Source organism: Pseudopodoces humilis, chromosome 20 (genome assembly GCF_049639895.1).
Source record: "Pseudopodoces humilis isolate 2021_Gansu_Grassland_sample_001 chromosome 20, ASM4963989v1, whole genome shotgun sequence".
NCBI classification, from domain to species: Eukaryota; Metazoa; Chordata; class Aves; order Passeriformes; family Paridae; genus Pseudopodoces; species Pseudopodoces humilis.
Genome location: NC_142219.1, coordinates 7,848,174 through 7,990,729, shown reverse-complemented (window position 1 = coordinate 7,990,729; position 142,556 = coordinate 7,848,174). Strand labels below are relative to the sequence as shown.

The 142,556-nt window shown below is 41.4% G+C and overlaps 4 protein-coding genes across 8 annotated transcripts; all 4 read left to right on the top strand.

The window, feature by feature from the left end:
- Positions 1–8,329: 8,329 nt before the first annotated feature.
- Positions 8,330–19,662, top strand: TOP3B (DNA topoisomerase III beta). Of its 2 annotated transcripts, XM_014253672.2 has the most exons (18): positions 8,330–8,563; positions 9,242–9,373; positions 9,589–9,695; positions 10,099–10,173; positions 11,092–11,288; positions 11,938–12,094; positions 13,180–13,293; positions 14,256–14,346; positions 14,621–14,775; positions 14,952–15,057; positions 15,391–15,537; positions 15,919–16,092; positions 16,694–16,773; positions 16,870–17,029; positions 17,210–17,359; positions 17,775–17,875; positions 18,104–18,305; positions 19,143–19,662. In XM_014253672.2, the coding sequence occupies exons 1-18, from the start codon at positions 8,494–8,496 to the stop codon at positions 19,622–19,624; spliced, it is 2,700 nt and encodes an 899-aa protein (XP_014109147.1). In that variant the 5' UTR covers positions 8,330–8,493; the 3' UTR covers positions 19,625–19,662. The 2 variants fall into 2 exon arrangements, with proteins under 2 accessions (XP_014109147.1, XP_005524443.1); XM_005524386.3 differs by lacking the exon at positions 16,694–16,773 and having other exon boundaries at positions 8,333–8,563; positions 16,901–17,029.
- A 2,246-nt stretch (positions 19,663–21,908) lies between these two features.
- PPM1F (protein phosphatase, Mg2+/Mn2+ dependent 1F) lies at positions 21,909–48,039 on the top strand. 3 transcript variants are annotated; one of them, XR_015774211.1, is made up of 8 exons: positions 21,909–22,110; positions 31,639–31,772; positions 35,280–35,479; positions 36,574–36,762; positions 37,921–38,064; positions 38,960–39,053; positions 40,157–40,648; positions 46,941–48,039. XR_015774211.1 is itself a non-coding variant. In XM_005524589.3 (7 exons), exons 1-7 carry the CDS (start codon positions 21,935–21,937, stop codon positions 40,531–40,533), a joined length of 1,311 nt encoding a protein of 436 aa, XP_005524646.1. In that variant the 5' UTR covers positions 21,909–21,934; the 3' UTR covers positions 40,534–48,039. The 3 variants fall into 3 exon arrangements, 2 of the variants coding, with proteins under 2 accessions (XP_005524646.1, XP_087921037.1); XM_005524589.3 differs by having other exon boundaries at positions 31,642–31,772; positions 40,157–48,039; XM_088064911.1 differs by having other exon boundaries at positions 40,157–48,039.
- Positions 48,040–66,750: 18,711 nt separating this feature from the next.
- Positions 66,751–100,705, top strand: MAPK1 (mitogen-activated protein kinase 1). Its single transcript, XM_005524385.3, has 9 exons — positions 66,751–67,125; positions 82,984–83,166; positions 84,178–84,367; positions 88,632–88,748; positions 90,426–90,540; positions 91,085–91,216; positions 93,357–93,466; positions 94,183–94,310; positions 96,580–100,705. The coding sequence occupies exons 1-8, from the start codon at positions 66,983–66,985 to the stop codon at positions 94,297–94,299; spliced, it is 1,107 nt and encodes a 368-aa protein (XP_005524442.1). The 5' UTR covers positions 66,751–66,982; the 3' UTR covers positions 94,300–94,310; positions 96,580–100,705.
- Positions 100,706–118,591: 17,886 nt separating this feature from the next.
- Positions 118,592–140,614, top strand: YPEL1 (yippee like 1). 2 transcript variants are annotated; one of them, XM_005524384.3, is made up of 5 exons: positions 118,592–118,979; positions 122,595–122,877; positions 133,686–133,729; positions 135,145–135,253; positions 136,189–140,614. In XM_005524384.3, exons 2-5 carry the CDS (start codon positions 122,761–122,763, stop codon positions 136,276–136,278), a joined length of 360 nt encoding a protein of 119 aa, XP_005524441.1. In that variant the 5' UTR covers positions 118,592–118,979; positions 122,595–122,760; the 3' UTR covers positions 136,279–140,614. The 2 variants fall into 2 exon arrangements, with proteins under 2 accessions (XP_005524441.1, XP_014109292.1); XM_014253817.2 differs by lacking the exon at positions 118,592–118,979 and adding an exon at positions 121,514–121,812.
- Positions 140,615–142,556: the final 1,942 nt, after the last annotated feature.

Below are 142,556 nucleotides of genomic sequence, written 5' to 3'. Positions count from 1 at the left end.
GACTTGAGGGAAATTTTTAAATGTGCTCAAATTGACAGCTTAATTCTAGCTTAATTTTTAAAAGTGATTTGGATACCTCATTCATGGTGAATTCAACCCATTTGAATTTGGATCCATTTAAATTCTGGACAAGGCTTGGATCACATATACCTCTGGACTTAGGTCTCTGATTGTAACTGAATCCAGGCCTTTGTGCTTAAACTGTCTGGTGTGAACTGTGAAGGAAAAACATGCACATGGACACTGTTGGTAAAACCTTTAGGTACTTGAGGGAGATCTATTTCAGTAATGTTAGGGTTTTTTCATGGAAAACATTTTACGTTTGTTTTTCACTGGTCTTTAGAGACTGACAGTGAACACAAATCCCCTCACATATAACAGGAAAATAAACCTTTTATCTCCTTTTTTTTAAAAAAACATGACATGCAACACTCTTTACCATTCCAGAATTAGAGAAAGCATTAATTCAATCCATTTAAGTGATGAATGCCCACAAAATGAAACTTTTTTTTTCTGGAATGATGACTTTGGGCAGATTAGAGCAGCTAGGTAAGAAATCCAGCAAGTATTTATCAAAGGCTCCTAAGACAGTGCAAACTCTAGTGAGTTCAAAAGCAAGAGACTTTCAGTCTTCATACAACTGACAGGGTCATAACGTTTCAAGAATGCCAGGAATCCATGTGGCTGTTCCATTAAACACCCCTGATTAGTGAACGTGCTGATAAACTTAGAGAGTCAGAGGTCAACATTTCGGAGCCCGAGGTACCCCAGGTATCTGAAAAAGTCTCCAGAATTCCCGTGCCTCTCATCCAGTTAACCCCTTCTATCACTGCACCCATGGAGGCTTAAAAATGGGAAGAGGGTGTCTCACACACAGCATTTTCCAGACAATTCTGCAGAGATGTTGAGTTATTCTGAAAACTATGGAAAAATTATCTCAGCCACCTCCCATGGAAGTGTTCATGACAGCTGGCTGTTCTTTGATTTCAGCTCAAGCTCAGAGTCAGTAAACGTGTAAAATCCTGTGTTGCACTGGCTCATCTGGCCTCTCTCGACTCCAGGTGATACCATGATGGCAGCAGGCTGTGTATTAAAACACCTCCAGAGTTATCACATTGCAAACACGACAATGGTTTCAAAATAGTCAGGACCAGTCACACCACCCTGTCACTGCACCGAGCTCTCCGCTCTGCTCAGGTTTTACAGCTCTTACTCCTGCCAAGTGCCTGTGGCCAGCAATTGGGAAATCTGTGAAAATATGGGCTGTGTGCCTGAGCAAAGCTTTTGCAGGGCATTGGTTTAACTGCAGCACAATCAGGAGGGTCCCAGGAAGGCTGAATTATCCCAGCAGTTCCCCTGGGTGTTAGCCCATTTTCCAGGCAATTGCCCTAACTGGCAAGGCCCCTCCATGGACTTTGCTTCTGCCTCAGTCTCCCAGGCAGAGATGCAGAGTTTAACTGGTCCTGCGATGTATGGCTTTTCATTCCACCCGCTGATTATGAGCTGCTGGAGGCACTAAGCATTCGTGTCTGCTGAGGGCCACAGCGTGACCCCATCAGTTTCTTTGAAAATCAATAGGAAAAATGTTGGAGAATGCAAAGGAAGGAGGAACAGTCAAAGTAAAGACAAGTGATGTCCTGTAATGGCTATAATGATTCTAAAACACACAAGGTCACAGATAATCAGGAATCTAATTCTCCTTTGAAAGAATCTGTCAAGTTACTTCCCTACCTCAAAAACAACTGCTGATTGATGTTATTTATGGGCTAACAAACTCATTAAAGGCAGTCTGAATGGAGGTTGTACAGCCTTTACTATGCAGGTGGAGTTCGGTAGCCTCAGCTGTAGGAAAAAAAACAAACCAGGTGAAGAGGTTTTCATTGTTGTAGTAAAACACATGGATAGGATGTGTTTCAAAGAGTGCCAACACTGCTGCAAGCCAAAGCCACAATGCAGCAGTTCTGTTAATCAAATTCTCAACAGTTTAGGCTTGAGAGATCTCCCTTTTAGCTGCTTCACCAGTTGTTCAGAATTATTGTGAAGAGGGAAGAAAAGACCCAGGAAGGATGGAGGTGCCTTGGGACTGGGCAGAAGTGTGCAGAGAGGTCAGGGCTGGGCAGGCACTGACATGAGCCTTAGAGAAGGAACCAATATTTGGGGCTCTTTCTCAGTGTAGATTGCAGGTAATACTTCAAGAAGAGGATGTTGAGCTCTACAGGGCTGTACCTGGGGGGATTTTGAAGCCAGTTTGTACCAACATACACCCCAATGTGCTGGCTACAGCTGCAAAGCAGGACAGTCTGTATCTAACACTAAATGTTAGACCCCTTCCTCTCTACCACAGTTCCACCCAGCTGCTTTTTGGTTTTATTTCAAATTGTAAAGAGCAAGGGCAGAGCTGTTTCCTGTAGGAATGAAGTAAAAGGTTTAATTACAGGTAACTGGGTTGGTTGACAAGAGCTCTTTGCCCTGGACCGTGTGTGTGCTTGGAGCTGGAGGTGAGGGAGCTATGGCATGGATCCAGATCCAAAACAGCCTGCAAACAGCAGAGATGCAAGGCAAATTTGGACTTCAGCACAAGCGTGGGTGTCAGGTCAAAATGTATAATGCAAAATCAACTCACAGCTCAAAGGCCAGGGCCACAAGCGGGGAAGTAACAACCACACAACTCAAAAATCTTGGGATTAGGCTAGATAGTAAAGTCAGCCAGGAGAAGGAAGAGGCCATATGAACCTCTCATGTAGGTATAATTTAAAATACATTGTAATTGTGACCTGTGTTCTGAGAGGTTTCTTGTTATGAGGGGTCTTAGAGTTTGTTGAGGTTTTTTTAAAGCTGGTCCTCAATTTTTTTCACAGCTACTTCAGCAAGCTCGTAGACCTGAGGGGAGAGCAGTTGTCCTTTCCAAAGAAAGAGCAGTGTAGCTACACTAGTTTTGATAATTTTAACTTCAAAGATGTGGGGTAGAGAAAGACCATAAGAAAATGTGGTTGCAACAAGGAGAGAACATATGAAAATATTTGATGAGTGAGATGTGAAACTCAAGCAAAGATGAGATTTTGGCTGGCTCCAGCTGGGTTCAGCTGCCCCTTAGCACTGAGGATTCAATGCAATACAAAGAAGAAATTCCAAATTCCAAACACAATAAAAACTCTTGTTCAAAATGAAGTTATTTCTGCAAAGTGACAGGCAAGAATTTGCCTCACCCTTAATTTACACAACTTGGACATTTAGAAAGCAGAGACATGAACAGTGAGATAGACAGTAAACATTGCAATGTCTAAACCTCCCTGTATGGTTATGAATTACAAATTATGTATTTGCTCACATCCAGGTATTATTTTTCTGTCAGTGAGGTTGTTCATGGCATGCTATTTTGTTATCTAGATTTTTCTATCACTCCAACAAGAACTTTGAAATTGCAAATTTGGTCAATACCCAGTGCAGGCACAATATGGCCAGAGCACATGAAAGTCTGTTCTGCCCGAGCAGAACCGAACCAGTGCTAGGGTTCTGACAGGAAAACTCTCAACAGTCAAGATCCAATGATGTGTTGTGTGTCACGTGTGCGTGTGTGTCCCCCAGCAATATCCTGTTTCATCAGCATTCACCCTTTTCTGTCCCTCCTTTTATTCAAAGTGTTTTTTTTTCAAAAAAGTTCTTATAAGGGCACAAACATAACTTTCACTCCAGCACAAAACACTTCATTTTGCTCTGTATGTGGTAGGCTCTGTCTCCTTCTTCCCACTGAAGTATCTGGAGCCCAGATTTAGAGTCAAGATTTCAGGCACAATTTTGTGGCTTCATAGTTCTTATTTAGTTTTTTAAAGGAAAAAAAAAAAAAAAAAGAAAAAAGAAGCTATTTTAATAATCTGACCTGCATTTTAATGATTTCTAATGTCTGTGGTATCCATCCAGATGTGGTTTTGCCTGCCTGACCCTCCTGTCAATACTTATTAATTTCATGACAATCTTCTCAAGAGTGTTTGGAAACAAACAGGGAAAAGTTACTCTAAGGTCAAGAATGAGCCCAGGGAGGTGAAACAGGAATGATCATGCTCTCTACAATAGAGAGGTATTTCTGCAGCTTTTTCTATCTTGCTCTTAAAGTGAGCTCTATGCATATATCAGTAAAGTATCCCTGAAGAGGGAAGTTGCTACTCGAGTCCTAGAGGTGAGAGGAGGAACCATGGCATGTTACTGAAGCAAATCAGTGAGTCAGTGGCAGAACAAGGAGGTCCAGGGCTTTAATCCTTCGCAAGCTCTTCTGATGGACAAGTGAAACATGAATGTTTCAGTCAGGGTGAGGACTTTGACTGCTTAAATAACCGTGCACTGGAATAACCTGGGGGATAATTGGTGCTGAAAAACTTGGGAATCAAAAAGGCAGCAGGACTGGTGAGGCTGGAGTGTCCACCATGTGCGAAGTGCTTAACCAGAACTGTAGCTTTCTTGATTTGGTACATTTACCAACTTGATGAAAACCAAAATCTTGCTAATTAATTAAACCTATAAATGAATTTATTTTTCTTGGAGAAAACTGCAGGAGAGGCTGCTTTCTTTGGGGTTTCATTATTCTGGCCTGTTGGTACAGCTGGAGGGACTTCAGATCTTCGAAGGAAAAGTGGAGGAACACCAGCCAGAGCTGGACAACGTAAAGGATGGGGTGTCAGTAGTCCGAGATGAAGCTGCCACAGCTCTGTGGACAGCTGCTGTGCTGGCAAGCACGGACTCTTCTCCCTGGAGTTTCTCCTGTGGAAATGAGGGTGCTTGTCATGGGACTGGTGGGGTCTTTCTGGAGCCTTCTCAGTGTGGTGAGAAGCACTTCTGAGTACAGGGCGGCCAAGCCTGATCTGGCAGTAGCACAGAGTGGCGAGAAGCCTCTGCGAGAGGCGGCGGTATGAGCGATGCTCCGCGGGGCGCCCCTGGCTGGCGCAGCGGGCAGGAGCCCATCCCCGGGGAAAGCAACTGCATCTCGGAGCCGAGCGAGTGCGCCACGCTGAGCCCCTGCACCAGGGCAGCGCCCCGAGGGATGGGCGAGGTGGGACGGCTGGCAGCGGTGGGACAGGCGGGACAGGTGGGAGCTGTGGCAGAGGTGGCGGCGGTGGCAGCGGTGGGACAGGTGGGACAGGTGGGAGCTGTGGCAGAGGTGGCGGCGGTGGCAGCGGTGGGACAGGTGGGACAGGTGGCAGCGGTGGGACAGGGGAGCGGTGGCAGCGGTGGGACAGGGGACAGGTGGCAGCGGTGGGACAGGGGAGCGGTGGCAGCGGTGGGACAGGGGACAGGTGGCAGCGGTGGGACAGGGGACAGGTGGCAGCGGTGGGACAGGGGAGCGGTGGCAGCGGTGGGACAGGGGAGCGGTGGCAGCGGGGGCAGTGCGGGGCCCCGCCCGCCCCCGCCGAGCGTGGCCTCGCCCCGGGGCCCGCTGGCGGCTCCTGCGGCGGCAGCGCCCCCCAGCGGCCGGCCCGGCCCGTTCCCGGTCCCGGTCCCGCTCTGTCCCCGTCCCTTCCGCGCTTCTGGGACAGATGCAGCTCCGTGCCGGAGCACTAGGAACGGCGTGAGGCTTTCCGGACAATTTTCAAAGCGCTTCTAGCGACCGTGTGACCCGGTGGCCCTCAGGGTTGCTGGGTGTCTGGCAGCGGGATCCCTTCAGGCAGGAGGAGCCCCTGTGTGGCCCCGGAACCAGCCGCGCACGCGTCTGTACCAGACCGGGGTACGCGGGGACTCAGAGTGTCCAGAGTCCTTCTGCCATGTGGGAGAGAGTCCAGACTGTGCTTTCCCGGGTGAACGCAAGTTGAAATTTCATGTTTCGTTGAGCACTCAAAGAGAAAAGGAAGGTTGGATTTTGTAGAGGGCTTTTACCAGAGGAAATTAAAAAATATGTATATGACATATCTGAAGACTTGGTTTTAACTCGCATCCTGATTGTTCCAGATGTTCCCCAGATGTCAAAGGTATCCAGGCACTGAGACAGCAGAACACATTTGTTTTAATATGTTCTAACTTGAGTATTCCCAAAGAATTAAAAGGCCTGGGTTTGTTTTGATTTTTCCTTTCTAGTAACTTCAATGTCTATTAATTGTCTACTAATCGAATGGAAGGTGAATTAGTTCCTTTTTATTTCAGACAGCATGAGGCTGATATACATCCTGATCCTGGCTGCTTCCCAATCTCTTCTCTTTGAGTTTGTATGGTACTGAGCAGCTCTGGAGAAAGTGCTATAAACATTGGCAACGATCGATGCACAACCACAGGGGTAAAAATAGAGAGCTGAGCTCTTCCACAAAGTGCTTATAAAATCCATCAACTTGGGGTTTCCCTCTTCAGCTATTCCCTTGATGGATCTCAGGATGTGTGGAAGAGTTGAAAGCTGCAGGGAAGGGTGGAACCAGCTTCAGTCCACTGACCAAATCTCCTTAACTGGGCCCAGCATCCCTGGGAAGCAAGAGACAAGGCAAAGAGCCCCTCTACGACTTGGGGAAAGGAGCTGCAGCTCCCAGGGGCAAAACCCCCTGGGGCAGCCCTTGCCTTCTCCCTGGGGAAAGGTTGGGATGAGGGAAGGGTGTGCTTCTGCCTGGCCTGAGCCTTCTGTTCCCGCTGTCTTTTCTCTTCTTTGTATTTCTGCCTAAGCAAGATATCAACGTTCAACTAAAATTTAGTGTGAAAAAAATGCCCTTTTTCACGAATCATCCAATATTGTTTCCATTATCTCATCAGGGTGCAAGGGAACCAGGTGCTCCTAAGGCTCCTAAGGTGAATTTATTTGCAGTGAAGGAGAAGTCGTCAGTGTCCAACAGCGTTTGTAGTGTTTCAGGCCTACGGAAACAGGAACCTGAGTGACAGACTGGGCACAGGCACAGAGGTCCATGTTGCGGGAACAGAGCAGATACAATTGTGCATCCGTGATTGTGTGTTCTCCTAGAGAAGTTTGGTGACATTTGTTCTGTGCACCTGTGTGGATGAGGGAGTGGGGGCACCCGTGCACGGCACGGTACCATCACCCCCCGTGGCACAGAGGGGTCGGAAGGCAGGGGTGGCGGTGCCTTCTGCCGATGTCCTTGTGCCGGGCACCGCGTGTGAGCCGAGCTGTGGCCGTGCCCAGCCCCGGGTCCGGCCCGGCCCCGCTGCCCGGAGCACAGGGGGACCGCGCCGGCAGGGGGCCCTGGAGCGGGCTGGAGCCAGCCCCGGGAGGGGTCTGAGTGTGAGTGAGTGAATGTGTGTGTATATGTGTACGTATGGATGGATGTATATATATCTGTGTGTATATATGTGTACGTGTGGATGGATGTATATATCTCTGTGTGTGTATATATATATGTATGTACGTATATATGTGTGAGTGCATGTATATATATGTATATATGTGTGTGTGCGTATACATGTGTGTGTACGTGTGTGAGTGCACGTGTGTATGTACATATACATGTGTCTGAGTGCGTGTCTATTTATGTGTGTCCGCACGTGTCTGTGTGTGTCCGTGTGTCCGCACATGTGTCCGTGTGTGTCCGCACGTGTCCGTGTGTGTGTGCATGCGCGTGTGTGTCTATGTGTGTGTGTCCGTGTGTGTGTGTATGTCTGTGTGTATGTGTCCGTGTGTGTGTGTATGTCTGTGTGTATGTGTCCGTGTGTGTGTGTATGTCTGTGTGTATGTGTCCGTGTGTGTGTGTATGTCTGTGTGTATGTGTCCGTGTGTGTGTGTATGTCTGTGTGTGTCCGTGTGTCCGTGTGTGTGTGTATGTCTGTGTGTATGTGTCCGTGTGTGTGTGTATGTCTGTGTGTATGTGTCCGTGTGTGTGTGTATGTCTGTGTGTGTCCGTGTGTCCGTGTGTGTGTGTATGTCTGTGTGTCCGTGTGTGTGTGTGTGTGTGTATGTGTCCGTGTGTGTGTGTATGTCTGTGTGTGTCCGTGTGTCCGTGTGTGTGTGTATGTCTGTGTGTATGTGTCCGTGTGTGTGTGTGTGTCTGTGTGTATGTGTCCGTGTGTGTGTGTATGTCTGTGTGTGTCCGTGTGTCCGTGTGTGTGTGTATGTCTGTGTGTATGTGTCCGTGTGTGTGTGTGTGTCTGTGTGTATGTGTCCGTGTGTGTGTGTATGTCTGTGTGTCCGTGTGTGTGTGTATGTCTGTGTGTGTCCGTGTGTCCGTGTGTGTGTGTATGTGTGTGTGTCCCGCGCCCGCCCGCGCCGCCGCAGCCCTGTGGAGCCGCCCGCGCCTTCCGGCGCCGTGACCCGGCAGTGACGCGGCCATGGCCGCCCGCTGAGGCGCGGAGCGCGGCCGAGCCCGGCGGGGCGGAGCGGAGCGGGCGGCGACTCTTCGGCGGCCGCGCTGTGTGTTTGGCGCTCGGGTGAAAGCGGGCCCGGCCGTGCGCTGGGACTGCGGGTGCCGCCGTGCCCCGGATCGGGCGGGCTGAGCCGCGCTCTGTCCCCTCAGGCGCGGGAGCCGCCGCGCCCCAGCTCCGCCGGCCGATCCCCGCGGCTCCGCGCCGCAGCGGCCGAAGATGAGGACCGTGCTGATGGTGGCGGAGAAGCCGTCCCTGGCGCAGTCCATCGCCAAGATCCTCTCGAGAGGTAGGGGAGGCGGGGCGGCGGCGGCGCTGGGAGCGCTCTGCGGGCACGGCCGGGGCACGGGATGTGTGCGAGCCGCCGGGGTTACTGTCAGTGCAGCGAGGGTGAGAAACACCCAGGGCAGCGCTTGGTTATCTTGGGGCCGGAGCCTCCTGGGAACGGTGGCTTGGGACAGGTTCATAAAAGAACGGGATGTCCCATCACGTTCTGGTTCTTTTTATGGGCTGATGCCTGTTTAATCTAAGAATAAAGGAATTTGGTTTCGATATTTTGTGTAGCTCTAGTGAGCTTTGAGCATACTGTGTCTGGAAAGTGCCAATCAAGTAGCAAGTTGCTGTTCTGAGATTTTTGAAGTAAAAGTTTAATAAATCTGGAAAATAAAATTAATTAATTATAAATGTGTTTTCTAGAAAACTAGCTGTATTTTTATAAGGTTTCATAGTGGGAGGGATAGGCTGGTGGAAATAATGAATAGTTTAATTTGAAGATGAAATATGCTTTAGGAAAGCCCTGAATTGATACTTAATGAAATAAAAGTTTGATCAGTTACTAAAATTTTGTGATCAGGAAGATCACAGCTGTAAGATCTAAGAAAAGGGAGATGTAATTTCACAGAAAATAATTTGTTTCAATTGCTGGGGTTTTTTTACCTCATTAATATTTACGATCCTGTTTTCACAGGGAACATGTCCTCTCGCAAGGGACTCAACGGTGCGTGCTCTGTGCACGAGTACACTGGGTCCTTCATAGGACAGAGTGCCCACTTCAAGATGACATCAGTGTGTGGTCACGTCATGACTTTGGATTTCATAGGTATTTGCCTGCTCATCAGATCTTTTAACTAATACAGCTTGTAGAGCTGTCAGGTCCTTCAGAAAAAGCTAAGAGCTTGGTATATAGTAAAGCAAGATGTGTTAGGGTAAAAAATTTTCCATGCAAATTTTGAAAGCCAAGTGTTTTGCAAAGTAAAGCTGTTTGTTTTAGAAATATTTCTTCAGAGCTCTACTTAATATACTTTTGCTTTTCAGGAAAATATAACAGCTGGGATAAAGTAGATCCAGCAGAACTTTTTAGCAAAGCTCCCACAGAAAAGAAAGAAGCTAATCCCAAGCTGACCATGGTGAAGTTTTTACAGGTATTCTTTCTTATGAGTAGTATTTTCTATGTTCCTAAATAAGAATTCCTCCAGGGAGTAGCTTTTTGTCACAGTTAGATCTATTTCATTAACATAGTATAAATTATACTTTATTTTTGCTGGTACTTACACTGTCTGAAATCTTCATTAAACTCACTTCTGCCATCACCTTCTGATTTTTTTTGACTGAGTTCTTGATATCCGGTTTCTCAGAATTGGAGCATTGGCTGCAAGTTTAGCTTTTATCAGCAAGTGCAAGGCACAGCTTATAAATGCCTTCTTTGAAATAAGTTGTGTTGGTTGCTGTTCACAATTCTTCTGAAACCAGAAAAAGAAATATATAGGTAGGGAGGTGGGAGGTGTTTTTTTGAGTTGCTGAAGAACTGTGCTAATTTTTTCACAGGTGGAGGGAAGAGGCTGTGATTGTATTGTCTTGTGGTTGGATTGTGATAAGGAAGGAGAAAACATCTGTTTTGAAGTAAGGTTTCCATTTTTAAGACTCACAATGCCATAATATATGTCTGACAAGACTATCAATGCATTGTTTTATGAGTATACAGTAACATTCAAACTAAAGGTGTATTAAGCTTTAAAGGCATAGAGGGCCTTGGTGGAAAAACTCACATGCTTTGAACTTTGTAAGATGTCAGTTGAAGAGTATAAATAAATTTCAGGGGTGTTGCTCATCTCAGATGAATGATCAGGCCTCTTAAATGTTAGAGCATTCCAGTGCTTCAAGAATTGGTCTGTATTCCACAGCTGGAGTAGTTTTTTTTTTATGTCCTTATAAAATTTAATCTCTGTTATCTTTTGTTTATTAAGCAATTAGATGCTTTAGAGCACAGAAGCTGCTTGTAAGTGTAGGCTTGCTGCAGAAATTTGGCCTCTGCACATAAAAAGTGTAGAACAAAATCTTTGCTAAGATTTTTTTTAACATCCTATTCCCAAAAGTCTACATGAAGAGTATTTGTTTGGGGATTTTCTTTAGTTTAAAGAAAGATGATTCATGAAGTGATTGTTTTAAGTTCTTCACATACTCCTGTATCATTACTTGTGCCTTAGCAATGTATAGAATAAATCCAGATAGACACTGGTACATGCTCACCAGAAGGTGCTGCAGCTGCACTGGTTAATGCCTTTGCTCTTAGCCAAAAATACTGATTTGCTCCCAGCAGTTGCTGTGTAGTAAATAAACCCTTCAGTTTTGTTAATGCTTCCTATGCTTTTGACTGGATGGACATACTGGTCTGGCTTATCAGTTAATGTATTGGCATGACATCTTGCTGAATTAAGCAGTGACACAGAAACAAATATTTCATAGAGAGTGTTTTTTATTTTTAGAGAGAAAGCCTCTATCTTTCAAATCCTCTTTAATTATGCTTCTGATTTTCCTTAGGTTCTTGATGCTGTTCTTCCTGTTATGAACAAACCTCGTGGCACGGAGAGGACGATTTACAGAGCTAAATTCAGTTCCATCACCGACACAGACATCTGCAATGCCATGAATCACTTGGGAGAGCCCAATCGCAACGAAGCTCTGTCCGTGGATGCCCGCCAGGAGCTGGATCTGAGGATTGGCTGTGCCTTCACAAGGTGACAGCACAGACTGCAGAGGGTTTTGTGAAAGGTTCAGGAATGGCTCTGTGCCCTCGTGGTTTAACCCCAGCCAAGCCCCACACAGCCACTCACTGCCTCCCCACCCCTGGGGTCACCGAGAGTACAGGATGGGTAGAAATGGGAAAACTCATGGCTTGAGATGAAGACAGATTAATAGGTAAACAAAAGCTGCACACACAAGCAAAGCAAAATAAGGCATTCATTCACCACTTCCCAGGGGCAGGCAGGTGTTCAGCCATTCCCAGGAAAGCTAGGCTCCATCACCCATTACATTTACTGGAGAAAAGAAATACCATCACCCCAAGTGTTCCCCCCTTCCTCCTTATTCCCCCAGCTTTATATGCTGAGCATGATGTCACATGATCTGGAATATTCCTTTGGTCAGCTGGGATCAGCTGTCCTGGCTGTGTCCCCTCCCAGCTCCTTGTGAGGCAAAATGATTATGTCTTAATTAGCTGTAAGTGATGGTCTTTTTCAGAATGCTCTTTTCCTAATGCCTGAATGATTTTGTAGATTACTCATATTTTGTGCATGTATGATAACAAAAACTTCTGCTTTTCATGGGAATGAGGATATTAGTGTATACATTCCTCATTTGTTTTTTTCCCTCCTGCCCTTCTCTTAGGTTCCAGACTAAATATTTTCAGGGGAAATATGGGAATTTAGACAGCTCCCTCATCTCCTTTGGGCCATGTCAGACCCCAACACTTGGATTCTGTGTTGAGAGGCATGACAAAATCCAGTCATTTAAGCCTGAGACTTACTGGGTGTTGCAAGCCAAAGTAAGTTTTAAAGTACTTGATTTTACAAAAGAAATGCATTTTATTTTATTCATTCATAAATTCGTAGCTGCTGACAAGAATTCACAATGCCTATAGTTTAATCATGTGTTCTCATTCTGTTCACATGTGTGTCACCACTCTCAAGAGCAGATTCCAGGACGTCAGTTTTGTATTAGAGTGCTTATTGTCTGCTGCTTATAAGAATTCTTCATTGCTAATCATCTAAGCCTAAATTCTGCCAAAAAGACTACTTAAAATGGTTCTCTTTTGTTCCCTGGGGTCCTTGGACTGACTGTTGTTAATTTGAATCCAGGAATTAATTAGCCTGCCAACAAACATTGGCATTGCTGAGTATTGGAATTTTAAAGCAAATAAAATGCTCATTGTGTTAATTGGCAATTGAATCCTCAGAGTACTTTGGCAGCTTAGAGCAGTTTTACAGCCTCACTGCTGTCCAAGCTCTGAGAGCAAACCAACAGGGTTTTATGGCTTGTGATCACAAGGATTTTTTAAGCAAATAAGGGATTCATGGTAAAAGGTTGCCATTTTTGTATTTTAAAAGTAAAAAAAAGTGAAATCTGGCATCTGCCAGATGTCATCTATTGTGACGTGTCTTGTGTGTCTTGCTAGGAAATACTTGGTGCTGTTTACAGAGGGGTTTGTGCTCTCTCGTGTTAGTTGCTTCATACTAATTTTTGTACATGGGGCTGAAAATATGACCTAGTTACAGTTTAATACAAATGATTGATTCTGCTAAATCAAAATGGTAAACTTTGAATTTCTCCCTATTTCGGTCTTTACTGTTTCCAGCACTAAATAAGGACAGCATTTCAGTTTGGTCTGGAATAGTTCTGATCATTCCCCAGACCCAGCACTCCATGTGCTCCACCCATCTCAAATGCCCCCCAGAAAAAGAGCACAACTGCATGTTTGAGCACTGGTTTCCTGCTGTGTGTTTGTCCTAAATTTGTCCTAAAAAATCATGTATGTCCTAGGATTTGTTTGCTGGACTCTTGTTGGGAATATGCATTCTCACACTTCTAGGAGTAGAGTTGGTAGGAATTAATTTTATTTTTGTCTGATAGGTGAACCCTGAAAAAGAAAGTTCTCTCACTTTGGATTGGGATAGAGTGAGGGTGTTTGATCGTGAGGTTGCTCAAATGTTCCTGAATATAACAAAGATGGCAAAAGAAGCAAAGGTAAGAATATTTACCAAGTGCCAGTAGATCCATAATTCATATAAAGGAAATACAATTTAATATTTTGCTATTAATATTAATTAATATTATTTTACTATAAATATTAAAATATTTATTACATATTTTAATTTAAAAGTGAATTGAGGCTTTTGGTTGTTTTTGTTAAAGAGTGTAGAATATCTGTATTTTGGTTTTTACTTCATTCAGCTTTGTGTAAATGAGAATAAAAGTCAAGAGATTTTTTAATGGCAGATTGTACTGTGCTGGTGTGGTCATCTCAGCAGAAGCCTCTTGTTAGTATTGACTTTGGAAACGCTCATCACTCATGATAGGAACTCTTCATTACTAAACCTGCTAGGAAATACTGTTCAGATGTCTCCAAGCAGACCTCTTATTTCCCATGAGACATTGAATAAATTGGAATTTAATTATGTGTAGGGCAGTATTCCTCCAGTTAAATATTTAATCATGTGTATGGTACAGTCTTTATAGCCAATTAACTTATAACTCTGCTCTGTTTAACACTTGTTTGACAGTGTGTTTGGATTTAAGTGCTTGTAGACATCAAGGTTCAAAGACTGCTTGAAGCTTTTAAAAATTTGCATTCTTATAGTTAGGACTGTTGCTTGGAATGAGCACTAAATACTTGTAGCACTTAAGTAGGTGCTGCTGAGGTAACTGGGAAGTAAAGACAGCAATAAGCTGCCTTGCTGTGTTCCCAGTTATAGAACTGATCTAGTCCTGGCACAAAGGAACTTTCAGACTTTAATTTTAGAACTTGATAAAATTATCTCCAGTCAGATTTTCTAAAGTAAAAATATACTGGTGGTTACCATTTTAAGAGAACAAAGCAGATATGATAAGAATAGACAATGTAATGTATGATGCATATTTATAGACATGATTAAAAATATGCATTTACCAAATGTCAGAACTTTTACTGTAAAAATGCTGTTTTCTAGGTAGAATCTGTGAGTAAAAAAGAGAAGGTGAAGCAGAGACCACTGGCTCTGAACACAGTTGAAATGCTCCGAGTAGCCAGTGCTGCTTTAGGTAGGTATAAAAGGTCAGATTTTCACACTGTTTTAACGCAAAATATTTTAGCCTCTCAAACAAAACAAATAATACTTCATTTTGGGCAAAGGATCAAGTTTAGAAAGCTGCTTGTCAAAAGTGAAATATTTGGCAAGATCAAGGTGACAAGAGTCTTATGGAATGGCTAAGCCATAATTTATTTAAATACTTGGGTAAGGTGTACATCCAGACACAGCAAATCATAATCACAGGGATGTGTGTATGATTTTTGTTTTCTCTTGTCCCCTCTCAGGAATGGGTCCCCAGCATGCCATGCAAATAGCAGAGCGTCTTTACACTCAGGGTTATATCAGCTACCCTCGAACAGAAACTACCCATTATCCAGAAAACTTTGACCTGAAAGGATGTTTGAGACAACAAGCCAATAATCCTTACTGGGCAGAAACTGTGAGTACATGAAGCAAAAGCTGTATAATTCTCTAGTCTGTTTTAGACTAGATCTTGCTTGGTGTATTAGGAACTATAGGCCTTCAGAAACTTTAAATATCCCCAGTTTCTTTTTTTTTTTTAATGTTGTGTTGTTATGGATTTGATCTGAGTAAGCCGTTTCTCTCTTCACCCAGGTAAAATCATTGCTATCAGAAGGCATCAATCGTCCAAGGAAAGGCCATGATGCAGGAGACCATCCTCCCATCACCCCAATGAGAGCTGCAACAGAAGCAGAATTAGGTACAGACAAATTCGGTAGTGTTGGGATACTGTGTGAGGAAGTCAGTCCCTTAAGGTGTAAGGTGCCAGTTTCAAAATCACTGAGTTTCAACAGAAAACAAAATTATTTGAATGGCAAGAATTGAAGAGAGAGCAAACTTGATCCTCACTGAAACTTCTGGTGACAGTGAAGTTCAGAGTTGCTTCAGCAATTGATCCTTGGGACGATAGTACTGCCAAGAAAAAGAAGACAACTTAATGCCTATGTTTCTAGGAGAATTTTTTCCCAGAATAGTAGCTTCCAAGTTCTGTAATTTGATTATATTTTGTGGCTGAGGTGTTGTTTCTCCCCAGGTGGGGATGGGTGGCGACTGTACGAGTACATAACTCGGCACTTCATTGCCACTGTCAGTGCTGACTGCAAGTACCTACAGACCACCATTTCCTTCAGTATTGGTCCTGAAAGATTCACCTGTGTTGGAAAGGTGGTAACCTCACCAGGTAAGACAGATCAGGAGTAAGTATTTGCTGCATATTAAATTTTTTCCCCATTAATACACTGAATGGATATAAAAGTGAAGCTCTGGGGACAAGTGCAATTGTGAAAATTTTTTTGAGCTCTCAAAACCAGAGACCAGATCTTGTCCTAATTTTTGTACTTCATTTATGATAGAAAAAGTGTTATTTTTCATTTAGTAGTCTCAAAGATTTAATGCCACATTTGCCAGTGTGAAAACCAGTCTTTTTACAAACAGTAAATGCCTTTTCAGGGATAAATTACACAAAGGCAGAAGTTGTTCTTGGGCCCCTGTAAAAAGAATGTAGCAGCACTACTGAGACTTTTATGGTAAACTGGCAAGTTGTTTGTTTCTTTACCTACAGGGTTCACAGAAATTATGCCGTGGCACAGCATCCCATTAGAAGAGAGTCTTCCCCACTGTGAGAAAGGAGATCTTTTTCCAATTGGTGAAATAAAGTTGCTGGAAAAGCAAACCAGCCCTCCTGATTACCTGACAGAAGCAGAACTGATCACTCTCATGGAAAAACATGGCATTGGTAGGAACTTGATTAACTTATATTGCTCTGCAGTACATCCACCAAGAGTGCAAAGAGTCTGAGTCACTCCTCTGCACTCTCTGTCAGTAATGAACTCTAAGTATTCATTTGGATATATACAGTGATCATCTCTTCCCCTTCAAACCACCATGCTCATAGCTCCCCTCAGCAGATGGTAGATTGTTTCTTCCCCCATGTTCCTTTCCCTTTCTTATCTTCATTTTTAGCAGTTTCTGGTTTCTGGCCAAAGCAGTATCCTTTCATAACGCATCCCTGTCACTTCTCTGTCAGAAAGAGCTGATGTGTTGAAGGAAGCACTTCCTCGTTTTTAGGAATTGATTTCTTGTCTTTAGATCTTGCTTTAGCTTTGCTCTCTTCAGTAATCCTTCTGTATCTTACTATATAATTTACCACAATTCTACTTTCCTTTATCAGTCTGACTTGTTTCTTTTAACATATTTTCATGAATTTGCCCCATCAGAGCAAACACAGCCTGTTACCCTACTGTGTTTTTCCAGAGTAAGTAACTGAGAATAGGTGTCTTCCCAATAGTAATTCCTTGGAAGAGATGAAAGGATTAAGGTTAAACCATATGTTTCAGACTTACCAGAACTGCAAAGGAACATCAGAGTTACTGGAGAGAGAGAAGTTATGCACTGGAAGTTGGGTGACAGTAAGAAGGTATCTGAATTTAAGCAGTCTTAGGAGACCTGTAATTTGACATTAAACCAGGGAAGCCAGAAGCAAGTAATTTGATGAAAACTCTGTTTTATTCAGGGTGGATATATTGTTTTCCTTTGTGTGTCAGGAACTGATGCCAGTATTCCAGTCCACATTAACAACATTTGCCAGCGAAACTATGTCACAGTGGAGAGTGGTCGAAGACTAAAGCCTACAAACCTTGGCATTGTTCTGGTTCATGGTTATTATAAAATAGGTCAGTTAAACCTTTCCATTCTCTTACCTTCCTTTCCCTTTACTATATTGAAGGCTGATGTCAATGTGTAAATAACATTTCTGTCTCAAATAATGCTTATTTTGATGTCAGCTCATGTATGAACAGTTTCCTACCTCCATTTTTGACCTTTCATTGCTGCTGTCTCTGGTTTCCTGTTAGATGCAGAATTGGTTCTTCCTACAATCCGCAGTGCTGTAGAGAAGCAACTCAACTTAATAGCTCTGGGTAAAGCAAATTATCATCAGGTCCTGGAGCACACCCTTGACATTTTCAAAAGGAAATTTCACTATTTTGTGGATTCTATTGCAGGTAAAACTTTTTATATGTGAAGCTCCCTAGAATTACTTAGTTGTTGCATGGAAAATACTTATCTATTAGGCTCCTTTCAGAGGTTTAGGCTTTCTGAAAAGTTGTGCTAGGGCTGGAAGTTTCCCATCAAATTAATTTGCTCTCCAAAGGTAGTTGGACAGAATCGTATCTCCAAAACTCTACTTCAGGTTTATTTTGTGACTATGCAGTGGTGAGTTTTTGAAAAGTTGAGATTAGTTGAACCATTGTGTTTCTAGATGCTCAGTGCAAAATGCTGTGTATTTGTCTTTGTAGACAAAGATTTGTGAGTAAAATATTTTAATTCTCACTTCTTCACAGGTCTATAGATGATTTCGTGCAAAGTTTCCTCTTAACAACTATAGTTCTAATGTAAGTGTGATTATTCCTTTTGCAGGTATGGATGAACTGATGGAAGTGTCTTTTTCACCCTTGGCTGCCACAGGCAAACCCCTTTCCCGCTGTGGTAAATGCCATCGTTTCATGAAGTATATTCAGGTCAGTTTTCCTCATACTTGGAATTTGAATTTCACTTGCTGGGGGGCAGTGAGTATAAACTTCTTTACTATTATTGAACTTGGATTTTAATGTGGTCATCACAAGTGCTGTTCTAAAACACAAAGGCTGATATGGTTTTGCCTTGGGGAACAAACCAGAGAGCAGGTTTACCACAAGTTTTAAACTCTGTTGACCTTGCAGTTGCTCAGATTTGTGCTCTGTTTCCAGGCCAAGCCAAGTCGCCTGCATTGCTCTCACTGTGATGACACCTACAGTCTCCCCCAGAATGGTACCATTAAACTCTACAAGGAGTTGCGTTGTCCCCTGGATGACTTTGAGCTTGTGCTGTGGTCATCTGGATCCAGAGGAAAGAGCTATCCACTGTGTCCATACTGTTACAACCATCCTCCATTCAGGGACATGAAGAAAGGTAGGAGTTCTGCAAACATGCAGGTATTATCCTGACTTTAAATAAATTAGGTACAGTCTATTTAATGGGCTTTTTAGGAGTTTTAAAATCAGTGTTGCTTAGTATAAACAGTGTTGCTGTTCAAATTAGACTCTAGATACCTAAAATTCACATTAAACTTACCAAAATTTATTGGTTAACAAATTTTTGAATTTTTTTTTTCATAGAAGAAGAAACCTGCATGCATGACCTTCACAACACTCAGCATGCAGTGAAAGACACCAAGATACTAATGCCTTGCACATTTGAGTAGGCTTGGATAGGAGTGTAAACAAAGACCAGGTTTTGGGAATGTTTTGACAGAGATAAATGGTGTGTCAAAAGCTGTTGAAGGATATAACAAGAGGTAGAAGTTGCAGTTAGTTTTGTAACTGTGGGACTGAAACTTACTTAAAGTAGTGCACTGAAGCTTTTCACCATGTTTTTATTACCATCTTTTAATTAAAAATATCTTGGACTAACAGTGAGTAGTTCAAGTATAAAATAACAGTTAGGCAGGAGCCATACATTTAATTGAAAATGTAATGAGTTTTCATCACTAATCTGTCTAAACTGCCTGTACTGTACAGTGGCAGTATATGGAAATTCTGAAAACCATTATAGAAAAAATTTTCAGCGGGGGATTATTCTGAAACTGTGAAGAGGCAAGTTGCCATTTTGGGAGCAGTTCCTTTCTTTAGTGATTTAGAAAATCTGCAGTATGTTTAAATGTCTCTGGCTTCTGTGTCTCACTTCCTTCAAACTGGGTAGTGCGAGTAGTGAGATAAAGGGTGGTATGGTTTCACTCTTCTCCCCCAGGAATGGGCTGTAATGAGTGCACCCACCCTACGTGCCAGCATTCCCTTAGCATGCTTGGAATTGGGCAGTGTGTGGAGTGTGAGAACGGGGTTCTGGTGCTGGACTCGACGTCGGGTCCCAAGTGGAAGATGGCCTGCAACAAATGCAACGTGATCGTGCACTTCTTCGAGAACGCCCACAAGGTCCGGGTGTCACCTGAGACCTGCGACTTGTGTGAGGCGGCGCTCGTGGACGTGGATTTTAACAAAGCCAAATCTCCCTTACCTGGTGATGAGACCCAGCATTCAGGCTGTGTGTTCTGTGACCCCGTGTTTCAGGATCTGGTGGAGCTGAAACACGCGGCCATGAGGCACCCCATGCACCGTGGGGGACAAGGGAAGAGGCAAGGCCGGGGAAGGGGCAAAGGCCGGAGACCTGGTGGAAGACTCAACCCAAAGAAACCCAAGGACAAAATGGCAGCTCTGGCTGCTTACTTTGTATAATGGCCACACAACAGGAAAATAAACTTCTTATAAAAATGTGTTTTCTTTTGAGTTAATTTTTAAGTGTCTTTCACTGCTTTCCTGTTTTTAGAGTAGTTAAACACCTTAAATTGCTCCTTAAACAAACTATTCTGGATGATCCCTCAGTAACTGAGTAGGCCTTTAAGCTTTTAATTTGGATTCATAGATACAATTAGAGCTCACAAGCAGTGGTGAGACTCAAGAAGTCTACTTGGACTGTTAACTGATAGAAAGGAAATGTCTCTTCTGACGTTTTTGGGGCTTTTGTCAGCAATGCAAGTTGCAGGAATATAAGAACTGATTAAGATCGGTGTTATGCTGCTGTAGTCTTTGTGGCATGAGACTTGCTTCATCTGACTTTGAATCTTCAAAAATAAGAAAAGATTAGTAGCTGTCAGATTTTTAAATTACATCTGCAGTAGCAAGAGCTCTGCTTCAAGTCTGTCATTCTGCTGCCTAAGTGAATAATGCCAACAGACATACAAAATGAAAATTATAAATGTGAAGGGGTATATCTGCCTTGAGTAGTGATTCCCAAATTACGGCCTGTGCAGACAAGTTAGTATCTCACGGTCAATGGGGCCCAGTTAAATATGACCTCCACCTGCTTCTAGGAGACAGATTGAGTATCCATGCTGGTTTATTCCTCTGTGGTCACACAGCAGATTATATCTGACAAAATACAGTTTGTCCTGTCCGTTGCCTGAATTGTCATTTCAATGTTGGTTAATTTTGCTTTCAAAAGGAGGGTGTCTTCATGCTTTCATGTGGAGCTGTATCTAACCACTGCAGCGCTGAGTGCCACATTGCAAAATCTTGTTGTACAAATACATAATATTCTCTCCTTTCCTTCCATGTGCTCGTGGCTGAGCATGTCTAGTCATCTGGTCAAGTACATTTTGTGTCATCTGTAGCCCCAAAACAGTTTCAGCAATAGTGGTGGTCAGATGGGAGGTGCAAAGGCTGCTGCATTTCAACACAGAATGTGAAGAGATTAACTTGACATGGGATGCACTGGCAACAGAGAGGAAAGACAAGTCCTTACAAAGGTAATTTACAAATCTGCTGTTTTAGTTGGCACAGTCTGTGCATTTACTGAACCAGAGAACACAGCCCAAATACCACAGCACCAAGCTTGTTCCTCTGATCAAATGTTTGTTTATACAGTTACAGCTCAAACATGAACTATGTTTTAATCATACTGCTTAGAAGTTCCAGCCATAGGTAGAAGGGTTTTTTTCTGTAGTTCTTTTTAGTTCTTTCAGGTAAAAGCAGGCTGGAGCAAATAGCTTCTTTTCATGAAAAACCATGACATTGTTTTAAAAATCAAGTTGATGTGGTGCCTCAGAGTCATAGATCTTGGCATAAACTACAACAGCTTCCAGAGTGTTTGTACTGATTCAATTGTTCAAGTCCTCCCTTACCTGTAGCCTGGTTTGTACACCAGGAACTGCTCTGAACATACCTGTGTGCCCAGCTGGCTGCTGCTGCTGGCTGGGATTTCCGTGATGCTTGGATGTGGTCCTGGAAATGTGGGAAACCTGTCATTGGTCATTCTCCATGGCTTCTGAACTGAGCGGGAACACTTTCCTCTTCTCCAAGCATGGCTTTTACTTTGCCATTGTTATTTGCAGACAAACTTTTGCTTGTAAAATCTCTTTGCATCCTTCCTATTTGTGTGTATCTCTGAATGTGGTTTGTCAGGGTGTGTAATTCTTCATAATCTAATGTAGAGTAAGTATTTTAGGATGGAAAAGCCATTCATCTGGGTCAGAACTCACCATGAGTACTGCGTGCAGTTTTGGGCACCACAATGTAAAAAATACATTATGCTATTAGAAAGCATCCAAAGGAGAGCCAAGAGGATGGGTAAGGGTCTGGAGAGGAAGCCATAGGAGGGGTGGACGATGCTGTCAGGCACATGGTGAGGTTTTTGGGGTGATCCTGATGGTCCCTTTCAACTGAGATTATTCTAGGATTCCACGAGTGCTGAGCGCAGGGAGGGCTCAGTCAAGAGTCATCCCTGGGAAACGCATCCTGCTGCTTTCAACCCTTCTCTGATGGCAGAGGGCGTGTGGATGGAGCTCCAGAAGCTGCGCTGGGCAGAGGGCGGCGCGGCCGCCCCGCGGGGCCCCGGGAACTGCCTCCCCGCATTCCAGGAATTGTTTGCGGCCCCGCCCGCCCCGGCCCCGCCCCGGCCCCGCCCCCGAGCGCCCCTTAAAGGGGCCGGCACCTCTCCCTCAGCTCCAGCCCCGCCCCTGCCGCCCCTCCCGGCCGGGCAGCGCCGCCATGGCGCTGGAATTGGAGCCGTCCGCGGCTCCCCTGAGCTCCTTCCTGAGGGACTTCCCGGCGCCGTTGGGCCCGGGGGAGCCGCTGCCGTGGAGCTCCGCGGGGAGCGGCGCCCTGAGCAGGGCCGAGGTGCCGGGCGCGCTGGTCGAGCGAGCGAGGAGCCTCCTGGGCAGCAGGTGAGGGGGCGGCGGGGCGGGCCGGGGTCCGGCCGGGCTGCCCCCGGGGCGCCGCTGGCGGCCGCTGTGAGGGAGCGGGGCCGGCCCGGCAGCGGGGCCGCAGCAGGTGCAGGCGCGGGAGGCGCTTCCTCTTGACGCGGGGCCCGCCGGGGGCGGGGGAGAGCCCTCAGCGTCTCCACAGAATTTTAGGTTTAGAGACCTATTTGTTATTATTCCCCTTTCTAAATTACTTTTGGTGACCGGTAATAGTATGCTTCTATTCAGGCCATAGGCCTTCGGCCCCGTGCCTTCATAGTATTGTTTGTGTGTGCTTTTCAAAAATACTCCTCTCCCACTCTCGGTACGGATTCAGTTGCAAGCCCGCAATTAGCGCGATTCCTGTGGTGGAGTGCCAACAGCGTGAATTCAGATCCCTCAGGGCACCTGTGTGGGTCAGCTTGGAAGTCTGGGCGGGAGGGAGTCCGTGAGGTGCCTCGCTGGGCTGCCAGGGGTAAGAAGCGAGCCAGCTCCACTGATGTTCAGCTCCCCAGCACTCCTAAGTGGGACGTGCTTGTGTGGGTTTATCAAGCTGATGTTTTCTTAAAACTTCAGGATTATAGTCACACCACTGCTGGAACATCTACGCCTCAGTGATGCTTCTGCCATCCCGTGACTGCATCCTCATAACCTTCATCCTGACCAGTTTAGACTTCCTCTTTAATACTGATAAGAATTTGAATGTTACTTACTTCTTTTGGCCAGTTAGTGCTTCATCAAGAACAAGTTATCTCCCACCAATTTCTTGTCTCCTGATACTCCACTCTCTTACTGTACTTCAGCAGTAGGGCCTGTGCACTCCAGCTGTTATGAAGTTTCCACCACAATCTGCTTTGCTAACCTGCTTTTAAGAGTCAGGAACAGGGGATTGTGGATGGTCTAAAAGAACGTGAGTAGTGATCAGACTGTGCTGTGGTACTGGGGTGTGGAGAAGACTGGTTCTGGTTTGGTATATGCTGAATGTTACTTGGTTATTAGAGGAATTTGATAGATAGTAAACGTGATTTTAATTACTTGCCTTTTTAACTATCATCTGATGAATTTATGAATACCAAATAGATTTTTTGTTGTTGTCATTGAAAGTGTATAGGTGATTTTTAGATATTTAAATTGGGAAGTTTGCCTTAAAAATCAAGTTACTCCTACACATTACAGAGATGATTATGAACATAAATCACTTACTTAAACGGCGTGCTTAAATCTGAAGATGAGAAATCCATACCAAAGAAATACAATTTCTTACTCTGTAGTTTAAAAAGGCCCAGATAATCATTGCATTATTTAGTTGTGCTTTGAATAAATTGCTCTTGAACAAAACACAGCTGTTGCATTCCACAGCGAGATTGCAAATTCATCACAGGCATTGAATCTTTGAACTCTGTGGAGTAAGAGTGGTTCTGGGTGAGTGCTTTAAAGAACAGGGTAATGCCAGTCTTGAACAAATATTTATCACATGGCACCCACTGTGCCACACAGGCCAGGCTGATGTTGTCTACCATTGATTTAGAGAGGAAGGTATAAGGATGTAGAATTATGGGATGTGTTACTCCAACTGCAGTGCTTTAAAAATCAGTATTTCTGAGCTGCGCATCTGCTGACATTCTGTTGTTGTCTGTTGGGCACCGTAACAAGCAGAAACAGAAGAGGAATGATGGTTTTGCAATACTTTCACCTCACCTGTCACGCCTGGTGTTTACACAGAGAGTAGCCTGCCAGTGTCGGAAGCTTCATTTTTCACATACCTGCCCTGCAGCCAGTTTTGGCTCCACAGCCTCTCTTGTGGAGCTGCCCAAGTCCTGAGCTAGCAATAAAAAAAAAAAAAAAAAAAAAAAAGGAAAGAAAGCTTAAAGAAAGGTAAAGCAGAATTGAAGTACAGCAATCTAATTATTAATTCTTCTTTTCACAAAATGTTTTTGAAAAACAAAATAGATAAGAAAAGTGTTTTTATGGATTCTTATGGCTGGCTGCAGGCAGCTCTGTGTTTGGGTGAAGCCATGAGTTTGAGTGTAATGTAGTGTACCTGAAGTGTCAAATGTAGGGATCCCTGCAGAATTTTAGCTAAGTTTTTGACTCCTGTAACAAAGAGAAACCTCATCTTGCAGTTGCAAAAAGGCTGCATTTTCCTGCTGGGTAGGCAAAGTTCTTGCATGTGGAGAAAAAGACTGATACAGCCCAAGGCCAAGACAGGAATCTTGTGTTTTGAAATTGCAGGCCTTCCTCTTATAACCCCTGTAATTAGGAACTAAAACTGAAGTCTCTGATTGTGTGAGAAATTGCCAACATTACTTCTATCCCCCCCATGTTTGCTTCTGTGGATCAATTCAAAGTGCAGCTTTGAAGGCTAAATAAACTTTTCTGTTGATGTGAATCCTCAATAAAATAGATGAGGGAATAGTAAGGAAATAAGAGAAAGAAGGATGTTAAAGATTTTAAAGAATGGAAGAGTAAGGGCAAGGACTGACATCAGAAGATATTTAAATGTTTGTATAAAAGTTGAAGATGCAGAAATGATGCCAGATTAGTGTGCAGGAGGTCACTGTAGTTGAGATCCAGCCATCTGCGTGCTGTCATGGCAGCATCCCAATCACATGGATGGTGACTCGGTGAAAAACATACACCCTCAAATATCACTGTGTTATTCTATGTAGATTTAACACTATGAAGGTGTTATTGGATGTACCTTGCTGGCTTCTGGCATTGTTGCTTGATCTCTCTTTCCTGAGTGAGAGATTTCTCTAACACTCCAGCATCACAGAATGTATTTTGCATGGTGATTAGTACTGATGAAGGATTTCTTTGTAGATCAAAGTATTATTGGGAATCAAGTTTGACACTCAGTTCTGCTGTTCTGCTTTTCATTTCTGTGTTGTCAGGTACTTAATTCACACATGCACAGATGTTTGGGTCATGCCCAGAAGGGCCCAAGCCAATCAAGGTCCATAGGCAATAAAGGCCCAGCAATATCCTTGGCTCATGAGACAACATATGGTGATGTTTAGCTTGTTCTTCCAGTTGCTTGGAGGCACAAACCTTTGTGCCTTTGCAATGAGGAATGTTGTTCCTCCACTACTGATCAAGATTTCTGCTGAGAAGAGAATGGGCCAAGAAGTAACTTCGGTTAGGTCCAACAAGGAGTTTCTGAATGCTGTTGCTTGCTCCTCCAAGGCTGCGCACACCTTTTTATATGGAAGCAGCTGGATACATCAGGCTAATCCCTGAATGTCCTAATCTAAAATGAATTATTTTAATTTCTACAAATGCAGCTACCATAGTGAAACAACTGCAAACCATTTTGCTCTCTGGCAGGCCTTGCTTCTAAATCACTAATCTGGTGAAGCTTTGCAGGTATTTCTACTTGAATAGTTCATTTAAATTGATGAAACTGCCTGCTGCTAACTGCAGCTAAATACATAAATAACGTTTTGGAGAATCAAAGCAGCATAAGTAATATTGTTTTGCAGAATTTTAATTAACATACACTTTTGGGATATTACTGTGTTCTGGTAATCTATGAAAACAGGTGAATGTGAATGAAATGGCCATTAGTTACTTCCCAAGCTTTAGAAATTACCCTGAAATATTCCTGACTTTCACTGCAGCAGAATATGAGATGAAAACAGACCCCCAGATATAGAAATTTCATCTTCCCCTTGATAGGAGCTGAAACTTCTATGGCCATCCTGTGACATATCCAAAGAACAATGTGAAATTCCTGCAGCCTTCCTGTTGGAGGAGATTTCCTACAATAACAGTTGAGAGACTTGGGTTTCCTGTTCTGCCCCCTCCCAAGCGATGTGCTGTTGCCTCAGCATCCTGTTTTGTGTCTTTGTGCTTTACACTGTAGTGCTTACACCAAGGTGTGGCCCTGATGTCTTTATTTCCAGTATTCCTTCTTTTAGAGTAGTTAATTCAGCAATTCTGATATTTTGATGTTTTAATGTGATTTAAGTATGAGGAGGGGGAACAGAATCTTATTTTGCTTCTGATTTCCCAATCTCTTTTTAAAACGCTCTTCAGTCTCTTCCTCTGTGAAAACTACTTTCTACTTTGACCTCTGCTTTTAATAAATTCCCTAAAACTTACTTCCCGATTCCTAATTTGAACAATTTGATGTAATACACTGGCACTTCTCCTTGATTTGGAACATGTTTGCATATTTTACTCATAACCTGTGTGAAACACCCTTAATGTTGTTGTTTCAGGATAAATACTCAATTTTAAAACAGTGTGTTTAGGGCTTAATTGAAAAGTGGCTTTTGTGGAATTAAGCCTCTCCTGTTCTGCTGTGGGGTTTTTCTTCCTGCTGAGAATGAAATGGGAGTAGCAGGTGACTCTTCATTGCACATTTTGTGTAAAAACTGTTCAGTAATGACTGAAGGGCCTGAACAGATGGATTCTGGATTCTAAAGCTGCTGCTTCTGGTAGTTTCATAAGAAAAGCTGGGGAAAAAACTGCTTCATGTAACCATAAGAGATGGAAATTCTGTGTGTGGCACTGTTTATGTATTGGTTTTGATTCCCTCTTGCTCATCTCCTTTAATGACCTGATGTCATTAGCACACGAAACAACTTCCTGTGCATTGTAGAATGTCAGATGTTCTCTCCTTAGTGGATATATACTTGTACTTTTCTGGCCACCATCACCCTGGTAACTCTGGGTAGTGCTCTAATAAATGCTAATGCTTAAAGCTGCTTGAGTGGAAACATTCTGTAGTTGATTATAAGAATAAAAAGAGAAAGGGAAATAAAACTAGCAGTTTGGAGGGAAAATACTGAATACAAGCAGCTTTTGTTTAAGAGGAAACTTGTGACCTGCTATTATTTTGGCAGTGTGAGAGGATCTTTCATTTGCTGGAGAACTGCTGGCATTTGCAGATCTGCACTAAACCCACTGCTGACAGAGCTGTAACATGCTAGAAACACACCCTGAGCTGGCAGTGGCAGAGCTGTGCTCTGTGTGATCTTTGGCTGTTACAGAGCCCATGGAGCAAACAGGGACACATCTTCCCTTAGACATAAGGCAGCTGCAGCTGCTTTGTGCTAGAGCTTGTGCTTTCAGATATAGCACTTCTTTCTCCCCAACATGTGTGTATGCACACTCTGAAAGGAAAAGAGGATTATACACTGGTGCTCTGGCCTGCAGTACCACTGCTGCCTTCTTGCCATGACTTTGGTAATAATGTCTAGAAACAAAATCATGTCACTTTTTTTAAAATCTGAAAGATAAGTGATCAATATTTGGCCAGGACCATTGTAATCTCTTGTGCTTTATTTTATGTAAACAGATTTTCTGACAGTACTGTGGGAGAATGTGTGCATTTGGGGTGTGGGGAATATGAATTCTTTTGCTTGCAAAATAGGTAATGCAAAAGATGCAAAAAAATGCAAAAGTCTTTGTGTAAACATGGGGTATTTGCTGTTTCCTAGAGAGGCTGTGTGCCACCCTCCAAGGTGCCACAGAACTCATTCCTCTGCTCCCAGTACTAAGGAGCAGCTTTTTGGAGTCTGCTATCTGCTGTATTACTCTGTGTCCTCAAAGCCACTGTAAGCTGGGCAGGGAGCACTGCAGGAATCTGTCACCTGTTTTGTTTTCAAGCTTTTGTAAAAAGTTCAGTTGTAGCTGAGGCTCTGGCCAAGGTGTGGTGGCCTGACCTTTGGCTGCTTCTCCCATACCAAAAAACCTGTTTGCTCAAGACTTCTGAATATACCCTTTTAATAAAATAAGGGAGGAGGAAAAGAGGTGGGAACATCTTTGAGCTGGTGACTTGTTTGCAACACTTGCTGCAAGTGTACTGGGTATTTAGTGACCAAAATAAAAACGAGTAAGAGGTTACCTTATTGTGTTTTGGCTTACAAAAGAGCATGTATATATTTTGGGTTTTTTCTTTCTGAAGACTGGTACTAAAAGGATCAGTAACAGTCTTATGATTGTCCTTATGTACATGATTACACTGTAGCTGGACACCACTGTGGTAGTGTGACAGTTGGTCTTTTGAAATGAAATAAAATAGATAACTAAATTGTATTGCAAAAGAGAAACAAGGTGAGCAAGAGAAGCAAGTTCTGTTCTGTAACTTATGCCAAATCTAAAGTATGCAAAATATCATAATTGCATTTTACTTCTGTGTGTAACTTTATTTTGGCCCAGAGGTATATCAGCAGGAACTTTGCATAGCTCCTTTCACCAGTACTGTGTGCCCAGTAGTCCAGAATCTTTCAAGAAGGAGGGTGGCAAATAAATTTAAGTGTCATCTTATTAGTATAGGTATTGCTTTAACTTGCCTCTTTTATCTATACTCAGGTTCTTGAAACGAGTCTTGTATTTTACTGTGAGTTGCTGGAGGATATGAGCTCCACGTTCCAGCCACTGTTGATCTGACTTCAGCTGCTGGTGAAGCTATGATGCCTCGTCTGCACTGTTACGACATGCTTTAATTCTCTTGAAATATTTTTAATTATGGTCAAAACATACCCTTTATGTTAGCAAAGAAATAGCCTGCAGCAAAGAAATTCATGGTCTGTTTACTACTAGTCTGTGTGTGCTGAGGCTGAGTGTTTAGTGTTGTATGTCAGAGAAATGGGGCTAACATGTTTCTTCTAAGATTCCCCTAAAGTAGCATCCTGTGCATGGGACACACCCCACCAGCTTTCCTCTTCTTCCCAATACAGTTGGTTTTCCACTTAGGAAACAACTACAGTGTTCCTTCTGATTCATGGAGATTAAATTATGCTTGGTTCAGCTCATCACCAGGGTGTCTTGGGCTTCTTTGAAAGGAAGATTTTAACAATAAGTGACATTCTTCTTTGCTTACAGGAAATGTTTGAAGTCTTCAATGATAATTGCAGTAGGTTACTTTTACACTGGTTGCCATAGGTACTGTGGCTGTTTCCAGATACTCTCCAGCCAAGTGAGACCTTGTAGCTCACAACTAAAGCAGCAGTCCTTGCTGTTTTTTAATGATGCATTCTGTTAACTCTTAAAATCTTTGATTTAGAAAGTGAACTTAGAACTGGTGAACTCTGAACCTGAATGAAAGATGCCATTCCTTGGAGCTCCATTTACTTGAGCTCAAGTGAAAACCAGTCTTGCCAATATGGTAATGTGATAATAAAGCGTTAATAAAGTAATCACAAATATGTTCTGTTCGGAACTGAAATTGAACTAAATAGGTATGGTAATTTTTTAGTCTTTATCTTTTTTTAGTGTGTCAGAATCAATTGTTTGATGTTGCTGTCTGCATAACAAAATCCCAATAAGTAACCACTTTCTTATAGATTTGAAGAACTTTGGAAGGGGAGGAAATAATTAGGAAGGGGAGGAAATACTTAGGAAGCAAAGATGAAGCATATCAGTACTGAGGAATCACTGAATTTCCTTCTTAGGAACTGGGTGGCAGCTGGAAAAAGTTGAAGGATGTGACGTAATTCATAATTTTTTTCTTTTTTACAGGCATCCTGGAAGCAGAGGTTTATACAGGACTTGTGCATTATAGCATTTAGTAGATTTCCTTTTGTTTAAGCTGCTTTTTATGGACCCAGTTCAGCAATCCTGGACTCTGGAAAGCAGAAATGTACAAGGTTTAAAATCAAAGTATTAAGCTCTCTTCTGATGCTGAGCTGTGAACCCAGGCGAGATTTGATTTTTTCCTCCAGCATAGCAGAGAAATTCTGAAGATGTCTGAAGCTGTGGCTCTCACTGTGCAGTTAAATGCATTGCTGTTTTCTTTTTGTTTCTTGTCTCTATTCTTGGAGCTGAAATATGCTTTGACTAAAGCTTCTGACTTTCAGCGGTATCAACAACACATCTGACCTTGTTTGTGGGGCTTATATTTTTGTAGTCCTTTCTTTTTCTCTTATGCAAACAATAACAGGAAGAAAGATACGGCACCCCCTGCCCTCCAAAAATCTGTTTTGGGTGTATTTCTTGCCTGACCTTTTAAAGGGTTGTCTGTCAGTGTCAGAGTTGTTATAAGCAGGCATTGTTACTTTAACTGAGCTAGGAAAGGAGCTGACTCCCCTAAACATTTTAGCCTTAAAAAAGAAATAAAGTCACATTCTGTTTTCCCTTGATGTGACATGACTACAGCTAGCACTGAAAGGACTGCTAACACATTGCCATCTATTTGAAGTACCGAAATAACTCATTAAATTGGGCTGTCACTGCCACAGAATGCGTGGCATAAAGCAGGCCTGTGTTGGAGCCTACTGACTGACACAATGCTTTCTGTTTGCTGCCATGGGAGGTACTCATACACGGCTGCGAGGATGTGACAAGGCCCCTCTTTCAGGAGCACAATGGCAAAATGCATTTCAGCTTGTTGTCATTGGGATCTAAAACCCTGCAGTCTTCCCCTCCCTGCCCTTCTGCACGCACAAGCTGCTCATTGCTGAGCAACATCACAGACCAGTTGCTTCCACCATTTCATACTCCCCAGCAAACCAGTTTTATGCAGAACTTTCTAAATGTTTCCTGGCAAAACAAAGTCTTGTCCTTGACTTGCTGTAGGTGCCTTAATGTGATACTTGCTTTGGTTGTGTAATTCAATACTGTGTGGGAGTCAAACACTCCATGAACAATGGATAAAGTGGCTTTTTATGGATGTTGTTGCTTATTCTTCATTGTGCTCATAGAAAATGGCTGAAACATGTGTTTTATACTGTAGTTATTAGTGCTTGCCATGAGACTGTAGTGAATATAGGAATTATTTTATAGTAGCTGCCTTTTGGATTTGGATGGGACTTATTCGTTTACAGATCTAAAACCATTATAGCAAGTGTGTTCTTCTTATGAAGCATGTGGCTTGAATAAAGCATTGAATGAACAGGAGATGTTGAGCAGATCATGTAGCATTATTGTCTTCTAGATGCCCACCTAAAAGCTTTGTTTAAATCACAAGTCTTGGAGTCTCTTCTCATCCTAGTCACAACTCTTTGCATCTTTTACCTGGGTGGTTTCTTTGGAAAACTTCCAGTCAGAATAAACGGAATGATAAGGGCTGGAGGTTAGCACTAAGCATGACTTTTCTTGGGAAGGAGAGTTCCAAGTAACTTTTTTAGAGATTTGCATCTACCACAATGCTGAGATCTTGCTACTGTCTGTGGTGAGATTGTTGACTGCAACAAGAAATGCTGTGTAGTGAGTAGAAACAAAATGTGTATGTTTAGAGGCTGGAATTGAAGGTAGCAGTTTCCATCTGAGAGCTCAAGAGAGAGGTACCATCTGTGACTGGAGTGTGAGGCAACAGTTTGAAAATATGATTCATGCACTTCTTCCTCTTTACATTCTTGAGAAAGCAGTTGTCTAACTGAGGATCTTACTAAAGATTTGTGTGAATAAATATTGAACATATGGTTTGCTCTACTAGTTTACTAATGAAGTTTGTATTATCGTGTAATGATTTCTAAGTCTGAGGTTACCAGCCATACACTGCGAGGTTGTAGCTCAGTTTAAACTAATGCAGTCTATTTTGCTTTCCCTTCCTTTTCTTACCAGCAGAGATGTTTCACCGCTTCTTGCAGCATCATTGATCCATGCTGCAGTTGATGAAGTTCTCCAAACAGACTTGACTGAATTTAAGCTGCAAAATGTGGAAACAGAGGGAGAAGGAGATGAGGAAAGATTCACCTGTAAGTATACTTCTTCCAACTGTGGTTTTCCCAGAGGCTGTCTTTCAGAAGACTTCAGTGTTTTGAAATGTTTCCCAGATTTATTTGGTTAGGCTGCCTGGCAAGCAGCAGCGAATGGAACTTGATTTGCTTTTGCTGTGTATCTGTGGGACGAAAGGAAGCTGTGCTAGTTTTGTGGGCAAAATGCAAACACAGTGTTTGGAGCCCTGATTGATCCTGTGGATTGGCTTTCTGAAAGGGAGGAGTGTGTCCTTTTCCCTTTGGTAGAGTGACCTTAGCTAATTACTCCTGTGTTTTGACATTGACATCACCACAGTTGTTGTACAGTCAGACCAACACCTTAAACGCACCCATATAAACCATCTTGCTTTTGTCTTGGCAGCCAGATTCTGACTTCTCCACATCTTGAACATCCTGAAACTCTAGATCTTTCTCTCAACAAGTTGCTCAGTAGTCTCTATTGAGGATTTCTTTTCTTCCCACTCTCACCTATAAAGGTGGGATGCTGAGGGAAAAGGAGCCTTGCATATATCTTTTACCTGATGCCTGTATTTTCTCCGGAGTGAACTGGAGAGAGAACAGACCTTGGTGTCTGAGTACTGGGTTTGTGCCTTGTGTAACAGATGGTCCTACTGCATTTACGTGCTGAAGTGTTTAACATTAGACTTCACCAAACCTTCAGTCCCAGTGCCAGAAATTTAAATAGAGCAGGATGCAGGCAGAGTAGAAGATAAAAATGGAAAAGATATGTCTTAGGCAAACCAGTCTGTTCTGTAAGAGAAAACACTCACCCTCCCATTTCCCTAGAATGGCTTGAAAGACACTTCAGTGTGCTCCAAACAGAGTAGTGCAATGATCAGGATATGACATTTCCCAGAAACTTCTTTCAGCATTCATGTCCAGGTCTGAAACGGCAGGAGGGGGAACTCAGTTAATTAAGTCATGCTGCACCCTGATTATGTTATCCCTCACCTTAATGCCTGTGGCCTTCACTTACTGCAGCTAGCCTGACCTGAGGCAGGACTCTGCCTTGAGGGGGAGCTGGCAAATATATTAATTCAGTGTGACCAGGTCACTGTAGCCTCTACAGGTAAGTCAAAGGCAGCATATTGTTACTCACCTAGGATAATTATGTAGGTTTGCACAAAGCAGTTGGAAACTGTTATCAGAGCATCCTGCAGTCTGTGCTGCGGACTCTTTGTTGAGTCCCATGTAATTATCTTTGAGGTGAACTATAGCAGTAATGTAAGACATGAATCCTATACACTTGTGAGCCTAGGATTGTAATCTGTAGTTCTGTGTTTTATGTAAATCTTGGGCCACAAACCAAAATTAATCCTATCTGAATAATAAAGAAATAATGTCTAGAAACAAGGAGTAATGAAGAACTTGATAGGACACGGATGTTTTCTTGGTCACAAGCATCTGATGTCTTTGGTTACTATATATTGGGGACATTTGTAGAATAATCAGGCTGCTGTTTTACTCTGAAGGCCATAAAGATAGGACTGGAGTCTGCTTTTAAGATAGTACAGACACAGTTGGAAAGTCCTTGGATGAGTTTCATGTTGAACTAGTTCACATTCTTTCTCACTATTCCTTGTTGACATATGCCCTGGAGCCCTTCCTGTTCTGATGGTTGAAACCATCTTTAATTTCCATTTTATATACTCCTGTCTATTTTGGTTGCTCATTCTTGTCACCATTGCCATTTAGATCAAATCTCTACTGACCATTCATTCCCCTATTGAACAGGATGGAAATCTGCTCTTTGTTCAGGTACTTGCATTGCCTGATCTCAGCAAGGAACAGCTACTTTAAAGGTGTTCATTTTTCTGCACCCTTGGACTGTGCTTGTTTTCCCTTATCTTGTAATTGCTATTACATCACTTTAACTGTACAACTAGAAGGAAAGCTGTTCCTCGTGCTACAGCACAGTATGGACTCTCTTCCTGCACTGCAGTAATAAATCAGCCAAAAAAAGCATTCTTGGAATGAAAGAGAAGTGATTATGTAAAAGCAACAGTGGGGGTGTGTGTGCACGTGTGAGTACCACTGCTTGTGGTACACTGCAGAACCTTTTTTGCTGTTAAGGTACTAAACTCTTTGTCAGAATTCACAAGCTTAATATTTAAACAGCAGTATGTATCTTTGAGTCAGTTTTAGTGTAGACATTTACAGATATGTAAAGTAACAGCTGTAGGCAAGGCTGTCTGAGATGCTGTCCTATTTTGTTATTTTTTGTATGGGATGATTTAATATTTAAAGGTTTTTATAGCTTGTCCATTAACACCTACATATTAAGCAAATTAGAAGTAATTTTGGTTAGTATGTAGTGGCTGCTAATCAAAAGTGTGTGTTTAAATTTAAGTTTTCAATTCTCCAGGCCGAAAGATGCATTTGAAACTGGCCAGCCACTGTTGCTGAGGGAAAAAAAACAACTTTAGAACCAGGAGTTATAGAAAGGAATTCTGAGGAAGCTTTAACGCTAGCAATGTTAGCAGGAGTCAGGATAAAATAGATATAGGCAAGATAGTACTGCAGTTCTTTAGATTATACACTAGTGACCAGCAAATTATTTTTGCTCTATAGATCTTTTTCAGTGTGTTTTGAAGTTAGTTGATTTAGCATTGAGGCAGGCTTCCTATTCAAATAGCAAAACTTTATATTGTTACCTGTTTAGAGGGATACTGTGTTGCAAATCTAGACACAACGCCAAGCCCCAAGCCATTCAGTCTGATGAACAAGTTTGGGTTAATTGGTCTTTGGGATCTATCCAGAAAAGGATTTGAGTGTCTAGCTGGAGCTTTTCACGCTATGCCCAATAGTTGTTTACAGTTCTGCTCTGTAATGACAAAGCTGGAGAGTAGTGGAAGTGTTCTGTCCCTGCAGCTCCTACAATCACGAGTATTTAAAAAGGTAAAGATAACAGCTTAAAATTCTAATTTGCTCAGCTCAACTATGAGTCGAGCTATTGACCTCAGCAAACATTTTCAGACTTCCTTGCTGTTTCAGTGGAAGTGGTTCAGTAGGACATAACCTGACCCAAAGCCAGGCCAGTGCTTTTTCATCCCTTGTGTCCAAGGCAACAGCAATCTCATCTTGAAGGTTTTTCTGCCCGTTTGATGATTCCCTTTTATTTTTCAGTATGTATGAACTCCTACCACCATATCTTACTAATTTTACTTACATAATAATATTTGTGTCTGATTTTTGGGGGTCTTTGTTAGGATTCTTGTAATGTAATCACCTGCTTCATAAACCTCTATTTTGAAGAAGAACTAGCAAGTAAAGAAGTTCCTATTATCCTTAAAGTTACACTGTTTTCCATTGCAACTTTCTCTCCACATTATTCTCAAGACCTCATTTTAATTCTTGCAGAACCTGTAAAGGCAGGGTGCTGGCAGCGTGTACGTAGCTTAGGGAAAGAAACTCGAAGGAAGGACAGGCCAAAAGATGGGGTCATAGTGGGACACAGCACTTACTGTTTTGTCTCTGTGCTGTCAGTGCTGGATGGGGAGTCGCTGCAGCGCTGCTTTTTTAACAAGCTGCGGGAGGTGTGCTTCGAGTGGCAGAAGCAGTTGCCACCACTGAGGCCCCTGACGCGCTTCCTGCTGGTGTCCATCCATGCCATCCGCAACACGCGGCGCAAGATGGAGGATCGCCACGTCCTGCTCCCGGAGTTCAACCAGCTCTTCGGTCTCTCGGTGAGTCTGGACACAACAGGGGGAGCTGGCTGGGCAGCTTTGCAATATTGCTGTAAGCACAGGGCCCTGGTGATGGATGATCTGATCATTTATTGTATGTGCACTGGAGCAAGGACTAAGTTACTCAGATTGCTGGGGGCCAACTACTGCCCTGATAAAGAAGTGATGCAGGGAGGATCTTGTGACTCTGGGATTTATGTCATAAGTTAGGAGATAGGAAGATAGAAAGCTCACCTAGTGTTGTGTTGCTGGAGTTAAAATGTTCTTGTGACTGACACAACTTACATATGGATTGAGAGCAGCCCTGAGGAGCAGGACTTGGGGGTGCTCGTTGATGAGAAACTCAATATGACTCAGTGCGATGTGTCTGCAGCCCAGAAAGCCAAACATGTCCCGGGCTGAATCAAAAGCAGTGAGGGCAGCAGGCTGAGGAAGGGAAACCTGCTGCTCTACTCTGTTCTGATGAGATTTCACCCACAGAGCTGTGTCCAGCTCTGGAACCCACTACATAAAAATGAGATGGACCTGCTGGAGTGAGTCCAGAGGAGGCCACAAAGATAGTGAGAGGGCTGCAGCACCTGTGCTGTGAAGACAGACTGAGAGCTGGGGTTGTTCAGCCTGGAGAAGGGAAGGCTCTGGCGACACCTTATAGCAACTTCCAGTGCTTAAAGGGGCTACAAGAGAGAGGCTTGGAGTAACCTGGTCAGTGGAAGGTGTCCGTCCCATGGCAGAGGGGCTGGAATTAGATGGTCTTGTAAGGTCCCTTCCAACCCAAACTGTTCTATGATATGGAGAACAGCATTTGTACAAGTGCCAGTTCATGAAACTGCTGGAGGGCTATATAACCAGCAGTCTGCTGCTTCAATGCCAGATTATTTTGAAGGACATTAAGTGACTAACAGCAAACAAAGAAAAGTAATTGGCCTGCAGGAGTTGAGATGTGATATCCATTTTGTACATATGTAAATGGACTTTAATTGCCATTTGTATGGAAGAAAGCCCAGAATAAAAAAAACTTTCCTTGTTGGTACCAGTCTGTGAGCTATTTTGGTTTTGAACATGAATGTCTTCCTCTCCCTCACTCCCTGCAAAAGGATGACGTTGATCGTGCTTACTTTGCGGTGTTTGATGGCCATGGTGGAGTGGATGCTGCCAATTACTCAGCCACCCACTTACATGTAAATGTTGGGTTACATGAAGAGATTGTTAAGAATCCAGCTGAGGCCTTGAAATGCTCTTTCCAGAAGACAGATGAAATGTTTCTTTTCAAAGCCAAAAGAGAGGTGAGTGGGTAGAGATGAATTCCATTGTATTTAAATAACACTGAGAACTGTTGGACAATGTGGTATTATTCAGAAAACTTTGACAGTACAGTTTATTTGAATCACTGGCTTCTTTATGAAATTATGCTACATATGAAGGTTTTGTTTGATCAAATTATTTTGAGGAAAACCAGTGGTTGGGAGTTCAAGATGAGTAATTGAAAATAAATGCTAAAGTGATTTAAATGATTCTGATATATCAGTTATTTGAGAGAATACTGGTGCCTCCTTGTCTAAACCAGGCAGCCTCTAGATGTTCTGTTGTCCTACCTCTGACCTGGAAAAGAGATTTCTTTCTTCCTGATAATACGGTTGCTATCTTCCTCTTTCTTGTCCCACCATTACTGTCACTGGTGATTATAAGTGAAAAATGTGTTCTCGGATTTAAATCAGACTCCTCAGTTCATTAAACCTATTGATTAAACCTTGTATTAAGTTGCTACAATGTACATTCTTTCTTCAAATCCACATTACACTGTTTGAAAACTCTTATTATACCAGTACTGTGGGAGTACTAGTTGTCAATGTCTTCATTTCTGTCAATGAGGTATGAAAGAGGGACCAGCATTTCATAAGATCTGACTCTCACTAATCTTTACAGGGAATCTAGGACAGTTAGATGTACAACAACCTTTGTTGACATTCTCATTTAAATACCCAAGGGTAAGGAGATCTGTGTGAAGCAAGATATCTGTAGATGCTAGTGGTAGAGAATGTGAAAGAGCTTGGAGGGATGTGTTTGTTTGTGAAATGTTCATTCTACTGAAATCCAGATCCTCTTGCTTTTCTGCATGTCTTTGTTTTAAACAACAGAGCTTTTAGTCTTCTAGATCAGTTTTGGAATTAATAGCAAGAGAAGGAAGAATATAAGAGACAGTATTAATCATCTGCATATTAGAAAATATGTTTATAAATAGTTTATTTCAAGTCTCTCTTCTATCTTGTACCTTTTTTCAAGTATGTGATTTAGGATTAGCAGGTCTAATCTACTGCATTTAATATGATTAAACCTAAGTTTTCAATATTGCCATATATCCTAATATTGAATACTAGGATATATGGCAATACATATATCCATATATTGAATATTCACCTGACACACCTGTTTTCTTTCTGTAGAAGCTGCGGAGTGGCACAACAGGTGTGTCTGCATTGATTGTAGGGAACAAACTACACATAGCATGGCTGGGGGACTCTCAGGTGATGCTGGTGCAGCAAGGGAAAGCTGTGACGTTAATGGAACCTCACAAACCAGAAAGAGAAGTAAGTCTAATTTGTTTTTTTCCTCTTGAGTGTGATGTCAAATTCTCTCTTGAAACCTTTTGGAGTCAAGCCTTTTAAAGTGTTTGGTGCTTTACATAATTACATATGTATGTTAAGATGCATAGAATTAACAATTTCTTGTTTTACATCCACTCCTGTGTCTTGACAGGGTGATCCCTACACCTTACCTACTTGGAAGTACTAATGAATGGTACTGATAGTCCTGACTTCATTTCCTGCTCAGACTATTCAAAATTTGCAGTAATTTAAGACTTTCACAGGATTTTTGTGTGTGAATTTAAATCTGCCTTTTACAAAATATCTTAGTAATTTGAGATTAATAGCAATTTAAAATGTTACCATAATGCAAATCTTTCATTATATGCAGTACTGTCATTGAAAAGCTAATGCTAATCTACTGGCCTAACTGGCTTAAAGTACATTGCATTTCCTATCTATTTAAATAGCCAGATATTTTATTCCATGAAATTGGATGGGGACTTAGCAAGTTTAGCTGGCGTTGTATGACCCTTTGCCTTCATTGCATAAATATTTGTAATAACTGAGTCATTAAAGGAGTATCAATGCAAAGACCATTGTTACTTAGCTTAGTTATCATGTATTTCATTCTGAACATTCACCCAATTGCTGTATGGAATGGGAAGAAGTGGCAGGAAAATTTACTCATCCATATGGAAAAGCATATGATGATACAAAAACTTGAGAATTCTGCCTTTTTGTGGACAAGCCATAGCAGGGATGGAAAGTAGTGGCTTGTTTCCAGTAATCCTGTGTGTACGTTTCCATGCTAGATTCTGATATGTGTGTTTGCTATATTCATTGTAGAAATACAGAAGCTGGAGCAGCGAACAAAATATATTCCACTTTTTTTCAGGATGAGAGAGCAAGGATTGAGACTCTGGGTGGCTGTGTAACCTACATGGACTGCTGGAGGGTTAATGGTACCTTGGCTGTTTCCAGAGCAATTGGTGAGATAAACCATCAGAATCAGTAAACTTCGGATTAAAATTGATTGAAACAGACCACCTGAGACTGTTTACTGTAAATGGTGTCTTGTTCAGCATCAAACAAATAGTAAACAACTTGCTGCCTTTCCCATAAGGCAGGGACTTACATGGCTTGCAGCTACATAAGTTTATTGGTTTTACCATGAGCATCAAATATTGTTTTATTTTACATACTAGTCATGATAGTCCTGATTTTTTTTCTACAACTAAGATTTTGCTTTCTGTAAATGCCTAAACTACTGTAAACAAATATGCAGCATTTAATTTGTAAAAGTGGAGGAAGTAAATGTTTGTCTAGCCTTTTTATGTGCTCAAATATCTGAATTGTGAGGGAGTTTTGTCCACTTTAATATGAATGTATCTTTCTCCTGGCTGTGAATCTTTCCGCTTAAGTCAAATCACTGCATTCTCCTTCAATATCCAGCAGTTTAGGGCATTGTAGTATTCTCACAATCTTATTAAACAAGCTTACTTTGCTAATTGCCAATTTGGGCAAAAAGAGGAAAAAACCCTGGGCAATACAATAGATAAATGTATGAGTGGGAGCAGATTAGTATGGAATTTGTATAATGCTGTTTGGATCAGTAGCAACCCATGTTTGGTAACTATGTCCATACAAAACTGATACACTAAACACAATGACCAGATTCTTTGGGCATTGTGATGTATATCTGGATAGGTGAGAAAAATCACATTTTCATGGTATTCTGAAGGCTGTACAGGAGGCACATCTGCAAAATGAAGGCCTGACTATCTCCTTGCACAAATGTGTTTCTGAGAGAAAAAACTTGGGAATAAATTCCTTATTTTCCCTGCAAAATTAGGGGAGCATAAATTAAAGTAACTCCTTAGAAACCCACTGGATTTAGGTAGGTTCCAAGCATCCTTGAAGAAACAAAAGGCTTCCATGCTTATTCCATGGTTTTTGTCTACTCTTGTCCTGCATCAGGTACTTCTGGAACATGATCTGGCTGTCCTTGAGGATGGTAAAAGCAATTGGTGTGTAAAGAAGTACCTGTTTACATCTAAAGTAAAAAAGCCTTTGCTTTGCTTGTTTGTCTCAGGTGACATCTGCCAGAAGCCCTATGTCTCTGGTGATGCAGATGGAGATTCCTTCGAGCTGACTGGCTCAGAAGATTACCTGCTCCTTGCCTGCGATGGATTCTTTGATGCCATCAAGCCCCACGAAGTTGTAGACTTGGTCCTGGATCATTTGATGCAGACTAAAGGAGTGGGGCTCAAAGCAGCAGAGAGACTGGTGGCTGCTGCCAAGGAAAATGGATCCAGTGACAACATCACTGTTCTGGTGGTGTTCTTGAGAGATCCTCAGGACATCCTGGCAGATTGTCTCAGAGACTCTAAGAGCCCTAGGGCTGATGGTGATGCTCAGAGCTCACCCTTTAACTGCCTCAGCTGCGAGGCAGTGACAGAATCTGTTTAGTCCAGAATGTTCAAGTAAGTTCATGTAAGGAACTGCTTTCCACTGAAGAAGTCTCTAATACAGAGGGCAAAATGTATCAGGAAAAAAGACAGATGGACAAACGTGGAACAGAAAGGCAAGATCCCTTTTACTGAGTCCCCATTTGTCTTTTCCTTCTCCCTTTTTTCCCCCCCTCCCCTCAAAAAACACTGAGCAGATGTGAAGATTTGTACAGCTATTTCATCTCTGGGAGCAGACACTAAAGTGTGTCCCAGGGCTGTTGGTCATATCCCTCTGTCCTGGAAGTGGTAAGAAACTATAATATAGGGATAAGCTAATGGATGAAAATATGCATTTCATGAATCCTGAGTGAAAATTTGAATTAGTGCTTAGAAAGAGCACTGTATGTTGTACTTAACTGTGATGTTACTTTGGAAGGTGGAGGGGAGAAGCTGTCCCCACCAAGAAAAGCTTCTTCCTGTGTGTGTTCTGTAGGAACAGGCTTGGGGTGCAGGGACTGGGTGACACCAGTGTGCTGTGTAAGGTGCTTTTGGTTTGTACCAAAGATACTACAAGAATGATGTGGCCTCTTTATTCAAATAGAAAGAGTTAACATTTGTGTATATGGAGAGGAGAAAATAAAACTGGGTCTCCAGAAAAGCAGAAAAACTAGCTAGAAATATCCCAGGAAAAATGATAGAAATCAGTTGCTTTCTGGGATGGTCTGGCTTATAAACTGGAATCTGATATTTAACTGCACTGGATTATGTCTCCCTAACAAACATGCTCATTGGCTATTTGGCAACCTGAAAAGATCCCCTCTTGTGGTATTTGAGAGAGATGTTTACAGTTTGTGTGCTCAAGCAGGTAAATGTGCTCTTCCTGCCACTATTTTGTGTACTACAGCAGATGAGAAATTTATTTTTATCGTGTTTATTTGTTAATTTTCTGAACTTCACATTTGGAGGAATGTTTTGCAGTGTTACTTTATTTTGTTGTGGTTTTTATTTAAACTGGAATTTTAAAGTGGCTCTGTCTTTATTATCTGGTGTAAAAAAAACTGACTACCCTCAAGTGCCTTAAGTATTTCACCCAAGGATTGCTGGCTGCTTATCGTAGTCTGGTGAGCCAGTTCCTAATTTTTAAAATGTGACTTTTTGTTTTCATTGATGTACTTAAATGTTTCAGTTTGTGAATTATTTTGGTGGTAACTAGGTTTCAAGAAAACATCTTTCATTGTTGCCAAATCTTGTGGTTTATAGTAAAAGCTTCGCTGTGACTTTCTCCCTGCCCTGTGCAGAAAGCTCTAGAGATTTAATCATAAAGTAACAATCTGAGTAATTATTTAATTTAAAAAGAAGTAACTTTTGGCCTTCACAAGAAAATTTAGTAACACAAACTAGAAACAGTTTAGTCACAATTCTTTATTAATTGAAGGTTAATTTGGCACACTTCATGAACCTCTTGGGTCTGAATAACTTTCTAAGGAACTGCAAAGCTCAGAGGATGAAAGAATTGTAATGAATATGTAAGGGTGTTACACAACTGCTCTATTCATGATGTGCTAGAGCCTGTGGTTGTGTTTTGTCTTGCCTGGCTAGCAGGACTCAACAAGATCTGAAGGCTCAATGGTAAATTTGTTATTAATTTCAGTGTCTAAACAAAAAGTGCTTTGCATCTGGCAGCAAGATTGTATGCCACATTTAGAAGCACATGTCATTGCAATATGTCAGTCCTGTTGATTAAAATATGGTGAGCATTAATGTTGCTTGGGGAGGAAGTTTAGGTAGAAGAGCTGGAATGGCTCAGAGGAAGAACAGAGCAGCACTATGTCCACAGTCTCTGGATCCTTTGTGGGATGATGCAGTGACCCAAGGCTTTTGCTGGAATTCCTGTGAATGATCCTACAGTTTTTAACGTAGGAACTCCTCAGTGACCTCTCTCACAGCAGCTCAGACAGTGACTGCCTTGTTTTGCCACAGCAGCTTTTCTGTCTTAAAATATATGGGGAAGGATTTCCCTTATGGCAGCCTGGTGGAGTGGGCATCAGTGTTTGTAGTGAACCTTCTTCAGTTAAGGAAGCCCTTAGACTTGTTCAGTAATCCCCTTGGATTTATCAACTCCTCTCTCTTTGACTTCTAGCCAGATACTCAATTCTATCCTAAAGCCTGATGACCACTAGTGTCTCTTGGTGTCTTGGAAATAGTTCTATTATTAATATAGTAAGAATCATGCAGAATTGTTTGATTTCATTGTTATCTGAGGGTTATCAGGAGAAGGAAAAATTATTGTATTTATGAAGGAAGATATGAAATGTTGGTAAATTCATGATATGGTTTAGTTTCTGAAATTTGTCAAATTTCCTTAAAGGTGAAGGGGACTGAACAAGCCAAACTCTTTGTAATGGTTCTTTTTTTTTTTTTCAACCCTTTCTGGGCAGATTTGCATTACAGAGGAAAGAAGTCTTAATTCTTTTGATGGTTGCTTGCATCTATGTGAGAATATCCTTTTTTGTTTCAGATTTGATAATTTCTGTTTTATGAGAGCTAAGTGGAATGGGCCTTTAGAAAGCTGTCTGTGGCAATCATAAAATCTAATTCTCAAGCAATGCTCTAGGGAAGAAATTCTGCATTCTTAAAAGCAGTTCCCTTACATTTGCATTCATTCTGACTGACATAGTGCTGCATTTCTTTGAGATGTAAATGGATAGGAACAGTCTTTGAGAACTCAAATTACAATGTGGATTAAAAGTATTTTTCTCATTTTCAGACTTCTTACTACCTTTGAAAAGTCTGGTCAGGTCAACAGAAATTGTAATGGGTCAAAAAAGGCAGTTTGTATCCCATCGCTAGAATAAGTAATTCCTAATGTGTCTTCTGCAGGAAAATCCCAAATATGGTTTGGGGGGAAGCTGTAGAAATTAACTGAAGGACTCAAGACAAATGTTCAATAATTTTCATGCCTTACTAGACTCCAAATGAATGTCTGCTACTGCATTTTAGCACTCAGCAGAAGAAAAATTGCTTTTTAAAGGAGCCTGAATTTTTAAAATAGAGCACACTTAAATTCTTTTGTTCTTTGACTGGAAACTAGCTTCAGTTGTTCTGTTTAGTGGGTATCCAACACCTTTTTTGCTTATTCATGCTTCTACCTTCCCTTCCTTTCCCCATCTTCTCCTTCCAAGCCACACACCTATGACAGTGAATATTCTGGGTATGACAGAGACAAGATTAAAATTTTACAAATAACATTTGTTGGGGGGGTTCATTTTGGCTTTTTTTCCCTAAGAATACAGATGATAGAAACATGGAAAAAAAATTTAGAACAGAGGGAGATTAAGTAAAATCCACCCTCTGAGTGATGGAGGAGTGAAAGAGAGAGACAGGAATGCATTTAAGTATTATTAATGCCTATTTTAAAAAGGAAGTGGGCTGGAAAATAGAGCTACAAATGTCAGTTCTTTAGAGTGAAATACCAGTGCTTGAAAGAGTTAGAAACACACCCATTAAAAAGAAAGAGCTCAGCTGTGGTAACTCTGTCTTCAAACAGCCAAAGAAGAAATAGCCCTGAAAGTGTCCAAGGTGATTTACTGTGACCCCTCAATGCTACCTTGGTAGCTAATGCTCCTAAATGGGTTTTTCCAAACATCCTCCCAGGTAAAGTAGTGCTAAGAGGGAGCACCCAGCCTCTGCAGTTCCTGGTCACTGTGCAAGTGCTGCCGTGAGTAACTGTGGAGTGTGTTAATGAGTGGAGGGGATGGTTGAGCCCTGCAGGATGAATAATTGGGCACCAAGTGGTTACAGCAGTGCTGGCAGCAGAGTAGTGTTAATCACAGTGATGACTTTAATAGCATTTAATAGACACTTAATTTGAAGTCAGATGCAATACTGCTCTTTTACAAAGCATTTCCAGTGTCATTAACCTTCTGTCATGAGGAGCCACTAAAATTTCCACTTTTTTGTTAGATGTTGGGGAAAGTGCTTCTCTTGCTTTCTGCATCCTGGAGATAATTTGGCTGATTGCACTGAAAAACCTATATTCAGTTGATAGCTTTAGATCACTTCTTTGGGGTTGAAGCTTCCCTCCCAGACAAAAAAAAAAACAAACAAAAAAACCCCACCTAAAATTAACCTAAGTACTTGAAAAACTAACCTAAAAAAGGTATTTCCAAAACAAGTGGCTAAAAACTTTTGTAAATGTTATTTGTGAATGGCATTGCAGAAAAGATGAGCAGCAAATACCCTCAATCTATAAAGGGCATAGACAAAGAAGTTGAAGTTAATATTCCAGCTCTACTCTTAGTGCAAGTTTGCTTCTGTTGGTTAAATTATTTGTATTCCTGTGGATGCAGGTACTCAATGTGCAGCACCAGCCATTGTCTCTTTTTAGTCTTACAGTATTGAAGTATCAAGGAAATGCTTTAGGGAGAAGGTGGGGGGATGTTAGCCACAACAGAGCAGATTGCAGATGATTCATGTATAATTTAACTCTGGTTAAGCCTGAATTAAATTTTCCTGCTTAGTTCTATTACTGTCCCTTTTGCAATTGGGTCTGTGCCTTCAGACAGATTCCTACTAGGAAAAAATGGTCCATTCCCCCTTTTTGAGGAGCAAACCCTTCTGATGAGCAAACTCCACCCAGGGAGGATTGGAGAAGGAGAAAAATCAACTTTCAAATGAATGCAGAACTTCCCAATCTGCATGAAGTTATGTACTCTCCCGAAACACAAATTTATAGCAGGTCCGGTTGCATTTGAGTAGTGCTGGAGACCAGGGAGATTTCTGCCAAGCTCATCATAACCTTTCAAACAGCACCAAAACTGAGAGGCTGGTCCTCTCTTCGTTACTAAATGGAGCCAAACAACCAGCCAGCCCTATGGAATATTTGCTTTGCAGCATTGACAGCCCTTAAGAGCTAAGCCAGACATGCTTTCTGCATGTATTTTGGTTGGGCTTAATATATTTCTTGGATTTTATTTAATTTAAAGCTGTTTTTACTTACGTAAGTCATGTCAGCTGAGAAGTAAACAAATGGAGAATTGAAGGGAGAGACTGTTCCTCTGAGCATGTATCATAGACACTTGTTAAAATAATGCCTTAAAATGAGCTGGTAGGTTCTTGTGACAGATAACCTTATCTCTGCATGGAACAGAAACCAAAATCTTCCAGAGAATCACTTAAACCTTTATTTTGGTGTGACCCATCAGACCTGAACACTCACAAGCGTATCAGTGTCCCTGGTTTAATGTGTGTTCCAAGCTGTGCATGCTGCTGCTGGTGCACACAAAAATAAAGAAGGGACAGCTGTGCTGGCCACATCGAAAATTTAGCAAGATGCAGCTTTTGTTAAGCAGAGGAGGACAAAATCAATAGGAAAAGAAATGTTTTCAAGCTTCTTGGAATGCAAACAATGGAATAAAAAAAAAGCAGCCTAGAAGAGTTGGCAGTGTGCTGTCGGCTGAAAACCACTGTTTCAAGCAAATTAATTTGGCTGTTTTGTAATGTCTGTTTTATTTTGATAACAAACTCCTCTCAGTTAGTTTTATGTCTTATTATGTGCTCTTTAGTGGAAGAGACAAGATACATTCAGCTCCTTAGGAAGTTAAATATATCTGGGCTTTGTGACTAGCTAGATTCTGATTATTGAATTTTCTTTCAACTGTTAAACCTGATTACTAATTTCCAGGAGATATTAATATATCAAATACTGAAGCTATTACTGATTAAATGGTTCTGGATTTCCATGCACAGGAATGTCATTGGTCCTTCCTGATCCAGTGGATCACTCCTTGAAGTTATTTATCCCTTTTGAGGCCATACATTAGGCAAGTAAAAAGTTCGTTGCTTTGGCAAATAGAGCTGAAATGTGTGACCATCATTCCTGCCTGGAACTATTTATCCTTTTACCTAAGCAATGATGGTATTTTTTGGATGTCCAAGGATAAAGATATAATAGGTAGGAAACCAGGGTGATCCTATGGGGACCTTCTCAGGGCAATAAAAATACTTCCTTTTTTTTTGTGGTGCCCTTTATAACTCTGTGAAAAGGCATTCAGCTGAATATTGCATGATTAATGCTGCTTTCTTTGTCTGTTTTTCGCACTTTTTTTTTCTTCAGTGTATTTAATAATAGCAAGATATTTGTTTTATTTGGGGTCAAAACTTTATACTGACAAAAAAAAAGGCCAGTATAAAGTTTTTAACTCTAAGTTCCTTTAACTTAATGACTTGACTTTTAACTTCTTCTTCTGAAAGTCAGTTTTGCTCTGTGTCCTCTCTATTTTCTTCCCAATTTTCTTTATCTTTTATGTCCTTTTACATTGTCACTCTCTCCCTCCCCAAAATGCTGCTTTTTAAACTATAAAATCTGTTGGCTGTTAAGTTAGTTTAGTTACCACTTTGTAATTTTCACTTCATCTGTGTCCATAGTGAATTTGGTCTGATCTTTGGAGGCCTGCAACACCAAGAGTGTAAAAAGAACCATGTCAGCTAGGAAGATAAGACTACAATAACTATTGCTTTGGCATGGACCAGTACTGGATATGTAAGAAGAAAATCCTGTTATTTGTATCGTACTCCATAGGAACACTTAAGCTTATTTCAGGTAACAATAGCTCTCACCCTGATTACCGAACTTCAGAAACATTCTTGTCTTTGTCCTTCCTTATTCCTGCAGATTGTTTGTGTTTTCAAACATTTGCACTGTTGAGAGTGGGGGGAAAACTTTCTGCCTTCCTTCCCCTCCCCAGCTCTCTCTCCTGCCCCAATTGGCTGAGCAGTCAGGATAGGAGCAGCAGCATCAGCCTGAGGCTCAGCAACCTCTCAGTCAGTGCCATTCTTCAGGGTCTGCCCTGTACTGTAATGCCAGCCTGTGCTTGAGGAGTGGTAAGTGAGACCTCTGTAACTACTCCTGCTGACTTAAAAATATATCTTCTTATCAGTATTAAAATAGTACAAGAGCAGATATGTTTCTTTAGGCACATTTCTTGCCACTGTGTTGGCTGATGAACCTTGAATGAAAGTAAGAGGGCCAGTGACTTTGAAATAGGAGCTCTTAGCCAAGTTTTGTAGAATCATAGTCCTTATTTATTTTGTATGCTGTCTGCACTTGTGACCCTGAGCAGAAAAGCTGCAGTACAGCAGGTTTTATAAGCTGTGGCTTAACCAGTTATCTAGTCTCTTAAAACTCTTATTTAAGCTGACTGGTTTTATGCACAAGTCAAAAACCTGTTGTCATTGATCATTAAATGCTATGCATATTGTACATTCATTTACATGGATTGTTCTAATAGTGCTTGTGTGTATTATGCTACGTTACTGTATTTTTTCTATATGTATGTATTGCATGAGGTTTAATTGCTGGGAATTTTTTTTACTGTCACTTTTGTATTCACACAGTGCCTCATGTATCTATTTGCATATTGCAAGAAAATGTTTCAAAACAGTGATTGGAAACAGGTGGGGATAAGAACTTGCCACTGTAGGATCCAATGGTTCTGAAGTATTAATAAAGTATAGTGATTTGAAACACTGTTTATTTTCTTAAAGATCTATTTCATTCTAATATTTCAAATACCTCATGTTGCAACTTTTTTCATATAGGTCCTGTTGCACATCTTTGAGTGGTTACCCTGTCTCACCACCTTACCATCTTCCATAGGGCTTTTCTGGGAAAAGAGATCAGTGGAAGCACTAGAAGGAAGTAATCCTTGGGATTACACAGTGTGATTAATTGAAAAGATGAATGTTACTGAAACCATTTCAGGACTGTGTACTTCTAATTCATTGATTTGATCTGTTCCTTCTTTTTCCCAGCTGACCACAGTGACGATGCAGGTTAAGTGGGGTGTACTGCCTGTGTCTTGCAGTAACAGGATAATGATCTGAATGACCCTGTTGCAGCCAGACATGGTGACAATTTATTTACTTGCATACTTTTTAAAGAAGTGGTCTTTGACCATTGAAGTGGAAGGCTGGGGCATGAATTCTTGGAGTATGTTAGGGCTAATTTATTACAAAACACAGAGAAAATTCTAAGAGGGATAGTAACCTGAAATACAAGTAAGGCTTGGAAGCTAAGCTAACCTGTGATTGTTTCTGAAGTGCAGGTGTTCATATCCTCAGAAGAGGAAGACATAAGGATTGCAGGACAGAGATGGGACACTTGACAAAAGGCAAGGTTTAACAAGGGGATGTGAGAGATGCAATCTTTCAGGAAGTTTGTCTAAATGCTTTTGTATTTATCCTAGAGAAGAGAATGAAAGTCTACAAGAACCCAGAATGCTGCATCACAGAGAAACAGATAAAGGATTTCTTGAAATACAAAAATAAGTATAACCATAATGAGTCATCAGATGTATTTTGGTCAAGATGTTGTGGGCATGCTTGAACCTACTTCAGATCAAGCCTCAAGTCTCTTAAAAATATCATCCATTTCATGGTTCTAAATGTATTTTGGTTTTTTTATTTTATTTTTTTAACAGCAAGAATTGCAGGGGTGAAACTTCACTTTTAATAATCTCTAAAAAAACCAGCAAATTCACAGAAAAGTGTAGGCTGGGGATTTGCTTGACTAGGTTTAGCAACAGTTTTCCAGCCTCTGATTCACTGGGCTCACCAGGGAGCACAAGCAGCAGCTGACTACCACTGTTCTTCTTTGGTTTTGTAAAGCAGCTGTGGGAATCCATCAGCCAGGTAACTCCACAGTCCAAAGGCAACTACAGCTGATCTTTGCCAGTAACACAGAGCCGAACAAAGTCACTCCAGTGTCTCATGGGAATCCCTGGTGCTTCCCAACAGAGGGCGCTGCATTCCTCTAGGTCTGAGCCCATTCCAGCTGCAGTTGAGAACAGGACTGGACACCACTGTTGTTTCTTCTTGCTGCTGCCCAGTATTGGCTTTGCTGTCTCCTTTTGAATAATAGGAGATGAAATGCAGCTATTGCTGATTCTTGGCTGTGCTGTCATACTCGTGACTGTTTTCCTTCTGATCCAACAGATCCCCACCTCCCATGTGTTCAACATGGGGCTCAGAGCCAACCTTCTGCTCCAGAATTCCAGTCATTGCAGGCTCTGTTGCTGGAAGGTTTGAATAAGAAACAATAAGCCTATGGAAGTGAATGTAAAGGAATAGCCATTTGGCCAGTTTGGTCAGCTGTTCTGGCCATGCTCCCTCCCAGCTTCTTGTGCACCTCCTCACTGGCAGAGCCTGGGAGACTCAGATGTCCTTGATTTAGAGTAAGCACTGCTTAGCAACAACTACAGCATCAGTGTGTTCTCAACATTACTCTCACACTGAATCTAAACTACAGCACTGTCCCAGCTACTAGGAAAGAAAAATTAACTCTATCCCAGCCAAAACCAGGGCTCTGCCAACAGCCTGGAAATGCCTGTCCTTTCCACCTGGGAAACGGAGTGAGCAGAAGTGCTTCTTCAGAGCTGGGAGGACTTCAAGAAATAGGGGTTCTCCTAGTAATGCAGACTTCACATCTCTACCATTTGGTGAGGGATAGATAAAACATTTTCTTCATCTAGATGACATTTGCTATTAAAGTAGCACTAATGTAGATTACAGGTTTTCATCTTGCTGTCGCTAACATTTTTTTAAAAAAAATCGATAATAACCTTGAATATGCCATGCAGAAAGCTGTTTGTAAATTACATGTAGAGACTGTAATGGGTATTTACCTGTTTCACCAAACTGATGCTGCAGTTTTTGTCATGTAACTGTGCAGGTCTTTTATGGTCAATATCTCTTATAGTAAAAAAAAAAGCAAAACAAATAACCTTGGTGGGTTTTTTTCTAAGTGTTAAATTGTTCTTGCATGCTTCTGGTTTGGATCTCTAACAAAATCTGTTATTGGTTGCGCTACAGCAAATTCTTAATATCTTCTTAGATGCTTTTTGATGCTTTTGTTTTGGGTGTTGTTTGGTTTGTTTTGTTTTTTTTACTGGAGTCAAAATGTTTTGAAGTTTGGGTTTGCCACATTCTCATGTTGTTATGTTGAGCGGTTTGGAAAGGATCTTAAGTTCTCATTAGAATGAGAAAATATTTAAATGTTTAAATGCTGCAGCTGTTACCTAGCCTTCAAATAGAAGTAGCTCTTGGAAAGAACTATTTTGAACAAGCCTTGACAAAGATAAACCTCATTTTATACAAGAGTTCACAGTATGCTTGAGGCACATAGTAAGACAAAACCAAGACCTTTTTACATAGCCTAGAAGAAGAAAATTCCAGCTTTGCTGTGATGAGCCAGGCTAGTTCCAGAACTGCAGTCTGCACTTTGGTGATGTTCTGTTTTCCCTGAAAGGCTTGAACCAACCACAGAAAAGAGACGTCCCACATCATGTTTTGGACTGTAGAGTAAGTGCTTCCAGGAAAAAGTCTGGGACTTCCTTGTACCCAGCCTGACTTTCTGTGTAGACCTTCAGCTGCTGAGCCCTTGCAAGTGCCAGGACAACGCTCCTGTGCCAAGGACAGGCAGGAGGGGCTCGGCGTGGAAGAGGCGAATGGCTCAGCAGGTGCCCCGTGTCCCTTCGGGGCTCTGTGTGCCACCCCTAGAGGGCTCCCGCCTTCCTTCAGCCGGAGCGAGCCAGAGGGCCTGGGAGAGTGTGCGGGAATTGGGCAGTGCCCACAACCTGCACTAAAGAGCCCTGTGGTGTCCTTCCATTAATGTTTTCATCTTGCGGGTGGGCACTGGAAAGCCGAGTGGGAAACGTTTCTTTGCATGATAACACCTTCCTCCCTCCCCTGTGTCTTAAGAAGTTGCTGTTTTTTCTGGCATTAATTGTAGAGTTTGCTTTTTACTGGTTGAGATTCAAGCAGTTGGTTCAGGCTGGGGCCAGCTGCCCAATACTAGATCTCTGATAACAGCAATAATTTGGGGAGAGTGCAAAAAGCTTTTTAAATGGGAGGCAAGAAATAAATTGTTCTTATAAGGAGTGGGCTAAACATGTGCAGGGTAGAATGATACTCCTTTTACATCTCTTAGTCAGAATTAAAAAATTCTGAAGCCTTCTTCCTCTTTATATAGGATATAAAAAGTGTTTCCCTGTGTGTTTTTCTACAAGAGATGTCTGGTTTTTAATTTTTCAGTTGACAGCCCAGCTCCTTTATGAAACTACTTTCTTGTGTCAATGCAGAGAGAGGAAAAAGTATGATAAGACACTTCAGGCTTTCTGCATAATTAATTATAATAATATGAAATCTTGAGCAGAGTCTATGCTTGGAGAAGTTCTAAGTTATAATTAAGCCAAGCTGCTACTGATGGATCTAATTGTTGGGTTACAGAGAAGCACAGGTAACATGATTTGGGCCACTGGCAGCAGATATTTTACCCAATTGTTTTCCGTTGATGCAGCTAATTACACACAACTGTTCCAGCAGCTGGAATGGCCAGCATGGGGGTAAGTGTGGATGAATATCAAGAATTTTCCCTGAGAGACTTAACTGTCCCAAGGTCATTGGTCTTTACGGGTACTGTGTCCTCCTTAGTGCTGGCTGTCAGAAGGCTCCCTGGGGCACAGCTGCTTTAGCCCTGCTCCTGTTGAACCCCTACCATGACAGACTTGGAGATGGGAGAATGGATCAGCTGCTGAGATGACTCTGCCAATTCTCTCTTTCTACCCCATATTTTCTGAAGAATGGAAATGTTGCCATTGAGATGCCATTGATTCAAATTCAGCAGTGCAGGCAGGCCTCAGTGTTGCACTGGTGAGTCTGCTTTTAAAACCAAACAGTAATCCTCTCCATCTCTCTGTCCCCCCTCCAGAGGACTTCCATCTCTTCAGAGTGATAGAAATATCAAATCACACATGGACAGACCTTCCTCTTCCTGTAGATCTAGTGCTGGTAGCCTGTACAATTTTTGAGGATCAAATTGCAGACATTCAGTATTAAGGTTGAAGTCTAAATAAAAGGTGTTTGAAAGTTACCAGCTAAGTCACTGAGACACTGTTCCTGCTGCACAGCGCAGTGATACCAGAAAATTGTAAGGAAAGTGTTTCAAGTGCTGGATTTTGTACTGACACTAAAATCTTTGGAAAATAGTTTAATCTTCCTCCCCTTCACCAATTATGTTCTTCCTCATGGAAAAGTTTATAAGGCTGGATTTTGCCTGAATTGTAGCATTTCAATTTGTCTTGGTTTTGTTTGCTTTCTAAGGTAAAGAGATTATAGATCTGTGTTCCCAGTATTAAGCCTTTGTAATTGGCAGTTTGTACTTTATTTCCTTGGCAATGCTAGCAAGAGACTGGAAAGGGCTGTTTTCTACCGGGCTATTTAGACATGAAGGGGATCTGAGCAATTTAGTGGTTTTTACTTCTAGATACTTTAAGGAAGAGCTGATGAATAAGCCCTAATACAAATACTAATGAGAACTGTTTGTTTCTTTCCCCTACTAATAATCACTGTTTGTAATGGAAGACATGTTGCAGAGGCTGCCCTGCCATTAGAAAATTGTCTTCTAATATTTTCTTGTTAATGACCTTTTAAGTCATTGAGCTATTCCCACTAGCAGTTGGCCAGGCCAGGATGTGCATTAGCAGGCTAATGGCAGGCGTCCTGCCTTGTTGAGGACCGTGTCTCATGGCAATCCTCTGGAGCTGGCTGCATCACCCGGAGCACTTAATACTGGCTTTAGCTCTGCTAAAGCACTTCTTGTGCTCCCATCACCTCCTTTGGGAGACTGCTCCATTGACTAATACATCTCATTGTCAGGAAGTCTTTCCTGTTCTTCAGTCTTACTGATCCCGGCTTTAAAATATATAACTGTGACTTCTTTGACTATTCTTCAATGAAAAGTTAAAAAAGAAGTCATCGCACTTTTATTAAAAAAAAAAAATTAAACTGAAAGTAACCTGGGTTTCAATCTTCACTGTAAAATGTGTAAGACTTGGGGTTTTGGTTAAATTAAATTCTGCCTGCATACAGTTTTGGCTGATGGCAGCAGGATCTTGAAGCTGGCTAGCATTAAATCCACTCATAAATAAAACTACTGTGCCTTTGGGTCTGTCAGGGACCGATGTGTGTGCCTGTGTCATGTTCAAAAGCTGGCAGCTAATGAAAGCCACACAGAGCTGCTCAGGGAAGTTTGTGAGGTTACACAATGCACTAGTTGAGATGTCACAGGAAAGCCAAGGGCTGGGGGTGTGGAGGGAGGACCACCGGGGCTGCATTTTGCAGAAAAATGGTGTCAGCACAAGAGCAGCCTGCAAAGCTCCTGGGCTGGGCAGTGGGAGCTGCCTGCAGCCCTCGCCAGCCTGGGAGAGAGGCTGGTGTGCAGGAAGTAGCTGAAGAGAGGTTTTCACAAGGACCTGTTGTTTGGTTGCTCAGATTATATCAGTGTTCTGGCTATTGAGAGGGATTTGGCCTTTGGATTTTGCTTTCAGCTTTATTTATTTTTGCCTGTTCTCAATTCTCTTTGTGAATACCAATATTCTGAGTCACCCAGAACGATTTCTGCCTTCATTAAAGATTCCTTCCAGCTCCCCTTCGACTGCCTGTAGGCTGGTGCCTGCCCCTGCCTCCCCTTTTGCACTTTGCTGCACGTTTAGCTCTCAGTATTCCATCACATCTCAACTCCTGCAGCTCTGGCACCTGAGTACCTTCAACTAAACTGTACCTGTGATTCTTTGCACAGTTTCTGCTCTTTGTTTTTTTTGCACTGTCCCTGCACTGTCATGCATGTTTCCCAGCATTTGAGATATGGTATGAGGCCACAGTTTACCCCAGTGCTACAGCAGCTCTGCTTAGAGCTGATCGAGTGAAATGCTTCAGCCTGAAAACTGGGCATCCAGAGCCTTTGGACTTTCTGTTACACAGCTCCTCCTTCTGTGTCACCCTGAATTAATCAGTTTATCTAATTTGCCTTTGTTTCTTTGATATATAACGGTGTTGAAATTGTCCATGGTATCTACACCAAACAGGGCCATGTTTCTCTAAAACCAAAATTAAAAGATGCACTATACAGAAGATGTAATTGTATAGTGCTTTAAGGGGTGTTCCTACATGCATTACTGAGCTCTGTCCCATTCTAAAGCTCATGTGTAAGAAATTCTACAAATCAATAAAGAAAATAACCTGGGAAGGAGGATGGGTCACTGTGTCAATACTGTAGATGCTTTAGTGCTCATTAATGACTGTTCCTAATGGTATTCAAACAATCTACGTTTGCTTTAGCTTTTTTCAAGGTCCAGATGAGCTGCTCAGAGCTCTCTTAATGATGCAAATTATTTAATGCTCATTTGTATGCAGTATGTTCCTGCTTTGAAAGTACTTCACAGAACTGGAGCCAAATTCAGCCTTGCAGCTCCACTAAGTCAGAGCTTGTCTGTGCATCTGTTGGTTGCTTATCTTTCTGGTTTTGCTTGAAGAGTTAACTTCTTATGCTGATAATATTTTTTTAAAGGTAATATCTGCAAAGGATTTTTCATCACCCTTCTCCCCAAAAAAGCAGGCATAAGTACAGAAGCAGTTCTGCTGATTCTCACATCTCCTTCCTAACCCCTGAAAAAAGGAGGACAGGCTAAGCAGAATACAATTTTGGTGTTCTTTTCTTTCCCTTACTTTGCACCTCCTAAGCACAGTTTCAGTGATATCTGGCACTTCTCCTGAAAATCATCCTGCAAAGAATCTCTGCCATCTGATGTATGCAAGATATTCTCTGTGGCCCATTTCTGGTTTAAGACAACATGAACTGGAGACCAAAGCCTTGTACAATTCTGCAGGTTGGTTGTGCTCAGTATAACAATGCCAGGATGTATTTTCTTGTGGTTGAGAACAATAGGCACAGGAGTCTACCTGAAATTTTTAATTAAAGTAGCTGTTGAAAGGTGGAATACACACTCTTAGTTCAAGCACATACTCATTTTTAGTTAAACTTGATAACTGCAGTGTTCTTGTAATGTAGTTTTTCAGCCATCCCAACTGTTTTTAACATACACATTGAAGAAAATAATCATCTGCAAAAATATTGTTCACATCCTCTGGGTAATGAGTAGGGCATGATTTTCAGCTTGCAGCACAGACCCAAAGCCATCTACGGTCTGCACGGAGAAAGTGGGAGTAATGGAAAAGCATCCTTTCTAGGTGTGCATGTTACTAGAATGGGCAGAGATGTTTCTTGTCAGATGTTAGAGATTTGCTGGCAGCACAGGGATGAGTGCTGAGACATGGGAATAATGGGCTCATTTCCAAGCTTCACAGCAGATCAATCTAAATGTCCCATTTCCCTGTTTTACATAATGGAGTGTATGACTGCTTCCCTCTCCCTTTCCTGCAGTACTTCCCTCCAGCTCCTGTCTGGGTTAATTTGGATGTTCTCTATTGCTCAGTGGTTCCCTGCTCCCTTCAGCTCCTCCCTCCCCATTGCTTGCCCATCCCTTTTGGCCTGCATCTCTTCCCTCTCTCCTGCTGGGATGGATGTAATCCCCAAAGGAATGTGGCCCACAGGCCTCTGCAGGACTTGGGCGTGTGACTCTGGAGAGCCACTGATGCTGAATGCAAAGCAGGAAAAAGCAATCTCCCATCACCTGGCAGCACAGGGAGGGAAGAGCTGGGTATCTGTGGGCTGTTCAGTGTGCCCGGATGTCCAGACATCTTATCAGATGAAAAACAGAGGCCAGACTTTTCGGCTTCATGTGCCATTTCCCTATTCATTGTGTCTGGGTGATGTATTCTCTGCCTGTGGTTTGAATAAATATCTTTCATAGCTACTTTCTGCTTCAATCCCCCTTGGGACAGCTCTTTCCAACTCAGCTGCATCAGTGTGCTGAAGATGTGAAGTCCAAGTGTGTGGAGCACATGAGGAAAGAGGAGAGAGAACTTCATGCAGAGCACCTAAGAAGCTTTAGCTTCAATCATATCTCTGTGAAAGCTGGTGCACGTAACACAAGCCTCACCTGCAGTGCAAGTTGCACACAACTCTCTTAGTCATGATTCTTCTTCCCTTTCTTCTTTGTATTTATATGCCCACAGAGCATTCAGAAGTACTTGCAAGGAGAATCCCAAGATAGTGGTAGGACCCAAACTTGTGATGATTTTTTTTATACAGCTTTGCATTTGGGATGTTGCTGTGTTTTAGAGAGTATCCTGAAAAAGTAACAGGGATGTAATGGGGGGGGGGAACCCCACACAATTTTGTATGGGGAAACTGAGTTTTGTTTTATGTAGTAAGCACCAACCTCAACCCTGCTAGAGCAGAACTAACCCCCTTCTCTAGCAGAAACTCGAGTTGTTGTTAATTAACGTCTTGCTGAAAACTAAGTCTTTGCCATCTGTTCCACCACCTCACTACGAATGCTGCTCTCATGTTGATTATGTAAGTAAAAATGAAAATATATTTTGGTAGAGTGCTGCATGGCACTGTGCTGATTCTTCTCCAGTTTCTATTTACCATTCCCTGCCCCCATCCCACAAGGAAAGGAAAAGGCGACAATTGTTTGACTCCTCTCCTCGGTAGCTTTATCCTGGAGCTGCCCTGGCTGCCAAGCCCTGCATGTTGTGGGAGCAGCCACCTCACCCCTGCTGCGTTTGAGCTGTGAGCCCTTTGCAAACCCTGTTTATTATTAGGTTCATGAAAAAGCCATGGCATAAAGATGCCCCTTAAGCTGAAGCTGCTCTAAATTCTTGTGAGGGGTTAACTTGAAATGCAGAAGAAGAAAAGTGAAAAGGAAGGCCTGGTTACTCCATAAATGATAGCCTGACCTCTGGGAGCAGCCTGCTGCTCCTGTTACAAGCGTGGCCTCTGTCTGTCCAAGGGTGGAGGAGAGAAAGAGGAGGGGTAGCTTTCCTGTAAGTGGGTTAGAGCAATTACTGAGGTCTCTTACAGCAAATGAAGTTGTCAGTGTGAGTCACATTCCCTTTTTTCTCTCACTGCCAAGTTTTAGGCACTAACCAGACAGAGGGAGAAAAAAAAAAAGGAAAAGCAACAATGGGGAAAAGTTGAACTGGAACAACCCTTCATTCGGGGTATTGTTTGATGTTTGAGCTCTGATTGTACATAGAGATAAAGGATCTATAAATATCCTGTCTGCTGAAATTCCTTATCACAACATCGCCTGTCAGCTGAACAAATAGGTTAGGTTCTCAAATAATACATAATTACATATGTAAATACAAAATTACTGATTAAATCCCTGCAATGCCACATGCAATGGAACCTCATCACTGGAGAGGACATTAACCTCTTGTGGTGCACTAGGGCTGCCTCGGCCTCAGGACAGCAAGTGGCACATGCAGCTGTTACTGCTGAAACAGCAGGAGCTCGGAGACTGGGCTGGAATAAGCAAGGAGATATTTATCTGCATGACTAGACTAGATGAAAGCATCTTCTGACACTTTTTGAAAGTATCTGAGCATTTAGTTCTGTTTAGCAAATGTCTGGAAGCTTTTCTACTCTGCTTTAGAGCTTTTAATGAAGCATTGTGATTCCCATTGTGGTCAATTGTTTGACACTTTTATTATTACTGGTATGCAGAGCGTTTTTTAATGTTTGACAGCTGGAGAAAGAAGTATTTTGTGCATTGAAACTTTTAGCACAAAGCTGCTGTTTTCCATTCTGCCTTTGTCTTTTATTCTTGCTGATGCAAATCAACGAAAGACAGAACTGATTAAATTACATTTGTTTACTTCTTCCTTGATGATAATAAAACACAGCCTGCCTTTTATAAAAAGCAGAAATAGAGGATGTGACTGTTTCTGCAGTATTTCTAGAAAGGCCTTTTTTCCCCCTTACAGTATAAAGGCATTTATTTGTTTCTAATGTCTTGATTTACCAGATAATGTGCAGCTTCCTAATGTGCGTGGAACAAGAATAGAGCGATGAAGGACAGATAGCAGTGGTTTCCATTTGGAAAGCTTCTATCTTGTTATTTTTATTAATCCAACAGTATAAATTAGCAGAACACATCACAAAACAAACACAGCAAGACACTTCTGTCCTTCACAGTAGGGCTGCTGATCACTGCACAAAGCAGTGCCCTCCATTGCAGGCTTTGGGTTTATACAGCCACAGTCCTGCTACTGGGTCCTGCCTTCAGGGCACTGGTACCACTGAAGAGAAAAGAGAGGCACAAATAGGATCCCCAGGATTGTTTTGGTGAGTAATGTGCATGTCTTGGGGATTGTGTAATACTTTATTTTTTTATCACTTGTCCTGAGAAAGGAGGACTGGGTTTGTCTGTTTTGCTTGTGCAGTTTGCCAGGGAAAATATCCTGGATCAGGAGGGTATTTCTAGTGAAAAGGACCTCCTGATCCAGGCTGCTTGTGAGAGGGCAGGATAATGTCACTTAGGAGCACAGAGAATTACAGCAGGGAGACTTTGGGAAGTGTAAATGGCAGAAACAGGAGAGGCAGAGGATGAGCAGAAAGGAGGTGGTTAAGGAAGTCATTACAAAACTGCCCTCATGGTTGCTTTTTCCTGCATTTTTCAAGAACAGAGAAAAGTGCAGCAAAGGATGAAAAAGGCAAGAGAACTGTCTGAAGGCTTCTCAGCAGTGCAGCCAAACCTCCTGATTTTACAGCTGAAACTAGTCTAAGGGAGTGATATCACCTGGCAGCTGAGCCAAATCTAAAGGACTGCTGGTATCAAAATGATGCTTCTGCTTCCAGTCCTGCTGCTTTCTTTGTACAGGTCTGGTGCTTGTCTGACGCATTAATGAGCTCATGCAGCTCAGTAAACTGCAAGAAAATGAATTCAGTAAAAAATATACCAGCCCAGGAAAGGAGAAGAATTGGACACTGTGAGAATGGAGACTGCGATGAGTGGGAGAAGTATGAACATCAGAATTTTGCTGCACATTTGGGGGGTGCCTTGCTCCTAGTTGATGTTTAACCTCCCACTTCACCTCCTGGGTGGGGCTTCCCTCAAAAGGGCACAGGATGAACATGCCTGAGCAGGGAGGCTGACAGGAGAAGTGAAGGAAGGTCACCCAGCAGCACCAGCCCTCGGGGCAGAGAGAGGACTGAATGGGACTGCAGCAGCCCAGCAGGAAGTTGGCGTGGGGAAGAGTGCAGTGCAAGAGGAACCAAGAAGGAAAGGGGACACATGCAGAGTTAACAGAAGGTTACTGCCACAAGCACTGGGAAAATGCTTGAGTATAGGGCACCAGTCCCATCTTACTAATCTAGCTCTTAAAGGGTTTATTCTCATGTATCTGTGTAGCTGCCCCTGAAGGTGCTTATGTCCCTTATTTAGCCATACATTTCTCTAAATTGGGTTTTGGTAAGAGGACAGCTGCTGCATTTTTATTATCTGTGATAAGCAGCAGTAAAATCTGTTTAGAGTTCATGTTGGAAATGTATCCATATATTGGCATTTTTCCAGTTGCACTTCACAAAGGTAAATGGGACATGAGAGTGGTGCACTGCCCTCTTTTAATCCATTTTCTCTAGATGGGGGCACTTTGCCTCTGTAGGAAAGGCCAGCACAGCTACTGTGCTAATAAACATTCATTCCTCACTGCAGCATCTGCACTTCCCAGACTCATAAATCCAAGCAACTTGTAGTTGAACAGCAATTAAACATCCATGTGCACTTCCATACCACGGTCTGGTGCACAAGGCATAGGCTAAGTGGCTGCACATCTGCTGTCTGCTCCCCCACACGTGCTGCTTGGCACAGTGTGATCACTTAACCTTATCCTGCTGCCATTAATGGAACATGTAAACTGGATGCAGAGCATCATCCTATGGATATTTTGCCATATCTTTCTAAAAGAATTATGTTCTTTCTTGTGGTTTTTTTTGTTTTGTTTTTTTTTTAAAGCAGCCTTTATTGTCTTTCTCTCAGGATTTCCAGGCCAGGGACTCAGGTGGGCTGTTAATGCCAGTTGGAAATGAGACATCATATTGAAAAGTTAGTTGAGACTCAGGATACTGATATATCCTCACAACAATTTTGTGTCACTTGTACAAAACCCAGAGACTTGGTAATGCAGGAAGATAAATGTAGTGCCTGATTACAGTGGATGTATTGTACTTATAAAAGGCATCTCTTATCATGAGGCTCTGTGTATCTGCAATAATAACCACCATATGACAGGTAAGACAAAGATAATGTGAGCCAGATCATTTTCCCATTGTTAAAACTTTCAAAATCCAAAGAGCTACAAATGTCTTAATTATTAATTCAATTTTGCTACATCTAGTGCTGGTAGCTGGAGGGGACGTCTTTCTGAGGTTCAGTCTTTCCTTGTGTCTGTGTCTAACTGGTAACTGTCTGTGTGGCAGAGTTTTAAATGCTATAGCTGTTTAAAGGAGTAAGAATCGTATATAGTCACTGCCCATCTTGCATTTCCATGCAGCAGGATTTTACCACATGAAACTGAAGTTCAGATGTTCCCATCTTGAACAAACAGATAAGCCTTGTAATTTGCTTTGAACTTGACAGTGAACTTAACAGTGGCAAAGCTGTATGAGGCACCCATCCTGTCTTGTGTCTGACTGTACAGTGTTGTACAGTTACCTATCAAAATGCTTATTCCCCATGGAACTGGCAGAAACCTTGAATTCCCTCCCCAACCCCCACCCCGTGTGTCTGCCAGCTGCAGACCAAGTCCCAGCCAGATCACAAGAACATCCTGAATCAGTCACAATAATTTGCATTTCCTTGCCAAAGATTTTATCTGCTGGGGGTGTCAATTGTGTCATCAAGGTTGCTGGTGTTGTAAAATCTGCACCCCTCTGCTCCCCAGCTCTTCCTTTCCCAGCTAGGTTAATTTATCCAGAAGAATTAATTGAGGCAACAAAGCTGTCAAGTGAGAAAGGCCACACAGCGAGACAGCACCACTCTGAACATCTGCACAATTTGTGTATTTGATTAGGTACCTCAGCACTGGCAGATTATTGTTGTTAAAAGCAAATCTTATTTTTGCCATTTTCATACAAGACTCTCTGATACACTTCTGCAGATGTTTGTTCTGTGTCCCCACATTGTTTAAAAAAATGACGAATGATGATAGTAAAAATTACACTTGCTCATTCAAACATCTTGCTGTTTACATATAAGAAGAATCATGTGCTGGGGTGCAGTGACCTAATGAGAGATGCAACATGGCCTTCAGCAGGAGCTGGATGGGGCCCTCAAAATCTGCTGCTTTCACACAAATTGTCCTCCAACATATGTAATGAAAACCTTTTGTTTATAATGACAGATGCCACAGGGGTTGTATATTTGGATATTATTTTTTCTCCAGGAGTGTTTATTAACAAATGCTTGCAAGTTTTATGATGTGGTGAAAAATATATCTCTCATGATAAACAGGAAGTTCTCAGAGGTATTGCATTACCCCCTAATGCAACACAGATTCCAACAGCTTGGCTCTTTTTCTCAAAATATGGTGACACCGCTTCCTTTAGGAAATCTCTGTTCTCTTCACAGCTTTTATCTGCTACAGATATGCAAAATTGCAAAAGAAATACTTGTTTTTAAAAATGATGATTCATCAGTTTTGGACTGTAGAAACAGATGTCTATAATTAATACAAAATCTTTTAAAAATAAGCAGAAAAGGCCCTTTGGGCTGTCAGATCAGTGGATTGAACAAAGTGCGAGGAAAGGAGACTGATACCTGCCCGCTCTCCAGCTTGCTCCTAAAGGCTGCCATGCACTTGTCATGAGATGTACAGCCATCAATGCTGGCTGAATCCAACTCTGGTGAAAATCTCAGAATGCCATTAGTGTACTGTCCCCTATCTCTTGTTTCTGTTCAGCCACTGCCCATGGTTTAGATTACATCTAATAACAGCAGACAAGTAGGACGTGTACTTGTGCCATCAGAGTCATCAGCCACACGCATTTGTGATGAACGTCACCCCAGCAGACGCCAACGTCAGGGAAAGCAAGTCCTGGTAAGCTCTTTTTAGAAGGCCTGGCATCATTCCCCAAACTGGTTCTCCATGAATAGACTTGTGTGTCTGCCAGGGTCTTTACTTGCACACAGTCAGATGCACTGGGGTCTGGATATCACCCCTCCAACTCCCCTTCTAGTCTCACAGCCCCACTACCTGTTCATTTTACTTTTAATTTATGTTCCTCCCCCTCCATATTCTCTTTTATTCATCATTGCATCACACTTTTTCCTCTGTCCCCACATCAGCATTACATTACAAAAGTTCCCTACGTTTTTAGCTATGAGCGAAAAGCATTAAAAATGCAATATTTGGACAACATAAAATCCTAATAATCCTGTTTCTATATGCTTTGACTTCTGCCTCTGCTGGAGGCATCACTTGTCCTGCCTACAGCTGAACCAAGAATAAGTGTGGGGGAAACACACTGCATGTTCTAGTATTTGTAAATTATTAGACTTCTGAGGTTATGTAATGATTTTATCTTCTTTTTTTTTATACTTTCTTAGTAATCAATGATACCAGAAACACAGAGATCAAGAGACTGATATTAGGTGCTACCTAATTCGTATTGTAAGAACTTTATAGACTTCCAGTGTATAAAAGCCTCAGCACAAGAAAACAGGGGTCTTGTAGGAGGACCTCAGTGAAGACTCACAAGTCACTGTAATATGCTGTGTAAATACTGAATATACATGTTTTGTTTTGTCAGTCCTGTAAAATAACTTATCTGGTGATTCAATTCTCTTATCATCCCCAGCTTGTTTACTGAATTTTAAGTCTTGGGCAAGATGAAGCAAGCTCATGAGGAGTAGCTGGTTTTCAAAAGATACAAGCTCCAGATAACCGAGGACAAGTAAGGCACACAACAATATTGAAATCACCCAGAGTTTTATTGCAGCTGACTGAGACAGAGTGTGCTTTGAGGCTGGGAAATTTCCATTACTGAGCTGCAGGACAGTGCCTAGATACTGCTACTACTGCAGTTGAAAAATAAAAGCAACTTAATTGTATATAGACAGCAACAAAATGTCAGTATAATTAAAATAGCTAGATTTATATTATAAGCTTTTAAGGTTGCTGTAAAATTGATCCCTTTAAAAATATTTGGAGTATGATTGTAAACTTCTTGTTCAAAACTAAGGAACATAAAAATGACTTGAAATTGCAACTGTGTCTTCAAGCTATATTTGTGAGCAGCAAATCTAACAAGAACATGATAGATAATACAAGACATCTCCTACAACACTGACAGGTTCTGACAGTGACAGAACGATACCCAGTGCAAAATCAAGGCTGTTACTGACAGAATCATTCTGCAATTAATAATCTTTTGTGCTCCCTTTGGCATGCACAGAACAACCACAACAATCTGTTTACTCATCTTAACTCCGTGGTGTCTAAGCCACAGTAAGCTCCATGCAAAGTCCATCAGAATGTTGAATGCAGAAAAAAAGAAATACTGAGGGGAAAAGTAAATTTGTTCTGGCACCAAGTTCCCAGCAATTTGGATGAGAGACTGTTTTTAACCTCCCAGCAGTACAAGATTACTGTGAGAGCCTCCTTTTTGTTGAGGTGGCTTTACACCGCCAAAGCAGTGGTTGACATTCAGATGAAGATCAGTCTCAAGGGATTTCTGCTGTGTGTCACCCGTTCAGTCAAGCCAAGGGAGGTACTGACTAGAGGTTATTACCAGCTGATGCTCTATCTGAATCTTAGGATAGTTCCCTGTGGATCAGAGCTCATATCTAAGCAATTTCAGGAACCATCACCATGGTTCCTGAGTGCCTTAGAAGTTAAAATATATCTTTATAAAACATTTCAACATGTCTTATTTCTTTCTCTCATCACCCCCGCACAAAGACTTGAGGTCTTTTTAAATAATTCTGGTAAAATGGTATATACTTAATGCCCGTGTTTTGTTAGGATGGCGGGGAGGTTCAGGTTCATGCTGACATACTCGTACAGCTGCTACCAAGAAAGCCATGGCTGCAATGTCCCACGCAAATCACACAACGGTATAACTATGATGATTTTGGGAGATGTGGCTTCAGTTTTAAATTAGCACAAAGATCTGAGATGCTTCCCACCCCCACTACAGAGGGGCACTGTAGGGCAGCTCCATGGTCTTTGTCCTCAGCCTGACCCAGTACTGCTGATCCCAGGGCTCTGGGGTCTTGTGGTACAATGTTCCCTTTTCAAGAGACCTATTTACAGAAAAAGAGTTAACAGTTAAAGCATAAACGAGTAACAGTGCAGGGAATTTTGAGATCCTGGTTGTAGGATGAACTCATTCATATGACTCCTGAACCTGACTGAAGATGGAGACAGTCCAAACCATGGCATATTTACACTGATTTAGCTTATGGCTTAGCTTTTTCTTAATATTCCTGTTTCTGCTTACACAAACTCTTCTTAGCAGTGTTTTGATTTTTGTTTGAAATAAAAAGTTTTTTTCCTCCTGCTTATCATTATCTGCTATGATTTTTTAGTAAGTATCACCTCTTCTCCCCCAACACAGCCCTTTATTTGATCATGGAACTCATTATTTTCTTAAAACACATTTATGTGCTTTCCAGAATTGAGGCTTTAATGTCACCTCGTTAAGGCATAAGACCCAACATTAAGTGCAGGTAATGGCAGCGTATTTAAGTAGGCTGAAAACCGATTGATACCACTCCCATCTGCTCTGCTATCTCAGCAACTGCAGAGCTTCCCTGAAATACTGCACCGAGTTCTGCCACGGGAGGAGTTGTTGGGAGAGCATGCCATAGCCTCTGACCACTTATTCGGGCTTAATTGGATTAGACATTTATTTGAACACAGCACTCAAAGGAGCTGACAGTCCTTCCACAATTTCCTGGCCTGCCTGGTCGGTTTCCTTTTTGATTAGACACATCCCAGTGAAGGTAGAAAATAATCTACACACCAGTTTTTAATTAAATTTGGTATGACAGGCTGTATTTAGGCTACATTCTCCATAATAATTTGTTTTGCATTTGCTGATGACAGATTTTTTTATGTATGTAATCAGAACTGCAAGCAAATTTTAATTTTTAGTGTTAAAAGAACCTTTAAAATAATATTTTACTTGGTTTCAGAAAATTTAAACACTCACATTTAGTGCTGTCTAAAATTTCTGAGAAAAATATCAGTGTTTGTGAAGCGCAGAACAGATCATGAAACAAAAAGCACTACACACACATAAAAATTAATACATCAGAAGCATCATCCCAGTCAAATACACAAAACCACAAGCCGTAGAGTTGAATGCCTGTTAAATACAGACAGGAGTTTATTAGATTTTGGTGCTCATCCCTGCCAGCTTTCCCTCCATCAGCCTGGGCTGGGTGGCACCCGGAGCCAGCCCCGCAGGGCCGAGCTTGCCCCAAGGGAGAGGCCTTGGGGACGCCTGGGTGTGCGGCCAGACAGGGCCGGCCCTCCCCAGCCCCGGGCAGAGCTGGCCCGGAGCCCCGCGGGGGCGAGCGAGGGGCAACGAGGGGGCTGCACAGCTGGATACAGCTACGGGAAACTGCCATGGCTTTTGGCTGATGGCAAAGGAAGCTGGTTCGGAGCAGGAAGGGCCAGAAGAAGGTGGGACGCCAGAAATGACCTCGGGGAGTTGAGAAGCGAGACAGGGACATGGGTGGGGACAGCTTCAAGGCAGCGACAGATGAGAAGCAGCAGAGATGTTGGTAGTGAAAATGTCAGTAATAACCAGGGGTTAATATTTGTTGTCAGGGTCATTAGAGAACGGCAGAAAAAAGGCAGAAGTGGAGTTAAGAACCTTGAGCGTAAACTCCAGCAAACCAGGAAAAACTACTTTAGCAAAACTCTGCCTTACAGAAAGACAGAAAAGGTACGACACTGTTGCAAGCAGTGACCAAACCATAAGAAACCTTCAATTGAGATTTCACGTCCCCTACAAAGTTTATTTACATTTATACGGGAAGCAGCAACAGGAAAACGTAATTACACTTAAAAACAACATGCTAAAAAGGGGTTGCAAAACTGTGCGCTGAAGACGGGGAGTGTCACAAATGAACTGGTCCTTATAGCAGCCGCCGAGCTCTGGCGCACGCAGCGCGGTGGGAGCCGGCCGGGCGCTGAGGGAGCTGAGGGCGTTGAGGTCTGTCCGGCCGCGACTCCATTTCCCGCCCATCACCTGACGCCTCTAATGGCGCCGAGCGCCCACGTGACCCGCCGTGCTCCCCACGTGGCCCGCGGCCGCCGCGCCCCCTCCCCAGCGGCTGCGGTTACCGCAGTCCCCGGCCCCGCCCCTGGCCCCGCCCCCTGGCGCGCGTGGCCCCGCCCCGCGTGGCCCCGCCCCCCGCCGCCCCCTGCGCGCGCGCCCCCGCCCCCCCCACTCCGCTGCTCCCCTTTCCACCTCCCGGGCCGGGCGGTGCGCGCGCGCGCGGCCGGCGGCGCCTCCTCAGAGCGGCCGCGGCGGGTTCGGCGCTGACGAGGTCGACGGGCCGGGATCGGCGGAGCGGGCGGTGTCTCTTCCTCCCTCCTCCTTCTCCTCCTCCTCTCTCCTCCCTCCCGCATCCTCCTCCTTGCCCCCCTCCTCGCCCGCCTCCGCCCCCCCGCACTCAGGCACCGCGGTTCCCGGCACGGACAACATGGCGGCGGTGTCGGGGGCAGGGGCTGCGGGCGGCTCCGCCAGCGCCGGCGGCCCGGAGATGGTGCGAGGACAAGTGTTCGACGTGGGGCCGCGCTACACTAACCTCTCCTACATCGGCGAGGGGGCCTACGGCATGGTGTGGTGAGTGCGGCCGCCGGGGCAGCGCCCTTGCCCCGGACAACTCCCTCCTCCCTTCCCTCCCTCCCTCCCGCCGCCCTGCCCGGCCGCGGGCCCGGCCCGCCCTTGCCCTCGGGGAGGGGGAGCAGCTCTGCCTCGCTCTCCTCGGCTCTGTCTCTCCGTCCGTGTTCCCGAGGTTGTCCCTCTGGCATCACCCTTCTTTCCTCTTCCTCCCTGCACCCCCCCCCCATCCCACCGTCGGTGGGTGCAGCTGAGCGTCTCGTTTCGTTTCGCTCCTGCGTTTATTTTCTTTAATATCTTCTGCCTCTGGAGTTGGTCGCTCTCGTTATTTCCTCCGTCTCCGTAGTGCGATTGCAGATATTCAGGAAGGAGGGGAAGGTGTTAAATCCTGCTGGCAGCCCCGCGTCCCTCCCAGTGCCCTGCGAGGGCTCACCTGGCTGCAGCAGCCCGAGGTCGAGGGGGATAAAAAAGGTGAATCTGAGCACAGGAGTTGCTGCCGCTGCCTGACTTTGCTCAGGATGTGCTGTCTGTGCTGCAGAGCCGGCCGGATTAGTGCCTGCGTTAACGTGTGCAGGTGAAAGTTCTCTTCAGCTGTCCTGGCTCTAAATTATATTGCATTATAAAGACTTAGACTGAGTCTCACTAAAAAGCGATCATGTATGTTTGCTGTGGGTAGCATCGGTCTTAAAGAGTGAGGTGAGCGAACTACAAAACTAACTGGATTAAGAGTGTGAGATGGATTTTTTTAGCAGTCTCAATGAGCTGGGGTGATGCCTGTGATCTGTGTATCTAATGACTGGGTTATTAACCTGGCATGCTTAGTGATCTTACTTAGGATTTCATATTTTGTTTTTCACTAGTAAAACCTCTTCCATTAGTTCAAAAAAAACCCAACCTGTAGTCCTGAAATAACTTAAGGGATGCAGATGAAAAACTCTTTTTTGTTGCTGTTCTATCAACTTTCTTGCAACACTGCCTCTGTTTCTTTAGTATGGTTTTTGATCATAGGTACTAAAAGCGACTTACAGGCTGTGACTGCATGAAAGCTTTATCAGCAATAATTTCTCCCTCTGATGAGGAATCTTTTGTAAAGCAGTGCATTTCTCAGCGAAGACACCTCACAGCCTCCAGCAGCGTGTTACAGATTTTTATAGCTGTAGGTTTTTGCACATAGTCACTGAACTGTGCTGGCCTGTCAGGATGAAGTAATTGTTTGTTTCAGGGAGGGAGCTTTCATAGAGGCCTGAGTCTAGCTAGGAGATGAACCTCTCTCTTAAGAGTTTTGTGTTGTGGCCTTCACTTTTTTTTTTTTGGTGTGGGAAGAACTTTTAAAATGTAAATCAGAAATTCTGATTACAGTGTAAAAATATCCTTGTTATTGTTTCAGTGTTAGAAATCGCATCAATATATGCAGTTCAAAACTTGTTGATGTAGCTTCTGGTACAGGCTGTATTTTATTATGGTTATTTTATCATCTGAGCCAGGGCAAGGAAATTGGTGCAGATAATCTTAGTAGGGGCTGCACTGGTTTGTACGCACAGTCAGGTTTTCGAAGGTCCTGGGGAATAGCATTGCCAAGGTGTGTGCTGGGAGCAGTTCACCTCAATGGCGTGTTAAAAACTGTTTCACAAACAAAGTGAAAAGCTAAAATGTTTCACCACAGATCAGGGACTGCAAAGAAGCAGCAGGATGGCAGTTGATGCCCTTTTTTGGCATCCCTGTGCCAGTGAGCAGATACAGGCCACTTCTGCCCCTCCAAATTGTGTGTGGTAAACTTATACACTGAAGCTGTTTCCCCTCCAAATCCAAAAGGTTATTTGAAAACTTCATCTGATACTTTATGTGTGCTGTGAATGCTGTGTAAAATGACTATCAAAATTTCCAAATCTCCAGTTCAGTTGAAATATGCGCTTGGCTCCTGTGTTTTCTATTGTAAAATTATTAACATGAAATACCATGTTACATATTTTGTGCTCTTGATTATTGCTCTTGTGCCTTGTGTATGAAATGACAGGGAGCAAAGTCTCAGTTTATAGCATGTACTTGGTCAGGAAAGTGTTGGGTGCACTTGTAGCTAATGCCATAGCAGCTGTGCCATATTGTAGTGACTGCGATGAAATGCGGTTACCTATCAATCCCAGCCATGCGGGCTGTGCAGTTCAGTGCTCTGTGTTTCATGTTTTGCTCTGGTTGCTAATGCAGTAAGGATCCGCAGAAGCTTCTCCCTCGGGGGGTGGGGTAGAGGGCAAGCAGTGAGTGTGCAGATGGAGATGTTTCCTGCAACTGCAAAATCCATTTAAATTTGTACACTTTAATAAAGGAAAGCAAAGCAGACCCTGTTGGTTTTGTTTTAGACCCACAGCTAATGTGGACCTCTTTGGAGATGATGGTTATTTACAAGTGCACTCTGCCATAAGGCTTAATTACATGGCAAACGAGTGTCTTTTGACTCTTAAAATCCTTCAGTCTCTTTCTCATTTTTATCCTAATTCTTATGTTTCTAGATCACTGGATTAGGGATTTGAAAACAATAAAATGCTTTCAATTATATGAGTAAAAGGGCAAATGAAATATTCTTAGGATAGTGCTGTTACGGTCAGTCTTCCATTTTGATTTTGCAGCAGAGAGAATAATGTTTGAGGAATATTGATCACAACATAAAATACCAGTACAGGAAATAGAGGAAGATGCTGGCTGCAGAGACTGTACGTGAATGTTCTCTCATCTGGGTTTGAAAACCCTTAAAGGCATTTAACTATTTTTCCTAGTGCAGTCATTTTTTTACATAATCAGGTTTTGAGTAAAAATAAACTCAGCAGAGCAGTATATTTACTGCTGTGTTGTGGTTGCACTTTCTCAGCTTCATAAGCAGAAAAGGCATGGTATCAGGCCAAACCCCATCCTAATGTCCTCCAGTTCAACTCTGCCAGAAACGTTCAGCCTGTGATACAGGCTTGTGCCTTACTCTTGTTGCAGAGGGTGAAGTGGTAGGAGGTGGATCCCTGTCAGAGCCCCTTTCTAACCCATTTTTGTTTCGGTCATTCTGCATGTGAAACTAGGGGCTGAGCACAGAGGAAAGTTTGAGCCAAAATCCTCAGCACTTCCTAGGACTGCAGGACATTGTTTGAGCAATTACTTAGTCATACAGTCATGTTTGTTAGTCTGGCTTAATTTATCCAAATATATGTAAATGTTGTGTTGTCTTCTTCTCCTCTGCTTTCACTTAAGAATTGTTAGTTGTTTTGAGGGTTGGTCTAAAGGTCTTTAAGTGACTTTCCCTTTCATTCAGTGATAAGGAGTTCTCAACATCAGAGTCAGATGGAACCCACTTTGAGACCAGGTCTGATAGTTTCAGAATTACCTTTTGGACGCAACAAATTTGGAAAGGTTATTAGAGTTGTTTCTTTCTCCTCTTATATGTGGCTTTTATTATTAGAAGTAGTATTTTTTTAAAGCAGCCTATTAACAGGCCATACTTCAAACACACTGGAACAGCAATAAAAACAGGATAGAACTGAACCTTAAATTTCCAGGGTGACTTGTTCTTCATCCAGGTCGTCAGTGGTAATTTGGCAAGGATGATAATTTGACAGCAAAAAACAAATAATCATTTTGGAAATAAATGGTGAATTGAATGTGATAGGGATGTTCTCATTTTTATCCTAGTTTTTGGAAGCTTTTTTTGTCATCAAGCTTATATGAATGTGAAGAAATATCAGTGCTGCAAATAACTTCTTATAAATAAGCAGTTGAATGCAGATGAGTGCAGTTGGAAGAAAATAATCTGCAAGCTCAAATCTTGGATTTCTTGGTCTGAATTTGCCGTGTTACAAAGAGAGCTTTGTGTTACTGTTGTGTTGTGGAAGAGTGATATTGGAGGTTTAGGTAGTCAATAGATAAATGTTAAAGTAATACTGAAAAGAATACTTAAAACATTTGGCAGAAGATTCTTTAAAGTTACACTTCTCTCTGTTGTCTCATGGAACAGCCCTACTTTGAGGGCATCAATAATTTAAAATTAAGAGAAGCATATTAATAAAGAAACTAAAACCAGCATGAAATCAGGAATAGAATGATCTGAAAGGTATAGATATTTATATAAAGCATGAAAACTTGAACGGGATTGATGGTTGCATAATAGTTTCTTTAGAGTTACATAAAAAGGTGGCTTTTGCATCCTCTGTGAGGGTCAGCCTGGTGGCTTGGGGTGGGCTGCTCAGTGGCAGTGACCAGAAGGAGCCTGTCATGTTTGTTCTGTTACCTCTTGCCTTGATCCAGAGAGACAGAGAGCCCTTTAATGATGGAGCCAGTGCAGGGATCCGTGCCCCTGTTGGTGTGCACGTTTAGGAAGCTCAGGTTGGGTATGGTGTCCATACCTGGTAATTAACATGTTCTGTCTGTGTGATAAGGAGAACAGCGACCTGATACAACTTAGCCAACCTGCCCCAGTGCAAGGATCAGAGGAGGGAATTCCGGAGTGTAATTGGTGGCTAGTTATCAGCTTCTTCCCTCTGGGGAGAAGGCAGATATAAGCACTTCCCTTCAGTCACTCAAGCTTCTAGCACTTGCCTAACCTGGCGTGGGAACCCAAAGGAGAAATTAGAGCTGTTTTTCCTGCTCTCCCCGGTGATGGACAGGTGGCCCCTCACAGGCTGTGCAGCAGAGATGGGCAGCAGTCACTCGCTCTGTGCCAGAGCTGTCTTCGGTTTATGGACAATCTGAGGTAGCAACTTCTGCTGTCAGCCCAGAGCAATGGGGTACTAGCTTAGCTGAAGAGTGCACCTCATGGACACTTGCATTTTGTAAATAAATACACATTTTTGTAGCACAGCATGCTCCATCTCGTGGAAACAGACAGAGAAAACTTACGGGTTTTCTTTGAAGCATGCTTTATTAAGGAAGTAAGGCTTATATGTTCACAGCATGCATATTTGGCTGCATCAGTCCATCTCCCATACCACTACAAACAATCCTAGTACCTGTTGCTGCCTTCCATCAAATCTGACAGATGGTAAAAGTCTTAAAGATGGAAATTTATTCTGCAGGTTTTGCAAAAATAGGTATTTTGCTTGAGTGAAGAGATCCTGTATGCTGCTCCATGGGGAAGAGACTGTATCAGGTCACATGTGAGAAATCAGACTCTTCAAGGAGACATGACATGCCCCAGTTTCACAGATGGATTTATTGGTACTCTTGAGACTAGAAATGTGTATTTGTAGGACACCAAGCTCTGTTAGTTCAGTGGCTTCTTGTTCAGGGGTGGGGATCTACAGCCCACAGAAGAGTTGGTGCTTTACCAGCTGAGTAGGTGGAGAGCTCAGCTTGTGTTGAAAACTAGTACTTCGCCAACATAGTAGTGTTTTTAATGCTTTTTCTGTTGATGCTTTGTCAGTTTTCAGTTGTGATCTAGGAATGAAAATAACTGATTGATTTGGTATTTAATGAAAATATTTTATGACATCTTGCTATGGAATATATTGCAGCATAATGTAGTTGAAAGAGACTTTCTGAGGTCTTGTAGTTCAACCTCCTACTCAAAGTAGGGCTGATGTCAAAATTAGATCAAGTTGCTCAACCTGTCCACTCAATATTTCCAAAATCTCCAGGGATCGAGATTCTACAACATATTTGTACTTCTGGCTTTAGTGTTAAACCAATTGTCCAGTGATACTTTTCCTGTAAAGACATGAGAGTTTGCCTTGCTGCAACTCAGGACCATCCCCTCTTGTCCTTTGTACTCTTTGTCTCTGAGAAGAATCTGGATCATTTTTCTCAGTGATTCCCCTTTATGCAACTTAAAAGAGAAGTTGGATGTTTTCTACCACCACCATCTCTTTTTACTGTCCTAGCCTATACAAACCCAGTTTCTTCCATTTTTTTCTTTCATGTCACATTCTTGAGCTCCCTATGGGTCCTAATGGTTTTCTGCTGGATTTGGTCCAGTACTCAGAGAGAGGAAAACTGGATGCAGAATTCCAGATGTACCCTCACAGCAGGAGTCAATTCCCTTGACCTGCTGGCTGTGTGCATAACACAGCCCAGTCCTTGGTCAGCCATCATTGCTGGGAGCTGGCACTGCTCATGGATGAAGTTGGATGTTGTTCTGATAATTTGGAGAAGTCTTTCACTTAAAGTGAAGTATTTTAGGAACTTCTAAAACAGTATCTGGAAAAAAATCCCAAACCCAGAAACATATTATTAAGTGATTTCAATTGTATTTAATTTTGATCTCCATATCACTCAAATGAAGTGTATGGAACTATAAATGTATTCAAAAATATAACTTCTATGTTACTGTGTTGTAAGGTAAATAAAAATAATAGTGTAATAATGTGAAATTCAGCAGTATAGTTAATTTCAGGTGATTTATCTGTGTGAAATCTATGTTCTGTTAATTGGCAGGAAAGTTATTAAAGACACTGGTTCACTTGTGGCTGAATCTCCTTTTCAGAAGAGAGCTTGTTTTCCTTTGCTTTAGTGCAACCTTTGGGTGTATGAAGAAGCTAATCTCAAACTCATCTTTTTGCAAGGTGCACAAAAAAACAAATACAGTTCACTGTCAGCTTTGAGCAGGTAGATTAGTAAGATCCAGCTCATAATAAATGTCACTGATTCAGATGGGGTTATTTGATGAGCTATTGGTAGGTCCTTTGGCAGGGTTTCCTGTGCTCCATCAGGGTGCAGGAGTTGGTTTCTGTTTCACAAGCATTCCTGTCTCCACCCGTTTCCGCTGAGAGCCAGCGCAGGGACAGGCTCGAGTCCCCCTGAGCCCCTTCTGCACCCTCCTGGTGTCCCGGCTGCCTCCACACTGCCTGTGCTCGTGCTGTGCCCCTCCAGCCCAGTGACCTCTTAGTGGTGGATTAAATACTGATTTGTGTATGCATGTCTTGTAAAAAGGCTATAGTAGAAATATTTTTATATTAGATTTGGGAAGAATCTTCACGACAGTCCAGTTTTAGCAGAGTTGTGCACATGCTTTTACTGTCCATCTGTTTGCAGTACCCAAAATCACAACTGCCTAAGTTCCTCTAAGAGAAAATATCTTCTCTTAGAAGTTCTTCTTTTGTATTTTAAGAGAATTTTCATGAAATACTGAAATACTCTGTGGTGATTAAGATGCAAATGAGAGTTTTTGTTATATGGTGGAAAGTAATTTGTCTGTGTTGTGGGTATGTTTTAAGTACGAGCAACTTGCAATTAGGCTTAGAGTTTATAATGTGCAATTACTTCATTTTGCAGTTTCTCTTAAAATTAGCAGCTGCCACTGCAGTACCTTACTTCTTGCTTGTTCAGAAGGAAGGCAGATTGCTCCAAATATTGCTGATGTGCCCCTGAGTAAGATTTCAGGTCATTTGAGCGCTCCAAATCAATACTCCCCGAAATGCTTCAGTATGGAATTTGACCAACTTTATTGGGATTTGGATGTTGCAAAATATCCCAAATGATATTCAGGTTGACTTTTATATTGGAAGGGGTTTTTTTGAGTGTTTCATAATTGTGAAGTAGCTTCCTCTTAGCTACTGTAGCCAACATGTTTTAATGCTGATACCTTCTCTGAACAAAGCACCAAGCTGTGAATATGCTGAGGGTTTACTGTTGGCATGTCTTGTTAGAAATATGGAAAAAACGCAGAAAATGCCTTGTAATCTGATACGAAGGGAAATAACTTATTATAGTAGTGAGATGCACACTCAGTGCTGGTGGCTGCGTTGCTTTATTGTGTTTTGGTTTGCAAGTGAAATACTGAACTAACCATGGCAGAGTGGACAGTAGCAATGACCTTGTTTTTGTCAGTGCTTTGGGATAGTTTTCATTTTGCACTGATGTTTCTACATCAGATTTAGGGAAAATCTCTGCTTTTGAATGTACATGGATGATTTTGTTCTAATTTCTGTTGGAATGAAATACTGTGAACTATCTCTTCTGAAGATTTATATGGTGTGGAATCAATTAAACAAGCTATTTATATGGTGGGGAATCAATTAAATAAGCTGATTTTAGGAGGAGTATCTGGGATATAAGTCAAATTAGAACCTTAGCGGACAAAAGACTAAACCACACTGGAGGATTTGTTAATCCCATCACCACTCACAGCTCTCCGGTAGTGCTCTCCGTTCTCTCTAGGAAAGGGGAAATGTTTCCTGCACACATTTATGATCCCTACTTTGCTGCTTGGGATGTGGGGTGTGTATTCCAGGCTCTGGAGTAACAGTGATGATGTTCCTGACCTGTCCTTTGCTGTCCTGGTGTCTTTTTGTTGCCCCTTGGGGAGCCTTAAGCTCAGGGGAAGAGGTGGGCACCTCATCAGCTGTGTGGAGGCTGAGATCTCCTGGGAGGCCCAGACACCTGAGCTGAGCTTTGCAGGGCTGAGCCTTGCAGGCTGGGCTGTGCTGATCTTGGACTGTGGTGATGCTGCAGGGGCAGCTTTTCCCTCCGCGCCTCTGCTCTGTCATTCCTTCCTCCTCTCTTATGCTGGGGCCTGCACAGCTGGAGCATTTGCTGTGTTTGAAAGCTGGTTTAGCTGAAGAGTGACTTCATAAAAAATGAAATTGAAAGGTGAGAAGTTGAAATGATGAACATAAAGCCCTGTGAGTGCTGGTGCTGACACAGGAAGGGAATAGGACTATGCAGGTAAAGGCTTCTTTACTGCTCCTGCTTCAACTTGGAGTTGCTTTAATTCTCTGAACTGACACAAAAAAGGGCACTGCTCCAACCAAAAAAGTGAGAAAGGACAGGGATGGGAGGCATAAAAGGGAGAGTGAACCACAACTACTCCTTTGAATTCACCTTAGGTTGTCTCATGTGGTCGAGCTCTTACAATCTTAGCCCAAAATTAATTCCCACAGGAATTTATATACAGAGGAGAAAGAAAGTGATATTTAATATTGTTATATTTTATCCAAAGCAGTGGGTGCCTTTGGAGGGAATTTATTTCACAGATGCCAAAGGGCCTTTAAATGTAGTGAAGTTTGTTAAATTCTGCATCAATGCTATCAAAGGAAATACTGGCAGTGGAGAACCAGTGAACCTCTAAACAGGGAATGGAAATGGGAAGGGAAGAAACAGATAAAATGACATCTAAGAGTTTTCTATATTCTAAAGACTAAGTTGAAGTGGCATAAAACAGAGTAGGCATATGTAGTGGTTTGAAGTCAGTGTTCTACAGCTAAAGGTATGGAAAGAAAAATACGTATTAGAAGAGATGGAGAGAATTTTTTCTTTTTAATCTTACTTGTTTGAAAAATCAAAGCACCATAAAATTAAATAACATCTTTATCCAAACAGTGCAGAAACTTGGGTGAAATAGCCGGTATTTTTCTGATGCCAGTAATAAGGTGTAGTTCTAGAACTGCTGCTCTTCATAGTTCTCTTTAGTAGGTGTTAACAAAACACAAATCATCTGGTCTGCCACACCCAGGATTATGAATTGTCTGAGCTTATGGCAAAAGTAATTAATTTAAAAGACTCCATTTTGCATGACTGGCTGTTTGTTTTCAAAATACTAGGACTGATCTAAGGAATTATACTATTCAGTAATAATTATGTGCATAGTAAGTGGCTTAAAATTGAATTTTTTGCAAGGATCCATCAAATACCGCTTTTCAAATTCTGAAAAATAAAATCGTGCCTTTGTAACCTGTTAGAGACTAGAATGGCTTGAGTTGGAAGGGAGCTTAAGGATCCAGAGCCAGCCTGCTTCGGGGACGCCTTCCACACAACCAGGTTGCTCCAAGCCCTTTCCAGCCTGGTCTGGAACATCTCCAGGGATGGGGCAGCCACAGCTGCTCTGGGAAGCCTGTGCCAACGTCTCACCAGTATTAATTAGAGTTATTTGAGCAGATACAATAAAATGAAATGAACACGTATCTCCTTTGGAGGTTATGAAAGTACCTTAAGAATTTGTGGTGTGAAGGGCAATAACCTGTAGTAGATCAGATCTGAGTAAAATCACTTCAGAGTAATTATTCACCTTTGTCATGGGAGGAAGGAGTTGGCGTAATTGTAGCAGGAAGCTTTACTATCAGGATTGATTTGGATTGTTAAGAGGAAGATGACTGAAGCAGTAGGTGGTGGAGGTGAAGGCAGTGCTATTCCAGTTTGACCCAGTAAGCCTCAGAGGTTAACTAAAAGCACAGTGGAGTCTGCAGGGGTCACATGGGCACCTTGCTATGAACTTGTGGTAAAATAAAGGACACTGATTTAGAAATTATATTTATTTTCTCCCTTGTTGGTTTTTTATTTGTTAAAGAATCTAATAGTGAGGTAGCTTCACCATTTTCATGGATCGCTGACTTTCATACATGGTAGGAGTTAATCTATAAAACTAAATCTTTAATGAGGAAAAGTAGAAGTGTATTAAGATGCCCCTGTTTCTATAATCTATCTCCTGAATTCTCAGCTGACAAACCTGAGAAGTGCTTTGTTATTGAGAACCTCTTCTAGAGAAAGCAGAAAAATCAAAATTAAACTGAGTGTAACACAGGTTGTCTTTTCATAAACTGAGGCTTCTTGCAACATGGCAAATGTATCCCAATATGAGTAGGCACTTGCTCCTTCTAAAACCAGGTGTGGATTTTGTAAAATAGTGCTAATAAAGAAGTCTAATGAATAATATACTTGTCTTCAAAATATTATGAATAAATGGAGGAAAGTAAAAATATTTCTAGTAAACGTAGGTGTTTACAGTTGGCTACAAAAAATACATTCAGCAGTGTAAAAAAGATGCATTACTCAGTGTCCTCGAATAGTCTTTGACTATTTTCATCCTTTTTCCAGTCTTTTCTCTTTATTAAAAAAGTCATACACTGTAGCTGCTCTCTGTAGTTTAATCACATAGAAGAAACTAATTATTCTGAAGAATCTGGAAGGGTTAACATCTGATTATTAAAAAGAAAGCGCCAAACAAAAAAACCCCAAAACTCTCTGCAGATCTGCATTTCTGCAACCATCTTCCCCCACCCCCAAAAGTTGTAGTGAACAGTCTGTTAGGGTGGTTGTTACTGTGTCATAATATTGCATTATTTTATTTACAGCAGTCTTAAAAATAAGTTTAAGCTATTTGCATTGTAACTTGATAAATGTCAGCATGTTGTGGAAATATCCCATGATTGAGCTAAATGTAGACTGAATAAAAAGATTAAAGATCTCCACAGATCAGCTTGCTTGCTGGGAATTATTTTTGCCTTTCCTATTCTAAGTGTAAGCAGAATTATCCAATATCTCAGAAAGATTCTTATCTCTGGACATACCCTTGGAATCCTGTTTCCACAGCAACACAAAGCTACTGATAAAAAAAAAAAATCCCTTCTAAACTTCAAATCAGTCTTTTATTTAGAGTTGTAATTAAGATGTTTAGCATTGTGTATTTTGTGTGTGTGTGCTGAGAGCAGTCTGTAAAACAGCCACGAGGCGAATAATCCTCCAAGTGTTGGAAGAACATCCCATGGAGGGGGAAGCCTGCAGGCAGCGTGGCAGAGGAGCAGGCAGTTGTTTTTCAGTGTGAAGGACCAGCCCTCTCTGTGGATGCAGGGACTGCCAGGAGCTGGCTCCTTTCCTGCCGGCAGCTGCAGCGTGCTCTCACTTGTTCCAGTTCTGCCCCAAATGAAGCATGCGAGGAATAGGAATGGGTGGAAGAACATGCAGCAGGCATTGTGGGCAGAAGGGGCTGAGCTCTGGCACTCGGCCACGCGTGCCCGGTGAAAGGTTCCCTCGCCTTGCGGAGTTCATGGCGGAGGGGCTCAGAGCTGCCTTCCTGGGCACTGCTCTTGGAAGCAGCCCCGCCCTGGGCTTCTGTTTAAAAAGAAAGTTGGTACCAGAGTAGGATAAAAACTGGCTTTAAAAGTTATAAAACTTTATAACTTGGTGCAGTTTCTTGGATTTTAAATGCTCATTTGTTTATTTTGTGTCTGATCATCAGCTGTGCCTGATGTTTTACTTGGTCAAAACTTATGTTATGTATTTACAAGTCTATAAGGTAGCTATTACAAGTTACTCAAAGTTGGGAATGATAAACTTTACTGCTTGGGCTTGTATTGATTTTCACACGATGTTGCAGAAATATCTAAATAACGGTGCTGTTGCAGGTTGTCACAGGTTAGTAACCACAGCTTGAAATAGGAATAATGTTGTGGCTACAACAGTTGGGCAGTTGCAAAATCTGTATTTAAATTTATCACATTACAGATAAATAGCACTCACTGCTGAATGGTTGCTTCAGCTTGCAAAGCTGCTCATGATTGGGGTGGAAATAAATCCTTCCTTCTCAATATTTGAAGTGTTGGTGACTGGATTCATCATAATGGGACAGTTCTGTGGGTGATGATCAGTACATGTGCGTAACTATTAGAAACTGAAAGCTATAAACTGGCACTCTAAGAGTTGTTAATATGGGAACTGTTATTCCCACTTCACAGATTTTTATCTTCTGTGGAAAAAAGTCAAGATAATATAAAGTTCCTGGCTTCAGAAGATGTCCCAGTTAACTGCTTTATTGCAAATGTAGCCAGTTGTTGTGAGGTTTACTAGAAGCTGACAGCCTAGACAAATAGGTTACACTGTGCACACTGTGACAGCACTGCCAGAATGCAAATAATCTAAATTTAGGATGCGCTGCGAGGCAGATGGGATGTGCTGTGGAGCTGATCCTGGTCGGACTGCAGGGGGAGCACGGGTGATCAAGAGTCGTAAAATGAGATCAGTAATTGCGGCTGCAGCTGGAACCCGCAAGGATGAGCCGGTGCATGGCCTGCAACGGGAATGCACCAGGGCCTGCATTTGCACCTTCAGAGTGGTTTTGTTTGCAAATACTGCAGTGCACACTATGAGCAGCATATTTCTTCAGCAGAGCTCTGGGGAGGAATGTGTAAATCTGCTGTTGGTGGCAGGCAGTGAATGGTTGGATGGAGGGAAAGCTTGGGAAACGGTTCGGTCTGCCTTACAAAGGACCCGGTTTTGTGAGTTTATGGTGTTTCCTGCATAGTCAATCAGTTATTTCAATAGGGCTTCATAGGCCAAATAGGGGTCTGGTTCAGTTCCACTAAAGCTCAGTCTAATGTGCAGCTTTTACACTTTTCTATAGCGCGTGTCAAATCGAGAAGGCATTTTTAAAGGGTCACAGAGTTTACTTAAAGCAATATGTGCTTTAAGGGCTGTGGCTGAGAATGTGAAATGATGTTAACGAGATAATACAGATTCTCAATGTGCCTGTATTATGCATGACATTTAAAATATTATGCACCAGCAAGTGTACCTGACTGCTTGCATGATTAGCTTCTTGCTCATAGAAGTTGAGATAATCCCTCGGATGTTTAATCAAGTTACAGAAAGGCTCATCTTTCAAGAAGTGTGACATCAGAAATAAATCTTGTGTCCCTTTTAATGTTTCAGCTGGACAATACTTCAGTTTTGCTCCCCTCAGCTGAGGCAGTAGAAGCTTAGCTGTGTTAGTGTGGGGAAATCTGATACAAACAGAAAGATGACTGTATGGGGAAGGTACCCTGGAGAGGAAGCTGATTGCATCATTATTCCAAATAGGCTGCTTTTTTCCTCAGTGAATCATGTGTGTTATAGCTGAACCATCAGAAAGCAAAATTAGCCATCCTTTTCTAAAAAACAGCATAAACCTTTTGCTAAGAAAATGCTTCAAGGACTGTAGGTGAAACAGCTACAAGAGAGGAAATCTTGGTATATTTAATTGATGAATTCATGTTCATTTCTGTACAAGGAAAGATAACGCATTTTCTACCAATAAGCAACCTTTGCTTGAGAAGCAATAACTGATTTATCAAATATCGTAAGACACTGGGAGCTTTTTATTTAAGCACCATTAGTGGTAAATATTGCATTTTGCCTTTTTGTACTCTACATAGCTGCTGCTGTCCAGTCCTTTGAAAGGACATAAGATTCTGCATTGTGGCAGAAAAAATGCTCAGGTCAGTACAAAGGAGGAGGCAGGAGGTTTGTTTATAATGATGAAGTGGCCATAGGATTCTTTCATTTCTTTCCCAAATCCAGGTTATTCGTGCTTCAGAGTTATTTCTGGCTTTGTTTTCTGCTTGTGACTGACCTCAGTGGTCTATTGTAAACACCACAGGTGATGAGCTAAGAAATTACTGGAGCCCAAGTGCTCTTGGAGGCAATGCCAGGTTCCGCTTACTGCAGTCGGTTATTATCTATTTTAGGACTGAGGAACTGCTAATGTGTTATCTATACATATGCAGTAGCAACAGTTGTAATGAATACTTGCTCAGCATGTGGCATTTCAGAGCTCCCCATGGAGCATTTGAGTTCTGTGTTTCTAGATGCAAATAAATGGTGCTGTCGAGGGTTGGGGATGCAGGCAGGTCAAAGGGATTGTGTGAGAAAACCATGCAAAAATGATGTTGTTATATCTCCATGTGCTGTATGGAGATCTTACTGATAACCCTAATTGACTGAATTATATGTCCATTTTAATAATGAAAGAGAAATTTTAAACAGTTGTGCATTCAGTGGTGACAGTACCATCTAAAAAGCACCTTGTTGCACTATATCTCTGCTTAGTTGTAGAAGAGCCTTGATATGGCCAGACATTTGAATTCCTCTGAGGTCTCATTTTCTAATTGGATTTTTGTATTTATACTGCATTACCTGATCACCAAGTACCTGGACATGTCAGCAGAGTAAGGCAAATTAAAAGAGTATCAAAGAAAGTTCTGGGACTCAGTTATAGAAAATTGGTGGGATGTAAAGCCTCCTTGGCTAGTATGGTTATATTTTTTATATGAAATAGTTGAGGCTAATAGAAATGTATATAATGTAGGCTTGATTATTTTTTAATTTCCTAATAATGCAGTAGTGAGCTTGAGTAGGGATAAGATTCATATAAACACATATAAATTCTAATCAATTAAATGACCATTTACTTCTAATACAGTAGAAGTTATGATAATGAGATGCTTTGTCATTCCTATGAACAAGACCATAGAAGACATACTAAAACTTGTTAGGATTCATAGTCCAGATTTTAGAAAATTAGGTATGTTTTACTGAGACTTTTAGTTAGATTCAGGCTGTGATATTCTTGATGAATGTGTAGTAGGCATGTTGATCAGAAATGCTATTTATTGAACCTGTTTATTGGTGTAGCTGGGAATGGAGTTCTGAGCTCCTGGAAAGAGTCGTGTAAATGCAGGAGGCAGTGAGCTCCTTACCATGGGTCACAGTCACTGTGAGACTCATTGTGCTGCTGCCTGCTTCCACTCCATGTGTGTACCTGGATACAGCTTTCTTTCCTCAAACTCTTGTTATTGCTGGAATCGATCTTGGAAAGATTTTGTCACAAATTCTTCCATCCATTTTGTTCTTTCGTGTCTGTTATGGAGGTGCTGACTCTGTAGATCAATGGAAGTGTGAGAGATTGTGATGACTGATATTACTTGTGGAAGCTAGACACAAGATGTGGAATTCTGCTGCTTAAAAGATGATTTCTGAAGGTTTTTCTGCGCCCCAAAGTGAATTGGTTAACTCAAGATGAACTTTCTTAAACTTCTGATGATTGCAGTGTATAGAAAAAAAACCTCAGACTTGGTTGTTGCACAGGCTCATAAAGAGGAGAAATACTTTTTCCTTGTGCAGTACCACTGACTCCAAGTCAGCTGGGAAATCTAATGGTTGTAGAGACCCAAATAGGCCGGTGAAAGAACAACAGTGTTCTGTCAGTTCACCAAACTAAAAGACTTGTCACTGTCACCTCTCTCCATTTGATAAAAGTAAATGTAAACAAAATGCACCACCCCTATATTCAACTGAATTAACATTCTTTCTTTCTAAATTGAATGAATTTAATGCTCCTTGTAATCAATGTTACTGATTCTCTTCTAGTTCTGCTTATGATAACGTCAACAAAGTCCGAGTTGCTATAAAGAAAATCAGTCCTTTTGAGCATCAGACGTACTGCCAGAGAACTCTGAGAGAGATCAAGATCCTACTGCGCTTCAGGCATGAGAATATTATTGGAATAAATGACATTATCAGAGCTCCAACTATTGAACAGATGAAAGATGTGTATCCTTTCAAAGTGTTATTTGGCATCATTAGTAGCAGTTGCCTCCTCTCTTTTGATTGTTTCTTCCCCTTCATCCTCTTCCTTCCTAAATATTAATAAAAGTTGGCTTCTACTATTGTAAATCAAAAGGGAAGTTAATAGTATTTGATCAGTTTATAGATTTGGTGTAGATGAGCACTAGTTTTATTCTTTCTTTTCCAGGGAAAGAGAAAGATGTTAATTTCTGTCTTCCAAAGCGAAGATAACAACATTGGAGAGAAGATTTAGTTTATTCACATAATTCTAAAACTATATTTGCTCTTAGTAGAGCTTCTATTAGAACTGGTTGCTTTGAGGAGAAAGTAAAATGGCCAGACTCTATGATAACTGTCTCAAATTTTCTTGAATTAAGGAGAAGAAAATTTTACTTAACTCATTCCTGTCAAAGCAAAAAAAAAAAAAATCCCTCCTTTTAATTTCCATTGCAGTCTTACTAAAAGAAAATCATCTGAGTATATTGGGATTTAATTTTGGTAAGAGAAAGACTGTTGTATTCAATATAGCATAATAAATATATATAGTAGAGAAGAACAGCTGAATTTTTTAAGTCGGGAGATGGTAGAGAAAATACATCAGAAATTATGAGATCTTCTACATTCCTGCTTTTATGCAACTGCAAACAAGTATCTTGGGAGCTTATTACTCATTAACCAAAAAACTACCCTTTGTTTCTTGGCAAGCAGGATAAGAATCAGATGAAATTAGGATTCCAATAAAAGTCAAGCTCTACTGTAAAGAAATAGAGGTTTATGATGATTAATTTGAGAGATGGTGTTATTCTATAAAGGGCTGCATCATGTAACAGGATTGATTGGATTCCAGCTTCTAAAGCAAGAATCAACTACACGGTTTCATAATTGTCATCAAACAGAAAAATAAGAGAGAAAAAAAATGTTCTAGAAGTTTCCTTGGGTACTGTATGTTGATATCTGACATAAGTTTTTTGCTGCCTTACATCTAATGCCTCACAGATATATTGTGCAAGATCTTATGGAGACAGATCTTTACAAGCTCTTAAAGACTCAACACCTCAGCAACGACCACATTTGTTATTTCCTTTACCAGATTCTGAGAGGGTTAAAATATATCCATTCAGCCAATGTGCTTCACCGTGACCTCAAACCTTCCAATTTGCTGCTTAACACCACATGTGATCTCAAGGTGAGTTGAAATTTCTTTCAGATTTGCCTGCCATCGTCTTCATAAATGAACTGCTATAACCGTGAGTGTGGGGGTTTTACTGGGTATTAATGTGCTTTTTGTCCTGGAAAGATTGCCAAAACATTATTTGGTTTGATAAAATAATTATCAAGATTTGAGCGACTAAGAATCTGTTAGGCTGCTGTAATGAGTGCATCACTGTTTCCATCTGGAGGCTGACTTGGAAACAGCCTCTTTGAAAGCTGGGTGAAAATACTGATCTGAAGCAGCATCATGTTTACCTTAAAAGTAAACTCGGAACTGTGTATGTTTCAAGATTTGGTTTCTTTGTTTACACTGTTAATGTTTTGTTGTTGGAAAAGGATTTTGTATTAGTGGGCATCTAAAGTGGCACGTGAGATTCAGTGCTGATTAAATGTACGGCAATTACTTAGGGAGAGAATGTTCCTAATTTGCATTTCCAGTGATGGGCTCTGTACTTGTTAATACTACAGAAGGATGAGCTTAGAGCTGTTATGATTCTTGGAAAATGTCAGCTCAATGCCTAGTGGCATTTAGTAAAGCAAACCGAGTGTGAAGGATTAGAACAGAAATAGAGAATAAAACAGAAAACATGCCATTCTGTACCTTTCAGTTCGTTTTGAGTCTTCAGTGTGATCATAGTTATCACACTTCTTGTGATATGAGGAGAGCAGGATTTCAAAGTACCGCTCTCCATATCACAAAGAGCTGTTCAGCCTGAGTCTCCTCTGCTGGAAGATACTGCAGGAGGAACAGAGGAATCCAATAGAATTTGGTAACATTGCTAACATTGTCAGTGGCATAGGGACAGTGAATAGGGAGCAGTTGTGTTAACTGTCCTTACTTATGGAAAAGGCTGGGGGGGAGGAAAGAAGCAGGTGAAGATTACTTGAAGCACTGTTAAGCTGTGGAATTTGGTATCACAGAGAACTGGAGATACTGCAGTTTTTAAGAAACCACCAAGCAAGTTAGCAGAAATAAACCGTTATTGAGTGCTCCCTGTGGTTTAGAATCCCACAGTGGCAGATCCACAGAAGATAAGAGGCATTGGAATATGTTCCCTTTTACACTGTACATCATGCATTTGCTGCTGGCCACTGATGGAGTGGAGTTGCAGAGGTTACAATGCTTGATCTGAAGTGGTACAACTGTGTTTGTTGAATACTGTGTTGCTCCTAATTACCCTTTGTTTTTTAGTGTAGCTCGAACTTTCTCAATAAACAAACCACAAAACAAAAATACCCTCTTCAAAGTGTGAACCGATTGTGGACTGTACAGGTTTGTCACAATTCAAGGAGTGTCACACAATTCCTTCTGTTTGTATGCTGGTCCATTCTAAAGACTGACTACATGATCAACTCTGTCTACATTATGGAAACTCACAATTATTAAAATGACCAAGAATTGTTACCTACTGCAACAGGTGTGCAAAGAGGGTGATGAGGGAGGGATTTTTTTTAAGGAGAGCTGCAAGTTAGTGCTTGTTTCAGGATTTTACCAATTACTCTGGAGATGCAACTGTTTGAACCACCATCTTATCAGTAACAATGAAACTTAATATCTCTGTTTTCTTTTATACAAATACACAGAGGCACAGCCTACTCAGCAATACAACTGCAGATATTTCAGTATATTAGTAGTACTGTTGGTGTCATTTCATTTGCTTAGTAAATGGTCGTATGTACATGATCCTCCTAAATCTTCCCATCTGCTTGATAGCTTCATCCAATTTTAAGCCATCTCTGTTTAAAAAACCCCTGATACTGATTGTAAGAACATTGTTTTCACGAAGTGGAAGCTGAATATATAAACAGCATGCTGTAATTATTTGTTTGTTTGTTTATTTAATATTTAAAAATTTATTTAGCTGCAAAGTAATTTTATCTGTCTCAGAGGTATCAGTTCTGTCTCTCCAAGGCATGAAGCACTGACTGACATACCTGAATCTTTCATTATGCAGATTTTTATTCTTTGCTATGACTTAGTCAAAATGACAAGAAAATGTGTCCATTATTGTATTGCTCTCCAATTATTTCTTTTATTTTTGTTATTGTCTTTATTCACATGGAGAAGCCTAAAAACCAGCTCCTCGTGCTTTGCCTGCTCCCCATCATTTGCATGGGTGCAGTGGCCCCGCAGCCCCTGCAGCAGGGCAGCTGCTTTCACTCAGTGTGTCCTGTTGGCACAGGCTGAGAAGTGTCTGCCCTCCCCAGCTACAGCCAGGGCTGTGCCCATCCTCACCCGGGGCTGCAGGCAGAGCGCTGGATCTCCAGCATCCCTTTCACTCTGTGCTATCACTCCTGTCAGCTCTGCAGCCAAAACCTTTTCCTTGCAGCTTCAAAAGTCCTTCTCACTAATGGTGTTTCTGCTTTTCTGCTTAACCTGTTTCTGCTCCAGTCAGCAGGGGCTTTTTGTCATTTTAATGAGCTCTCTTTGTCATTATTCTTCCTTTCTGTCCCATGAGCATTTTTCTACTTGAGTTGAGAGATTCAGAGACATCTTCCGTAATTCAGTTCTTGCCTTTCACTGTGAACCAGAGTGTCTTTCTTCTTTTGTTTTAAGAGTAACAAACCATAGTGCTTTGTTTTGTGAAATACTGAAATTCTGCACAAAGTCTCCTTGCCTGTAATCTTATCTAGCTTTTTCCGAGGTTAGGAGGAAGAGATTACAACAATTTTGCCTGCTGCATAATTATTTTCTGAAGTCTTTAAGCTGTTCTCTACAGTTTCTTGCTTTCTGTCTTTATAAGAGGCTCTTCTGATTTGTACTCAGTCTTCATGTAAGCTGCTAATTGCACACAAGGCAGCTGCTCTGTTCTTGTAGCCTGGGAGAACCTTGCCATGCTTAAAAAAGTTGTTTTCTAAGGATTCAGGGAGCTGGGTTTATTTTTTTAATATGTAGCTTTAAGTGATGGCAGGCAGCTTGGCTTATGACATTGATCATTACATTTTCTTCAGACCCTCTGTAACAGTCAGCTGCTGAATCTTGTCTTTCAGATGTAGCTTTTAGTCAGCTGAAGTATTTCTTCCTTAACTGATCTATCAGTTATTTCTCTGACAGCCTATCCCTACAGGAAAATGAAGAAATATCTGCCAGGGCAAAATGAGGTTTCTGTGGTTTTGGTAGGATTTTCCATTACTGACTTTATTGACTACAGCCTATTTTCACTTCACGTTTTCAATATAATCACTGTACACAATTAACTAAGAGTAAATACTATAAAACAAATGTAGCAGAGGAACCTCCCACTGTTTGCCACTCCTACATTTGATACTTGGTTTTCCTGAGAGTATGAATTCTTTCATGGAAGTACATTTTGTGTGGCAATCATAACCTGGTATACTTGGGGGGGCAGCAGAAGCTTGTGAATGTGTCTAATGTGCCAGCATTAGGCAACCTTGCCATTGACCTTTGGGATGGTAAGAAAGGAACAGCTGCTCTCTCTACAACAGTCTTTCTTCACATTTTCAACTTTTTAAATTTTTCTCTAGACACTAAATAGCTCTGAAAACAATGGAGCCTCCTTACCAGAGCATAACTAAAACAACCTTTTTTCTTTTTGCTGAACTCTCTAGTCTAAATCAGTGTTCGGTTTTGTTTTCATAGTTAGAAAAAGCTGTCTTCCTGATAAGGGGTTGAGAAATACTTTCTTGCTTGTGTTTTGTTTTGGTTTGGTTTTTTGTTTGTTTGTTTTTGTTTGTTTGTTTTTGTTTTTTGTTGTTGGTGGTGGTGGTGGTGGTGGTTTTTTTTTAGGCTTACGCTTCTTTCAACAGCCCATAATCTCTCCAATCCACCATTATCTCATGATTGGATAGGTTGTTTCTCATGCAAAGATGCAGTTATGATCATAGCTTTTATAAAATAGGGTGTTGAACTTGGTTACAAATGTGTTGGTTGCTAATTATGTTTTCTAGAAATCTTTATTGCTTTTCTTTTTGTTTTCTGGTGAGTTTCTGAGAGGTTGGAGTAATGTATCTTTGTTTGGCAGAGATGCTATAAGGAAGCCCATAGTGGAACATAAATTTTGAACTGGCCCCTGAATGGCAGTTGACTATTCTTCGTAATTGATCCAAAACATTTTTCTTCACTTTTGTGCAATAATTTGTTTCTAAAACCATAGGTTGCCATCACTGCTTTTGTGGATGTTACATCATTGATTGGGGAATGGTGAATTAGTAATGTTATAATATTGGGAATGTGTGTCTAATGTGCCACTTTTTTCTATTTACTTCTCTAAAACCAGATTTGTGACTTTGGATTGGCTCGCGTTGCAGATCCCGATCATGATCACACAGGATTCCTGACAGAGTATGTGGCCACACGTTGGTACAGGGCTCCTGAAATCATGCTGAATTCTAAGGTAGGGGCAACAGTGAGCTTCTGGGGTGCTGCTGTTGCTGCTTATTCCCTTCCAACTATTCTTCCCCCTTCTATGTTTTTAGGATCAGAATGCACGCACAGTTTTGGGGAGGAGTGGGCATGGGTTTCCAGTAGAGCTATTGGCTTGCAATAATTGTGATTCCAGAATCAGTTATTGGGTACTAGAACTGAGTAATCACGTGCTTGACTTCCCACACCTCCAGTTTCTTGCCAGTCATGAGACTGCTTCCATCACCTGCTGTGCCACTGAGCAGGACAGGAGCGGTAGGAATGAGCATTCCACTGCTGCCTCCATCAAGGCTACAAATGTTGCCATGATGTTATCTTGACATCTTAATTTAGGTTTAGAATGTATAATGAGGGTGAATCTGATTCTGAATGAAGGCATGTGATCCTTCTTATGTGTCAGTCTTAATTGCATTTCCATAGTCTTCATGAAATCATTCCTTTAGTTTTTATATATTTGGAATTACTGTTGTGTTCTGTGGCTGTTTTAAGGTGTATCCAATCCCTGTGTGGATGGTGGGTGTTCTTCAGAACCTCTGTGTTCACTCCCACAGCCAGACACTTGTTAGCAAAAACCTGGGTGACACCTGGAGCTGTATTTTATATTCTGGGATGGTTGTTGTTCCTGTAGGATTTACAGCTTTTCCAGTTGGTGGGTTTGTTTTGTTGTGGCAGTAGCATGTCCAAGGCACTTTAAGAAAATAGACATCTGACCAATTGAGGGTTTTTTCCCCAGCTGCTTGTATTTTGAACTTGCATCTTGTATTTTAAACCCTCAGCGAGGCCACAGCATTGGGCTATCCACGTCTACTTATCAAAGGCTTTCACAAAGAAAATATGTTGTGTTTGTAAGAGGTGGTCACCTTAAAAGTTCCTGGCTTAATGTGTGATTTCTTTTATAATTCTGGCGCCTTGAACACAAGTGGTGAAGGGATGACATCCTGAGGAGCTGGTGTCCGGTGGCTGTGGGGACAGAGCCTTCCCAAGGGAGGGGCAGTGGCAGCAGGGGACACGGTGGGGCTCTGTCACTGCTGGGTGTCACTGCTGCGCCTTTTCCTGTGGGTGGCACAGGTTATCTATACCCATGGATGTCCCATTGTTCCATTCCCACTGTATCTCAGTGACTGGTGTGGCCTTCTCCCAGCATCTTCACCTCTTCCTGCCTGTCGTGTTGTACAGAGCAGCCAACCAACAGCCATTGATTTTGCCATTTCCCTCTTTGCCAAAGGGCCTGTCCTGGAATGCTGCTTAGATCCCCTCAGGAAGGACAGCTGCTTTCACACGTATTCAGCACTCTGTTTAGGGGCTGTGCAATTCAGAATACCTGGTTTCCAAAATATTTTAGTTTAAATTTGTTATAAAATTAGGGAATCTCAACGATTTGCAATTGGTAACAGATTTAGCTAAACTTAAAGAATCCTTTTGGAAAACTGTATCTTGGAGACTTCAGTTTTTGCTACCCCTTCAAGGTAGTGTTTTGATATATGGCTCTTAATTATTTCATTTGTACAGAAAAAACAAACAGCATGAGCAAGCATGACTCATCTGAAAAAGAAAAAGATGATTTGTGTGCACTTTCAGTTTGCTCAAGTAACATGTTGCTGCTATTATGCAAAAATTTGACAAAAATGACTTTCTGCTTCACTTGCAGGGTTACACCAAGTCTATTGACATCTGGTCAGTGGGCTGCATTCTGGCAGAGATGCTCTCCAACAGACCCATCTTCCCGGGAAAACACTACCTTGACCAACTTAACCATATCCTTGGTAAGCTTTATGGAGCATTTCCACATCATCTGTCCCTCTCCATCATTTCTGCGAGCTGGGCTGGTCTTTCTCCAGTGGGTCACTGTGGAAGGTGTGGATCTGCAGGTGTGGCCACTGTCCCCTCTAGTTATTTTTGCAGCAATTGCTACAGGTAATCATTGCTTTGGGGACAGCTAAAGAATACTTACCAATTTATTTACTACATCAGAGATATATTTTTAAAACAAAATTTAAAAAAAGAAAAAATTTAGAATCTCATGTATTATTAGGTCCAGGTGAAATTCTTTAAAATGTCTATAGGTACATCACTTACTGGGATCTTTTAAAGAGATTAGAGATCATTAGAAAATCAGACCCATTTATTTATTTTAAGAATGTTTTTTAGTAAAAGTTTCTAAAACTCCTCAGGTATTCTGTAGCCTTAAAACATTTGATCTGAAATCTCCTTCCCAGAAATTTTAATCCTGAGTTCTAGCAGATATGATACAGCTGTATTAATGTGCTTTTCATAGAATGCACTGTTGTTTGTATTTGTATTTTTTAGGTATACTTGGATCCCCTTCCCAAGAAGATTTGAATTGTATAATAAATTTAAAGGCCAGAAACTACTTGCTTTCTCTACCACACAAAAATAAGGTACCATGGAACAGGCTGTTTCCAAACGCTGACCCCAAAGGTATTTTATACTCTGTTAAATTGTGTCAAAGTAATGGCAGGATGGGAACTTTTATAACCTAAGAATTTGTCTTTATATTGGAAATAGAACATGCAGATGCCTTAAAATAGCACTGTAAATCTAATATAAAATCATAAACCAGCATAAAGCCCTCACACTAATTTATCTTTTTAATGCAATTTTTAGTAACTTTAAGATTACCTGTTGTAGAGTTTGGTCTTTAACTTATATGTGAAATCCAAACTCTTGTCACTGTCCTTGGAAGCACAGTACATTTTTCAAGTGCTGAACATCACTACTGGATTTTGGCACCGACATCAACAATGCCTAACATCAGATAGGAGGCAGCTGCTTGCTGCTGCCCTGGGTAGAGTTTGTGCAGACTGCATCAGTTGTAGGTCAAACAGGGTCTCGTCAGTGAGTGGGATCCTTAGGTACCATCAGAGCTTAGAATTTAATGGGTTAAAAAATTCAACTAGGACATGTGGAGCAAAAGTTATGAAAGCAAGGAATACAATAATTGTTAACTTTTCTTAATAAGGCTTTAATAAAGGGTAAATATGATTTTGTTTTGCTAGATAGCTATTAATTTACCTTTTATACTCAGCTTCATACAGTTTAAGGGTGGTTGTATTCACAGTACAGCGCTCTTTTACCTGCTCTAGCACAATTCATAAGTTACTTTTTTAACTGACATGATAATTTACTCTTAGTGGATATGATCAGGTACTGAATTACCATGTTAAAGCTGAATTCTGCAGATGGAACCGTATGGAGCTGATTATCCCTGTCATTGAGGAAAACAGCAGTGATTTATTCTGCTTTTATAACAGTGCTCATCAGTGTGAGAATCCTCCCCGTGGGCTTTGACAGCTCACTGGCAGCAGTGCTGGTACCTCAGCAGAGGGGGAATGTGCCGTTTGGTGCGGCACCTTGGCAGTGACACCCTGAGAGCAGCTGTGCCAGGGCAGCTTTCGGGAGCTGGCTGTCACTCAGGGCAAGAACAGCGCTGTGCCCGCCGCGCTCAGGCTGGGGGTGAGCTCGGGAGTTGCCAGCGCTGAGGGAGCAAAACACTGAGTGATGGTTTCAGTGCAGCTCTGAGGTTTTTGGAGCTGCCCTCAAATGCACTTGGGTCTCTTGTGCAGTGCTGGGTGCTGCACAGACCCAGAGGAGCTCACTGCAGTGGTGGGTTGATGGTGATGGTGCATCCTCCCTCCCCAGGCTGCGATGTGACCTGAGGTCACAAGTGTGCTCCTCATCCTGCTGCAAAGCTGCAACTGCTGCACTACATCAAGAAGCCTCTGTTAAACATCTGGTTCATAAATGATGGGGTGAGGAGAAGAAATGTGATGAGATTTAGGATACTGCAGATATCTTAGGGCTTCTTGCTCCTGTAATCAGTTTTTTTCTTTTCTTGGAAAAGGGAAATGTGTTACAGGCAAAGTAGCTGATCAGCTGCAGTAGCACTGATTTGTGATGTCTGTCCAGAATTTCACCAGACCTCACTCTCTGTCTTACTGGATCTTCAGGTTCTTTATGGATTCTTTATGAGTTCTCTTCAACAGATTTTCCCTGAATCTCATGAATATAAATGTATTTGCATCTTCTCTGGAGAGTATCTTCTGTGCTGCTGGTTGTGCCAGAATATTTCACTGCGGTGATCTAGAACTCCTAATGACTTCTGGATGATACTTTCTTCTGTAAACAGCCAAGTTTTCTTTTCAGAATAAGAACGTATTCATAATTACTTATTTCAGAAAAGCTCCATCTTAGTTTGGGTTTTGGCACAAAAATCCAAAGCAATTTTCTGAGAGAAGAAAAAAAGTCTCATCTATTTAATTTCTGTTGTAGTCCAAACCAGATTGTACCGTAGGATTCCGTGTGTTTCTTGCCTTGCCATCCGTTCTGGGGCTGAAGGGCCTTTGGCAGGATACCGCCTCCAGTGGAGCAGGTGGTGCCCAGGAATGCCAAGAGGGGCAGGCACAGCCTCTGTGCCAGGTCCCAGCTACAGAAGGAGAGCTCCAGGGGTGCACTGCCATTAGCACAGACCTTGGGTAGTTGGTTTGTCTGGGTGAGGTCAGGCTTTGTAACACTTTCGTGGAGTGTGTATTAAATTCTTGCTCACTTTTTTTCCTCTTAGCACTTGATTTGTTGGATAAAATGTTGACCTTTAATCCTCATAAGCGGATTGAAGTGGAGCAAGCTTTAGCCCATCCATATCTGGAGCAGTATTATGATCCAAGTGATGAGGTAAAGATGTTGTTAAAATGTAAACATTGATAAAATGATACAGCTGATTATTTTCTACTTTAGTTTAAGGGTAGTGTTTCTAGTGTACTAATGGAGTTGAAGAACAAATTGCATCAATTTACCAAAATGTGTATTTCTCACTTTAGTGCAACACTTAGGAGATGCCACACAATAAATAGATATTAAGGTGCCCTCCCTCTCCAGAAAATGGAGATTCTCAGCTCATGTGAGGCCTGGTTTCATAATGTCTGAGGTAAAGGAGGAGAATGACTGTGTTTGCCATCAGATTAAAAATCCGGAATCAGAACTGGCTATAGTTCAGGTAAAATTCTGAGGAGATTCCTGGCTCCTTTTTGTAAAGAAATAGGGGAGGAGGAAATAAGCTAGTTTTCCTTAAGGGCCAGATATGTTTATTCCAAGAAATAAAAATGTTTAAGATAACTTTTTTTCCTTCACATAGATTTGAGCCTCAAATAAATATTTCAACTTGTGGTTTGGATTTGCCTAGCCACTTACTGTGGTTGATATAAAATTTGGTAAACTAATACATAAAGCTCACATAGGACTAATAGGGGGAGTTCTGCCTTGAAGACTGCTCAGCGTTGGATATTTTTGTGAAAGACATTTTCAGATTTTTTTCCCCATCCATAAAAGGACTGCATGAAATTCAACAGCACAGTAACATTAAAGTAATCATATTTCTTTGTATCATTAAGCCTGTAGCTGAAGCACCCTTCAAGTTTGATATGGAGTTGGATGACTTGCCGAAGGAAAAGCTGAAAGAATTGATTTTTGAGGAAACTGCAAGATTCCAGCCAGGATACCGATCTTAAATCGTGCATAGGTAAAGTCACAGCAATAGGGGACACTCAGGCAAGGGGCACATTTGGGACTTGGGTGCTGCTGGTGAAATGTAGGACTTGCCTTTCCGAGTGCCCAGTAATTTCCTGTCCAAGGACTTGACCTCAGTCCTGTCCTGTTTCTGAGGAGTTTCTGTTTGCCCACAGCATTGAAGTGTCCACATGGAACCCAGGCACCTGTCCGAGGTGCTTACCTTGTTTGTAGTTTGCATTTAGGGAATAAGAATTGCATTTCAATAGTGCTGCTTAGAATAAAAGCAATGGTAACACTTTGAAATGCAAATTTTATTGAAAAAAACATTTTAAGGGGCAATGTTCTTCATATATTACAGATACATAATTTTATCATATGGCTTCAAACGCATTTAGAAAAAACTCCTCCTAAATGTAATGTACAAAGGAGAAATCTCTTAAACTATTTCAAAGGAAAAAACCCTTTTTTTCACCTGAAACTTTAGTATGACCTATCTTTAGTTTTAAGTAGCTCCCAAATAGTGTAAGTAAATAAGAATAAGTATTTAACTAGTCATAAATTAATTATAACTAATCTTCCTAGCATTTTGATGGTCTGAAAGTTTAATTTAAAATGAAATATACTGATATTCACTGACTCTGACTTCTTTTTTTTTTAAATCTATTAACTTAATTGGTCTTCTTGTACCACAAGGCTTACAAGTCTCAGGAGTTTCATACCAAATTGGCCAAACACTGATTTGATTGGAGTACCTGTGAAACTTCTGTGATACTAATAGGGGAAAATATCAAAGTTTTATGAGTGGAAAGGAAAAACAAGCCAAAGGCAACAGGCTGCCCTAGGCTGCCTGGTTTGTGCTCTCTGCTCTCGTCCCTCAGAGCAGCATTCTGCAGTCACTGCTTTGTGTGGGCAGTTACAGCGGGAAGGTGAAATTTTGACCCAGGGCACTTCCTTGCTGTCAGAAATCAACGGCTCTGCTGGCAGTATGCAAGAGCTTTGTGGCTTTGCTATAAACAATAATTTTTCTGCACTAAAAAATGTGATTTCAGTTTCTGCATTGCATATACCCCCAGGTTTTCATTTAATGATGAATTAATAGGAAAGAAAAAGAAAAAAAAGTGGGGGAAATGTAAAAATACAGTTTTTACTTTAATAGGATAACTGCTGTTGCCACTGGCTTGAATATTTAGGTGTATAGAACCTCACAAATTAACAAATTTCAATTTTTTCAAATACTGCATTTTGTTTATTTAAACTTGCTAGGTGATATTGGAACTGTTGTAGTAATTAAAAGGTAGGGAAATCTGAGGTTCACACACTGGTTCTATAAGTTTGCATTGTTAGTAGATCAGACCTGGGACACAGTAACTGGCTGGTGTTAATGTCCTACCCATGTTTTCTGTGTGAGAGCACAGCTGTGACTGTACACATGGTGGAAGAAAGTTACATAAATTTTTAGGAGCAAGATGAAGCCTGGTCCTAACAGGCTGTAATCTCAAGGAAGGGCAGCAAGTGGTTACTGCTGTGGTAAATCATAGTTCGTGATCTCTTGCTTCCCTCTTTGCCCAGGCCATACTTACCTAGGTTGTGTTAGGGATTAAGGGATAAAAAGATTAGGGATAAAGATATCAGTGATCCATTGCTAGCAGAAATTTCTGGTTTGATAAAAATGCTACTATGCAGAGTTGATTTGGCCAGCACAATATTGAAATTGAAATATTGTACTTAGCTTGACAAGGATATGCTGGCAATTTGTCCAAGTCATTTGTGGTTAGGATTGCCAGCTATGCCACAGCACAGCAGTTTAAACATAGCTGCTTCACATCCTAGTGAGGGCCAGTCCCCAGGAGCTGGCTTCAAATGCACAGTAATGCGTCCTGCTGTGCATTCCTGTTCCCCTGCACACTCCCCCCTGTGCTTTACCAGCCAGCTTTTCTCACTGGGCTGTTTCTCCAGATTCAAAGTGTCCCCTGCGCTGTGGGTTTTGGAATTGAGAAGCAACATGAAAATAACAGATTTTTGGGTTCAGACAAACAATGTACTTCATTGACTAGTTATGTTTAATCTTCCTAATACTTTATATTTTAATTTCAATTAATATTTAATTTTAATTTAAGAATTACTAGTTTAAAATTTCTCCAGATTCTTTTTTAACATCTGTAGATCCTGCTGGCTGTGGCTCATGGTAAACACGGTGTGCACAGAAATAGGAAAGGGCTTGTTTTAAAAGATGGTGTTAAACTTCCTTCACTGAAATATATCTCTGCTCTCTTTTGTAGGACAAGGACTTAAAGGACTGGGCATGCTCAAACGTTGCTGTTCCTCTTCCCAGTTCTTTATTGTTGGTCATGTCTTGTGGCCTCTCTCAGCTTATCCACTAACTCCTTTGAGCCATTCAGGAGGGCAGTTCCTGGTAGTTTTGGCTTTTCATGCTTTCGATGAATCTTTTAAGCCTGAAGAATTGTAATTGACACTCCTATGCGTAATGCCCATTGTTGACCTGTTGCAGTACTGTACTGTACGTGCACCTACTGCTGCCCGTGTTTTAACTGCTTGCTTTCTGGTTTGAAAGATGCAGTGGTTCCTTTCACTCCTGGATCAATATCCAAGAAGAGAGTTCATTAACTTGTAAGACGTTTACACCATGAACTATGTTTTTTCTGACTTTACTGAAGTCGCTGGCATTTTTTTTTTAGAAAAGCTACTATTCAGGGCACTTTAAGTCAGTGACATCCCAGATTTTTTTTGCACGTCCTTTTTAAATAGAAATGGTTGGTTAGCATCCAGCAGAGTGTACCATTATGCTATGGATTGCAGCATAAGTTGTGTTCATGTTAATCTTGCTTATGCACTTGTTTGGGTGTCCTGTGCTGTACATACAGGTATTCTATCCAGTGTAAGAGCCACATAGGAGCCCAACTTAACTGAACTCATCTAAGAAACATTTTTCCATGTATTGACAAAATTTGTACTTTTTTTCTCCCTGCTTTTTCTAAGAGAGATCATTTAAAGTTTACCCACGTTGGAGGCATAGTACTCCCAAAGTTCCTACCATGCAGTAGTGTCTGTACGGCCTGTGCAAAGGCGAGGTGGCAGCTGCAGCTGCTGTTTGCTCCCTGAGTGCTGGAAGGGTTAACACAGACCACGATGGCACCATGACCCCATGGCCAGTGCTTTTCCTGGGCAAGGCAGCCGTACCTGGTGGCAAGCAAGAAACCAAAATATGATGTTAATTAACTCAGTCTGCATCCTGCATACCAATGAAATGCTTCAAATGAGGATTGATAGTTTTGACATTTGAATCTAATCACTGACATTCAGATTCTTGCAGAGAGGAACACTGCATCTTCAAATGAGAAAGTTTGATTTCACTTTTGCTCCTACAGCATGTCAGCATCTCAAGTTCATTTCTTGCAACCTACACTATGGTGATTTGTAATCAAGCCTCCATGAGCTCGTGACATGAAGTACTGTTCTGTTGTCAAGTACTATCAAACTTTTCTGATAATGCTGAGTTAGGACAACCAAACAAAGCTAGCACTAAATAACATTTAAAATTGTATACCTTTTAATGATCTTTTCAAGTATTTGTTACTGAAATTGTATAATGTGGAGTTTACTAGGTGTTATGTTCCAGTGCAGTGCCTCCTTTTCTTTCCCCACTGCTCTCTGTGGTGAGAAATTTGCCTTGTTTAAAATAATTACTGTGCCCTCGCATGACTGTTAAAGCTTTCTGTGCAAAGATGATTGTCTAAGTGCCACATGCCTATGATTGAGAAAAAAAAATAATCTATTGTTACCTCTGAGTTGTGTTCAACTGAAATGCTATTCAACAAATAACTTAGGAAAAATAGTTCTATTTTTAGCTTTTCATATCTCTGCTGTCTTTTTCTCATTTTATTTTGGCAGCAGTGAAGAATGGATTGTATAAAGACTGCTTGCTAATATGAACAAAATGCACTTGTAATTCCTGGAAATAAATTTAAATCTTATATCTTCACATTAACATTAAGAATTAGTTTTTGGTTTCCTCTTGGGTAATGTCTATGAATGGAAATCAGGTTCAGTTGCTACTGTAGTACATAAGGATGCTGGCTGGTTAATAACTCCAGGCTTCCTCATACCACTTAGTCTGCTCTTCAGAGAAATCTAGAAAGCCATTAACTTAGACTCCAGTAGATAAGGGTGCTTACAAGATTCCATTTCAAAATTTTCTTTTTCCTATAGTTTAAGTGTTAGTCTGCCAGAATTAATTTTTAATAAGCAAGGGTTCATCATTAAAGGGCATTTTCTATTAGGAAGTTCCTGTGGTACATAAGTCTCTGTTGTGGGGAACAAATTTGGAGCATTGTCAGGACACTGCACAAGTGATCATGGAATCGTTGTATGGAACCTATGCTAAAAACATTTCTATAGAAGAAATATGCACTTGACTGTTGATACCAGTGTAGAAATTTCTCTTGACCTTTCTACACATCTTTACCAAAATGCTTTTCTCACTCAGTTTTGAAAAGTTGAAATATTTCTAGAATCTCTGCTACTTGCATGATCATCATTACAACAGGAATCATTTTTGGCATGATTGGAAAGATGACTGTTACTGAAATTAGTTTGTAACACCTCAGTTTTAATTTATTAAGGAAGAACTTCGGCAGCTTACTTCACCCTTCTCTTTCCCAATTATTTTCTTTTAATAATTTCTTTAATTTGGGATGTTTGGGGAGGTGTAGACATACCCTTGCATCCTGTCTCTGTGAGTGAGAAGCCGAGGGTTTGCTTTACCTAATGTCTGGTGCTTTTGGGCTTTCTTCATTAGCTACTTTTGCTGAATCAAATTGGCATCCATTGGGATCCATAATAACCACATTAATCAATCTTTTACTGAATTCAGTAAACATTGTTGGGTTGAATTTGTTGATGCGTCAAATGCTGAAGCATGATTTTTTATTTTTTTTTATTTTTTTTTTTGGATCAGATTTTGAAAATAGTTGAAAGAAGGTGCCTCTAACAACACTGTGTTAGGTCAGTTATTTCATAGTTTTACATTGGGTTCTTTATGCAGTTTTTATATTTTAGAGCAGAGAACAGCAACTCTTAAAAGTAGCATGCATATTTCATGGTAAAGATGCTTTGGGAATAAGGAATGTAAACAGTTCACTGTCAAAAACATTCCAACCTTACTAAAGAAAAATATGCAAACACAAAATTCTCATGGATGCTTTGGCAAACAAGCGTCTGACTCTGCTGTCCTGCCTGTGGCCAGACTCTTCCTCACCCCTGACACCAGAGCTGGGCCGCCTGCGCCGGGAGCTTCCGGGAGTGGCAGTGGGGACAGAACTCAGCAGTGGCCAAACAAAACCTGAGGAGCTGAGCAGGGCTTTCCTTGCAGAATGAGAGAAAGAAAAACCTGTTGTTGCTGCCCACTGTAATATGCTATGATATATTTATACCATGTCGAAGTTGTTTGCTGAGCAACTGTACTATAGATTTAAACTTTATTAATATATATTTGCTTATGTTAGTGTAGTTTATATAGTCCTTGGTTATTGATAAATTTATTGTGTTGTTACAGCACAGTGATATGGTATAAATATAGGTCTATACATACACACCATATACTTATGAATTTGGTCCCTTGCATAGTACTTTTATATTTGTACAGCAATGTCTTCAAGCAATCCCAGATTTTAGGGGAAATATTTTTGTAAATGCAGTGGTTTAAACAAAAAAGTCCAAACAATCCTTTTACTAAGTTTTAAATACATTTGTGGTTCAAAATGGTTAGTTAACAATTAAAATCAAGACACTAAATTAGTGAAAAGTGCACATTAGTAAAGTGAAGCTTACAGTGGTTCTTGTAGCATGTGCTGTGATCAAACCAAGTAACACATCGGCGGAAATGTAAAAGTTGGACTACATGTGTAAATCTAGAACAAATTTCTAAAGGTTGCAGCTGGTTTACTTACTATTGTTGCCTTTTCTTGTGTTGTATCAGTGTAGAGCACTCTTAAAATACTCAAACTGCTTTGTCTTTGCTTTGTACTGTTGGTGCCTTCTTAGTCATGTACCCCACAAGTCCTGCATAGCTAATTTAGTTAATGGTAAGTTTAAAATAAAAAAGCAAAGGAAGATTTTATAAAAAATAAATAAATCATTTTCTGTATGTTCTTATTCATTGTAACAATTAAACATTTATATTGTGACAGATTTGTGATTTGGTTAATCTGTATAGATCAATTGTAAGTAGCAAAGGTTTATATTTCGTCTTATTCTTTTGATGTTGTAAACGTTTGTGATTTTCTTTTTTAAATCAGGTAACTTAATGTTCTGTTTTGTTTTTGACATCTGAATCTTGTAAAAACAAATGCAAAGAAAATCATTAAATTGTGTCCCTGTATTACCAAACCAGCATAGTTCCGTGCATGTCTAGAACTGGGACTTTGCTTTGCCCTGAGCTGGTCCGTTGGCTGATCCAAAACTGCCCCTCCTTGGAAGTGCACGGGGAGCAGCCTGCAGGCAAGAGCTGTAACTGCTCAAGGTGTGTGTGCCCCTGTGTAACTGTACCAGCTTGGAATTAAATTAGGGAAGTCATAAAAAAAAAAAAAACAAACCCACAGATGAGCTTTCTTTATAGACAGGCAGAAATGTTTTATCTTCGGTGTGAGAAAATGACGAAATCTTGACCTGCTGAGTGATGCAAATCAATTTCAGTGTATCTGATGGTTCATGGGCTTTTTTGACACTCTTTAATGGATATTCGTATTGCACGGTTCCCATGAAATCTTGAAAATTACTTGCATGATCCTTAGAAACCAAACGTTTTCATTTCAATATAAAAAGGTTCTTCTCCAACCAGGGGTTGGAACTGTGGGATTTCTGGGAGCAGTGTAAGTTCACATCACTGTCATGGACTTTTAATTCTTCTTCAAAGAACTGAGCTCTTAAAAGGTGTAGCTGGATAATGGCAGCTAAAAACTTCTCTAATTAATATGAAAAGGCAAAAAATGTGACCTGAAACTAAAGAAAGCTTAAGCATAATTGAGAGGTCTGTAACAGCTCTGAGAACTGGCTTGTAAAAATTCATCTCGCATTCCCCTCCTTGGCTTTCACTGCAGGGTACAGATTTCTTCCCCCCGCAAGAATAATACAGAATTTAATTTTCACCATGTTTCTATGTGTTCTTACATTTTGTTGGCTGTGGCTGTTCCTCTGGCAGAAGGTATGTTCATTGTAGCATGTGCTTCAGGGTGGGACCTCAAGGTACAACTGTACAGCTGCTTGGCTCCAGGAAGGTTTTGACAAGCAACTGATTGACTCAAGGTTGCTGTGATCCTTATTTCAGAGGGATTAGTTTGAAATATTCCCCAGAACTGGCTGTAAGTTCTCCATCTATAAGCTTCAGGTGTAGTGGGCACTCCTGAGCTGTTATGCACACAGGTCAGGGTGGAGGTTCCAGTGAGCACCCCCAGGTGCTGAGCAGATGCTGCACTCACATACTCAGGAAGGCTGGCACAGAGCTGCTTTTGAGTACAAGCCATGTTTTTTGAAAGAGATTAATGTAGGTCTGATGGTATCAAGCTGTGTAGAACTCTGACCCAGGACTTTGAAGACCAAAGATAATTTTGTGTTGCGCGTGTTTCATCTTCAGTTATCCTTTCTACTAAATAGCATATATGTAACACTGAAAAGCTTAAAAAAACCCAAAAAAACATTGCAGGTACGTAGGAAACTCACAAACGTTGTCACATTGACACATGCTGTGTCTGTTGGTGGTTACTTTGCTCCGATGTGTCTCTCCACACGAGTCCAGGTAGCTTCAGAAGGAGTTCTAGAGCCTCAAGTCTGCTTCCAAAGGCAACTTCGGTGTGTCTGCTGAATACCACCCTGGTGTCAGAGGTGTTCACATCCCCATCAGAAAGGCGGCCCCACTCAGGAGCTGTTTCTGTGAAGCCTCATCTTGGGACTTGAATGTGAGAACTGTTCTGTAACCCCTCTGTCTTTTCCCTGTAATTTGTAAATTACACGGGTGACTTTCCTTCACGTGTTTTCTAAAACTGCCTTTTTTTTTCAGTATGTCTTGCTACTGGCAATTTACTTCTCTCTGTTTAAACTGAAGTCTAAACAAGTTCCAGTTGTTACAAAAAAAATCTTTATGGGATTTGTCAGCTTTCTGATGGTAAACAGCAGATTATTGATCCTGTTAAACTGGTGTACCTTGTGAATACTGGAACCTTCCTGCAACTTCTCTAAAGCTGCGTCTTGTTTTCATGCACAGAGCCCATTTTTCCTGAAGTTCCTTCTCTTTCCAGCTAATTAATTAGTGTGGTAGAGAAATGTGTGATCCTTCTAGCTTAGTACAGAGGCAGCTTGTTTGTACCTGAAGGCTGAAGAGAGGAGACTTGAAGTCTTCCTTTGCCAATTTCCCTGAAACAAGCAAGAAATACCTTGCCAGGGTCTTGGGTTTGCAGTGTTTTCTCACCTAAAAAGACAGTAATAAAAATACTTGATCTCTCTTGCCAGTCTGTGAGTTTGTGTGCACTCAGCTGTTGGCTGCTGCCTGCCCCCTGTCTCCTTGCCTTGCTGCTTGCACTGGCCTGACCTTTGATCTGAGTTCCTCTTCCAGCGACTGCTCTTCCTCAGGGGTTTACACTTTCCATGTTGGGATCTTTCTCTAAAGTCCCTTGTCTGCTCTGGCTTGATGACTTCATTCCTTTGCTTCTTACTTTTCCTTACCTTGCATGTTTGTAGATTCCTGCAGTCTCACAGCTCCGCTTTTATTTGCTTCTTTCATTTTTTGCCTGTAGAGCTGAGCCAAGAACACAGCTATGTTTCACAGAGCTGGGCCTGGGTACAGGCAGCTGACCCCGGAGCCCTGGGATAAAACCGAGATAGCGCAGAGCAGCTCCAGCCCTGGGATGGCACCAGCAGTGCAGGGATCCCTTATTCCACCTTGTGAGTTTAATTCTGACCTTGAACACATAGCTTAGAAATAATGGAAGGTGTTAATCTCTATCTGTGATGTGTGATCTATGTATGAAAATTCAGGCTTTTTAGCAAAAAAACTCCAACAAACCCAAAGCTGTAAGAGATTCTGCAGAATTTTTTAAAATTTGCTATTACTAAGAGACTTGAGATGCACCTTTTAGGGGGGTTGTTTGTTTATTTGTTTTTGTTGGTTTGTTGCTTGTGATATTTTGTAACATCCAAGACTAAATGGCTTGCTGTGAACATCTTTTTCTGCCTTAAAACTGCAAATGCAAAAATGCTGAATATTTAGAATTTTGGCTTGTGACTCACTGAACTGATGATACCACAAGAGAGCTGGAACATTTTTTAGTCAAGCCTTTCTCCTAAGTCATCTTTAATTTTGATACTAGTACTAAAAAGGAAATTTGGACTAAAAAATCCTTTTTTTTGTTCCTGGAAGTGTTAAAACTCACAGAAATTCTAATTTACAGTTGAGGCACCACAGACTGAAGAGTTCAAACTTTAGACTTCTTTAATGCATTCTGTGTTTTTTAAAAACTTTTTGTTAGTTTTTGTACACATACATACTTTTGCAGGCTTTCTGAGTAGGTTTGCACAGGTGTGGAGGGGAAACAAACTTGCAGGCCAGTTTTCCCACTCAGAAATATTTCAGTGGGTGTTGTGCAGTCACTGTAGCTCTGTGTTTTGATTCTGTTTGCCTTTGTGCAGTATAAGCGCAGCACTCCAGACAAAAGTGGGGATTGAAAACAAAACCGTTTCTTAATCATTCTGTTGTAGCTAAACTTAATATAAACTTGGATTTGAGGATATGCTTGGTATTTTGGAAGAACTGTGTTAAGCTGTTTTTACAGCTGACTTGGTGACATTTCTGTAAGTAAAATATGCTGTTGTTCCAGCATGGCAAAGGTCTGCATAATTCATGTGCTCAACTTAATCACTGGTTTTCTTCTTGTGACAATAAATGGCATTGTACCAAAAGCAATATATCCTGTGTGTAGTTAGTAGTGGAAATAATTATTACTGTGCAGCTTGTATTTTCATTGTCTTTGCAGCCACTAGCATGGATTGTGTGCACTGACAGTTGCTCCAGGCTATTAAAGACGTCTGGGGGGAAAACCAAGTCCTGAATAACACTTGTTTGCTTTCTGGAAGCTGCTGCTGTACTTTGAAGCAGAAAAGGGTTGCAGCTGGTGCTGCATTAAGCTTATTTTCTTCTGAGTCTTGTCATCAGAATACATCTAAGTCTAGTGTGTTTCTCCACATTTGCTCCTCCACATTGTTCCTCTTGAGAAAGGCCCAGGCTCAACACCAGCATCATTAGAGCCAAGGATGATAAGAGAGCAGAAGGGCTTTTTTCTCTGCTTGGTTTTGGGATTCTGCTAAACTGTACTCAGCTTTAGAGCACGGCACTGTAAAAGGACTTGTGGAATGCTGCAACTGGCTTTGCTCACCAACTACTTAAGACCATGTAAGACCTCACAGGCAATATGCAATGCTTGGGAACTCTCTAGTCATAAGTTGCGTTCCCTCCTGCCCCCCAGTAGCAATTCTGCACTACTGTCTCTGCAAATAAACCAGCCCTGGTAAGTCCCTTCAAAGGGAAGCTTTGGGTTTCATTTCTGGGTGTTCAAAAGGGCAAGTTATTAAGACAGTTTTCTTCCTATCACTTGCATTTGACTGCTAGTGTAGTACTCATTATACTAAACCATCACTGTACAAAAAATTTCATGCTGTAGAAATAAGAGGGCTGAAGAGCTTGTTCTTCTCAACATATATTCCTTCTCACTTTCTAAGTCTGTAGAGAAATAACCTACTTTCAGTTATAGCTAAATAGCCTTTCTGCATTCTCTGTGCGCATTTTTCTCTGCTGCCTCCTACTCTTCTTAGATGTGACTTATTTTACTGCTAATGGTGTTATAAAAACTGTAGTACTACAGGTGTCACATGGTAACTTGTAAATAAAATTACTGTAAACGCACAATCAAGTTATTTGTGGTGCTGCTCTGTACTTGTGGGACACGGCCTTAGCTGTCAATCCTCACTGCACTTCCCTGGAGGATCACTTGGAAATTATAAAGGCTACGCCTGTACCTTGTATGAGGAACCTTTTGCTGACCAGCCTCCACAGCAATCTGGTCCTTTTAACAAGTTCCAGGCAACTCTAGCATTTATTCCTAGGCAGGAACGTGGCTGCATTATTTACCAGCTGACAGCAAATCAACCCTTCTGTCAGACTGATCGTCAGTGGAGCAACAATAGTTTCATGTAAATACCTCTGACAATTTGAATAGCAAGTACAGAACACAGGATTATTTACAGTGGGAAGCTGATGAGGAAGCTGTTGCTGGGGCGTTGTGTCCTTGGAGCCTGTTACTGTGTTTCCTGTCCAAGTGAGAGAGGGGCGGAAAAGAGCGGAAGAGGTCTGAGCTGTGTGGAGAACACAAAGTGCTGTGTTTTAGTTCAAAATCCAGATGCGCTGCTCTGCTGCGCTCTCTGCGGGTGTCGAGGCTGGTGCTGGAGCAGCAGAGCCTGCGTGGCTGTGCTGGAGCAGATAAAATTTAAGGGCTTTCATGTCTTTTCTTTGGAGGGGGGTAAATATTAAATACTACTAGGAAATAATTCAGATGGCTGAATTTTCTGCAGTGCTGAAGAGAGAAGCAGCTTGTAATTCCTGACTACCTGAGGCTTCAGTCAGCTGTCTTTTATGTATGCAGGGAAGAACTCATTTTTGAGATGACAATATTTCTGCTTCCCAACTGCTTTTGTAATTCTTCACTGTTTTCTTCCCTTTAAATGTCCTTCCCTGCAACTGTTCCATACGGTCTTTGGGAGCCTGACTCTTTCAAAGGTATTTAAGTGAATTAAGAGACAAATACCAAATGGAAATATTTATCTGGAAACAATTTCACTTAACATGGATCAAACAGTTTCTCAGAGCAGGAACTTGTAGCCTTTTACGAGAAGGGGTAATAGAATTTATTTACAACAAGCATATTAAACTAAACACTTAGCTCAAAGAATATATACAAATATAATCCTTTTCAGAATAAAATGGCATTTCTGTAATAGCTACTGAATTAAATCTCTGGGGGAAAAAGGAGACTAGAAAACAAAAATATCTCCTAATCAATGTGCTTGAATGAATGAAATTTGTCTGAAGGTGGTGATTATAATCCAGGTGGGTATGGTGGGTAGGGAGGTGGGCACCAACGATGAAGCCCATGGCATTTCTTGTATAAATATTTCTATCTGCAAATTTCCAGACTCCTCATCAAACAAAGGTAGCAATTAATTAAGCAGGAGAGTCTATTTCAGCTCTTAAGGTGTTCATTTCAGGATATTCGGGAATTATCTTGGCATTCACTTGCACTAAGAATGGATTCATGATGACATGTTTGTGTTCTATTACTGAAATTTTGCATGTGTATATTTTGGTATTACTTGAGTGTATGAATCATTTGACTATCTGGTAATTTTCACCGTGAAAAGAAGTGTGATTGCCTTTCAGTGATCTGTCTTGCTCCTGCTTGCTAACTGTGCTAGATTTTGGAGCAGGGGGCGTGAAGCCTTCCATGCCCTGGAATAAAATAATCTTCAGGTAAATTAGTAAAAATTATAAACTCTTTGTATGGCCTGTTTAGGAATAATAAATACATCTGTACACCTTTGCACCTACTCAGGCAGTAAAGAGCTAACTAATTTCTGAAAAGCTTGAGGGAAACAGAGAACGTAAACCCAGCTGATGCTCTCTTCCTATGAGCACAGTTCCTCCTGCTGGAGACTACACCAAGGGCTATCAGCTTCCAGGGCTTGGTGATCAGCAGCTGCTACAATACTCCTGGGTGGGTTTTCCAATGCCATGTCGGTTTTCTTAAACCACCCCAAATCTGGATTCACCCAGTGGCCAGTCTCCCTCAGGAGGTAATGGGCACAGCCAGAGATGTCCTGTCTGGTATCTTCTTGCAATGATTTTGTTTCCATTTGTTGTCTTCTGCAATTATTTATTTTCTTGTTGTTTTACTGTTCTCTTTAGTCCTCTTACACTTTAAAGGCTGTGCTGGGGTCAGATGAATGCCTGGCCTTCCTGGATAACAGGCAGTCCATCTCAAGAGCTTCTGTAATCCAGTGCCATTAGATGTAGCTGTTACAGGTAGCCGAGCTCCTGAAGGCAACCATAGAAAAATTCTGTTGGAAGGAACCTCTGAAGGTGACCTGGCCCAACACCCACTGGCAGTGCAGATGTGGTCACCTGGACACCTCTGGACTGCACAGGGCTGAAGAGGCCCTGCTCAAGGGAGCGGAGAAGTAGATCTTTAGGTCATACTTGCTAATACCCATATACTGCTAAGCTTTGCAGTTTTTAAGAAATACAGTGATCAAGACAGAGCTTTAGGCATGGAATTTATCCTTTAATCACTTTCACCCCTACTTCAGTCACCTTGGGTGTAGGGTATAAAGGGGGCCCTCACATCCTTTTTTCTGTTTTGACTGGAAGACATTGGCAGCAAAGGATGATCCTCGTTTGCACAGAGCCTTCAGCTGCCACAGAGATGTGAGGGCTGAGCCTCTCCTTGCTGCACAGGCTGTCCTTCCTGGCACCACCTCAGTTCATGCTGTTCCTGCTCCCAGGCTGAGCTTTCATTCTTGTCCCACCTTGCACACTTCAGGTACTGGATTTTAAATATTTTCTACAAATCAAACCCCATTTTGTGTAATGTTTGCTATTCATTGTCCATGGGTCAAATTTTTCAGTAATGGTGATCTAGTCTCCAGAAAGCAAAAATAACAGAGATAAAACCGGCCCTAGAAATGATGTAATGACACTTTTTATTCAGCCTCGTAGTAGAAACCTTGCCTTAGTTAAAATGCAGATAAAAGCTTTCGAAGGAAATGAGAAAGCGCAACCGTGGCTCAGAGCTCTGTGCTGCAAAGCGCTCCTGCCAAGCCCGGTGCTGCCGAGCTGTCGGGATGGTCTCGGCTGTGCTCGTGCCATCTGCTGGGGCAAAGCTGCCATGAACTGCGTTATACAAACAAAAACCTTGCTGACGGCAGTCAACCGCGATCATTAAAAAGCATAATTTATAACAATATCCAGCCTGTCTAGAAAAATATATAAATCATCTAGATTTAGAGCTCCAGTGTTTATCAAAGGCTAACCTAGTGACAGGGTACAATACAAACATATCTCTGAAACTGTAAATGAATAATTTCTATTTTTTTGTGGTATGTTTGAGACTTCTTTTGTTTTGGGTTTGGTTATTTGTTTAGTTGTGTTATTTTAAAGCAGTCTCAGTCTCACAGTGGGTGTATAGTATGACTGGTCAAGGCAGTAGAAATGAGGATTTAAAGACAATTTTGTTGCGTGGGACTGATTTGATCATTCTTCCTTTTTTCCTGTTTCTGGTGTAGGTCCAAGAAAATGCAACCACTTACCAAAAAAAGCACACCACCGTGCTAGGGAATGAAGCACAGAAGCAAGGTGAGGCATTGGGAACTTAATATGAATATTAATGATTATGATTATGCTAATGCTAGTTATGATTGTCAAACTTTGTACAATCTGTTCTTCTCGTCTCTGTTCCCATCCACCCATTCCATACATCCTGGCAGAAGTATCAAAAGAGTAATTCAAGATACAGGATTGAGAGAACAGTATTATAGCTTGTAACATGAAAAATTAACTTCACCCGCCTGTGGCTGTGTTTTATACCCCCAGCTAAGATGACACATTTCTCTCTTGTAACAATATCCAAGGGGTTGCAGAATCTTGTTTGTAGCAGCAGCGAAGTGTTTTACAGGAAGTCTCTGGATACTGATGCTCAGGGGATTTTGCTGGTTCCAAGAGCTTTTCTCTCAGTTTCTATGCCCTGCTTTGTACCTGCTCAGTTAATGTCTGCTCTGCTCTATAATTCTTTAGCTCACACAAGAGTAAGTATCAGTTTGCTGATCAAATGTGAGTTATGTTGACTTGGCCTTGTGTGCTCCTGCCAGAGCAGCTGGTTTGGTTGTGTCCTGTGCCCCCTGAGCCATCCAGAGGTCTCAAGTGACTTTTTTAAGAACCTAAAAGTTTGAGATACCCTAGAAAGGCACTAGAATGTGAATATTTCTGGCAGAACAGGGGCTTCTCAAGGATACCAGGGAATACAAAAACAAAATCTAGGATGCAAAATGAGTTTCAGAAAAGCACAGGAGAAAGACACCTCCTGTGACAGTTCCTTTGCATGGTATGCCAGCATCGGCACTGCTTTTCTGGAATATAATGCAGAGAAGGATGTTGCAGACTGTAACCCCCAGCTTGATCCACCTGAGCACTGGCCTCTCCAGAACATAGATACCAGCTGAGATGGCGTTGCAATATTTGCATTTCACCCCTCTGTTACCAGACAACAGTTCCGCATGTTCGGCACACTGCGGAACACAAAGCAGTAGCGTTACCTCTGCCTTCATTCTAAGTAATTGTTATTACATTCTATGACACAAGCCCAGTAACTTTTATGTGTAGTGCTGGATGCTGCTGTCGCGAGCAGATGTAAGTCTTTTATAGATTCCTCCCACCCTTGTTCCAGTCATTTCAACACTGATCATGCTCTGGTTGCAGCAGCCTGGCCATCCTGTTCTTCTCCTGTGCTGCCTCCCTGCAAGCTGCAGCAGTGCCAGTGCCAGGCTCAGCAAACATTCTGACAGCCATGTCAGTGCCAGAGCAGAACAGAGAGAGCATTCAGCAGCTGTATGGCACAGCACAGAGCACAGTAGGTGTGTACCGTGTGCAAAGTGCCTCCTGACCAAGTGACACACATAATGCAAAGATTTTTTTCTTGGTACAAAATCTAGCAAGGAATCCTTCACATGAAACTGCAGTACAGCTCTGAGCAGATTTGCTTCATGGAATGGGTATGATGTACAGCAGAGAGGGTGAGACTTTGACACTATTAACTCACTGTAGCAGTCTTGCAAACCTGTATTTATTTTCAGATTTCTGAGCATGTCTGCAGGGGATACAAAATGGAGTTTTAGATATGGAATGTTTTCCAGCTTGGCAGCTACATTACAAGGTAAAGCTGCTTTGTCCCTCATGCCTGGATATCATGGATGCTTTGTATGACACAGCCAGAGAGACTGTTCTTGCCATGCATATTTTGCTGGGGCTTGTAACTCCTTGGAAACAGGCACTTTCTTTGTTTCCATATTGTATAGATCACGGGATATGTCTTTCATATTAACACTGCCAAAATATAGGTGCAGCCAGTCTTATTCTGCCTTGTATCCAGTAACCAACCCTCTACCAGTTTCTGCAATGGTAATTTGTATTCTCTTGATCTCTGCAATCTTGCAACTGTGGCAATCTTTAGAGATTAATGCCCTTTCTACTGTGCCTGTTAGAAGCTCTATCCTGCAACACACAAGCTGATGCACAACAGAACAGAACATCCAGCACGCCCTGGCAGCTCACTGCCTTCCTGCTGCCAACACTGAAGGTGCTAAAAGTGAACTGTTTACTTTTCTGCAGTCTGAAGAAAATACCTAGTTGTGCTATACACCAAAACATGAATTTACATAAGTGGGACATAAAGCAGGCACTAGCTGAGCCATGTGCTCAGTGAGCTGGGGTGTTGGCAGCCTTCTGTAATTCCTGCTGTGTGTTTTATCCTTTTCTATTGAGTTTATGGTTTGGGTGGTTGAGCAGTAAAATTGAGGCACTTACTGAACACAATTCGGGGATGGCAGGAAAAGGTTAATTGAAAGGTATCTGCTTTTTTCTTCCATTCAAATGCTAGGATTTTGTTTAATGACAACCACTTGAAAAAATATTTGTTTTAGGAAAAAAGAATGCTGCCAAAATAAACAACACTGCTGTGTGTTTATGTTTTGGTAGAAACTCGAGGCCATTCATGAAGGTAAATGGTGAAATGCTTTACTGACCACAGCAAGTTAATAATGAACAGCAACATTAGTGCAGGTTGGTGTCAAAAAGTGCTGGTATTTGCTTGTCCTCTGTCTGCCTGGCTGAGGCTTCTCTGACAGTAAGCAGGAGGATGTAACCAAATACTGTGATTGGCAGTGCTACACAGGGAAACCAGCAATGCTTGCTTGGGCTAATCTTGTCTCCCCATTTCTCTATTACCAGAAACATTTGAGCCATTTGTCCTAAAAGTTATAAAGTTCACACACTTATTTATCAATATTTATGTAAGAATGATGGCAAGAAGGGCCAGCCTGTTACAAAGAATTAGTGCAGGTTCAGCCACAAGATGGAGCCAGTACAGTACCAGGCACACTTTCCCTGTGGGACAAAGTGTTGGGCTGTTTTGTCTCTCCTTCAGCAGTTTTAATAGGATTGTTCACTTCTCAGTTACTGAGATAGCCTTGGAGAAAATAAAAATCAGAAATGTCTAGTATTTAGGGTACAGAAATCAGATATAGCTTGTTCCAACCTACAAATGAAATGTACAGGTTATCTGATCACAAAACATAAAAATCAGTGATGCTTTTTCTTGAGTCTAAAAAAACCTAGTCTTTAGATTCAGTTGCATTCTCCAGGGGTTTATGGAATTAAATGACCTAAGGGGAAAAAAGAAGGAAAGATTAAGAGGAGGGAAAAATTACAGGGTGGCAAAAAAGGCCTTTGAGTTAACCTTACGGAATCAGGTGTACCAATACAAGTCATAAATCAGCAGAGGCAGCTCTAGCAGTTGCCACAGTGAATTGAAAAACCCCAGTGTGAAGAGCAGGAAGACAGGGAGTGCTTTGTATGTTCTCCTTCCAGCAATCTTTGTAGACACTTTTTAGATAAGTTACTAAAAAGAATATGTGGCAAGTGTCAAGTTACAGTGTACAACCCTGTACTCTGATAGTCACAGAAAATCTATGTTTTTCTTGTTAATACTGTTCTTCTCTTCAGTCTCCTTCTCATTCAATTTCAAAGTTACACTAGACTCACATTAATTACAATAAAAGCTTTTATTTTTGTCGTTCTCAGAAAATTTCCATGGCCGACATTACTCTTTACTTTGTATATTTATCTCAACATTGCAAAAAAGAAACAGCTCTTTAATATCTGTCTTCATATAATTCCAGAGAATAATTTGATGCCCTGTTGCACTTTGCCCTGTAAACAATAGGCTGGCTACCATAGGAAGTCAATCCTAATCAAAATCTGTTTTAATTTTTCCTGCAGTATTGCTTTGCTATGGAAATCTGTAAGTCATCTCTGAAACAAAATGAAATTCACTTTCTGTGGAAAACTCCAGGTGACCTGCTGGTCATTCCTGGTAACAGATGTCTTATGTATGTGGCCAAGCTTTTAATTTGTGTGGTATGTCTAGCCTGAGTCACAAGAAAACACTAACAAGTTGAAAATGTTTTTACTATCAAATAGCTGACTTTCCGTTTGCTTGCTCCTTAGACGATATTCCTGGTTTTGAAGTGGGAACAGCAATTCTGAAATGTCTGTGAGGATCCCAATGAAAAATCAGTTGAATTGGCAATTAATTGCACAGATAGATATGATCATCTGACATCTGTCTGTACAGGAAAAGGACAGTCCCATGCTTGAATCCACTGCTGGAATCCACAGTTCAAGAAACCATTTGATACCTTGGAAAAGGATCTGAGAATAGGTACAGAAACAACTTAGAAATTGAAAAATGTGCTTTATCAAACACTGTTATTTAAAAGGATGCTCTCATGTCTACATACAATCCTACTGTTCCTTCCATCTTACAGAGGCAGAGGAAACAGCAGCTGAAAGGTAAAATTAAACACATTCAAGGGAGAAATAAGATATACATATCTGTCAATGAGAGTAATTAATGACTAGAACAAGGAATTTGTAGAGACAGGATGTTCTAAAGCATGTTTCCCTAAGGGATGTTCTGGTTTAAATGACAAGTAGTATCACCAGTCACATGGCTTCTGTCCCACAGTTAGTTGTACCACATGATTACAATAATCCTCTGGCTCTATTTATCTGTGAAATGACAGAATATGCTTGTGCTGGATGCCCTAATCTGGGCAGGATAGAAAATGAAGATGGAAATATAAGTCTGGGTTTTAAGATGAGAAACACATCTCTTAGAAGAAAGGAAAAAAAAGGAAACTGAACAATCCCAACATAGAAAAAGCTTGAATCCCTCCCTCTAGCCAACTATATATGTTTTTATATATGTTTTGCATATATAGGCAAGCATATGCAGAATGTGTTTATACAAAACATGTATCAACAGAAATTTAATCTCTGCTTTTCTATGGCTCACAAAACACAGGTTTAACTTCCCAGATAAGCAACAGCTGGCCAACAGTCAGCCAAGGAGTTGATAGCTGCATGAAATAGATGACAATCCTACATTAGGGTGGAGTTTCTAACATGTATGTTATACATTGAAAAGCTTATGTAGTTCTCTTTATTCTGCTACCTTTTCCTTTTCCCTCAGAAAAACACATCTTCTCCTTTCTCTTCTGCTAATTACAGACAATCCCTGCTAGAATCTGATTTTGTGATTTAAATGCTATGGTACTCATCAAGCGCAATTAATTTCTACGTGTTGTTGTGCTGGTTTACTGTGTTGCCACTCCTGTTTGCATGCTAAATATTCCACTGTACTGTGTAATTTGCTTACCAGGAGTGAACAGCTGGAAAACTGATGGTGTTGTTTCCAGTCTCCCAGTAAAGTGCAGTCTGCTCCTTGACTACAGTCGCAATGTTTCATGCTGGAGGCACAGCCTCCCTCCCTCTCTGCACGCAGAATCACACAGCCACTATCAGGGAGGGGTTAGAACAGTTCAGTCTTTTCAGACTCTGGAGATGATCTAGACATCACCCCTTGCAAAGGAGCTTGAGAGAGCTTAAAAGAACTACTGCTTCTCTTTCAGAGATGAGGGGGAAGTTACAGAACTAACAGAGAGGATCGGTGAATCCTGCCATTCTAGAGGTTGTAATTTATTGTGCCAGATATAAACACAAATGGAACAGTTACAAATTCTCCCATTACAAAAACAGTGTTGCAAGTTTTAGAGAGACACACAGGTATATATATACACCACAATTTTCATTTCTGCTCTTGAGTCTCTTGACAGACTTTCACAAAGCCAACAACCAAAGCCATAAGGAGAAGGAGACACAAGCAGGTTTCCCCACTTACACAGCCTGGATACAGTCCCTGCAGTTGCCTCTGCTTTTGAGGACAGACAAAACTTCATCTCTCACAGCTTGGTTAGTAGAAAAACCAAATTTCAACAATAAATACAGCTGTCACTTATTATTAATGAAAATCACTATTTTCATTACTGTGCTTATAGCATGATGATTCTTTTGTGGGCCTTATGTTTTTGTTTAAAGACCAAAAGAAGTATAAAGCAAAACTCAACTCTTACTGTTCTCATGTAGAGAAAAGTCTAGATTTTCTACTGAAAGTTGATATTAAAATACTAAAAAAAGAAATTCAGGGGGAAAAGATAATAAGATTTAACCTAGCTACTAAAGCGTGCTGATGCTTGAAGGGCATGTGTGCTGGCTAATTCCCTAGTGAACCTCTCTGCTCTAGGTAGGACACTTATATACCTGTCTGTCTGAATATTAGAAGAGTTTAATTAACATCTGGGTTTGCTATTTCAAAAGTCACACAAGAGATAAAGTAGATCTTCCACAGTGATGGTGGGCATAAGCAGAGCAATTCAGATTTTGCAGATGACAAATTGCCCTCCAGTGGTGTGTATTTCAGCCCTCTGGTAGAGAGAACATATATCCTCCTAAATTAGGTATCTGGAGCTCTGGGTGATTCTGACTTTTTTCCACATCACATCCATTTATATGTATATGAGCAGATGTCTACATCACATAAAAATCACGATACAGATTTGTCTGATTCATAGCCCCCAAACAAATTCTTCTGCCTATTCTCCACTTGAGGAAAGCTTTCAGGATAGCTGATCACATCGCTTGATATTCTGTGATCCACTGAAGATGCAGCCTCACTGCATCTTTTCAGGGTTTGCAGGTTTTATGTTGGCATAAGTGGTACAATTTAATAGTTGTATTGATTTCAGAAAGCATCCCAAATGAAAGGATACTGATTTATTTGTTCACCTGAAATACCTCCCTACACAGGCAGTTCCAGACAGTAATTAAAATACACTGTGACAAATACCAGTATAACTTATGACCTAACAAAAAGCTGGTTTACAATTAATGCATAATATTGCATTTTCATATTATATAATCAGAAGTTTGATATTAATTTTGTCAGTTATTTCTATATCACACTCTTTAGACCAGCTGCTTCCATGTCTCAAGAAAAAAGATGCATTTTCCTTTTCCTTGGAGAACTTTGGAGAATGCAGTGTTGCAAACCTGAGTAAACTGAGAACACAAGATCAGATTTTTTGGGTTTTTTTTACTAAGCTTGCATTTATGGCAAGCATATAGGAAATTAGTTAAATTATTTTTTTTAGAAAATTAGTTTTTCCTTCTTTCAGTGCTTTTCTTGCAGCTAACACAAAGAATCTAGAGTTTGAAATTCTAAGACAAATTGATTTTTTAAATTTGGTTAAAGTCTCCAGACTTTTGAGACTTAACATATACTGAAGAAGCAAAGGAAGTAATGATCCAGACATTGAGATGCAATACAAACATTTTTCTTCCATGCATTTAAAGTTATTTCATTGTCTCAGCCGCTGACTACATGCAGTGCCCTCAAGTACATCGTGTTATATTGGAGGTTCATTTGTACAAGCAACCTTAACCTGCTACCACTGACTACATCCTTGACATGTCTTTATCTTAAAAAAAAAAAAAAAAAGAAAGAGAAAAGGATGAAAGGATGGTATCTAACAGTGCAGCTTGTGTATTTGTTACTAGGGAAACAAACAGCCAAGAGAAAGAAACCCTCAGTGTCCTTGTCATTTGGATCTTTCAGTGAGAAGCAGAGCTTGTGTTAAAACAATGGAAACACTGTTCAGCTTTCAGGATCCTTTGCTGTCCTTGCTGAATGACAGACACTTCTTTCTCCCCCTTGTCCATCTTGTCATTTCTGAAAAGGAGAGTCATTTCTACATTCCACACTGGATTGTTGGTTGTTTTTCTATTCATCTTGTAAGCTTTAATCCCTGGTTCTGTGTAACCTGGTCAGTTCCTAACACCTAAACCAAGATCACAGCAGGTCTCTTGAGGTAAATAGAAGAGAGAATCCTGATGCTGTGTTCAAACCCATAGAAAAGCAGACACAGCAGCACTAAGTGTCAGGTTTGTGTTACTTTGAGTTTGTACTGAATCAGAGCATCATCTGGACTTCAGAGAGTGTGAGGAGTACGGCAGCAGTTGCTGCACTCCAGCATGGGGAGCCATGCAGCCCTGAAGGCCTGTGCAAGTGTGACATCATTGCCTTGGAGGGCTGGGGGCTCTGGGTTGTGTGGGATCTTTGCCGCCAGTTCCAGTGAACCAGGGAGATGCCAGGCCATGTAAGTCATGACTGACACCTCTGGTTTCAGTCAGTCGAGAGGTGTCAGTCACGGCTTTGCTGGACTGACACCTCCCTGTGTGGGCTGGGAGGACAGTTCAGAGGTCAACATTGTTTGTACAGTGACTTTCTGCTCATTGCTAAATATGCACTGTATCAGATTACATCATGAAATTTCTCTATCAAACTATACTACATCCCTGCTTCTTTTTCTGTTCCAGTTATTATCTTGTTCATCTTTAGCATTTGCCTCATCTAACTCATCTTCTGGGAACTGAATTAGGAAACTGGATTTGGTGCACTCTGAAGTGTAGCTAAGTAAATCCAAAGGATTATCACCTTTCTCCTGTTTTTACAAGACGACAGCTACCAACACCAGAGCTGGAGAGATGATGGGAAAATTGCAATAAAAGCCCTACTGGAAATAATCTCACAGATTTTTGTGTCCTGCTGTTTCAACAAAGCATATTTCTTCTTTACTGTGCAAATGTGGCTTTTTTTGTAATATTCAAGACAAGACTGGCTGTTAATTTGTCATTAAGGAAGAAGAATATGACAAAACCCCCACATAAACATGTGAATTATATTAAAAATTGGATAGGCAGAATAAAATCAACTAGCACGTGGTTTATTGATCATAGCCACTAGCTGAATTGTAATGGATTCCTTCTCTCTAGTGTTCCACAAAGTACCAAAGCCCCTTGGGTAAAGAAAACAAACCACATGGTAAAGATTAGGGTAAAAAGAAAACTGTGTCAGGACTGGCAAGGAGAGGAAGCGACTAACATGTTATTGATGGTGTGTGTGCATAGCATGACAGCAGAGCCCTGCCTGCGGGCAGTGTAAATGACAACTTCGTCACAGGCTCCAGCAGTTCGTGTCCCTACACTCTGTCCGTGGAAATAAGAAGGGTACAGCCAAAATAAACCAGGGGGTGGCTTTTATTGACTTTTTAAAGAAAAACACGATCATTGCCAACACGCCTCAAATACTTGGGAAACTACTTGTATGTGAATTGTATTTTGGCTCCCCAATGTTGAAAATTGTTCTTTTACACCATAGATTTTTTTCTCTAATAAGCCATGGGCTTTTCCCAAACTCCTTCTCTGGAATCAAGTGCTCAAACCGATTATCCTTGTCATTCAGCCTCTAACTGGCCTTCCTTTCCTTATTGTTTTTTCTACAGCACTTAAGTTTTACCAGACCGGTGCCACCTCCCAGGGTTTTACTAATTACTGCAGAAAAGCGGAGGACAAATACTTTCTGGTGTGAAAACGCGCTCTGAGCAATCCGACATAGACGATTGCAGCGCTTTCACGTGGAAACCACACCCGGAGAGGAAACCGTAAACCGGGCCGGCTGCTTCGCCAGGGGCTTCATTACCTCGCGTTCGTTCCGTTCCTGCTCCCGTCCCGCCGCTGCTCCCCTCAGGGCCGACCTCCCCTCAGCCCTCAGCGAGCGCGCGCCGCCCGTTTCCCGCCGCCCGCCGGCGCGCGCCCGACCCCGCCGGGGCGGGGGTGAAGGGGAGGGGGGCGCTCGCGGCACGCGCCCAGCGGCACGCGCGGTCCCCCGCAGCCCCCCTTGCCCCGCCGCGCGCACAACGGCCGGCGGGGGCGGGGCCAATCGGGGGCGGAACCGACGCCCCAACACACCCCCTCGCTCGCGCTCTGGTTCCGCCCCCCGTCCCGAGCCCGTTCCCTCCTCCACAAAGCCGGGGGCGAAGCAGGGGAGGGGCGCGCGCCACTTCTGCCCGCCCCCCCGAGGGAGGCGGGGCCGGGCGCGGGGGGCGCGCGCGCGCGCGCGCGCGAGGGCGCGCGGCGATTGGCTGGCGGCAGCGGGGGGAGCGCGTTTAACGGCCGCTGCGCCCCCGGGCCGGGGCAAAGCAAAACAAAGGCAGCGGCGGCGGGAGCGGGAGCCCGGGCGGAGCGCACGGCACGGGCACGGCACGATGCCTCGGCCGCCCCTCGGCCCTCAGCGCTGCACACGCGCGCCCGGCCCCTGTCTATGACCCTCCGGCGGCCGCCGCCGAGACGATACCTTCGAGGCGAGGGAAGCCGTCGTATCCGTCCCTCCCCTGATCTCCCCTCTTTGTTTTTCGGTGAAGGCCCGGCGCGGAGCTCTCGCTGCCCGCCGCGCGAGGACCGGGGGTCCTGCCTCCCCTCCTACCCGTGCCCCCTAAGGGAGAGGGCCCGGGGACTGCTCGGAGCCCGGGCTGGGAGCGGAGTCGGCGCGGCGCAGCGGTGAGTACCGAGCGGGTGAGAAACGGCCCCTGTTCCCTGTGCTGGGATTTATTTTTTTGGAGAGGGGTGGATGGCGGAAGGCGGCTGCGAGAGGCGCCCCGTGCTGCGCCCCGGCCGGGGGGGCCGCTGTCTCCCGCGTGCGCGGGGCCGCCGAAGCAACTTTGGTGGCGGGAGGAGGCTCGTGCGCTATTTATAGTGCCTGGAAATGACGGCAGCGCTGTCTGCCCGCAGCCTCCTCGGTGCGGGGCGGGTAAGGGCGGTTTACATAATTGAGGGGGGGCGAAGCTGAGCTCGGCGCGGCGGGGACCGGTGGGGTCCCCCCGCGCTCTCCCCCGCTCCGCGCGGGGCCGGGAGCCGTGGGTTTGTGCACGGAACGGCGCCCGGAGCAGCGCGGGGCCGCGTTCGGGTGGCCCCGCGGCCGTGCCGGCGGCCAGAGCGGGGAATGAGCCGTTGTCCTGCTGGAATCTCTGCGGGGGGGACAGAAAAGGCGACGGCGTCACCCGCCACGGCAGCTTCGTGCTCCGGCGTGAGAGGAAACGGCTTTAAAGGCGCACGGCCAGCAGCTCCCTCCTGGCGGGGGAGCGGGGTGTCAGCTGGTTACTTTCTCCGCACTTCTTTTCTCTTGTTATTTCCTGGTATGTAAAGGTGAAAATGAGGCTCCTGTGGCTCAGTCTAACTTGGAGGTTTTCCCCTGCTGGAGTAAGCTCACCGCAGGTTATTGAGAGTGCGCACACAGGATGTGTCCGGCTTTGTGCAGCCGCTCAAAGACTCTTTAAGCGTGTTTCGTGTCGCTCCTTCCTTAGAGCGCCGCCGGAAGGGCGGAGAGGCCGATTCCTGACGCACCTGCTCCCGTGCCACGCGCGGCGGGCAGCCGCTGTTTCCCCGGCCGGCGGCGTGGGGCCCGTGCGGGGCCGCCCCCCCGCCACGCTTCTCGGGGTGTTTGTTTACACATCCGGGACCCGCGCGGGGCGGGGACGCCCCGCCCCATTGGCCGCGCTCCGCCCATGTGACGTCACGGGAGGCGGGGCGGGACTTCGCTTCGCCCGGTCCGCGGGACTCGGGGTTCGGGGCGGCCGTGCCGGGACGGCCCCGCCGGGAGGGCGGAGATCGCCGTGCCCGGCTCCTGCGGCCGGGACAGCCCCTGGGCCCTGCACTGGTAGGTGCGAACACTAGTAGAGCTTCGAGAGACACACCTGTCCTTGCGCTGGACCAAAGCACGGACTGTGCCGCGGCCGAAGAACGAGAGAGAAAAAATAGTTGGTTCGGGTTTTTGCTCTGCTCTGTGGGAATAATGAGCACAGCTAGAGGAACTGCTCCTAGCTGTGAGAGGGAAGTGAGACTTATTCACCACTGTTAGAGCGAGCTAGGAAATGGTTTGTGTTGTGCCTTTAACGGCACAAGTCTGTGGTTCCTATGGTGTATATCAAACAGTCGTCTTTTTGAAGAGAGCAATATCAAATACAGTTTGTTAAATGGGCCTTGGAATTATTTTAATTTCTGTAGTTGAAGAACCTGGTACGTTGAATCTGGAAGAGTCCAGATTGCTTTTGGAAGTGTGAATTAAAAACACTTCTAGGAATGCCTTGAAGAAAAATATTTTCCTTTTATATTCCGGATCACAGAATTGCAAAGGTTAGAAAAGTTCTTCAAGATCATTGAGCTCAACCATTAACCCAGGACTGCTAAGGCCACCACTAATCCACATCCTCAACTGCCACATATACACTTAGTGAACTTCTGCAAGGATTGAACTCTCTCAATTACTGATGGAAAGGGTTTAATTTAAGCCAAAGTCAAAACATCTTAGCATGTGGTGCCTTTCATTCTGAAACCCTACTTTGTTCTGGTTTTGTCTATTTCTGTAAACTTAAATAAGATTTAACTCAGTCCAACATTGAGTTCAAACAGGGAATTTAAGGGAAACCTTTTGTTCTTAGGTCACTTTTTTTGTATCTCTTACTTCTAATAAATGTGGCTTCATATCTACCTGTTCTACAAGAGCAAACTGTTTTCTGCAAATAATATAATAGTTCTTCCCAGTGCAGTTGTAATTAAATTATTTTGGGACACTAAGTATATAATATTTGTTTAAATGACTATTAATATTTAAGTGCTGCTCTTCATGCCAAATGAGTTAATATTTCAAACATATAAATGTGTCCCTTATCAAATGTTTTTCCAGTCATTCTCATGTGAAGATCCATGCTTTGGATGACAGCTTGTTCCCATTCTTGCTTTATTTTTTTAGATTCCTTGTGGTGTGTTCTGTGTCTTGTTTGTGAATTATGTCTGCCTTTGCAGTTCTTTGTGTAAGAAATCTTCTTTTAGCAAGTGCTTCAGTAGTTAGAGTTTTTTCCTGCTTAGGATTAAACAAAAAATCCAAACTGAAACCCCTTTAAGTTCTGCTGTGGTTGTCTCGTGTGCTAGGCCTGCTGTTCAGATGGCTTTCTCAAGGCTTCTTTTGAAGCTCAGTAACTGCTTCCTATAAACAGACTTTATGTGGCTTTCACTATCTGCTCTAGCTGTATTACCAATGTCCTACTGCTAGAAGGGTGGTTAGTGCTGCCTTGCACACAGTTTACAACTATGATAAATCATTTGCATGCTCTTAGCTGGATCAGCATACTGTAAATTCCTTATATTGTCTCTCATTTCTCTTTGTGCTATTGACCTACTCAGGCAGTCACCTGCCAGCCGATGACACAAGTAGACTGTGCAGTGTTTGGAGTGCTCATTAGCACAGTGCATACATGGCCTGGGAACTGCTGGCCTCGGACAGACCAGGAGATGTTATCGGTGTTCAGCATCTTTCGTTTTCAGGCAAACAAAAAAGGTTTGCTTTCCAGCACAGCAGGAGGCTCTGGCATGCTCTGACATGTAATGTCTCTGAAATGCACTCTGAGGATTAAGTTTGCAGTTGGGTGTTCTTTGTGCAGAATTTAGCTTCGGTATCAGATTGTGGGTTTGGTAGTTTCCATTAAGGCTGTTCTGGTACAGTGAGGAAGTACCTAATTAGCTTTGATCAGGACACAAGTCAAGAAGGTCTTTGCCTAAAGGCCTAATTCTGCAGAGCATGAAAGAGTAGATATGGATCCCTGAAGTCTTACTTGGTATTTGACTTAAAGCCAGATATGATCCTGCAACATTTTTGCTGAAAGCTGAAATGCAAATATATAAAATATATTTACTGTTGGACAGAACAAGTGTTTTCCAAAATCCCTTTCGTTGTTGCTTGCTATGTCAGAACTGACCACTAGAACAATTAAATAAACAATTAACTTCCTCTCATTCCCTACCTTTTTAGTGTGATTTTCTGCATGGATGTTTTAAAGAGTACACCTGGTATAATGTGTAAAGTGCTCGTATTTTGTGGAGAACTGTTTGAATCTTGTTCTTCATTAGAAGTGTGATGGAGTAGAAGCCATTAGTAGAACAGAACTGCTTTTTGCTGTGTTGAATGGAACTTGAACTGCGCAGCTCCTTAGAAAAAGGGGCCTGTAGTGCAGCCAGGCATTTGCTCCAAATAACACTTTGCTTTATGGCTGGACTTGTTGAATAACAGTTAACTCTGGTCTTGTTGTAAGCTGCTAATTGTTCTGCTCTTTTCACCTACAGGTTGTGACTGTTTCTCTTCTGTCATTTGTGTGGAAAGTGCCACACACACTCCAGAACAACAACGGCTTTTGCTTGCATATTCCAGTGTTTCTTTTGTCAGCGAGTTCAGCAAAGTTGTAATTCTTCAAGTGCCAGCCCTGAGCTGAGTGAGGAGCCACCAGCAGAGATGGTAAAAATGACAAAATCAAAAACGTTCCAGGCTTACTTGCCAAACTGTCATCGAACCTACAGCTGTATCCACTGCAGAGCCCATCTCGCCAATCACGATGAATTGATCTCCAAGGCAAGTGGTTTCTTTAGAGACCTCATAAATTATTTCTTAACCAAAATGGTTGTCACTGTGACACCACTGCTGGTAGATAAGGGATGCAAATTGATGCATACTTCAAGGTATCTTCCCTGGGTTCACTCTTGGGTCATGCATGTGTGTACTAAGAACTGGATGTATTCTGGAAACTTCTGAATGTGACATAAAGGTTGATCTAATACATTTCCCATGTTAACAACCTGTGTCTGCTGTCAGGTGGGTTCTATTTGTGAGCCGTTGTATCTGAAAAATCTGCTAAGGAAAACTAACAGAAGAAAGCATGTGTCTCTGGGTAGGGAAATTAGTCTGGTTACAGTTATTTCAGATAGACTTCTTTGACTGTTGGATTGACGGTCACAAAACTGTTTCCAGAGTGTCCCACTTGTGTTATGGAATCTGTAAACATGCTTTTGCTGTCTAAGGAAAATGATTAGCCAGAGATGTTCAAAATAGTTGGGCTGTCTGAGCTTAGAGAGTAGGTAGAACCTTGGAACAGGCTAGGCCTGCCCTTATTTCCTGTTGCTAGAAGAAACCAAGACTTGTGATGTATGAAATATGTAGGGAAGTTTGGGATAAATACTTGACAGACTGGTTCGTTCTTTGCTCCAGACAAACTCCTGGTTAAATTACTCTTTATGCTGTTGTGGAGAAAACACTTCAGTTGCTTTTCAAACTTATTACAAAATGTTCCCTATATAACTGATTTGTCAAATAAAATTAGTTATAAACGGTTTGACACTAAAAGTTCTCTGTTGCTCCTGTTTGTGTTCAGCAGCACTCGGGTGATGCTGCTCTTCAGTGTTGAAGAGATGGGAAGGCTTGAAAATGCTGCTACTTCTGAATTCAGGTTTTCTTTGGGTGAGGAGAAAGTATACCTGCTTGCTTATCCAAGGGCTATCCAGCAATAATGGGTTTTCCCCATACAGCTTTTACTCTTTACTTGAATTTAATTTTTTTTTCCGTGTTGATTTCAGAATTTAAGAGGCCTTTTTGGCACCACTGGATTCTAAATTATAAGCACTCAGAGTTACATTATTCACTTTGTGTTCTGGGCCAGAAAATACTAGGAGGGGTTAATCTTTCCTGAACTTCAGGTTGAAGATACCTACAGGAAGAAAGAAACTTTTGCTGTTTCTCTTAGGATGTATTAATTCATTGAGAAAATACAGTCCAAGCACATAATAGGAAGCTTTTTTTTTTTTGTGTGTGGACTTAGATTTTTGCATGCCAGGTAAGGTGCCACAGTTGCTACATGAGCCAGTTTTCTCTAAGGGCTTGGGAGCTTTGGTCAACAGAATACTTCAAATAGGTTAAGTAAATCACGTGTTCATTTTACAGTTTCATAAATAATTTCAAACATTAAGAATTGAATTTCTAATTTTAAGAAAACATAGAGGACTCTTCAAAAAATCTGTAGTAAATACAAATAATTGCTTCTAAGTTGTTTCTAATGGTGTTGGGAAGGGTCTTAGAGGTGGATTCTACTTGATTTTTGGGTTCCTTAATTTTTGATGTAGACACTTCACAGAAGTATTTGTACTTGCAGGTTGACCATATGTTTATTTGACAGCTGATTCATATTTTGTCAATTCAGGATTTTTTTTAACCATATTTTGTCTAAATCTGTATGGTAAAAGAGAAATGCATTTAAATGTGCAGTATATTTTTGTATGTTTTTAAAATAAAAAGAACATTTGTCATCTATTGTACTTGTATTTGGGACATAGCTTTGGAAAACCCATCTTCCTTAGGCTGAAGTTTTACATAATCCAACATCAGAGAAGTTCTTCTGATGGAAACAACTGCAAAGCAATAGACAGACTTGGATCATTAAAAATAAGTACAGCTGGCCCTGGGGAGGGTGAAGGGTGCAAATAAAATCAGATTTTTTTTTTTTGTTTTCTGAACTTCAATTAAAATGCCTTTGTTGAAGCACATTATATGCAATGAACTTAGGTTAGAGATGGTTCTTTGACATATCTAGAATCCTAGTTACTGTAACTACTCAGATGCAGGAAAAAACCCCAAACAAACACAAACCAGTGTGAAGTGTAGCAAGTTGATTTTATACCATCTAAAGTTAACAAAGAACAGTGTGGCTCCTGGGCTGGCTTGGATTTATTGACGGAGTAGAGACTTAGACTGTTCAACCTGACTTCCCCCCATTGCCTTGCCTTGAAGGCCTAGTTCAAATCTAAAGCTCTGTGTTACATTCTCTAAATAGAATTTTTGGTTTCAGATTCTTACTTTCTTCCAAATGCTTCCTGTACCATCTCATGCCAGAACCCAGTGCCACAGGACCTTTGCAGCAGATAAAGGCAAACAGTATTTACTTAATGCCTGGCTGAAGCTGCTTCCTTTGGGGGCTGTCCCTCACTCCATCTTTTCTGGGGACATGGTGCTTGTTTCTTCCTCACGTGTGGTCAGGGAAAATGAACCAAAATGCGTGGTGCACTTCTAATTTAAAGCAACTCCAACTGGCTTTCTAATGTGCTTTGAGGTATAAGGATTTATTATACCTGACACTGTAGTGGTTTTTGACTTGAAGATGAAAAGATAAGCTATGCTGTGAACTGGGTGGTGTTTCTCTTAAATGTTGGTCTATCATGGAAAAGCAAAAAGTGCTGCAGATTTCTGTCAATCAATCCCTTTGATTCTCATCCTCAGAATACCTGACTTCAATATAGATTTGCAATTCTTATGCTTTTGAGAGCTGTTGATGTCAATTGTCTGACAAGGATGGCAGCATACACGAATCACCTTTTCATCTCACTTCTGTTCTTTTTGAGCAGCAGGATCTCATTCTTGCCCTGGAATGAATCACAAAGCTCTCTTTTTCTTGTGCCCTTGCTGGTGATAAAATGGCTACTAAGAGTCTTGGTAATGGCTTAGAAATAAGAACACAGATTAATGAGACAGGACAAAAATATGTTACCTGCTCAAGTGAATTCACTTGTGGTTATAGCTTTCCCTGCAGCTGTGAAAGGACTCTGTTGCCTGGTGTTGAAATCAACATGTTAGTGGTAGAACATACATTTCTAGAGGTTTTCACTCTCGATATAGGAGGTAATAACCTTGTGTTTTCTGCCTGGGGAAGGGGAAGGCTTGGAGAGAGGACTGGTTGAGATTAGGAGCCCCAGACTTGGGAGGTCATTGTCAGTAGAGATAATGAGAAATGTTACTCTGTACAGCTGGACACATGCACACATGTAAGAACAGTTGCAATAATAATTTATAACTTCCAGGTTATCTTGGGGTAGGCATTGATTTGAAGGAAACATAGTAAGAGAACTAATGAACTGTAGGTTCAAATAAACTTTGGATTGAAGTAAGTGTGAGGTGGTGTCAGGTGCATCTGAGACATGACTGATTTGTGCTGCTAACAAGTATGTGAGTGCTGGAGACTTCAGACTGTCAGGATGTTAAAGGATTTTTTAAATGCTATGAGAAGGAATAAACCAATCATCACTACATTAGGGTATCTTTACAAGATGGGGAAGAACCTATGCTTTTCAAAATTTCTTCAAAGAGGCAAATATTTTTCAAATTGTATCCTACCATGATTGTAGGCAGGGAGAAAAGTAAACTGAGCAAATAACCACAGGTCTTAATCAAGAGTAAGGCAAGGAGGTGATGCCATAGGAAGCCCTTGGTGGATTTAAAATTGATACTATAGGAGACACTTCTTGGATTTAAGATGTCCAAACAGCACATAAAAAGTGACCAAACAGTATTTGTTAATATTTTTTAAAATCCAAACATAATTAAATTTTGAGATAACTCATATAAGACCCCTTGAAGTACAGGGGATGTTGCCACTTGTGTGGCCTAAAAAAAATTTATATATTTTCTACTCTTGGAGCAATTCTGGAATAAGTTTTGTGGAAGGCCTAACTGAAAGAGCTTTCCTTTGTTTTGTAATATTAGGAAATGTGCAGTGATTATTAAGAGCACTTAATTTTATAGGAGACATGTTACTTGAAGGGCATAAGTTCCAAAGCACTTGAGAGTGGCTTGTACCTACCAAGTTCCAATAATTGTTTAGAAATTCAGGTATGATCCAACAAATTACAAAAAAAATACAAATACTTAATAGAATCTTGGAACCTATTGGGTATACTGCAAAGGATAATGTTTTGTTACTCAAGGTTGACCTGCTTGAAAGACTGTTGAAGCATCTTAGAGTGTGTCTTAATTCTGGAAATGGAGAGAATTTGGATTACTCTGCATAGATGTCTGTATAAATACTGTCACTTTCTTCTGTCTCATTCATTGGCAAGCGTATCTGACCAGAGGGGAAAAAAGTCATGTGAAGTCACAGACAAGACTAGATGTGTCAATATTTTCAAGAATGAGTTCTGCATAAAGGTATATACATACATACATATATATATATATATATATAAAAAAAACTGTCATTGACTGCACTGGGAAATCCTTGCACCTTGTGGGTGAAATAATGATGTTGGTGGTTAAATTTAATTCTCCAAGGCATTCAGTATGATTGCTCTTCTATTATTGATGAGAAGGAAGAGTCTTAAGCCTAAACAGATGCTAAAACATTTTTAGGCTTGCTTAGCAATCTGTGGTTTTGTCTTCCATTGTTTAACTGATGAGATCAAGAGGAATTTTTTTAAAGGGTTTATTGTCTTTAAGTAAATATGCTGTGCTTAGCTTGGTTCAATTTGTAATCTTCCTTTGCTTATGATATAATGAGTATTTAGAAAAATAGATGGGCCTGTTTTATGTATGCTTGAAGGCTGTTTTTGTTCCCTCACTAATTTCATAAATATTCTGGTGATAATTTTTTTCTCCAAGAGACTTCTAGTTTTTTGAGTTCATCTTTTTCTTCTGGGGGAAGAATCTAGTTTTTGAAAGAGAAGCAATCTTTGGAGAACATCCAAGAATAGATTTGAAGGCTTAAAGAAGTTGCAAAGTGCAAGGGAAGTGTTCTACTCTGTGTATTTTGACATAATTATTTCTGAAATCCATTCAAGAAGCTGCATAGGTCAAGATAACTTGTCCTGCCTGACAAAGTCTTCACTTTGGGGAAATGCCATTTGCCAGCTTTGCAGGCAAGCAGCATGTAGTTTTTGGGGTAGAATTTTTTAAGGTTATTCTCTACATATTGGACTTATACTGAATTTGATAAAGCAAGTTATAAATAATTGAATGATAATGAACTTTAAAAAGAAAATATTTATTATGGAGTCTTCTAGAACTTTCCTAGGAAGCAGTTGAGCAGCAGCATCTCTGGTGGTCTGCATTATCAAAGAGTTGGATGTAAGGAAAACACCAACTGGAAAAAATGTGGGGCTTTCCCCCGATAATTTTTTTCGTCTGTACCTTATGTTGAATTCAGTTTTCTGAATTTATGTTGCAAGTCTTGAAGTGAGAGAGTATCTCATGCATCTTGCTGAGGACATAATTTCACACATCTGAGCACTTGTGTTTCTGGTTTACTTTAAGAATGCTGCCCCTAACAAATACAATTTTCTGTATTTCCCTAATTTGTTTATTTGTTCAGAGAACTGATTCAGCTTGATCTATCTTTGCTTGTAAACGGAACTCCAGCAAATGAAAGGAAACTCAAGAAAATTAAACCGAATTAAGACCTATGGACTTATTTAATATTTTATTTCTGTGTTTCAAATAGCTTGAAGACAAGACACTGGTAATGCCCCTGGGCTCAGAATAACACCTGCTTTGTCCCCAGTACATGCTAAGACATCAGTTTCCCTGCGTATTTGCTGTAGAATGCGATCTCTGGCCATGCAATCTAATCCCATCTCTGGGGAATAATTGATGGCATAAGCTTTTCAGTAGCATCCCTTCCCCCACCCATGCCTTCAGCTGTGCCTTAGGGCAGTAAATACATGTTCTGCTTGACTGATACTTTCTTTCCTTCTGAGTAAAGCAGCTAATCCTGGTGTTAGAGGTAAGGGTGGGTTTAATTTACAAGCATAGATTGTACCTAATTCTGCATGTGTACAAGTGTGCAAGTGAAACACGTATAAAGCTTCTTTACTACATGATGTATTGGTGACAGAGGTCTGTCAGATGCCTTGAAAAGATCCTAGTTCCAAGCTGTTCTTGCAGGTGACTTCACTGTAGTTTATAAGCACAATTAGACATTATTTCTGGTACTGTTAGACATTCTGGATACTTTCAGCTGTGCTGAAACAAGAAAACATGATAGATCTTAGACAGCCTTCTGTATAAATGGGCAGCTGGTCAAAGATAAGGATTTTCTAAGGAATAAGTTAACTCATAAATTGCCCAGCTTCTAAGTAAAAATCCTGGTTGCTGTGAGTCGATGAGAGTTGGTCACATTTGCCACTCTCTTCTAATTCCTCTCTACTGGGTAAGGCATATTTAAGACTGTTGGAATAGAATGTTCTGCTTTAGTTTTGATTTATATATAGTGCTTGTGATCTTGGAAGTGCTGAATAAATGTTGCAAAGTTAAAGTTTATGTTTGCATAGGTGATGTTTATTCTATTGAAGGGTGGTTTGTCTGCAGACTGGTTTGAACAGTTGTGCCTGTTAGTCCTTGACACTGCCATTTAAAGTACTTGCTTTCATTTTGTTTGTGGAGTTGACACACAAGGTGTTCAACCTGTCAGCCCTTAAAATTCGTATTGGTGTAACTGAATCATACAGTGCAGACTGTGAGAAACCTAGTGCTGGTAAAAAGCAAATGTTCAGTATTATTTTTTTTGACTTATGCAAAATATTCTGTTTATAGCCAAGTTATAAGCTTAGCAAGCAGCTCAGACACCAAACTGAGTTGTCCTCTTGTCATTTCTAGTAGTAGGATGCATCAGAAAGTAGAATTCTGATAATAAATATTTCTTACACAATTAGGAGAATGCATCTGGGAAAGGTGTATACATTTTTGTGGTGTTTGACTAAAATTTTTGGGGGAAAAAAATCTCAGCTGTTCATGTGAATAGGAAACAGACTGCCAAGTGCTAACAAGAGATGGATAATAAAAGTTAAAAGACATGAGAATTTAAAAATGGATATCTTTGCAGTGCTTTTATTCCAGTCAGAGCCATGTAAGAGCTCTGCATGGTTGGATTGCAGACCATTCAGTGCCCAGTGAAACACAGATGATGTGGCTGGGCACTGGTTTTAAAGGGAAGTCTGGACCCACGTTCTGTGTTCCAGAATGCAGTTACACAAGTTGCTGCAGGTTCTTGTTGAGTTATCTGAGTGATGTAAACATGGAGGAACTTGCTCATTGCAGCTGGGCAAGAAACAAGTGTTATGTGGCATGTAAATACAATCCTTAGCCTCTAAACATGAGTGTAGGTAGGAAAAGATGGTATCAAATGGATCAGTCATACTCTGGGAAGGGGAAGCAAGGCTGGAATGGAGGAGCTTTTCACAGTGAGATGTTTGTGAACAGTCTTTCGAAAATCACTGTCACTGGAAAAGATTCTCTGTTGCCTTTCTCTCTGCTCTACCTTGATAATCCTAAAAATGAGAAGGTAATGGCCATTTCTGAGGGAAAATAAGCTAGGAGAGTACAGTATATCGAGGGCAACAAAGCAAAGGGTGCAAGAAAAGTAATCTTTAAAAATATATTAGGAAAAGAAAAACAACTAAAGCAGTGCTTTCCAACCAGTGGTTTGTATTTCATTTGGCTTGAATTTTTTTTCAGCTTATGAAACAAGAGAGAATAGCTGCTTTTTGTGCTATTCCTGGCATCCTGTTACTGCCCTCTGCTTAATTTTGAAAAATGCAGGGTCAAAGGAGAGCTTTTATTAGGTGATACTAAGTCAAGACTAAACATAAACTTGGCAGAAATACTGCATAAGATACTTCAGAAGATCTCCTGACTCTTGTTGTTTTCTGGAGTCTTTTTTTTCTTCTCCAGCCTGCTGGGGAACTTCAGGTATGGCATATAAGTAGTTTAAAAATTATTATATAGGACCAAACAAAACAACCTCCAACCCACCACATTAATTTGTATGTGATTGGCATGTGTAATTACACTAACACAGGATTAATAGAGAGTATTTCTTGGTGCTGTTTGAAAAAGGATTTGTGAATTCTAATTCACAAGTTTTTAAAGCAAAGGGAATGGCTGCAACTTTAATTTTAAGAGTTTTTACAGTAGCTTAACCAAATACGGTCATCATGGCTTTGGAAGTTCTTTTTAATAATATCAGGTATGTGAAACAAAGAAGTTACAGTTTCACATTTACATTTTACTGAATAAGGATTTTTGAAGTGTTTCCTTTACCTTTTCTTAAATTTTGGAGTTGCATATCTGTAGTTTTCTCTAAGTTAATGTGTTGTTTACCCAGGCTGGTTACTCATTTGTTAATGGACATTTAAGAGTATATATCTGAAGAGTTTTTGTTTTCACCTGTAGTAAACATTCTCTGTTTGTTACTGGCTCTAGTCTAGAGAGTCCTGGTTATTCTGTAGGAACTGCAGAGTGTAGGTCTGCACCACTCTGCCAATTTTGTGATGTTTAAGTACCTCAGGAGAACTGAACTAGTGGGGTTTTTGTTTGTTTTAAAGGCAGCTGGAAATTACTTTCTGCCAGAACTGTTCCGACTCTGTCCTCAACCAAGTCTCCTCTTTTCAGGGTCACTACCATCTGAAGTTTCAGCTTTCACTGTCCTGTACAGCCTATCTGGTTTTCCTTGCCTGGTGAAAAATAAGACTTGTAGTTCTGGCTGGTGGAGACAGTACTTTTTCTTAGAACCTCCTTAGAATCACTGAGGAGTTGGACTGTAAGGTCATCAAGTCTAACCACAAACCCAACACTGACAAGTCTACCTCTAAACCATGTCCCCATGTGCCACATTTGTGTCTCTGGTGACTCCATCACTGCCCTGGGTAACCTGTTCCAATGCTTGACAACCCCTTTGGTGAAAAAAATGTTTCCTGGTATCCAACCTAAACCTCCCCTGGTGCTACCTGAGGCCATTTCCTCTGGTCTTGTCACTTTTTAGATGGGAGACGAGACTGACCCCACCTTGCGACAACCTCCCTTCAAGTATTTGTGGAGAACAATATGTTCTCTCAATACTTCTTTTAAATGGTTGCTAAAATAATAAAATATTAGTGCTATAAGCTGTTAAGTAGAATTTCTCTTCTTATATTAAAGATTTTACAGATACATGAGGGCTGTATGTGACTGCCACTATTGCTACCTAGAGCAGTCCAGAGTCAGGGATTTCTTTAAACATTCTTTATTTCAGTATATAATCTGGTTAGTGTTGATCAAAAAGGGTTAATTTAGATGCATTTTCCTTTTACAGGGTGTGGGGATTTTTTTGCACACTGTTCTGTGTAATTAAAAGACAATAATTATTGCTGTTGTTTTGCTAGTTGGTAGACTGGCAAAATACCTATTTTAGTGTCAAATGACTTTGATACTAAAAATAATGTGGTGTGATGATGTAACTAAATACCTGTCAGAAGAAGAATCTGTTGCAGAAAGGACCTTCTGCCTATGATTTCATGCCTGATGTTACTAAAACCATGCAAAAGTATTCAGGTTGATATTTTCCTTCCAGAAACCTTCTGTGTTGATATAATGCAGGCTTCTGAAAACTTGGTCTGTGATGTTCAACACTAGAACCACAGGGATTGTTAAAAACAATGGTACTTTCTTTGCATCATGGATAAAGTAGTTAATTTTCTTTGAAAGTAGGTTAGAGAATGGAAAGGCTGAAAGAAAAAAAGTAACACAGTTTACAGTTTTGGGGTTTTTTTCTTAAATGGAATTCAGTATGGAAGAGAGAAAAAAACAAAAACTCAGTTCCAGTGTGATCCTGTTTGGATGGAAAATGTGTGTGTCTAAATTACTAAGTAATTCAATGCAGAGGGAACCAGATGAAAGCAATGATGTGTCTGACACAGGTTTGGGATGTTTTACCTGTGGCTGCCTCTGGTCTGCTCACAAGTTCTCCCAGTATGTCTGCAGCTCACATCCTGAGCACATGTTCGGGGCTCTGTGTGCATTAACATTGCTGAGTGCATGGAAGAAGAGCTGCCGGTTTAGTTGGTTCAGAAGGATCAAGGGTGCAGTTCCCAGGCATTGAAACTGTTCCATAAGCCAAAGGCTGATTAGGGGTTTTAATTCAAAACTGTGCTACTGCTCTGAACTAAAACATTAATTTAGATCCAGCCAAGAAAGTCTTAACAGTCATTGTTTGTCCATAATTTGTCAGGAATGTGAGAGATTTGAAAGCATGTACCTGTGGTCAGACATTTGATGGTAACAGCTGTCTTACTAAAATGAAGCTGAGCTTATCTGTGAATTATAAACTGATCAGATGCATTTCCTGAGTACAGTATGCTGGGTATATGCTTTGGTCCATAATTTCACTGCTCTTATATCAAATGATGCAATGAAATTTGAAATAAATCATCTTTTGGCTGCAGCAGTGGAAGACAGAGGAGATGGGAGTAATTCCCTTTGAGTTAAAAGCAGATTATTTCAATTAGCATGAAGGATGTCTAGGAAAATGAGAATTGATATCTTGCAGAGGGGTAGGAAAAAACTGTTTTGCTTAGGTTATGGATGTTGAATTTTGAGCAATAGCACTTGACAAAGTAAAATAAAATCATTGTTAAAAATCTAATGTAGGTGACAACTTGTCTGACCAGACTTTCCTATAAAGAACTGGTATAAAGTAATTAATCTGAAATAGTTTATATCTATATTATCATTGTATGTTTACTTACCCTTCTGGAACTTTTTTTTTTGTGGAGCTTGTGTTTTTTAACTTGTGCAATTTTTTTTTTTTAATGCAGTCCTTCCAGGGGAGCCAGGGACGAGCCTACCTCTTCAATTCTGTGTGAGTATGTGGTTATGGTTCTGTACACCACCTGCAGAGTTTAACTTTATGCTTCCCAAAGGGAAAACAGTAGGAATTAATATAGCTGTACTTTGCCCTGTTCTTTTTAATGCTGGCTTTACTCACCAGCAATAGTTATTAAAGCACTACTGGGCTGATTCTGAAGCATTCCTTTGCACATTTATAAGTTTATCTTACATTTTAAGTAATTCTGCTAAGAGCTGGAAGATTAGGGGAGTGTGTTAACGTGAAATTCCTTTTGTGTATGTAATGGTAGCTGTCTCGAGCAGAAGCTGCCATTCTGAGATACTTCAGAAGTCACAAGATACTGAGTGACTGTAAATTTTCTTTAGACAACTCTGCTGTGGTCTAAAGAATTTCCCAGTCTGACAGTTGGATACATTTACAGGTTAATGTTTCAGTAAACTTGGTACATCCTAAATGACCTTGAATATTGCAATGTACTAGAGGCAAAATGTCTCAGTGATCTTATCTAGCCTAATATTTGCAATTATAGGCAAGTCCTTCCCTTGATAGGAGGCTCTTTGCATTTGTTAATGGGTATATTTTAAGTTTTTAATGTGCAGGATTATATTTTTGTCTTTATTTTTCAGCAGTTTTTTGTGTTGTAGCATTTTGCAAAAGAGATACAGTTGAGTGTCCTGGTCTATTTTTGACCAGGATAATGGAACTGTAACTGCAAAGGATTTGATTGCAGATCCTTGAAATTCTTTTAATATGTAGTTGCTCAGTGGTGACTTGGGATTTTTGCTATAATTCTAATAAGAAGAATCTGGTACTACAACAGCAAAAATGGCAGAATTTTTCTCTTGTTTAAAATTGTCTAAAAACTTGGTTTAGTCTTGCCTCATGTTTTCTGCATAGACTCATTTCTGGAAAAATTGGCTTGATGCAGTACTTCATCGGATATTTTCTTTTGAAATTACTGTTTGTTCATCAGGGCTTAGTCTGCTGATCTGTAGGAAAGAAATATTTGTGGCTTTTTTCTTGCTGCTATTTTGGAGCTGGTTCTAAATTCAGCTATTGGTGCTGATTCACTGGGACAGACTTCCATTAGAGAGGTCTCAAATTGTTTTGAAGTAAAGCCTGAAACTGTAGAAGTGTCCAGTTACTGTGTAGTGTTCTGTTCTTTGGAAGTTTAACTATTTAGCTTGTCTTTGTTGCTGGGAGTAAGTGGATATCACCAACAGTGACACCATAGCCACTTAAAAACAAAAAACACATCCCTTTTTTTCTTCCTATCCTTCTGCTCAGTGTAACAGGAAGTTACTTCTGCAGCATTGAATGAGTTAGGCATTTTTTTAAACTGTTTTTTGTCTGCAGGAGAAAAGGTGAGAAACAGTAAGAAAAGAAACACACTCATCTGTTAACATAATTTCTCCTTTTTTTTTCAGGGTAAATGTGGGCTGTGGTCCAGCAGAGGAGAGAGTTCTTCTGACAGGTTTACATGCTGTAGCAGATATCTATTGTGAAAACTGTAAAACCACTCTTGGATGGAAATATGTAAGTAACATACTTAAATCCTCAATAAATGTTTGTATGTTGAAGCAGAGATGATTGAGTAGCCATTGAGTAGCACCTTTGTTGACAGTTTAGGGGAGTGCTTTTGTGTACATCAGGCTCTAATATAATCTTGTTTCCTTGCATCTGCAGAAATGCTGTAGCAGATAATAACTTTTTTCTGGACTGCAAATCAAGTATGAGCTATAGGTGCTATTACAGCTATCTGTATTTCTGTATTTGGTAATCTTTTTACAACACTACCAAGCACACATGCACTAAACCAGGTGGGAGAAATTGTCAGAGTGACTCTGTAATGTCTTAGATTGCAAAAGCCTGTTACATAGCAAAAATATTAATTACAGTAAACTGTATTACACTGTTTATAAATTATGTGGACTCGATTCTGTTTGAAAACTTACCTGTGTACTTGCAGCTGTATTGCAAGTTTGAAGTTTTGAAAATACTAGATTCTGGGTAGGATTTTCACTGATTGTGTAGCTTCAGATTGTAGATGTTTTCCTAATGCATTCCCTGTGATGATGAATACAGAGGAGAGCTTTTGAAGAGGTTTGCATTCCCTCTTTTCATTACTTCTGGGAATAAATAAATAACACATATAACATGGCATTTTCTAACCTTCACTTTAAAAAGCATTAAAATTCCCTAAGCAGAGAGAGAACATGAACAGTTCTACAGCAAGATCTGTGCAGTAGATCTGCTGATTCCACTTAGGAGAAGTTTGCTTCGGTTTCCTTCTCAGTACTTTCCAACCTCTCTTTTTTTTTTCCCCTCTCTCCCCTTATTCAGTGTAACCAATGTGGGTTGTTAACTGTAAGGACTGGTTTGTATTATCAATGTAAATTTGATGTTTAAAATACTTCATTTCCTGAGCTTAATTCAGTGTTGTCTTGATCTTTTTTCTTTTTCCTCTCCAGGAACATGCTTTTGAGAGCAGTCAGAAATACAAAGAAGGAAAATTTATCATTGAACTTGCCCACATGATAAAAGACAATGGTTGGGAGTGAACCACAACCTTTTTCCTTGTTTGGACTATATTCTGTGGAACAGGCTTTACAAAGACTAATGCAAAGTAAAGGAAGAGCTTGGCTAGAGTGGCCCTGAGAATATCACTGAACTCTGAAACCTCACAAATGAGTAGTGTAGTGTAAGTGGCTATTTCAGGCCATGTTTGCCTTTTCTCCTTGTGTAAGTTCCCTCTTTTTGTACGTGTATTGTGTGAACAGTTGTTTTGGAACATTTTGGATGACCTTTTTCTAAACTCTCTCAGACTAGAGAAACAGTTCACTAATTGAAAACAGATTTTACTGGTTAGCATCTCTCTCTGACCTATGCCTTTAATGCTACTTCTGCTGTGCATGCTTCTTGCCTAAACACCTACACTCCAGTCCTGTAGAAGTTCTGTACCTGAGCAGTCCGAAAGAATGTATGGGATGGGGTGCTTTTTTATATGTAGCAATTTCTGATGTGTTTGGCAGTGAAGAGGATGCAGTATTGTTGTTATTAATTTCTTTTTTTAATTTGAGTGTACCACAACCTATGTACATCTTGTAGGTGAATTGGTTAAAGGTACAGTGCTCACTTCAAAAAATACTTCAATTGCACTGACTGAAGTTAGCAGGTCTCAAGTTGTTAGGAAAGGTTATGCCAGGGGCTTGGTTTCTTAATGATATAACATAGAAAGATTTTAAATCAATAATGCTATAGAATATGTTCCTTTAAGACCAACATATTCCCTAAGGAGTTTGCTGGATAAAAAATTTATAAAACTATAGCTTTCAAGATTAAAAAGACAGAAAAATATATGCATCTTCTATTTTGAAAAAAAGTAAAAATTAGTTGGTATATTAGGAAAAAACAAAGTTTTGGTACTGTACCTTTGCCAGTAATAGGGACTTGTGCATCAGTAAATTTTTATGGCTGGTTCCATTTACATGTATAGTCCTAATGCACTGGACAAAGAGGTTGTTGTCAAGGAAACTTGTTGAAGTCTTCTGCTTCTGCTACATTTGAACAAAAATATTTATTTTTGTGAGAAATGGCCAGAGCCTATGACATAAAAATTAATATAGTACCTGTAGGAAAAGGAGGAGTAATAAGAGGGAAGTTTGACTTGTTTTTTCATAAAATAAAATAGCAAGATAGTTTTTAAAATTTGGGGGTGGGGAAAGGGTTTCCTGGTTTGCTGGCTAAATCATCCCCAAGTATCTTTTTATAATAAAAATTTATATGAAACTCACCTTCTCTTTTGTTCTCATGCTGTTTCTTTAATGGAATCAGTTAATGAGAGAAACTTCTGGAAAGTATATGCACAATATGAGCTGTTGGTATCTGTGTATGCAAACTGAGCAACTGTGAAAGAAACGCTCTACATAAATTTGCTAACTTAATTTTCAAATTAAACAGTCTCTACAGACTTTTTGTATGTTAATCCTTTTAATGCTTGAGGACAAACTGTTTGAAAAAAAACCTTTAACACTACATAAGTCCTATAACTGAACAATACAGAAGCCTTGCAATACGAAATCCCTTTCTCTCAATAACAATTCTAATATGGCACCTATGAAATTGTTCACAGGTGCTGCTGCTGCTGTTCTGTTTTTGGGAATCTCTCATAGGCTTTCTGAACTCTGCTGCACTTTAGAAATTGTCAGACATGAAAAATTATGCCAATGGGTAGGGGCAATACGAATCTTTAAAACCAGCTTTCCAGTGTTTTTGTGGGGAGGAGGAGTGAGAAGAGCATTCTCCCAGGTGTACACATTCTCTGTGATGCACGCTGGCTAAACTGCCTGCCAGATGTTGTCATGATTGATACCCATGAATTTAAAATGTAAGAATTAGAGAATTAGTTCAAGCTGTTGGGTTTCAGTCCTGAGGCCTGAGGAGGTACAGTTATGTTCAACCTGGATTTTGTGGTTCACATGTTGCTATTTCATGTTCACATCAGGTCTCATTTTTAACAACGTCATTGATGCAAGATGGGCTTGGGTGTTGCCTGTCTCATGTTCTTTTTGATCTGGAATTCTTGGGATTTTGTTTTCCACCATTGCAAAGTATGTTGCCAACAAGGAAGGCGCTAAACTTCTATCAGCAAAAAGTTTGTGTTGGCTTCTAAGTCCTGTTGCAATGTTGATACTTGTGAACAGCTTGTGAGGTTTGTGTATCTTTGGGCTTTTCTTATTCCCTGGCTACAGACTTGCTGAGGCAGTACACTGGACCGAAGGCAAAAGTAATGGCTGCTTTTCCAGAGAGAGCTGAAATTAAAGAAAATATGTAAAGTATTAAAGATTTTTCTCTCCAAAATTGGGGGTTTGGCTAGCTCTTGTTAGTAAGCTAATGCTGTCTGTAACACAGTCTTATTCTTAGAAATTCAACCTCTTTCTTCAGTGCATTATTTATATTTCAAACTGGACATTTTCACCAAAACCTTAATTAACTTCGATGCCAAAGGTTGGGGACTTCAAGTGCTTAGCACATAGAGCTTCAGACTACTGGCATAAAGAGTTAATGACCTATATGTGATGTTTATGGCTTTTAAGAGAACCAAACAAAGCAATATTCTCTTTGGTCTGTTATTAAGAGTGGATGCTTAGAAGGAGTAAAGAGTAGAATCTAGTGCAGAATTACTATTTTATGCTGCCATGTAACAATTCTTGAGGCCCATTCTTTTGAGGGAACATGTGAATTTTCTTCCCATGTTGTTTGGCAGCATCAATGATTATTTTCTCCCCTCATAAAGATATAGAGAATTCTTGTTACTGGTTTTGGTGAAAGTTGAATCCAGATAGCAATGACTGCTGGCTGATGTGAAGAGGTCAGTCTGGTCACTGAACCCTCCAGCAGTCATTTGAAAGAAAAATAAACTTACTTGAAAAAAAAATTTTACTAAAGCGTTTTCCCTAACCAATTTTTGTAATATATTAAAGATTATATTTAAAGTTTGTATGTGTTTGCTCTGGGCAAGTTTACTTCCCCTCCAACTTGAGCACTTTTGTTACTTGTACTGGTTATTTTTGGTCTTAACATTTATTTTGTATTTTGTTTTTTATAAATTGTAACAAAAAGCTTTTGTGAACCATTGTTTCTTGCTGGCTCTTTCTTGGACCAAATGAACTGACTATGAGCTGGCTTAGAAGAAATGTTCATTGGGATGCATAGGAATTTGCTAGCAAAAATGTACATGTATTGAAAGTTTTTTTTCCACTGAACCTCTAAAGCCACGCCTGTCCTAAAGTAATTAATCGTAATTCGGTGTGACTTTAGTAATCTGACCACACATTCTCTGTCTAGGTCCAAAATAATGTTTGTAACAGTGGTTTTCCAGCACTGAGTCTGCTTCCAAACCCTAGAGTTCTTTGGCTGGTTACTTTAAGTACCTTTCTGATTACTAAAAGGCAATGCTGCCATGTATAAAAATCCTGTCACATTGCAAACTTGCTGTGAAATCAGCTGCAGAATTTGGTGAGGGATTGCTGACTGCTCACCCTAACCACTCCTGCTGTATGTTTTTAGAGGCCTGGTAATTTTATCTGCCAGTTAAAAGGGCTGGGATATGAATTTCCCTTGTTGATTGTAAGCTGTACAATAGCAAACTGTATGAAGGAAGATTGTTATGGCTCCATCTTAATGTCCCAGTAGCAAGGCCCAGCATAATGACCAGTGTGGGTGGTATGCCTGTGTGCTTGCAGTCCTTGGGAGAGGAGGGGGAATATGGATTATGACATTTCTTTGAGTTAAAAACTGGCCTCAGAGGTTCTGACCGAGACCCACTGCCCCTGTAACCAAAGGTCATCTGTATTTCCCGCTGATGGATCAGTGCAAGAGTTCCCTGAGGCTGGGTGCCAGGGTTGGTGGCCATGCACTTCCCTCCAAGTGCCGCTTGTAGGGCTCCTCCTGCCCGCTCATCTCAGCAGCCAGATTGCAGCAGCAGTGACCTCCAGACTCACAGACCAAACTTCAGTCATCTCCAGCCTTGGATATTGGCCATGAGAGGAAGAAGCTGTCAAATTATTATTAAACTTCTTGGACACTTTATTGGACTTCACTGAGACTCATGTTAAGCCAACCAGCAGTATAAACACTTACTGGAAAAGGAACAGATGCTTCAGAGGTTTCTTTTTAAAGGACTGTTACAAGTGGTTTAAGGTCTAAAGCATGAGTCATAAATGGCAGTTGAGTTGTGCCTCATTGTTTCTTAAACTCTTAAAAATGCTTTCTTTTACAGGTGACATGGCTGTGTTGCTGTTTTGTCCTTGCAATACTGTACATCATTTGTTGTTTCACTATATTGTATCTATTCGAGGTATCACAATAAAAGCTTTCAATTGTTTTGTTGGGTTACCTGTTGGTTTTGTGCTATCTTTTCTTGCTAATTGAGTTCTCAGGCTTTATCCTCTGGTAGGGCCAAAGAGAGAAGACAGTGCTCCTAGTTACTCTTAAGAACTCATAAATAGGTTGAATCTGATTTTTGTGCAATTTTAAGACTGCCACAAAATATTTGGGGTTTTTTCCTTTCACAAATCTTTGCAAAATACAGAAGTTGGTGTTGCTTCTGTTTGGGCTTTTGCCTATTTTGAGCCAATTGTGGGACCTCTGCATGGTGAGAGTCAGTCTGCACAACCCCTACCCAAAACAAATCCTGAGAGGAAGTGTGGGTGTGCTTTTTGTTGTGTCAGTTTGATCAGCTGTAGACCTGAGGAGCACTCTGAGCACAGCACTGTTCATTCTGCTTTGGCTGGGAAGAACTCCTGTAGCTCCTCTGATCAGGTTATTGGTCTTGTCAGTGATACGATCCCCCTGGTCTGCCTGAGGCTCAGAATGAAGTCATTCAGTGCACACTTAAGTGGTGTCTTCAATAATCCATCATTTCATCTCACAAAGGGATAGGGATGTTGTCCATGCAAGATCAAACATATTATTTCCATCTTGAGAAAATGGAAGATAGCCAGCTACCCTTTTTCTTATTGAAGTGCTGTCTTAGGGGCATGAAGTAAGAATCCTTCCAGAGCTGAAAAAAACCCCAAACCCTAGGGATAAAATGGCATTTTATGTGAGAGGTATGGTCTTCATTGTATGAAAACCTTTTTGACAGGCTATAATTGAAGTAATAAAGATCCAAGTAACACATCTTTTGGATTTGAGATGTTCATAGTAACATCCTATTATATTTTGGTATATCAGAGGGACTATAAAACCATCTGTCAGCAACTGGGTTACTAGAATAATTTTGGCACTGTGAACTCCAGTGCTCTCTTACCAGCTGGAAAACATCAGATGGACAGGTGCCTCATCTAAAGCTTAAGAACCTTCCATTAGATGGCTTTTTGCCCCTGTTCAATTGCAGTAACTGGTGCAGTTTAGGGTTCTCCCCTGTGCCTCAAGTGCTGCAGCTGTGACTGGGGACAGCAGTCAGTCTGTACTGCCAGAGTCCAGGTACGCTGAACTGGCAAACAGCCACACCTAGAGCTGAGCTTATCCTCTGCACAGGACTCCAGCTGGGTCACTGCCCATGTGAGGTTCTTTCCACTTTTGTCTCTTCCTCTGCTCTCTGCCCTTGGCTGTGCCCCAGATGGGCCGAAGCAGGGAGTGAGCACCTGTGCTGCCACTGGCACTCACCTCCAGCAGGCACAGCAACTGTGGATTAACTGAGGCTGGACAAAGTAGTTCCTGGCTGTGAGACAGCTCTGCTGAGCCATGGCACTGATGAGCATTAACTGTTTCTCCTCTAGAAGAGCTGAGCTGTTCTCAGGGTTTGGCTCATTTATTTCTACAGCATTGCTGAAGAAGATTTGAGCTGAGGTGCTCTGTGACCCTGGTAGCAGTTTAATCTATGCTAACCTGATTGCCTGAAGATTTTATTTAGTAAAGATCACTTGAGAAAGCAGGCAATACAGGTTTTTCAGTGTTCAATGAATTAATGAGTAGATTTTTCATGGTCTGATTTCTGTATTTTAATGTAAGCAAAGCTTAACTTTCTTTCTTGCCCAAATAAACTTTAGTGATTTCTAGTTTAAGCAAAACCAATGGCAGGGCCAAACTAACCCTTTATTCAAAATGGAGTTTGCATCCTGACATTAGAACATGTACCAAATCCATTCTGGCATGGAATATTATGGATTCCCCTGTACCTGCAGGAAGGGTAGTGAATATTATTCAATTTTCAGAACATCTTTTTAACATGATTAGCTATGATCACTGCTTTCTTTTACGCTTGATAGAAGTTAAATTAGTTTTACAACATGAGCAAAACCTTCCAGTTTGGGTCCTGGAGCTGATGAAAGAG

Excerpts from the sequence above, each read along its gene's own strand:
- MAPK1 (XM_005524385.3), top strand. The coding sequence starts at position 66,983 with ATGGCGGCGGTGTCGGGGGCAGGGGCTGCGGGCGGCTCCGCCAGCGCC. Across the intron at positions 83,167-84,177 it reads ATTGAACAGATGAAAGATGT|ATATATTGTGCAAGATCTTA; the intron begins GTATCCTTTCAA and ends AATGCCTCACAG. Across the intron at positions 90,541-91,084 it reads CCAACTTAACCATATCCTTG|GTATACTTGGATCCCCTTCC; the intron begins GTAAGCTTTATG and ends TGTATTTTTTAG.
- YPEL1 (XM_005524384.3), top strand. The coding sequence starts at position 122,761 with ATGGTAAAAATGACAAAATCAAAAACGTTCCAGGCTTACTTGCCAAAC. Across the intron at positions 133,730-135,144 it reads GCCTACCTCTTCAATTCTGT|GGTAAATGTGGGCTGTGGTC; the intron begins GTGAGTATGTGG and ends TTTTTTTTTCAG. Across the intron at positions 135,254-136,188 it reads CCACTCTTGGATGGAAATAT|GAACATGCTTTTGAGAGCAG; the intron begins GTAAGTAACATA and ends TTTCCTCTCCAG.
- TOP3B (XM_014253672.2), top strand. The coding sequence starts at position 8,494 with ATGAGGACCGTGCTGATGGTGGCGGAGAAGCCGTCCCTGGCGCAGTCC. Across the intron at positions 17,030-17,209 it reads TCATGGTTATTATAAAATAG|ATGCAGAATTGGTTCTTCCT; the intron begins GTCAGTTAAACC and ends GTTTCCTGTTAG. Across the intron at positions 18,306-19,142 it reads ATTCAGGGACATGAAGAAAG|GAATGGGCTGTAATGAGTGC; the intron begins GTAGGAGTTCTG and ends CTTCTCCCCCAG.
- PPM1F (XM_088064911.1), top strand. The coding sequence starts at position 21,935 with ATGGCGCTGGAATTGGAGCCGTCCGCGGCTCCCCTGAGCTCCTTCCTG. Across the intron at positions 22,111-31,638 it reads AGGAGCCTCCTGGGCAGCAG|CAGAGATGTTTCACCGCTTC; the intron begins GTGAGGGGGCGG and ends TTTTCTTACCAG. Across the intron at positions 36,763-37,920 it reads TTTTCAAAGCCAAAAGAGAG|AAGCTGCGGAGTGGCACAAC; the intron begins GTGAGTGGGTAG and ends TTCTTTCTGTAG.